The 139,715-nt window shown below is 50.5% G+C and overlaps 5 protein-coding genes across 6 annotated transcripts; 2 read left to right on the top strand and 3 right to left on the bottom strand.

Moving 5' to 3' along the window:
• Positions 1 to 9,036: 9,036 nt before the first annotated feature.
• Ptges (prostaglandin E synthase) lies at positions 9,037 to 21,507 on the bottom strand. Its single transcript, XM_051166753.1, has 3 exons — positions 21,305 to 21,507; positions 18,981 to 19,063; positions 9,037 to 9,948 (listed from the first exon to the last, which is right to left on the bottom strand). The coding sequence occupies exons 1-3, from the start codon at positions 21,431 to 21,433 to the stop codon at positions 9,699 to 9,701; spliced, it is 462 nt and encodes a 153-aa protein (XP_051022710.1). The 5' UTR covers positions 21,434 to 21,507; the 3' UTR covers positions 9,037 to 9,698.
• A 58,461-nt stretch (positions 21,508 to 79,968) lies between these two features.
• On the top strand, positions 79,969 to 84,918 carry Tor1b (torsin family 1 member B). Its single transcript, XM_051166668.1, has 5 exons — positions 79,969 to 80,241; positions 80,747 to 81,012; positions 83,441 to 83,616; positions 84,030 to 84,157; positions 84,372 to 84,918. The coding sequence occupies exons 1-5, from the start codon at positions 80,043 to 80,045 to the stop codon at positions 84,611 to 84,613; spliced, it is 1,011 nt and encodes a 336-aa protein (XP_051022625.1). The 5' UTR covers positions 79,969 to 80,042; the 3' UTR covers positions 84,614 to 84,918.
• Positions 84,919 to 86,990: 2,072 nt separating this feature from the next.
• Positions 86,991 to 94,352, bottom strand: Tor1a (torsin family 1 member A). The gene is made up of 5 exons (XM_051166536.1): positions 94,115 to 94,352; positions 93,518 to 93,783; positions 90,710 to 90,885; positions 90,479 to 90,606; positions 86,991 to 87,986 (listed from the first exon to the last, which is right to left on the bottom strand). The coding sequence occupies exons 1-5, from the start codon at positions 94,293 to 94,295 to the stop codon at positions 87,736 to 87,738; spliced, it is 1,002 nt and encodes a 333-aa protein (XP_051022493.1). The 5' UTR covers positions 94,296 to 94,352; the 3' UTR covers positions 86,991 to 87,735.
• A 5,828-nt stretch (positions 94,353 to 100,180) lies between these two features.
• Positions 100,181 to 107,704, bottom strand: C24H9orf78 (chromosome 24 C9orf78 homolog). 2 transcript variants are annotated; one of them, XM_051166741.1, is made up of 9 exons: positions 107,542 to 107,704; positions 107,168 to 107,227; positions 105,612 to 105,663; positions 104,651 to 104,721; positions 103,760 to 103,837; positions 102,367 to 102,564; positions 100,849 to 100,985; positions 100,656 to 100,754; positions 100,181 to 100,284 (listed from the first exon to the last, which is right to left on the bottom strand). In XM_051166741.1, the coding sequence occupies exons 1-9, from the start codon at positions 107,622 to 107,624 to the stop codon at positions 100,193 to 100,195; spliced, it is 870 nt and encodes a 289-aa protein (XP_051022698.1). In that variant the 5' UTR covers positions 107,625 to 107,704; the 3' UTR covers positions 100,181 to 100,192. The 2 variants fall into 2 exon arrangements, with proteins under 2 accessions (XP_051022698.1, XP_051022699.1); XM_051166742.1 differs by having other exon boundaries at positions 107,173 to 107,227; positions 107,542 to 107,625.
• A 384-nt stretch (positions 107,705 to 108,088) lies between these two features.
• On the top strand, positions 108,089 to 138,566 carry Usp20 (ubiquitin specific peptidase 20). The gene is made up of 24 exons (XM_051166202.1): positions 108,089 to 108,156; positions 117,943 to 118,038; positions 118,546 to 118,599; positions 121,470 to 121,532; positions 121,826 to 121,957; positions 123,238 to 123,322; positions 123,938 to 124,007; positions 125,305 to 125,418; positions 126,672 to 126,750; positions 129,598 to 130,045; positions 130,383 to 130,523; positions 130,813 to 130,928; positions 131,081 to 131,253; positions 131,703 to 131,797; positions 133,184 to 133,217; positions 133,358 to 133,403; positions 134,013 to 134,193; positions 134,280 to 134,406; positions 134,631 to 134,800; positions 134,884 to 134,965; positions 135,572 to 135,680; positions 136,651 to 136,753; positions 137,580 to 137,651; positions 138,262 to 138,566. Exons 2-24 carry the CDS (start codon positions 117,958 to 117,960, stop codon positions 138,420 to 138,422), a joined length of 2,736 nt encoding a protein of 911 aa, XP_051022159.1. The 5' UTR covers positions 108,089 to 108,156; positions 117,943 to 117,957; the 3' UTR covers positions 138,423 to 138,566.
• Positions 138,567 to 139,715: the final 1,149 nt, after the last annotated feature.

Genomic DNA, 139,715 nt, shown 5'->3' with positions numbered 1-139,715 from the left:
CCAGCACTCGGGAGGCAGAGGCAGGTGGATTGCTGTGAGTTCAAGGTCAGCCTGGTCTACAAAGTGAGTCCAGGACAGCCAGGACTACACAAAGAAACCCTGTCTCAAAAACCTAAAAAAAGAAAGAATGAATGAATGAAAGTAAGAAAGAAAAAGAAAAATGGATGGAGGCTATCTAGCCCTATACCATGGCAGAGAGAGTAAAACCTTTCTACTAAAGGAAGGAAGGAAGGAAGGAAGAAGAAAGAAAGAAAGAAAAAGAAAGAAAGAAAAATCCCCAGAACAGTCCCTTTCCACCATGGTACCTGCCCCAGGCAGACTGACCCTTTAGAATGGTGGCATAGTAGCCAGGCATGGTGGCACACGCCTATAATCTCAGCACTGTGAGTTCGAGGCCAGCCTTGTCTACAAAGTGAGTCCAGGACAGCCAAGGCTACACAGAAAAACCCTTGTCTTGAAAAACCAAAAAACTAGGACTGAGGAGATGGCTCAGAGGTTAAGAGCACTTTCTGCTCTTCCAGAGGTCTTGAGTTCAATTCCCAGCAACCACATGGTGGCTCACAACCATCTGTAATGTGATCTGATGCCCTCTTCTGGCCTTCAGGTATTCATGGAGGCAGAACACTGTATGCTTAATAATAAATAAATAAATCTTTAAAAAAAAAAAAAAAAGAAAGAAAGAAAAAAAGAAAAGCCAAAAACAAAACAAAAAACAAAACAAAACAAAAAAAAAACTAAACAAAACCAGAATGGTGGCATAGCTCTCTAGACGTGGTTAGTGCTGTGGCCAGATTTCCCCATAGCTGTGCCTCTAGCGTATATTCCACGGACCCTGGCACTTTAGACAACCTAAACCAGGTATTCTTATGCAAAGGACATGCTGTAGCTCAGGATGACCCTGAACTCCAGATCCTCCAGAGTGATGGAGATGTATCCCCCCCCCCCCCCCGTGTGTGTGTGTGTGTGTGTGTGTGTGTGTGTGTGTGTGTGTGTGATATGCATGTAGTACCAGATCCTCCAGAGTGATGGAGATGTATCCCCCCCCCCCCGTGTGTGTGTGTGTGTGTGTGTGTGTGTGTGTGTGTGTGTGTGTGTGTGTGATATGCATGTAGTACCTAAAGAGGCCAGAAGAGGGCATCGGATTCCCAGGCGTTGGAGTTACATGTAGTGAACTGCCGGATATGGGTGTTGAGAACCAAACTCCCATCCTATGAAAGAGCAGCAAGCACTCTTAACCACACAGCCATCTCTTCAGCCCCTGGGCACCCGTGTTTTCTTTAGAAGGTATTGAAAAGTTGGAGTTGAGCCGAGGGTGGTGGTGCATTCCTTTAATCCCAGCACTCGGGGAGACAAAGGCTGGCAGATCTCTGTGAGTTCAAGGTCAGCCTGGTCTGTAAACCGAGTCCAGGACAGCCAAGGCTACACAGAGAAACCCTATTCCCCACCCCACCCCCCAAAAAAAAAGAAAGAAAAGAAAAAAGAAAAAAAGAAAGGAAGGTTGAGGTGCAGCTCTGTTGGCAGATTACTTCCCCACCACGCATAAAGCCCAGGGTTCTGTTTCCACACTACCTAAAAGTAGACATGGTTATGTACAACCCATGTGTCTTTTAAATTTTTATTTATTTATTTATTATTTTTGTTTGTTTGTTTTGTGTTTTGTTTTTCGAGACAGAGTTTCTCTGTGTTAGCCTTGGTTGTCCTGGACTCTCTCTGTAGACCAGGCTGGCCTCGAACTCACAGAGATCTGCCTGCCTCTGCTTCCCAAGTGCTGGGATTAAAGGCATGCACCACTGTGCCTGGCTTAAATTTATTTTTATTTATATATATTGTATGCTGCCTGCTTGTCTTTGTGTGTGTGGTGTAGCTGCAGGTGCCTGTAATGTCCAGAAGAGGGCGTCAGGTCTCCTGCAGTTGTGAGCTACATGACCCAGGGCCTCTGCAGGAGCAGCAAACTTCCTTAACTGCTGAGCCATCTCTCCGCCCTCCCCCTACAGCCAGCCCTGCCAACTTTCTCCTTTATAGTCCCCAGAGACGAAATACCACCAGGAGCTGAAGGCTGGACTGTCTACTGGAGACGTGGGGGTCCCGCTGAGTGGGGGCCTGGAAGGTGGGCCCCAGAAATGCCAGCTCTGGAAAATGCTGGAGGCCCTGTTCCCACGATGGCCATGAGGATGTGAGTGTCACTTCCACTCTGGCACTCTAGAAAAAACAAACCAGCTTAATAGTTTGCACATGGTGCTCTGGGAAGCCGAGGGAGGGCCATGCCGCCCTCTCTGAAAAGCTGAAATTATTTAAACACTGCTGTCCCTGGCTGCAGATCTATGTCGGCAGCATCCTGGGCACCCGGCCCAGGCTATCATCTTTCTATAAACCCAGGGCACCTGAGGTCCAGGAGGACTTGCACTCCATTCTCCCCTGGCTTTGCCTGTTTGACCAAAGGAAGAGGGGCATTGTGTTCACTTTTATTTCTTACAGCAGACAATGGGACAAGGGAGCGAGCACACACGTGAGGTCACAACATGTGGCTCAGGGCCTTGAGCAAGGACTTCATGCCGCATCTCACCTGTTTTTTTGGGGTGCTTGGAGCGCAACTTGACTTTGTGAATGCTAGCTGGGCAAGCGCTCTACGAACTGAGCCACGTGTCCACTAGTTTTACTGTGGAGTGAAAGGTAGACATCAAAATACTCCCTCCATGGGGCTGGACAGAAGGTGGCACTGTAGCCACGCCTGTTAACCCAGCCCTTGGGAGGCAGAGACAGGTGTGAGTTTGAGGCCAGGTCAGCCAGGGCTACACTGAGAAACCCTGTCTCGAAAAACCAAAATATATAAAGAGTGTGTGCTGATGCTCTTACAGAGGATCTGAGTTCAGTTCCAGTACCAAACTCCAGCTCAGAGGGACCCACTCTCAAATGTGCGTGTACAACACACACATACACACACAGAGAGAGAGAGAGAGAGAGAGAGAGACAGAGAGAGAGAGAGAGAGAGAGAGAGAGAGAGAGAGAGAGAGAGAGAGAGAGGTTCACTTGCCTCTGCCCTCCCCAAGTGCTGAAATTAAAAGGAGGTGGATCAACCCAGGCTTGGTGGCGCATGCCTGTAATCCCAGTACTCAGAAGGCAGAAGCAGGCAGATCTCTGTGAGTTTGAGGCCAGCCTGGTCTGCTAAGTGAGTCCAGGACAGCCAGGGCTACACAAAGAGACCATGTCTTGAAAAAAATAAAAATAAAATAAAATGAGATGAAACGGGAAAAAAAAAAAAAAAAAAAGATGTGCCACCACTCTTGACTAGGTATACATAATTAAAAATAAAAATACATCTTTAGGGGCTGGAGAGAGGGTTTAGCACTTAAGAGCACTGTGCCTTACAAGTGTCTGTGACTCCAGCCCCAGTCACAAGGAGCGCACACACAGACACACTTGTGTTACACAGACACTCGTGCAGGCAAACACACATAAAATTTTAAAAATAATAATAAAGCTTGAAAAACGAATACTCCCACCAGGCATGGTAACCCACCCCTTTAATCTCAGCACTTAGAAGGTAGAGGCCAGCAGATCTCTGTGAGTTCTTTTGTTTTTTTTTTTTGTTGTTGTTCATTTGTTTGTTTGTTTATTTATTTATTTTGGGTTTTCGAGACAGGGTCTCCCTGTGTAACCTTGGCTGTCCTGGACTCACTTTGTAGACCAGGCTGGCCTCTAACTCATAGCGATCCGCCTGCCTCTGCCTCCCACCATACCCGGTGATCTGTGAGTTCAAAGGCAGCCTGGTCTACACAGTCAGTTTCAAGCCGACATGGCTACACAGAGAAACCCTGTCTCAAAAGGAGGGTGGATATGCTGACTGCATCTGTGTTTTTATGAAGAACAAAAGAAGGAGAAGAAAAGAAAGAAGAAGAGGAGGGCGTGGTGGCGCATGCCTTTAATTTCAGCACGCGAGAGGCAAAGGCAGGCAGATAGCTGTGAGTTCGAGGCCAGCCTGGTCTACAAAGAGAATCCAGGACAGCCAAGGCTACACAGGTTTTTTTTTTTTTTTTCTTGAAAAACCAAAGAAGAAGAAGAGGAGGAGGAAGAAGAAGAAGGTAGGGGTGGATCGGGGAAGAGTTAGCAGAGAGTAGTAGGAAAGTAAATATGATCAAAATACAATTTCAGCAGGGCGTGGTGGTGCATGTCTTCAATCCCAGCACTCTGGGAGGCAGAGGCAGGTGGATCGCTGTGAGTTCGAGGCCAGCTTAGTCTACAAAGCAAGTCCAGGACAGCCAAGGCTACACAGAGAAACCTTGTCTCCAAAAAACAAAAAACAAAACAAAACAAAACAAAAAAAGATTTCATTTAAACCATTTAATAAGCTGGTGTGTTTAAACAAACAGACAAGTTCTAGACTGTCAACAAATGCAACAAAAATAGAAGACAGGACAATTTCACGCTGGAAGTTTCTATTTGGTAAACAGAAAGAGAAACTGCCCTGTTTTGCTGTCTCCTGATGTGATAAACACTGTGGCCAAAACTGACTTGGGGAGAAAAGGATTTACTTCACCTTACAGCGCGTGTGTGTGTGTTACACTTCTGCCTTCTGAGTGCTGGGATTAAAGATGTGTGCCACCTCGTCTGGCTGGTGGATTTTGAGACAAAGTCTTACATCACTCACGGTCCCCTCAAATTCTATGTAGCTGGAGACAACATTGAAGGCTCTAATCGTCTTTGCCTGTTCCTGCCTCCTGAGCCCTGGGATCACAGGTCTGAGACTAAGAAAGTGTACATGAGCCCAGTGTAGTGGCACTAGCCTGTAATCCCAGAAGGGATGCAGTGCACCCTGGGAAATTAATTACCCAACAACCAGGGCTGAATGAATGTCAAGGTGTCCAGGAAGATGGGACGGCAGGGTGACACTAAACTTACTGTCACTGGCATGTGTGCAATCTCATGACCTCATGCACAAATTCATGGCCAGTGGCACCTACACAGTGGGGGCCACAGATTCCCAGGGCCGGAATAACCCAGCGGGTAAAGGCACTTGCTGCCAAGCCTAAGCGTTTCAGTTCAGTCTCTGGGTCCACATGATGGAAGCGAGTTGCCCACTGACCTCCTCATATGTCCCATGATATGTGTGTGTGCCCACGTGGACACACAGAATACATAGATGCAGACTTTTTCTTTTTAAGACAGCAGCCTAGCAATTGGCCCTTGCCTTTACATGAACCCCATCTTGGCTCTGGCCTCTCCCCTTGCTCGCTCAGAGGCGAGGGCATGTACCCAAGACACTGGGTTCCAAGCAAGTACAGCTCTAGTTTCCAGGGCTCCTAGAGGCCCAATAAGCCCTTGTCCAGTTCCTGTGTCTGGGACTCCAGGGCTCCAGGCTGCTGCTCAGTCCACCCTACCCTGGGATGCCCACCCCTGAACCCAGCCACACACTTCCCAGTGCATGATCCTAGGGTCAGGAGGGACTGGTGCTGTCTGGGTGGAGTTTGGGGAAACGGATATAATCCTAGTTAGAATTTGTTTTTGTTTTTGTTTTTTGAGACAGGGTTTCTCTGTGTATCCTTGGCTGTCCTGGACTCACTTTGTAGACCAGGCTGGCCTCGAACTCACAGCGATCTGCCTGCCTCTGCCTCCCGAGTGCTGGAATTAAAGGCGTGCGCCACCACGCACTGCTGAAATTGTGTTTTGATCATATTTACTCTTCTACTACTCTCTGCTAACCATGCCCAGCTCTAGTTAGAATTTTTATTGCTGTGAAAAGACACCATGACCACAGCAACTCTTATGAAGGAAAACATTTAAATGAGGCTGGCTTACAGTTTCAGGCTTACATTATTATAGTCACGTTGGGGAACATGGCAGCATGCAGGCAGGCATGGTGCTGGAGGAGGAGCCGAGAGTTCTGGATCTGGATCTGCAGGCAGCAAGGAGAGACCGTATACCACACTAGGCCTAGCTTGAGCACATGAGACCTCAAAGCCCGCCTCCACAGTGACACACTTCCTCCAACAAGGCCACACCTACTCCAACAAGACCACACTTCCTCCAACAAGGCCACACCTACTCCAACAAGGCCACACCTCCTAATAGTTCCAGTCTGTGAGCTAAGTAGTCAAACACAAGTCTATGGGGGACCATTCCAATTCAAACCACCACAGGGAGCCTCAGACAACAGACCATGTAAGGAAGAGGAAGCAAGAGCTGCTGGTGTGGAGCTGGAGAGATGGCTCAGTGGTTAAAGCACTGTCTGCTCTTCCAAAGGATCCGGGTTCGATTCCTGGCACCCACATAGCAATTCATGATTGTCTGTAATTCCAGTTCCAAAGGATCTGACACCCTTAGACTGACACACATGAAATAAAATAAGATAAAATAAAATAAGAGTTGCTGGTGCAGTACCAGGGTTTGAAAGCCACCGGTGCTGTGTGTTGCCACCTCTGGCTGGATCAGCAGATGGTACCAGCCAAGCTCCCTCCCTGGACAGGGCGCCTGCTCTGCCCTGTGCTGTGGTGCTACCCATCTTGAGTCCAGATCTGCAGCCAGGGGACCATGAAGGCTGGGGCAGAAGAGGCCGCCAGGTCCTGCCTTTCTGCTCCTGACAGCGGCCCAGTGACACACTGCTGCAGTCACTGTCCCCACCTCTCTCCCACTCTTGAGCATAGCCAGGGTACTCCATAAAACAACCCGCCCACCCAGCCCACCCCACACTCTCCCTGGCTCCCTTATTGGTCCTCTTAACCCTGATTTCCATCCAATCCCAACTTTATACCATGGCACACCACTCTGTAGACCAGGCTGGCTTCCAACTCAGAGATCCACCTGTCTCTGCCTCCCCTGTGCTGGATTAAAGATGAGTGTACTCCGGGCTGGGCAGTGGTGGTGCATGCCTTTAATCCCAGCACTCGGGAGGCAGAGGCTGGAGGATCGCTGTGAGTTCAAGGCCAGCCTGGTCTACAAAGTGAGTCCAAGACAGCCAAGGCTACACAGAGAAACCCTGTCCCAGGGCAGGGTGGTGGTGGTGGTGGGAGATGTGTGCACTTGAATTTCTTTATACTTCCTGGTCAGGACCAAGCCTCGCCTCCCCATTGGCTCTCCCGGCAAGAATCAGAAGACCGAGCTTCATGGCCCATGTGGAGTTGTCTCTCTCCCTTGCAGTGCCACCTTTCCCACTGCAGGGCCAGGGGACACTTAGTAACAGGACTAAGAAGGTACAACAGGAGTGCACAAAGAAGAAGACCCTCAGGGCCTCCCAGGGAGCCCAACTCCATCACCCAGGCCCCAAGTCACGCAGACATCATGGGTGACACATGTTCCCGCACCAGCCAACTGTCAGGTCCTTACTAGAACACCTATCCCCTGCAATTCTACCTTTGTCAAGAGGAAAACACTGAAATAGACAGAGGTCTATGTGACCTGCCTGGGCCTCTCCAGCTCCTATCCTTCCTGGGCCCCACCTTGCAGAGTTCTCTCCTGTCCTAGCCCAGTAACTCAGGGTAAGTCATTTCTTTTCTTTCTTTCTTTCTTTCTTTCTTTTTTTTTTTTTTTTTTTTTTGTTTTTTGAGACAAGTCTTCTCTGTGTAGCCTTGGCTGTCCTAGACTCGCTTTGTAGACCAGGCTGGCCTCCAACTCACACCAATCTTCCTGCCTCTGCCTCCCGAGTGCTGGGATTAAAGGCGTGCACCATCACACCCTCATAGACCCTACAATCCCTCATTTAAAATGCTGAAATGGAGCTGGAGACATGGCTCAGAGGTTAAGAGCACTAGCTGTTCTCCCAAAGGACCTGGGCTCAATTCCCAGCACCCACAGGGTGGTTCACAACTGTCTGTAACTCCAGATCCAACACCCTCTCCTGGCCTCCATTTTGCACCAGATACACATATGATACAGACATACCATCATAAAGACACCTATATACATAAAATCAGGATGTAGAAATGAAGCCTTTTGCCTGAATTCACCTGATCTTGTCTAAAATGCAGAAATGCCTCCTTAAAATTATTTTAAGTAGCCAGGTGTGGTAGTGCGTGCCTGTAATCCCAGCACTCTTGGGAGGCAGAGGCAGGCAGATCTCTGCGAGTTCAAGGCCAGCCTGGTCTATACAGCAAGTCCAGGACAGCCAGAGCTACACAGAGAAACCCTGTCCCAAAAAACAAACCAAAACAAACCAGGAAAATTATTTTAAATATTAAAGGGGCAGTGGCCAATGAAAGTAGCATCCAGCCTAATGCTCAGCACACAGCTGACACTTGAAACCCGGCCCTGGCTGAACACTTCAAGAGCAAATGATTCATCTCACCACCAGAGGGCAGCACTGTCCACTCCCAGCGCACTGTGTCTGTGTGGGGCAGAATGAAGCCTGGGCCAGCAGGGCGGAGTGAGGCCCCCTCTCCCACTCCCCTATAGAGCAGGTCTCATCACCTAGAGGGGCACAGCTCACTGGGAGGAGCAGGCTCTTCTCTCAGGCGGTCACTCCCTCAGTATCTGTACAATGGAAAAACAGCAGTGTGACTAAGCTTCAGGAAGGGTCACGTGGCAGGACGGAATTTGGACATCTCTGGATCACAAGCCAAACACAATCTTACCAGGGAATCCCTTGATGAAGGCAGGCACTTCCCTGAGCAGCCTGATGGAGTGTGGCTCCCACAAACAGGTCGCCTATGCTGGCTGGGCCCCAGAAACCCACCCACTGTGGCAATGCTGGCCTATTATCCCAGCACTTGCAAGGTACAGGCAGGCTGTTAGCTCAAGGTTGTCCCGGCTGCTTAGTAAGTTTGAGGCCAACGTGGGCTAAGCGAGACCCTGTCTCTCAAACTTAAAACATCCAAGCACCAAACCTCAAAAATTTCCCAGCAGACACCAGGCCAGCTGGGATAGCACGGTCATTAGAAACAGGGAACACAGGGCAGTCACAGGTCACACATTGCTGTTTAATAACTAAACCTGAATGGATCTCAGAAGGACTTTGGGGGCAGGGGGCAGGGCGGGAAGGGGGGGGGGCGGACGACGGACACCACACATGCGCAAATGAGGTTTTCCACAGAGCAGACATTGGCATCGTCAAACTCCACAGACGCTGACGAAGCCCAAAATTCCCTTTCAGCAGCTGGTGAGACGAAGCCCACATCCTTCCTTAACTTGCGGTCGTCGGAGGAGCTGAGGCTGTGGACACACTCACCATTCTGAGCCTGTGCTACCTAAAGTACTCAAGTGACAGGGAGGTGTCACCAGGGACAGGGAAGCTCTGGCCTGCCTACCTCTGAAAAATAGCAAGTACCCTACCTCCACAGGGAGCCAGCCACCGCTGGGCCTCTTGTGAAGACTTCTTGGGACACACACCAGGCAGGTGTCTCTCCATGGGCTGGTCCATTTTTGGCTCTGTATATAGAGTGATGGCTGTGTTGGAGGATCTTCTGTCCTTTCAGTTTGAAGGTCAAGGGGGGCAGTACTGAGTTGATGCTTAAGGCATTTCGAGAGGACAAGCATGTTCTGTCACTCTTGACAACTTGTCTGTTAGTGGTTTTAATCGGGCACTTCACCCAGGATCCCAAGAGGCTAAGAAACACACACGTGCACACTGGGCCCAGGGATCCTCACACCCAGCTGGCCAGGAACCCAGGACCTGAATCCATTCCTATTCTAGAAGGGACACAAAGTCCCCCAGGTTCAGCCTCCGTGGCTCTGTCCGCAGTGTGGTTAGCTGAGGAGGCTTCCGCAGCTGGTCACAGATGGTGGACCACCTCCCAGAGGATTTGTAGGGCCATGGAGACACAGGCGAATTGGGCCAGGACATAGGCCCCGGAGCGGATGCGTGGGTTCAGCTTGCCCAGGTAGGCCACCGTGTGCACCACACGGGCTGTGAGGACCACGAGGAAATGGATCCAGGCGATCAAAGGGTTGGGTCCCAGGAACGAGTAGACAAAACCCAGGAAGAGGAAGGGGTAGATTGTCTCCATGTCGTTGCGGTGGGCTCTAGGGAGCAGAGGGGTGTGGTCAGCAGGCTTAGTGTTGGGGCTCCCAACCCACCAGGGACCTTCAGGGACTACCAGACACCTCAGATCCTTCCTGTCTAGAAAGCCAAATGCTGCAGAGCTGAAGGGGACAGTGACTCCACACTTCTGCCCAGAAATGGCTGGGGGCTGCAGCCCAAAGCTCTGTTAAAGGGCCCAACCAGGAGGCAGCTGAGGGATTAAGGTTTGTACAGGCCTCAGCTTTTCCCCACCTTTGCCAGACTGTCCCCTCTGTCCCTTAGACACCAGGCAGGAAAAGGAGGACTTGGAGGATTGGGTTCAGAGAGGTGAGTGACAGGCATTCTCCAAGGCAAGGCTGAGTCAGGCCTGAGACTGGCCTGCCCTTAGAGGGTGGATTTGGGGCCGTGCCTGGCACTGGTCTCTGTCCCTTTCCGCCCCAAAAGCTGAGCAAGCATCACCTTTGCAGGGTTAACTGTAGGGTTCCTCCATTTCTCAGCCCCGCCCAAGCACAGGACCCTGGCCAAAGCCGTCTCTTCCTTCATGCATGTTATCTGGCTCTTTTGTGAGCATGCGTGGCGGGAGGGCTGTGTACAACTCAACCATAAATAATGACTGAGGAGGAAAGCTCTCTCGCCCCCGCTGCCACTCAGTTTCCACAAGCCCTTCTGGACTGTGGCCTCTCTCTAGGATGAAGCAGGAAGTCAGACCCCATCAAGTAGAGACAGCGAGTGCCCAGAGCCATCGATGAACGCTTAGATAAACATGAACCCAGTGAACGAGCCATGACCTCCCCCAGGACAGGCCCCAGTGCAGTATGGGGATGCTAAGACTTGCAGCTGCTGTACATCTGACCAGCAGCCAGGCCAACTGGCCAGCTCAGCCCAGCGCTTTCATGGTGACCCACTTCATAGGCCCCCATCTTACTTCCCACAGGAAAAACGAGTCTTAGCAAGGGCTACCAGCTTTTCTCTGAGCGAAAGAAAGCAGGCAGAGCCTGGTGGAAGCCTGGAGCACCCAGCACTCCAGGGCTGCAAAGGAACTGGGGCGGAAGTCAAAGATGAAGATGTGTTAGAGCCTAATTGATGAGAAACTGGCCAGGAAAAGAGGAACCTTCTTGGGAAGTATCCAGCATGTGCAAAGAGCCAGGCGGTGGTGGCGCACGCCTTTAATCCCAGCACTCGGGAGGCAGAGGCAGGCGGAACTCTGTGAGTTCGAGGCCAGCCTGGTCTACAGAGCGAGTTCCAGGACAGTCAAGGCTACAAGGCTACATGGAGAAACCCTGTCTCAGAAAACCAAATAAAATAAAATAAAATCGTTCCTAAGCGAGGGTGGTGTAGCCTAACAGGTGGAACGCTCATCCCAGCTCTGCTTAAAACAGGGGGTGCTGGGAAGACGCTTACAATCAAGAGTTCAAGGTCAGGGCCTGGAGAGACGACTCAGCAGTGAAGAGCACTCGCTGCTCTTGTAGAGGACCCAGGTTCAGTTCCCAGCACCCACATAGTGGGTGACAACCACCTGCAACTTCAGTTCCAGGGGATCTGATGCCCCTCCTCTGGCCTCCTGGTGCACAACACACAAACATGCAACCAAACACACATAAAATGAGAATAGAAGTAAATCTTGGTCATACACAGCTGCATAGTGAGCTTAGGCAGGCCTGGACTGTATATATAAGACTTGCTTTGGGGGGAAAAAAAGGCTCAGCGGGTAAATGAGTTGCTGTACAATCATGAGTACCCGGGTTCAAATCCCCACCACCTCTACTTAACACAAATCAAGCTCTGGGTGTGACTACAAGTGCTTATAACCCTAGCAGGAAGGAGGGTGGAGACAGGACTGCTGTGGGGCTTGCTAGCTGTCAACCTAGCTCCAGGTTCAGTGACAGACCCTGTCTCGAGAGGTCAAGATGAAGCCTCTGGCCTCTGCACACCCACACCTCCCTTCTAGTCTCTCACATACATACATACATACATACATACACACACACACACACACATACACCATGCACACACACACACTACACACATCACACATAACACACACACACACATACACTTCCTGCAGGGCCTGGTACTTTCCCATCCATAGGACCCTTCTTTCTGCTTAATCTGGACCATGGCCTTGTGACCCAGACACAGGGCAAGTTTGTGTGGCTGGCTAGGGCAACGCTCAGCCTGCTGTGGGGTCTACTGCAGTGGTCCATGACACACGGTGATGGGCCTGGATTCTGGGGGACTGAGCACGGGGAAGCAGGGGAAACTCAAGAGCTGGGGCTGTGGTGACTCCCCACAGCAGCCAGTCTGGGACTCCTTTGAAAGGCCAACACAGAGCTGGGCACAGTGGCGCACACCTGTAATCCCAGCACTTGGGAGGCAGAGGCAGGTGGATCACTGTGAGTTCGAGGCCAGCCTGGTCTCCAAAGCGAGTCCAGGACAGCCAAGGCTACCCAGAGAAACCCTGTCTTGAAAAACAAAACAAAACAAAAACAAAAAAAGAAAAGAAAGGCCAACACAGATGGCTCAGAGGTTAAGAGCACTGTCTGCTCTTCCACGGGTCCTGAGTTCAATTCCCAGCAACCACATGGTGGCTCACAACCACCTATAATGGGATCTGCTGCCCTCTTCTGATGTGTACATGCAGGCACTATATACACAATAAATAAATAAAATTTGAGAGGGGGGGGGAGAGAGAAAACTGAGTATGGTGATACATGCCTGTAATCTCAGCACTCGGGAGGCAGAGGCAGGCGGATCGCTTTGAGTTCGAGGCCAGTCTGGTCTACAAAGTGAGTCCAGGACAGCCACGGTTACACAAGGAAACTTTGTCTTGAAAAACCAAAAACCAAACCAGATTGAGAGCAAGTATAATTAAACCTCAAGAGCCAGTAGGGAGGTGTGGGACACACAGATCAGGTAGACGTGGTCCCTACTCTCTGTGACAGGCCCCTGGTAGGGATGTGGGACTCGCAGCACAGAAAACACATTCCCTTGATTCCTCTCCAGGCAGACCCAGGGCCTCCCTCTCTCTCAGCTGTCTGAAAGCACAATGGGGGCCCACAAAACCACAGTGGTACCCTGGGCAGGAAGGAATGGGGAAATCAGGGTGTTGAAAACACAAAGAAAACCTCCCCTGCCCTCCCTGCCACAGTATCCAAACAAGGCGTGGAGAAAGTCATGTAAGGGAGATCACTTACGGGAGAAATGTGTCACTCCAATAATAACCACTATTCGGAGGCCAAAGTCGCCAAAGCCAGTTCCCGCCAGACGAGACTCGCACAGCCCCCTGTGGCATCGGGCCTGCCCCTCACCCTCAACACGTGTTGGCACAGGACTGTTTTACTGCAGAAACTGGCAGTGGTGGGGAGAGCACTCTGGTGACCCCAGGCTTGCTCAGCAACATGTCTCCTCTCTTCCAGCTTGCCACTCATGCTACACGTGCTTGTGAGCTCGGGGTCAAGGAGGACTCTGCAGCTTGGTGCCAAAGGTGGAACTGCAGGGGGGAAATCCATAAGGGGTGGGGCTGAGACTAGGCGGTCCTGAGGCTTAGCCCTCTTGTAAGATGGGGTTTGCCAGACCTTGGCACACTGCTTTTGTCTCTGCAGATTACGTCACTATGCTAAGGAAGAGTTGGGGCGTTGCATATGTTGGTACCCGGGAAACAGTTTGGAAAAGCAGATTAGGAAGGCCTCAAATTTGTTGCTACCACCACCCAGCAAATCACTAGCCCTGGCCTAGACACTGCTTTGATTGCTCCTCATTCTCTGGGAGCTGATAACCCCGCCACAGGCGGGAGTGAGAAAAGGAGGTTTCACCAGGGGCCACCAACTCTGACTGCCACCACCAAGCAGCTCTGACAGGAAGGTGTCCCTCCTTCTCTCTGAGCCTGTGTCCTGCCCTCACTGTTCATTGTGGACGATGCCATTTGAGGAGTGCAGGAGGTTGGCACCTAGGGGCCGAATTTCCTGGCAAACTGCTTTCCTCAGACTAAAAGCCCATCTGGTGAGAACCGGTAGGAAGCATGGCTGGGATGCTCCTCTGGGGAAACAGCCCTGGGTTAGGTGTCCTGGCTGGGAACCTGTCGGGCAAGACTGGGACTTGACCAAGGAAAGAAAAGCCAGTGTTGGCGGGCCACGGGTTCTCTACCTGGCATTCATGATGAACAGAGCGCGGGGGGGGGGGGGGGGGGGGGGGGGGGGCGGTGGTGGTGGTGTCAGGCGGTCTCTGTGGGAGAGCAGTCTCCAGCTGTGAAAATCCCAGAGCAGGATGTTTTGTATTTAATAATTAAGGCAGTAAGATTTAAGGTAAGGTAAGGTATAAAATACTAAGGTACCAGGCAGCAGATATTATGTTGTAGAGGAGTTTATTAAATGAGCGTGGGGGGAGAAGGAAAAAGGGAAGGGTATCCTAAAGAGAGAGTGACAGTAAGAAGAGAGAGAGAGAGAGAGAGAGAGAGAGAGAGAGAGAGAGAGAAGAGAGGGGTAGAGAGAGGAAAGTAAGAAGTAACAGGGGTAAGAGAGACCACGTGGAGGGTCTGTCCTTTTATATGGCCCTGGGCAGGGTCACGTGTCCCCCTCGCCCCCACCCCAACCCCAGCAGGTAAGCAATGACATCATAAGTGGGCGGAAGCAGAGTGCTAACAGGACGCAGTTGCTAGTGTTTTTTTTTTTCCCACCCTGCCAGCATTTGCGTTTGAGCAGGGGAGGCCTTTGCCACCCCTATGGGTTGGGGACTTCAGTCTTTCCTGTGCCCTTGTCAGTCGGCTATACTCCTAACTCAGGGTTCTGTCTGCTCCTTACACATTCACTCCCCACGGCTGCCTCCTTCCTGTCTCCCCTATGGTGCTCCAAGCCTCTGGTGTTGTACTGTGCAGCTAAGGCTGGCTTTGAACTCCTGCCCTTTCTACCTCCTCAGGGCAGAATTCCAGGCGAGAGCCACTCACTATACAGGTGGCCTCAATTCCATTCCTCTTTTTAATCTTAAGAAAAAAATTGGGGGGTAGGGAGGGGTTTGGAGAGATGTCTCAGAAGTTAAGAACACTGTTCTTCCAAAGGTCCTGACTTCCCAACAACCACACGGTGGCTCACAACCATCTATAATGAGATCTGGCGCCCTCTTCTGTTGTGCAAGCACACAGGCATACATTTGAGCCGAATACTGTATACACACATAATAAATGAATAAATCTCTTAAAAAATATTTTTAAGGCTGAGTATAGTGGCTCCCGCCTTTAATCCTAGTACTCAGGAGGCAGAGACAGGAGGATCTCTGTGAGTTCGAGCCAGCCTGGTCTACATAGTGAGTTCTAGGATAGCCAGAGGCTACATAACGAGACCCGGTCTCAAAACAAACAAATAACAAAATTAAATTAGCCTATTTTATTATCTGTATGAATATTTTGCCTGCATGTATGTGTGTGTGCCACATGTGTGCCTAGTGCCTGAGGAGGTCAGGAAAGGACACCATGTGGGTGCTGGGAATCGAACCTGAGTCCTCTCCAAGAGCAACAAGGCCACTGGACCATCTCTCCAGCCACGTGGGTTCCATTCTTTTTTTTGTTTTGTTTTGTTTTTGTTTTTGTTTTTTTTTTCGAGACAGGGTTTCTCTGTGTAGCCTTGGCCATCCTGGACTCACTTTGTAGACCAGGCTGGCCTCGAACTCACAGCAATCCCCCTGCCTCTGCCTCCCGAGTGCTGGGATTAAAGGCGTGCGCCACCACGCCCGGCTGGGGTTCCATTCTTTAAACCTGGTCCCAGATTGCCTGGAGCAGGCTGGTTTGTCGTCAGTGCTGGCTAATCTGCAAGGCAAATCATGATCGGGGATCCTTCATGCTTCCTGTGAGCACAGCAGGGTGGCCCTCGGATGCCTGCCCAGGTTCTAATGATTAACTATCTGGGCCCACCCCACCCCCAATACAGCCAGTCCCTGGTGGCAGGAGTGATTCTCAGTTCTGTACCTTCGGCCTAATGCACTTTCTTTCTTCTTCGAGACAGGGTCTCACTGCACAGCTCTAGTCGGCTTGGAACTCACTGTGTAGATCAGGCTGAACCCAAACTCACAGCGATCCTCCTGCCTCTGCTTCCCAAGTACTGGGATTAAAAAGACATGCTACCACTGGCTTCCTTCCTTCCAGAAAACAGGGTCTCATGTAGCCGAGGCCAGCCTCCAACGCTTTTTTTTTTTTTTTTTTTTTTTTTTTTGGTTTTTTTCGAGACAGGGTCTCTCTGTGTAGCCTTGGCCATCCTGGACTCACTTTGTAGACCAGGCTGGCCTTGAACTCACAGCGAGCGATCCGCCTGCCTCTGCCTCCCGAGTGCTGGGATTAAAGGCGCGCGCCACCACGCCCGGCTTTAGCCTCCAATGCTTATTGTACACAAGCACTGTCTACCAACCTGAGCTTCCTCTCCAACTTTCAACTTTCTATGATGTTCTATGGCATCGGGAGGGTTCCCCAATATCTGGGTGCCCAGCCCCCACAGGTCCAAGTACCCAGTAAGTCCTGAACGAAGCTTCACTAAGTGGATCACTAGTATCATTAGGTGGGAGTGTTCAGAAAATGCTAGACTGAGTGCCAACCACCTAAGCTTCAGTACCGGAGAGGATGAGCGATGAAATCCTGGCTAGAGCGAGGGCTGAGAGCACGGATTTCTCTAGCAGAGGACTAATGGGATCAGTTCCCAGAATCCATATGGAGGCTTACAAACATCTGTAGGCCCAGTTCCAAGGGATCCAATAGGCACGTAACCACACACAGAGGAAACATTTGTGCACATAAAGTAAAATAAATATAAAGCAAAATATTAAAAAAAAAAAAAAAAAGAAGTAAAATCCTACCTATTGGGTAGGTGGAAATTCAAGTCCAAGTCCCTTATAGGTCTTTTGTTCCCCCACCCCACCCTGCCCCACCCCCACCCTGCCCCACCCCCACCCCGGGGTTGTTGATGGATGGCTGGGATGCCTGCTTACATCACTTACCCTTTCCTTCCCAGTGGCTCAGAACTGCCCAGACAAACCAACAGTCACCAATACGGGGTCATGGTTAGGCAAGGCTGTTTATTCGTGAAACCAGCCAGTGCCTTGTACATAGTGCCTGCCCCGTAGTAGGGGCTCATTAAACAATGAATGGGCAACAGCGGGAAGGACCTGCTAGAGTGGCCAGGAGCCCCGCTGCCTATGACACACTGTTGTCATGTTTTAAAACCGCAAGTGTGTACATTACTGCCAGTGGCTAAGCAAAGCATCAGGAAACCCTCCCAGACTTTGTTTTCAGAGGGGAATTCTGTTATGGAAGTGACACTGTCCCACCCATTTCTGCCTGTGATGCAAGAGGATGTGTTGGGAGCCTGTGGTGGTGATTTGTTACACATCTCACCAAGTCCTCTTCCTTGCTCCTGTCACCCCAGTACCCCTCTTTGGTCTGGATTACTGAAAAGATAGCAAAGAAATGTCCCTCTCCCAAACTCCAATACTGAGCCGGCTGCTAAAAATCAACTTGGGACGTTTACATAACCCAGATTCTTGTTTGTTTGTTGGTTTTCTTTTGCTTTTTTTGAGACTTATCCTATAGCCTATATCAGCCTAGAACCCAAAGTAATTCTCCTGCCTCAACCTCCAAAACATTGTCATCATGGATATGTGCCTTTTGTTGTTGTTTGTCTTTTGTTTTGTTTTGTGTTTTTGAGACAGGGTTTCTCTGTGTAACCCTGGATGTGCTGGACTCTTTCTGTAGACCAGGCCGGCCTCGAACTTACAGTGATCTGCCTGCCTCTGCCTCCCTGAGTGCTGGGATTACAGGTGTGCACCACCACGCCCGGCTACACAATACCTAGCCTTAAAACTCACTTTAAAAATGATTTTTACAGGGCTGGGAGTGGTGGCAAACCACGCTGAGTAATAATAAAAATTTTATACTGTAATAATAATAAGTATTTTTTTTTTTTCTTATTGGTTTTTCAAGACAGGGTTTCTCTGTGTAGCCTTGGCTATCCTGGACTCACTTTGTAGACCAGGCTGGCCTCAAACTCACAGCGATCCGCCTGCCTCTGCCTCCCGAGTGCTGGGATTAAAGGCGTGCGCCACCACGCCCGGCTCAATAAGTATTATTATTAATTTTTACATTTAGAAAGAGAGAGAGTATGCATACACTGGGACATGTACAAGTCGAAGATCCACTTGAATTCCTGACTCTCCTGCCAAATGCTGGGATCACAGGTGTAAGCTACTACATCTCACCTGGGTTTGTTTTTTGTTTTTTTTTTTTCCTGTTTGCTTACTTCAGATGATCTCCCTCTGTCCTTAGTTGACCTAGAATTCTGGTCTAGTATCCTGCTTCTACCTCCCCTTTGTAATTCTAGATCCTGAGATTTTTCCTTTCCAAGAAAATGCAATGGGTAAACTATAATAGCCTAGGGGGAAGTCAGGCCCAGGGACACCCTTGGACACACAGGTGACTCTCAAGAGCCCAGTTCAGAAACTCTGCAAGGACAGGTGTAGCGGCAAAATTAATGCCATCTCCTATATGTAATTTATATTCTGCACTTAATACCATGTTCTGTATGAGAACTTGTCTCCAGATGACTTCACTTCTGCCTGCGGTCCTGGAAGGACCACGCACTGCCATAAACTAGACCTGCTTAGCAGTTTCCATAAACTCCACTGGAGCGATTAGCTCAGATAAAACAACTTCCCTGGAGACTCAATCTCCACCCAACCTGCCTAAGGGACTGTAAAGTTTCACAGCCTCACCTATCTCACCCCTCCAGGCCACAGCCTCACCTATCCCACCCCTCCTGGAACTGTGAGCAAAATCTGCCCAGGCTAAGAATATAAAAACCCTAAGATTCTTCTGCTCAGGGTTGCCTCACTCCTGTGTGCAGGTGGACCCCAGCATGCCGGAACAATAAACCTCTTGCCTTTGCATTGACCCAGTCTCCATTCTCTCTCATTTGTTGTTTCCCAGTATAGACTCTCCCCAATCGGAGTCTTACACAGGGACCAGGCAGGTCTGTGGCCAAGTCCCAGACTCACAGGTACTCACCTGAGACAGCGCTCCACGTCTGGATCACTCCTGAAGTACTGGAGGCCTCCACGTTTCAGGGCATCCTCGGGGTTGGCAAAAGCCTGAAATACACCAGCTGAGGATCACCATGACTGAGGACCAGGCTCAGGAGCTAGGCGACACAGTACAGCCACCTAGGCGGCCTACAGACCGTTCCTCCCGCTCCCCCGAGCCTCTTCTCGAGGCCAGGCACGGGAACTCCCGGTGAAAGCGTCCTCCTGCTAGCCAGGAAAGGCTCAAGGTCCTGTGCTTCCATTCCCAGAACCTCAAAAAGCAAACTAAAAGAAGATAAATAGTGGAGTGTGGTGGCGTACACCTCTAATCCCAGCACTCTGGAGGCAGAGGTAGGTCTAGGATCTCTGTGAGTTCAAGACCAGCCTGGTCTACACCGTAAGACCTTGTCTCAAAAGATTCAAACAAACAGCTAAGCAGAAGCCACTAGGGGCTCTCAAGAGCCTGGCTAGAAGCTAAGACCCTCACTGGCCACCAGGATCCCCAGCTTCCTCATCTGAGAAGACTCAGGATAAAGATCTGGGCCTCGCTGGACCAGTGGGGCAGCCCGAGGGGCGAAGGGGGGTGGTGCTGGCAGATTATCGGTTTCTTTCCTTGGAAAAAGAGTAGAGGCCTGTGGTCTTTGAGGCAAAGCCCCGCCACGCCCCACCCACCCAAATCAACTCTGGTGACATCTTTGACGACCTGTCTAAGCCTCCAAGTGGGGGCACTTCACTGCAGACTGCCCATAGAGCCAGCTGCCAGATGAGCCTGCTCTTGCCCTACCTGAGGAAAATGTACAATGACACGGGAAGGCTAGGATCTCCCACCCAGAATTCCTCCCTGTTGGCTCCTAAGTCGCCAACTCTGAGGGCTCAGCTTTGCTACCAGTGGAGACCCTGGTCGTCAGATGTCAGGGAACCAGCTCTAGTGCCAAGGGTCACTCAGCATGCACTTCAGGAAGGACCTGTGGCTGCTGCTGTTCATAGCAGATCCCAGTAGGAGCCAGTCTTAGGGACCAACATGGGTGGCGAGTGGCGTGTTCACCATTCCAAGTTCGCAGAGGGGGGGCACTGAGTTCTCCAGGCTGGTGGGGATAGGATCCTGAGCCTACTCCCATCCTCTCTACAGCTGGTACCCCCTTGGTCCCCTTGGCACCAACGGAGGAGCCCCAGGGCCCAAAGCAGGAAGGCTTCCCTCAGTCACTGCTGTGGGAAAGGAGCCCAGAAGGAAGCGAGGCTCTGGCGCATGGAAAGACCCACGGAAGCCTCTCACTGGAAACACCAAGGGAAACTAACTTCCACTGTCTTCCCCAGGCTCTGGTGGTAATTTAGTGCTTAGCTTTGAGGGCCCTGCGTAGGGGACAAGGACAGAATGGGGCTATCTCTCCCGGCATCTGTGTCCCAGGACAGACCAAAGCCCGAGAACCAGAGGCAGTCAGTAAGCGGTGATCTTGCCTTTTTTCCTGCCAGTACCTGCCCCAGAGGATAAACCTGGCTGAAGGGCAAGCGTCTCATCAGGAGCTCCCACCCGCACGCCCCCTCGCCTTTGGGCTGGACAAAGGCTAGTTTAGGAAAAAGCGCCTGTAGGCAACACGCGCGCGCACGCGCGCGCACACACACACACACACACACACACACACACACATATCCCGTCCCGGGGTTCTGCTTCCTGGAAGCTTCCAGGGGTCCATCCGAAGCGGAGGAACAGGTCCGGGAGTCCTGGCCACTCCCACCAGCTCTGAGTGGGCTCTTTTACGGCTGTTTACTTGCCAGGACTGGGACCAGAGAATGTCGTGTGGGACCCCTCAGGTTAGGACCAGACCCTAGAGGCAGTGTGAGTGTATGCGGCGTCCATGGGGAATGGGAATTTCCACGGAGAAAAACAACAACAACAACAAAAAACTTCTTAGGCTCCTGTTTGGCCGGTTCCCACTCCACCCTGATTTGAAATCTCCCTGCCTGCCGGGAAACTACCAGGTCAGGAGATCTCTCGCTGTCAGAGTGAGTCGCCTCTCCTGTGGCAGCCCCTTCAGCTGGAGTTGAGCAAGGGAGCCCTGAGTACTCTCAAACCAGAGAGTTCAGGAGCCCGAAAGCCAAGGCAGCATCCAGTAGGGCTGCAGCAATGGCAGCTCTGAAGCAGCTCCCACTGCACGCTGGTATGCACACCTCAGCTCCGTTTTTTTCAGTTCCCAGATTTTCTTGCAGGGAAAAGTCAGCCCAGTGCTGATCCCCACCACCACCCGCCACCGCCACCAGCAGCAGCAGCAGCAGCAGCAGCAGCAGCAGCAGCAGCAGCAACAGCCCTCGTACCTTCTTCCGAAGCCTAGTGTGGCCTGTGATGACAGCCACCACGTACATCTTGATGACCAGCAGTGTGCTGCAGAGCAGAAAGGCCGGCAGCACCTGGCCGCTCTCCATCACCAGGCCCAGGGAAGGCATCTCCGCTAGCCGGCCTGGGCTCCAATTCCTGGACACTGGGACTGAGAGTGAGACTGTCCTACAAGGCGGCTTCAGGAGAGGAGGAGGCGGGCCAAGCCCTGAGTAGGCGGCCTGCGGTCGCCCCCGCCCACTCCCCCGCCCACCCTGATCACCCACGGCAGGCCCCCTGCTCCAGTAAAGAAGGAAACCAGAGACTTGCGCTCCAAATGCTGGGACAAACAGAGGAATGGAGGTGCCCCCCAGCCATCCTTGGCTCAGGACCATTGTTCCCTGGCAAAGCCTTGTATTTCCTAGTTTGTTTTCTCATCTTAACATCAGGTCTCAGACTCAGCATCCTGTTTACCCGTGCCCACCCGTCCAGAAGGGCAGTGCAGGTAGAGGGTGGGCCTCAGAGCCAGGCCATCATGCTGGACACTCAGCCACTGGGGTGGGCTGCTTCTGCCGTCCTCTGGCCCGGTGGGTGGGTGGGGGAATGTGCATTCGGGTGTGTACTTATGCATATGGGTGGGGATGTACATGTGTGCACCTATGTGTGGAAGCCATTGGCTTGACTTTCTCAATTGCACACCTTATGTTTTTAGTTTATTTTAAAGTTACATTTATATGTATCGTGCGTGTGTGGCAGTGTACATGTGTGAAAGTCAGAGGAGAACTTGTTAGAACTGGTTCTGTTCCTCCATGTGAGCCCCAGGAATAGACTTGAGGTCTCTTTGGCCCAACCATCTTACTTTTTTTTTCCTTTGAGAGAGATGGGGGGGGGCAGAGAGGGGTGGGGGAGGGAGGGAAAGGGAATATCTCACTATCTAGCCCTTGCCCTGACTGGCCTTGAACTCACAGAGATCCATCTGTCTCTGCCTCCCATGTGCTAGGATTACAGGCCTGAGCCACCATCGCCCAACCCACGAGCAGATGTGGTCTGGTCTTTATATATTATCAACGGAGCCATTTTCCCCTCCTGCTCCTCGGCTGAGCCCCTCTTCTTTCTCAGCCCAGTGTGACCTTGGCCTCCCAATCCTTCTGCCTCTGCCTCTCCAGTGCTGAGGTGACAGGCATGCACTGCTGCCATGCTTGACTCTGCAGCCCCGGCTTCTAAGCTCCAGCGATTTTTGCTTTGTACCACCGGCTCTCGGTGGAGTCACCCTGGCAGCTGCGTGGGCTCGTTATTCCCATGAGCCCCCTTCCAGCAAAGAGCCTGACTTACAGACTCTTGACCCCTTGCCTGCTGCACTTGCCCTTGGCTCTTGTTCATCTCACTGACTCTTGGTCTGGGGGAGAGGCACTATTTCCTGCTCGCTCCACTCTCCAAGCAACCAGGCCATAAGTAAGGAACAGCAACCTGCCCAGAAGGGCTGCAGCTGTGGCAGCCTGGTGTTGGGATCATCTGATGTGTTTTGATGCTAATTACTGCTTGCTATCTGACCCACCTTTTGCTTAATAAAAAGCCATCTCTCCTGGGCAGGGTAGAAGATAAGTGGGGCTTAGAGAGAGAGGATTCTGGGAAAAAGAAAGACGGCCAAGAACAGAAGGAGAGAGACCTGAAGGAAGAGAGGAAGGCTGCCATGGGTTAGATGGAGGAGGAGCACATGGTCTATGGCGTGGGTGGAGAATCCAGCCCAGATGAAGAACATTAGCAAGTATTTGGGATTATGGATGGGAGGTAACTTGATAGAAGTTATTAGAAGCAGGTGGCATGGGATTGAGGCAGGGATCCCATGCCTGCCCCACTATGGGAGGTAGTTTAGAGGATTGATACCTGCCCTGCCCCAGGTTAACTAAGGCTATTTTAAAATATAACAAGTGTCTGTGTCTTGATTGGTTGATAGCCGGGCCTACAGATCATACATGTACCTTAAAAACAATAGCCTGGCTACGCCTCAAAGCAACAGAGATCTAGGACAACTGTCTGAACTGTCACTCTGCTGGTAAACTTAGCCAGTCCTTAGAGTGGCGGTGCATCTAGAGATGTGTGTCGTCTGCCCCCCCCCCCCCCCCCCCCCCCGCCTTTTCCCTAGCTACAAAATGACACTATCAGGCCACCAGCCCTTCCCCGCAATAGCAGTTGCTGCAACTAAACTGTCTTGGCTGGCGATGTGGCCCAGTGGGTAGAGTATCTGCCTAACACAGATGAGGCCCTGTATGTCCTGTCCACCTGGGATCCCACACCCAAGGTGTAGAGACCAGGAGTTCAAGGCCATCCTTGGCTACATAATGGCGCGTATTAAACACTGTCTCAAAAATCAAGGCTGGGGGCTGGAGAGATGGCTCAGAGGTTAAGAGCACTGGCTGCGCTTCCAAAGGTCCTGAGTTCAATTCCCAGCAACTGCATGGTGGCTCACAACCACCTAGAGTGAGATCTGGTGCCCTCTTCTGGCATATAGGTGTGCATGCAGGTAGAACACTGTATACATAATAAATAAATAAATCTTAAAAAAAAAAAAATCAAGGCTGGTGAGATGGCTCAGTGGGAAAAGGCGCCCTTCACCAAGCTTGAACCGTGAGATCCACTCCCAGGCCCACATGGTAGAAGAAGAAAGTGACTACAGCCGGTTGTCCCTGCATGGCCAGTGTGAAGCAGGTGTGAAAAAGATTAAATCAGTAAAATGTTTATGTCATCATACACAGCTCCAGGGCCACCTGCTATGCAGTACCTCCCCCCCTTACTAAGAGCGCAGGAGCCTCAGTTTCCCCTTCCTCAGAATAGGGCTAATGGTCCCTACCTAGCTGGAGTGACAGGAGGGAGTCCTTGTTGCTGTGGGCAGTGGGCGGCTTCTTGCTGATTTACATTGTGAACTAATGGTAGCTGGGCTAGATGACATTCCCAGACCAAGCTTAGCAGCACTAGATAAGAGATAACTCTCTCCCAGGGCACTAGCCACAGCAAGGTCTGGTTGTCCTGACAACGGTGTGTCTGTGGCTGAAGGATGGGAAGGGAGCTGGGCAGGTAGCCAGCTTTCTGCTCTCCTTGCCAGGGGTCTGCATCAGGTAGCTCTCTGGTCAAAAAGCTCAGCTATGGGCTGGCTCGTCTGACTTCCATACTTACGCCATGGTCCTTGAGTACACACACATGAGGGTGTGTGTGTGCACACACACTCACACACACACATACACTGAAACAGCCAGGTGGTGCACACCTGTCATTGCAGCCAACATTCCAGGGGTAGACGCAGGAGGATCAGAGATTCAAGGTCCACCTTGGCTCCGTGTTGAGTTTTAGGCCACGCTGGACTACACAAGGCTCAGTGTGTAATGAGCATAGTAAAAAAAAAAAAATGCCTTTTATGGCCAGGCGTGGTGGCACACGCCTTTAATCCCAGCACTTAGGAGGCAGAGACAGGTGGATCGCTGTGAATTCGAGGCCAACCTGGTCTACAAAGCGAGTCTAGGACAGCCAAGGCTACACAGAGAAACCTTGTCTCAAAAAACAACAACAAAATGCCTTTTAGACATGTAAAAATAGTTTAGTCAGGAACCCCACTACACCCAAGGCTGCACCTGATAACCAGAACCCAGTGCCATCACTCACTCAAGGTAAGCAGATAGTCCTAGACCCCCATGATGCTCACTGGACAATCTATAAGCAACGCTCTGCTCTGCACATCTGGAGAGACGCCACCTTGATCTGCCCTGTAGCTGGAGAGTCTTCCCCAGGATCCTGACCCTCATATCAGAGACTTCTGTTAGAGACCGGACCTGACTCTCAGCTAAGATACATCGCACAGGTGAGCAGCCTTGGGGAGACAGGCTTAGGACCATAGTTAGGGGTTTAGAGTGTGGCCCTTGTGTGGTGACCCTAAGCATAACACAACAGAACTTTTGTTACAGGAACTCCGTGTATCTACCTGCTTGCTCACATCACAGTGGTAAGAGTGAGTGCTGGCTGTGTATCCTGAAAACCTGAGTTCAAGTCCCCAGCTCCTGTGTAAAAGCCAGTAAGTGGCCCAGTCTGTGCAGGGGGAGTACTGGTCTTGTGGGCCACCAGCTTAGCTCCAGGTTTGGTGAGAGACTCTCATCTCAGGAGAATAGAGGCGTGGTGGCGCAGCCCTTTAATCCCAGCACTCCAGAGGCAGAGGCAGGTGGATTGCTGTGAGTTTGAGGTCAGTCTGGTCTATAAGAGTCCAGGACAGGCAAGGGGAAAAGCAAAAAAAAAAAAAAAAAAAAAAAAAGGAAAGAAAGAAAAAAAGAAATGCAATGGCAGGACACAGACATGTGCACCTCTGTACACAAACACGTGTGCACACTACATACAGGCATTGTAGACACGCGCATACACACATATACCAACAAACAAAAAGAACAAGCCCTCAGTCAAAGCTCTGTGGCTCAGCATCAGAGCCCTTGCCCAGAGTCTCTGAGGCTCTTGGACACTCTCAGCACCAGAAAAGTAACACTAGATAAAAAAAAATTTCGGTCTGAAGCCACCTTTAATCCCAGCACTCAGGAGGCAGAGGCAGGAGGATCGCTGTGAGTTCGAGGCCAGCCTGGTCTACAGAGCGAGTCCAGGAGAGCCAAGGCTAACACAGAGAGACCCTGTCTCGTAAAACAAAAACAGACAAACAAAAATCCCAGTCTGTAGGCTCTGCTGTCTCCCAGATCACAAACCAAATCCAGGCACGGGGGCCTTTAGTGCACAGCCCTCCATGGGCTGCAGGGGACAGCTGCATCTTGCTTGGCCCTCTCTGAAACAAGCCCCAAGCTCCAGCCCCGAAGTGGACAAACCAGGATCCCAGCTGTTAACAAAAACTCCTAAGAAGCTGCATCAGTCTTTGAGGAAACACTCCTGGAAGGGGCCTGTGACCAAGGAGACTCATGGTGGATTGGGATCAGGGCTGTGGAGAGGTTGGAATGTTGCAGGTCCAGAGGCGAATTCCTTAATCTCCATGTCACAGCTGACATCTCCTAGGACAGACCGATTTACAGGCAGAGTTTCTACTAATCCAAAAGCCACTAGTGCTATCAGAAAGCCTCTTAAGCCTCTGGAGGAGCTCCCGCCATCTTCCTGTACCCAGCAATGCATTGCGAACACCATGAGACTGCTTCTAGGTTGGAAAATGGGGTGACCTAAATCTGTTCCCAGGTCATCATGGTCACTCAAAGTGGCTCCCGAAGTTATCCTTAGCTGAAAGGTCCCACTTTGATTGACGCCTTTTTGCTCTGCTTTCAGCGCATTCGGTGTGGGTATCTAGTTTGCTTGGTCACCTTGAAAGCATTTTTGGTCTGGACTGTTTGGCCTGCTTGCTTGCGTTCTGAGCTCTAAAGGCATTTAGATTCTGGCTGATTAGCTTGTTTTTTGGCATATTCCTCCCTCCCCCTACTCCCCCCCCCAGACCTGGAAGGCATTTGGTCTCCCTTTTATTTGTCTTGGTTTCATAGTCTTTGAAATATTTTCATTATCCTCAGGCCTTTGCCCCTGACACTCCTCCTCAGCTTCTACTTACCCTGTGACGTTGCCAAGCCTTTCTTTAGCTTAGGAGTTTTATGAGTGCCTGGTGATAGACACTAAAGCCAGAGGCACCTGTGGAGAGACCAGGGGGAGCACCCCTGGACCTGCCAGGCCTTGGGGAAACTGAACCAATGCACCCCGTTCCTGGGTCAGAAGGGTCTGTCCTCGCTCGCCCAGGAAGACACATCTGAGGGCCCATCACCCAGGACACCCTGAGAGCCGGTGGGAGAAGATGTCCACGCATCATCTGCTGAGGGTGAAGGCTGAGGAACCCCATCCATGCCCTAGCAGCACAGAAAACCAACCGGAAACATATTCCCTGGCCTGCATAGATAAGCAACGCCTCAGGAGAAAAGAAAAACTTATGTAAAAATGGAGAATAAAATTTCAAAAAAAAGGAAAAAAATGTTTCAAGCTCAACTACCATGAGGCTCTCTAGCTGGTCTCCTGCCTGATGATTACTAACTTGAAAGTATTTGAGAAAATGAAAATATCTATAAAAAAAAACCTACCCAAACTGGTTTAGCTTGCCCCCTTAACAAAGGAGTAGGCAATCAAGCTGCTTTTTTTTTTTTTTTTTTTTTTTTTTAAGCACAAACAAATCACAGGCAGCCTGTTTCAATTAAAATGTAAAATATTTGCTAACAACAAAACCAAAATGCCATGTGGGGAGTGGTGGCGCACGCCTTTGATCCCAGCATTCGGGAGGCAGAGGCAGGCGGATCGCTGTGAGTTCGAGGCCAGCCTGGTCTACAAAGTGAGTCCAGGACAGCCAAGGCTGCACAGAGAAACCCTGTCTCGAAAAACCAAAAACCAAAACAAAATGCCAGGCACAGTAGCACATACTCAAGGCAGAGGCAGGTAGATCTCTGTGAGTTGGAGGCCAGCCTGGTCTACAGAGTAAGTTTCAGGATAGCCAGGGCACACAGAGAAACCCTGTCTCAGAAAACAACAACAAACCAGTGATAAATTGGTAACTGGTAGAAGAAGCTTTATGGCAGGAATGTCCTACAGTTTAGGGGAACACCGCAAGCTGCTAAAGACAGCTCATCTTCAAGAGTCTTACTGAGTTCCCTGTCTTTTATTTGGCTGATTGATCCTGTTAAATATGAGTTCTGTATTCCCTTGAGTCCTATGGCGCACACCTGTAATCCCAGCACTTGGGGAGACAGAGGCAGGCAGATCGCTGTGAGCTCGAGGTGGCCTTGACTCTACAAAGTGAGTCCAGGACAGCCAGGGCCTATGGACAGCCTGTCCATATGCCGCTCCTGGGTCATGTGACACAGGGCTTTCCCAGGGAACATCTTCACCACATCCAGACCTAACAAGTAGCCAGTCCTGACACAGACAACAAGTATTCTAAAGAGATGCTTTTGTCTTCTGGTCAGTCTGGCTACGAAACTGATGAAAGAATGGTCCCCAGGGACAGTGGCATTCGCCTGGGATCCCATGCAGAAGAAGGCAAGGGTGCTGGCTAGCTAGAGCAGAAACCTGTCTTTCTGAAAGTGACCGCAAGCAATTCCAGCAACCTGTCAACCACCTTACAGGATGTGAGTCTAAAGCCAGGCTAAGGTGAGCAGTAGTGGCAGGTTGCTTGGATATGTACTTCTCAGTGTCTATTTAAACAATTTTTTGTTTTGTTTTTCAAGACAGAGTCTTTCTGTGTTAGCCCTGGCTGTTCTGGACTCCCTTTGTAGACCAGGCTGGCCTCGAACTAACAGAGATCAGCTTGCCTCTCTCTGCCTCCAAAGTGCTGGAATTAAAGTCATGTGCCACCACGCCTGGCCAGAATCAGAAATCATAATTACTTAATGTTGCATCTGGTTTGACTGTGTGGCCCTGGCCCCTCTCAGCATCCATCCTCTCTGAGCCCCAGATAGGGAAAACAGGAAGTCACTAAGTAACTGTGGATCTTACATGCTAACCCAGACACGGGTCCCAAGAGCAAGCATCTATAGTCACACCCTGTCCTGGCACCCTGAGAGCAACACTGAGGTGTCTGCAGCATCACCCCTAGCAGCCCAGGGAGAGGGGAACACAGGTGGCATCTAGAGTTCTAGAAAGATCCTCTAGTTGCCCAAGGCTTGCCAGCTGTTGCCTATTGCAGATATCCCCTGGGAAAACGAGGCCAGTGGCACCAGCCGCAAAGAGTGGGTAGAGAAGGAAGGGCAGAGACCACCTCCTCCCGAGCTCTCAGCACCAGCCTCATGGTTGTCAGCGGCTACCGAGAAGTCACAGGTTTATTGAGAAGCCCCAGCCAAGAGACATCGGCACAATTAATAAATATTCCTGATCCCGTCTCAGGCAGTGGGAAAGTTAATTGTGACTGATCAAAAGGATTGTTTTCAGCTTTCTTTGAACTCAGAGATCTGCCTGCCTCTGCCTTTCAAGTGCTGGGATCAAAGGCGTGCGCCACCACTGCTGGGCAAGAGCAAGAACCATTAGTGTAGTTTACGTTCATAACTGTTAGATATCTAAGATACCATCTGTTTTTTATGTTTCAGATGCAGCCTCCTTGAGCTTTTATTTAGAATTATTTCATTAAGGCCAGGCAGTGGTGGCACACGCCTATAATCCCAGCATTCTGGAGGTAGATGAAGATGTGTCTCTGTGAGTTCGAGGCCAGCCTGGTCTACATAGTGAATTCCAGGACAGCCAAGGCTACACTGAGAAACCCTGTCTCGGGAAAAAACAACAAACAACAACAACAACGAAAAAACCCAAACAAGTAACAAAAAAGTTAAGTACAATTCCATCACCTGCTTCGCCTTCTTTATGTAAATGTTTTGTTTTTTGAGGCTGTGTCTTACTGTTGTAGCCCTGACTGGCCTGGAACTCATTATGTAGACCAGGCTGGCCTCAAACTCACAGAAAGGCAACTACCTCTGACTCCTGAGTGCTGGGATTGAAGATGTGTATGGGCGGAGACTTTTTCTTCTCCTCCTTCTTATCTCCTTTGTCGGGGGGGGGGGGGGGGGGGGGGGGGGGGGTGTTTTGGCTACATGTGTCTGTGTACCACATGCAGACGGAGCCCATGGAGTCCAGAACTCCCCTGGGACTGGAGTTACAAACCCTTGTGAGCTGCTGCGTGGGTGCTCTCCAGGCCCAGGTATAGGGGTCTTACGGGAGAGTCCCAGGATTTCTTCGGCTTTAAAGGGGTGTTATCCCTCCCTTGCCACAAGCTGGGGGGTCATGCGCAGAAAAAAAAATGAGCAGAGAGAAGCTCCTAGACTGTTTTGTTTTGTTTTGTTTTGTTTCTTCTCTTGACCTAGTAGTGGAGACTTCCTATGGAAGAGGGTTGGTCCTGGAGCAGCCTGGAGTTTACCAAGACTCCTTTCTTGTCATTTCCTGGGGATCAGTGAGGAGCTCTCAGAGCTGGCTTTGAAGATTGCTGCACAGGGCTCTGGGAGAGGCGAGGAAATGACTCCACCCCAGCAGCTGGCTTGTGTTCCCTAGAGCACACAGCCAGTGGTGGGGAAATAAACCCTCGGGGTGAAAGAGAGAAAATGAAACTGACCGTAGCCTGTAGCACAGCCACCTCTGAAGTCAGGCTCATACTGTGGTCTTCACCCTGCCTGACCCTGTGGAGGGAGGTCAGAGGTCAGCTCTCAGAAGTCAGATCTTTCTTTCCACCTTGTTGAGACAGAGACTTTGGTTTTCTGCTGCTTGGTCTTTGGGCAGGCAGGATGGTTCTTGGGCGCCTGGGTGTTTTCCTGTCCTGGGTTCGAATCTCTTATGGGTTCCTGAGACGAAACCTGGGCCAGACTTGTAATTTATCCAGTGAACTATCACCCTGGCCCAAAACAATCCCCAGCACTTCGTAAACCTGTAATCCCAGTACATGCATTTGCCAAGTGAACCAGACTACTCAATAAAATCCCTGACCTTTACTACCACAGTGATTGGTCCAAGCTGGGCCAATCAGAGACCTTCCCTGAGAGTTTCTTTGCTGGCTGCCCCCACTCATCCCCAAAACCTTTGTGGGCTCTGAGATGAGTTGATAAGGTGTTGACCTGAGGTGGCTGACAAGTAAGGAGCCTTGTCCCCTTCTCCAGGGGAAGAAAGAAGCCAGCCACTGACTCATCTGTGCCTAGAAATCTAGTTGTTTCCGTCTTTGCTCAAATGAAAACACTCTTGCCTTGCTGGGAATCCTGCAGTGGCTCCCAGTTCAGAGAAATGCTGAACTGTCCCATATGGCCTTTCCCAGTCACACCGCTCTGTGCCTTCCCTCTGGCAGGAATTACCTCTTTCCAAGGCTATGCTGTCTAGAATCTGACCTTTCTCAGGGAGGCCGACCCTGGGTTTGTTAGCAGTCACCCGCCTGCCCCTCTTGTCCTGCCAGTGTTCTTGGAGCCAAGCCTTTGTGTCTATTCTTTCCACAGGGAATATCTCTCAAGGCCACATGACTCGACTGCAGGGCAGGACGCAGGTGAGAGAGTGAGTCTTGGGCCACTGGCTTTACTTTTTTTTTAACGTTTACTTATTTTGTGTGTATAAGTGTGGACGTGTGTACCTCAGCATGCACTCAGAGGTCAAAGGACAGCTTGCAGAAGCCAATTCTTTCCTTCCACCATGTGGGTCTAAGAGGTTGCACTCAGGCTGTCCAGGCTTGGCAGAGAGCACTTTGCCCACTGTACCACCTTGATGGCTGTGGGTCACTCACTGGTGTCCAGCGTTACCCCTATACTGCACAGATGTGGTAAACACAATTTGGAGATCTGGAACAAAATTTAAACCAAGTTGGTTTGGTCCCTCATAGGATGGACTCCGGACTGAGACTGGTGGCATGCCTCCTCTTCCAGGAGCTGGTTTCTCCAGCCTCCCGGAACACCTCGGGGTACCTGGCTGCCGGCTCCTGAAGTCTGGGTGGAACAGGCTGCCAGGCAGGTTGGGACAGAACCAGACAACAGGAACTGCCTCGGGGCACCTGTTCTGGTGACCCACCGGGCTCTGAATCAGATGCCGGGTTACCCTTCTTCTGTGTGTAAAGATTCATCCGGTCTCACATTGTAGCCAAGGCTAGCCTGAAACTCACTGTGTAGCTGTGACTGGCCTCAAAGTTGCAGCAATCTTCTTACCTCAGAGCCAACACCTCAGCTTCCTGGGCGCTGAGGTTACAGGTGGGCTCCGCCAGGTATGAGAAAGACAGCATGGTAAATTTAGTCTGTATGATGAGGGAAGAAACCACAGCCAGCAATGAGGAAGCCCAGACACTGACATTTACTGACATGATAAAATGGTTCGGGCCAGCAGCTGCCCTCGGTGAACCTGCTGACTTGGGGTTTTGTGCAAGGCTTCTAGTCTGGCTCCCACAGAGGCCATCAGGGACAATACCTTTCTGCTTATGGATAGCAGCCAGCCAGGTGACGACAGTGTCCCTCGAATATTGCCTCCTGTCATCGTTATCACAGAACCCATCAGATGACAAAGAGGTGCATGCAGGTTAGACCCACGATAGAGTTGGGGAACCCAAGACTGGCGGGGTGATCACCAGATCCCACCCTGGCCTTTGACAGAGACAATTATTCCTGTCTTGGAAGGTCCTTTGGAAGGGGTGAGGCTCTGGACCCAAGCCCAGGGCACCCAGCACATAGTCAGTATGAAAGAGTCTCAGCTTGGGGCTGGAGAGATGGCTCAGAGGCTAAGAGCACTGGCTGCTCTTCCAAAGGTCCTGAGTTCAATTCCCAGTAACCGCATGGTGGCTCACAACCATCTACAATGAGATCTGGTGTGCTCTTCTGGTATGCAGGCACACATTTAGGCAGAATACTGTATAAACAAACAAACAAATAAATAAATAAATAAATAAATCTTTTTTAAAAAAGAAAAGAGTTTCAGCTGGTGTAGTGGCCCAGGCAAATTCTGGGCTACAGAGAATTCAAAGTCAGCCGGGGCCAACTTGCTGAGAGCCTGTCTCAAAGTTTAAAAAAAAGAATCAGTGAGATAGCCCAGGCAGACAAGGAGCCCACTGCTAATATTTGATTCTGGGACCCACACTGTGGCAAGAGGGAACTGGCTCTCCCAAACTTGGTTTTCACATTGACACGGCAATGTGTACCCCCAACCCACACAAAATAGAAAAATGAGCCGAGTGTGGTGGCGCATGCCTTTAATCCCAGCACTTGGGAGGCAGAGGCAGGTGGATCACTGTGAGTTTAAGGCCAGCTTGGTCTTTAAAGTGAGTCCAGGACAGCCAAGGCTACACAGAAAGACCCTGTCTTGAAAAACCCAAAAAAACAAACAAAATAGACAAAAGTAGTATTGAGGTTTTTGGGTTGTTTTTTTTTCCGAGAGAAGGTTTCTCTGTGTAGTCTTGGCTGTCCTAGACTTGCTTTGTAGTGCTGGGATTAAAGGCGTGCACCACCACGCCCGACTTTGTAATATTGGTTTTAAAGCTGGGAGTACAGCTGTGTTTACGTAGCATGCTCAAGAGCCTGCTGCCCCCCCCCCCCTTCCTCTCCCCAGGGGCAAGCACCCTACCACCTGGCCTGCTTTCCAGCCCTTTTAATTCTTCTTATTTTGAAACAGGGTCTCGGTGAGTTGTCTAGCATGGCCTTGGACTTACTGTGTAGTCAAAATAGCCATTGAACTCAAGGGCAGCTGAGCTAAAAACCCTCTGCCTGCAGCCTCTGGGAAGAGCTGGGATTGTAAGCATGTACCACCAGATCTAGCTAGGATGATGCGTGCAGGGTTTTTGACTATTGGTGTTTGTTGTTTGTCCAGTGCAAAGGCAGGCAAACCTTGTACCCCGAGCCACCTCTCTGTTCTGCACCCCGCCCCTCTCTGTTCTGCACCCCGCCCCTCTCTGTTCTGCACCCCGCCCCTCTCTATTCTGCACCCCGCCCCTCTCTGTTCTGCACCCCGCCCCTCTCTGTCCTGCACCCCACCCCTCTCTGTTCTGCACCCCGCCCCTCTCTGTCCTGCACCCCGCCCCTCTCTGTTCTGCACCCCGCCCCTCTCTGTCCTGCACCCCACCCCTCTCTGTTCTGCACCCCGCCCCTCTCTGTCCTGCACCCCGCCCCTCTCTGTTCTGCACCCCGCCCCTCTCTGTTCTGCACCCCGCCCCTCTCTGTTCTCTCAGCTCAAGGGTCCCTGAGCTGCTCAGCTGCTCAGTCTTCACTTGACAAAATGGCACCCAGGCATCAAGAGGAAAGCTATACGGCTTCTGCTACAAGGCCCATGAGCCTCAAAAAGATTTGTTAAGGGAAGAAGGCTCATGTGGAATGCCTAGTAAGGGGAGAGGGGGCTCTCTCTCACATGGACTGGGTTGCCAGCATTTTGATCCCTTTCCCCTGGCGAGGGCTGCTTGCCTCCCAGGCCACAGGGGACGAGGATGCACTCAGTCCTGATGTGACTTGATGTGCTGCGGTGGGCTGGTGGTGGTGGGGCTCCCCTTTTCTGAGGAGAAGGGGAGGAGGGACAGGGAGAAGAGGGAGGGAGGGAAAGAGCTACCATTGGGAAATGAAGTGAATACATAAATTAATTTTTTAAAAAGAGGGAAGAAGGCAGGCGCAAAAGGTCGCTTGTTGCCAGCGAGATGGCTCTGAGGGCTAATGCCACCTACAGCTCAGACTCCATCCAAGGATCCACATGATGGAAGGAGAAAACCAACTCCACAGAGGGCTGCGGCAAACACATGCCATCCCCCCTTTTACCCCCTACACACAAAGGGATGTAAAAAGAAGAAGGAGAAGCATCCAATGCTACCTAGCATGTGGGAAGCCCTGGCTTGCATCTCCAGCAAAGGAAAAAGAAGAAACCATTCTCTGAAAAGATAACACACTGCCAGCTGCCAGGTTCTCCGGGTTGATTCCAAAAGGGGGTGTGGGGGGTGGGGGTGGGGCGGCTGAATGCTCCTGGCACTGCCCCTGAGGTAACCTCACCTAACGGTACACCTTCCTGCTGTGTTGATTCAGTTTTCAGGGCTGAGGCTAGAACCAGGCACTCAGGGCTGGAGAGATGGCTCAGCCGTTAAGAGCACTAGCTGTTCGCACAGAGGGCCGAGTTCAGTTTCCAGCACCCACCTGGCAGCTCACAGCCATCTCTCTGTAGGTCTAGTTCCAGGAGACCCAGCATCCTCTTCTGGCCTCCCCTGGCTCTGTGTACAGCTGACACACAGACATACATGTAGATAAATACTCATGACATTAAAATCAAATCTTTAAGAGAAAAAAGTAAGCATGCAGTCTAACACTGACCCCCCCACCCCCCAAGATTATGTTTTCTTCTTTAATTAATTAATTAGTATTAGCCTTTGTTGTCTCATTATCACCATGTTTAGGCTTGAACACAGGCTCTTGACTGTTACCAGGGAATCATCTGTCACAAAGCCACATCCTCAACCACTGCTTGGACACTTTTGTTTTCTGTTTTCCACACAGGGTCTCTCTGTGTAGCCTTGGCTGTCCTGGACTTGCTTTGTAGACCAGGCTGGCCTCGAACTCACAGTGATCCGCCTGCCTCCGCCTCCCGAGTGCTGGAATTAAAGGCATGCGCCACCATGCCCGGCCTGTTTTGACGTTCTTGAAGCAGGATCTCACTACACTGGGCGTCAGCTCTCCTGCTGTCCACATTACCTCATCCTTTCGGTGAGATTTTCTTTTTTTTTTTTTCTATCACAGATGGCCAGCCCACCGAAGGCCAAGAGTCCATAAATCTCCCCTGTAAAACTTTTATGAATGCTCTAAAACTGGCCACCCCACCGCCCCAACATGTGTGTTTACACAAAGGCCTCTACGCATTCTTGGAACTTGATGCCCCAGAAGCCAATCTTCCCCCAGCACACACCTTCCCTTTGCATCTATTCTTTTAAGACTAGCCAATCACCAAAGGCTATGAGGTTGGACACACAAAGGCCTATGGGTAAATTATTAGAATAAGACCTTTTTTTTTTTCATGGTGGGGGACTTTTGAGACAGGGTTTCTCTGTGTAGCCTTGGCTGTCCTGGTCTCGCTTTGTAGACCAGGCTGGCCTCAAACTCACAGCGATCTGCCTGCCTCTGCCTCCCAAGTGCTGGGATTAAAGGCATGTGCCACCACCGCCTGGTGACTGTTTTTTAAATGAACTTCCTGCTGCAGTGAGCTTGCCAGCCTGGTTTGGGTTCTGCTGTCCCTGTTTACAAGGAAAAAACTGTCTTGCTACTTTACTTTCTCTTTGTATGTTTCCTTGTGTGCCACAAAGAACACTCGTTTCAAAAACCCAGTGAGGGTCCTAAGAGTACACTATCGTGCCTGGCTCGTGCGTGATAAGTATGTGGGGTTGAGTGTGCGTGTGCATAGTACACAATGCTTGTGTAGAGGTCAGAGCACAGCTCTGTGGAGTCTCTCCTTCCTCCAGGTCACCAGGGTTGCATGGAAGGTGCCTTTACCCCCAAGGCATCTCAAAACCCTAACCCTGCCTCAAGAGCTAAGGTGAAGGATGATCAGAGAAGACACCTGAAGGTGACCTATGGCCTCCACGCACACGTGCTCACATATACATACAGAGAGGAAGGGGGGAGCGAGAGAGAGCGAGGGAGCGAATGCGCGCCCTCAGCCTTCTGTCTTTGCAATAGCTAGCATTGTGTGGTAACAAAGCAGAGTGGGGTAATTACTTGCTAACTCAGGCCATCTGCTGCTCCTGGGACTTGGGGACTTGGATCCCATCCATGGTGCACAGAGCTATGAGGCAGGAGGAAGCATTTTCTAGACCCAAATGCCTGAGAAAGCACTGCCAAGATATTTCCAGAGAATTTGCTGTTTTCTGAGTACAACTATAGGTGGTGTAGCCTTGGCTGTCCTGGACTTGCTTTGTAGACCAGGTTGGCTTCGAACTCACAGCGATCTGCCTGCCTCTGCATAGGTGGAGTCTCTAAAGCCAGGAGTCCAAGATCTTCCCGGCCTGGTGGCCACCCAGGCAGCCCACATGCAGGACACTGATGACCCAGAGAGGTCACAGTGCAGATGGACCATTAGTACCCTGTTTGAGCACTTCAGGGACCTTGTGGGGGACACTTTGCAGTCTTCAAGGGTTTGGCCAGTGATGGCCGTGCTTGCAAAGGCTGGACTGATAAGAAAGCTTCCCGGCCCTCTGACTTACACAGCAGCCTCCAGGAACCTGAACCAGTCTGCACACCACACCACCCGTTCTCCTTCCAGGCGTCAAGAGGCAGCACTTTACGCCTGCTTTGATGCTGACGTCTTCCAGGAAGCCATGCGCCTGCTTCCTCCTCCGCCCCTGTCCCCCTCTCCCCCTTCCCCGTGATAGGGTTTCTCTGTGTAGCCTTGGCTGTTCTGGACTCCCTTTGTAGACAAGGCTGGCCTTGAACTCACAGCGATCCGTCTGCCTCTGCCTCCCAAGTGCTGGGATTAAAGGATTGCGCCACCACCGCCTTCCCTCGTGCTGTCAAGTTCATCTCTGCGGCATACTGAAGGCTTGTCTCAGCCATGTGCCATAGTCACAATAGCAAGGGCAGGCATCCCTCTCCAGGCCTGTCAGGGAGCCCTGTGCCCTCTCTCTGGATGTTCTGTAGAAAAGTGGTCCTCAGTCTCTTCAGTATCCTTTTAGCGGGCTGAAGGTGCAAATCAGGCCCCCCCCCCCGCACACCCCCCACATGACCTCAGCTGGAGCCTCTGAGGTGGGTGGAGGCAGAGCCACCTCCAGCCAGAGGTCAAGAAGTTCACCCCAAGGGAGGGATGCTGCTGCCATCAGGCCAGCACATTTCTCCTTGCACATCCTCCGCACTCCCTGTTCCTTCGGAGGGGACCAAGCCAGATCAGATCATCTGGATCCCATCCTCCCCTTAGGGCTCTGTAGGGAACACTCCCCTCCCCTCCCCCAGGACCTGCTGGACCAGGCCTCCAGATCAAACAGTGGCCCTCATAGGTTCTCTGGCCTGCATACCAGATCTAGCCAGCATGTGCAAGTCCCACCTAAAGGGCCAGGCCCCACATTCCAGCAACCCAGCTCAGGAAATCTCTTTCCAGGAGACCTATCACTGCCAAGGGTACAGGGAGAACTGAGACTCCGAGCAGGTCTGGCCACGTCCTCTGTGCAGCCAGAAGCAAAGTTGTTTGTTCAAAGGTTAAGAATGTTAAAGGGGTTGGGTGTAATTCAGTGGTATCGTACGTGCAGGGAATGTTCTAGGCCTTGTGTTTAGGCCCCAGCACCGTGTGTGTGTGTGTGTGTGTGTGTGTGTGTGTGTGTGTGTGTGTCTGCGTGTATGTGTGTGCGCGCACGCGCGTGCGCGACGTGTATAGTGTGTTTGTGTGGTGTGTCTGTGGTATGCGGTGTGTGTGTGCGTGCGATGTGTATGGAGTGCTTGTGTGGTGTGTCTCTGTGGTATGCGTCTGTGTCTGTGTGTGGTATGTGGTGTGTGTGTGTGTGTGTGTGTGTATGTGGTGAATGAGTGGGTAGGTGGATGGGTGCATATTTAAAGACAGGGACAGTTCATCCTTTGTTACATAAAGAGTCAGGGCCACCTTGAACTACGTGAAACCCTGTCTCAAAAACAGAACAGACAACGGGGCAAGGTGGCACACCCCTTTAATCCCAGCACAGGGAGGCAGAGGCACATGGATCATTGTGAGTTTGAGGCCAGCCTGGCCTACAAAGGGAGTCTAGGACAGCCAAGGTTACACAAAGAAACCCTGTCTTGAAAAACCAAAAACCCCCCAGAACAGACAAGTTATGTGGAGTGGCCAATCAGTAGACCCAGCATTCTGGAGGCAGAGGCAGGGAGATCTCTGTGAATTTGAGGCCAGCCTGATCTACAGAGCGAGTCTAGGACAGCCAGGGCTATACAGAGAGACCCTATCACCAACAAACAAACAAATACAAAATCTGGGTTTTGGGTTTTTTTGTTTTGTTTTTCTTTTTGTTTTTTTAATGACAAGGACAATTAAAAACATGAAACACAGCAGGAGAGGGAGCTCTGTTGGTGGAATGCTCACTCCCACACCAGAAGCCCCGGTTTCATCCCCAGGACAGTATAGGCCCCGCAAGATGGTTCACGCTTGTTTTTGTTTTGTTTTGTTGGTTTTTCAAGACAGGGTTTCTCTAAGTAGCCCTGGCTGTTCTGGAGCTTGCTCTGTGGACCAGGCTCGCCTCAAACTCAAAGATCTTCCTGCCTCTGTCTCCTGAGTGCTGGGATTAAAATCCTGTGCCACCACAGCCGGGTAAATATTTATTTATTATGTGTATGAGTGCTCTACCTGCATGTACACCTGCACGCCAGAAGAGGGCATCAGATCGCACTGGTTGTGAGCCGCTATGTAGTTGCTGAGAATTGAACTGAGGACCTCTGGAAGAGCAGATAGTGCTCTTAGCCACTGAGCCATCTCTGCAGCCCTAGGTGGTGCACACTTCTAATCTCAGAGGTCAAGGAGTGGAGGTAGGAGGATCTCAAGTTCAAGACTGGACACATAGAGCCAGGGGTGGTGGCACACGTCTCTAATCCCAGCAGTGGGGAGGCAGAGACAGGCAGATTGCTGTGAGTTTGAGGCCAGTCAGGACTACAAAGTGAGTCCAGGACAGTCAAAGCTACACAGAGAAATCCTGTCTCAAAAAACAAACAAACAAAAAAGACTGGACACATATCCAGTTCCAAGCAAACCTGGACAATGTGAGAGCCCCCACCTAAAAAAAAAAAAAAAACCAACCCACAAAAGTCTTCACTTACCAGGAGATTGAGATAGATGAGAGGACGTCCTACTGAGACTCTTAAGTAAGAGAAATATAGGAGATAGGAAAATAGAAGGACCCAGAGGGTCCTAGAAACCTACAAGAAGAACATCTTGATTGGTAGCTCTGGGCCCAGGGGGTCTGCTCAAACTATTGCACTAACCAAGGACAATACAAGCAGTAAACATCGAACCCCTACTCTGATCTACCCAATGGATAGGGCATTCTCCACAGTTATGTGGAGAGCGGGGACAGACTCTGATGTGAACTCTAATGCCCCATATTTGACCACCTCCCCTTGGTGGGGAGACCTGATGGCACTCAAAGAAAGAATAAGCAAGCTACCAAGATGAGACTTGATAGCCTCTGACCATATAGTGGGGGAGGAGGTCCCCCTCGGTCATAGACCTAGGGGAGGGGAATAGGGTGAAAGCAGAAAGGAGGGAGGAACAGGATACAAGTGATGGGATAACAATTGAGTTGTAATCTGAATTAATAAATAAAATTTTTAAAAAAAATCTATGACCATGAAAGACAAAGCCGTTTCTAAGCATGGCCGGCTGGGTGTGCCCACATGAAGCTGGTCCTGAGCCTCGTCCTGAATGAGTCAACACAGGCTGAATAGGCAAGGTTGTTCTAACCAAAGCCAACCCAGGCTGACATCACCACCTCATCTGCTTCTGCCTAGTCTCCCCAATCAGACTTCTCAGGCTTCTAGTCTCCCCTATCAGTGTTTTATCTTGAAAGACACTATGAGTCTTAATAGACTTCTGAGCCAAGCTTCCTGCAATTTTGGTTTTTTTTTTTTTTTTTTTTTTTTTTGAGACAGGGTTTCTCTGTGTAGCCTTGACTGTCCTGTACTCACTTTGTAGACCAGACTGGCCTCGAACTCACAGAGATCAGCCTGCCTCTGCCTCCCTGGTGCTGGGATTAAAGGTGTGTGCATGTGTCAACATGCCCTGAGATGTAGATTTTATCATTCCTGTTTTGTGGATCAGAACCCTGGAGTAGAGAGACTGGGGATGTGGCTCAGTTGGTGCAGTGATTGGCTGGCTGGCATGCACAAAGCCCTGGGTCCCATGACCAGTTATAATAAAATGAATATGGCGGTGGAAGCCTGCAAGCCACCTGAGTCCACAAGACCTGGAGGGGCCGGGAAGAATGACTCAGTGTTAAGGACGTGCAGAGGAGCCGGGTGTGGTGGCTACACAGAGAAACCTGTCTCAAAAAAAAAAAAAAAGAATGTGCAGAGGACCCGAATTCAGTTCCCAACACCTATATACCTCACAACAGCCTGTAACTCCAGCTCAAGGAGATACATGCCCTCTTTTGGCCTCCAAGGGCACTGCTCACACACACCCAAGGCGAGTGCACGTGTGTATGTGTGTATTTTAAAAGATTTATTTATTTATGTGTATGGGTGTTTTGCTGGCATGTGTGTCTCTGCACCATATGTGTGCAGTGTCAACAGAGGCCAGAAGAGGACATCATCGTTACAGAGAGCTGCAGCTACCTTCTGGGTGCTGGGAACCAAACCAGGGTTCTCTGAAAGAACAGCCAGAGCTTTTAACCACAAGCCACCTCTCCAGGCCCTCATATGATTGTAATGTGTGTGTGTGTGTGTGTGTGTGTGTGTGTGTGTGTGTGTGAGAGAGAGAGAGAGAGAGAGAGAGAGAGAGAGAGAGAGAGAGAGAAGAGGAGAAAAACTAAAAGTACAGAGCAATCACTCATATACTGGTTGCTGCTCCACCCAGAACCTGGTGGAGTAAGCTACGTTGATGTCAAGGCATTTTCAGAGAGGTTTTCTGAGTGGGGGCAGTGGGGAGCAGGGCACACAGCCACAATGCAGTGACGTCAAGTGGAGGAGTCAAATCCAGAACCACCAAGACCTGACACCACACTCAGAGCTCTTTGCAGTCCAGTTCTCACCAAAGACCCAGCCCACATGCCTACAGCAAATGGAAAAATCTCACCACCCTCCCCCCCGACACACACATATTAGCCAGGCATGGTGGCACATCACCAAAATTAACAAGAAAGAAAGAAAGAAAGCCTTGGTGGTATAAACCCCTGTCTGAAGACAGGAGATAGGAAGAGATGTCACAGCTCGTGTCAAAAATCCAGGCAAATGCCTGGCTCAGTGGCACACGACTTTAATCCTAGCACTCAGGAGGCAGAGGCAGGCGGATCGCTGTGAGTTCGAGGGCAGCCTGGTCTACAAAGTGAGTCCAGGGCAGCCAAGGCTACACAGAGAGACCCTGTCTCAAAACAACAACAACAACGAATCCAGGCAAAGATCTCCTTCTTCTGCCCTTTGCTGTGTTCCAGCCTGAGTGAGTGGGCTGTGGGTTGCGTGTGAGGCCCCCTCTCTGTGTCCATGAGTTCAGCATTTAACCTCATCTGGAAACACCCGACCACGCACCCACAAGTAATATTTTAATCTGGGCATGCGGTGGCTGGCCAGCTTGGCTCAGAAAATTAAAGCACCACAAATCCACCACTAGTAAATTTGGAATCCAGACACACCTCTTAAACCACCCTTAATCTCCCAACAATGGCAGCAGAAATCATAACTCCATGAGGCACGACCCATCTGTCAGATCATCCCCAAATGCCCTCATGCCTTGTCTCTGAAGAAAAAAGTCAGAGTTGCCTTAACTTCCCACACTGTGGACTGAAATCAGAGTCCCATAGAGTCTCAGCCTCCCAGAGCACTCAGATCACACGTGTGCAGCGTGCACTTGATAGCTGGTTTGTTTGTTTGTTTGTTTGTTTTGTATTGTTTTGTTTTGTTTGTTTGTTTTGTTTTTAATACATTTTGGGCCTGGAGAGATGGCTCAGAGGTTGAGAGCACTGACTGCTCTTCCAGAGGTCCTGAGTTCAATTCCCAGTTGGCTCATAACCAACTGTAATGAAATCTGACGCCCTCTTCTGGCGTCCATGAAAACAGAACACTCATGTGCATACATACATACATACATCTTTAAAAATACATTTTAATGCAGTGCGGTGGTGTCACAAGGCTTTAATCCCAGCACTTGGAAGTCAGAGGCAAGAGGATCTCTGTGAGTTCAAGGCCAGCCTGGTCTACAAAGTGAGTTTTAGGACAGCCAGGGTACACTCTTTGCTGGAAAAAAAAATCTATCTATCATCTATCCATCTATCATATGTGTGTGTGTGTGTGTGTATAGAGAGAGAGAAAAAAAAGTATATATATATATATATATATATATATATATATATATATATATAGAGAGAGAGAGAGAGAGAGAGAGAGAGAGAGAGAGAGCGTGTGTGTGTGTGTGTGTGTGTGTGTGTACGTGTGTATACACTACAGTGCATGTTGGGAAATCAGAAGACAACTTGGAGGAATATATTCTCTCTCCTTTCACCTTGTTGTCCCAGAGACTGACTCCAGGTCACCAGCTTGGTGGCAAGCATCTTTACCCCAGTCACCTTGCAGGCCTGTATAGCTGGTGTTTGTAGCCACCTTCCCTGTGCCCTCAGTAAGGCTCCTCAAGGCTCCTTGACCACGTGGGGTGACCCAGTTATTTACCACTGAGTGTCCTGTGTAACAACTGAGTAGTTGTTTTCTGTTGCCTTAATCTGAGTGTGTGTAATGGGCATGGAACATGTCTCAAAACACGTGTGGAGGTCAGAGGATCACTCTGAGGGACTGGTTCTCTCCTCTCGCCTTTGTGTGAGTTCTAGCAATTGAACTTGGGATGGCAAGGCCAGCGCTTTCCTCCACTTGGCCATCTTACCAGCCCCTCCGCTGTCTTTAGTCACAGTGTGGAAATACCAACAGCTACTCTAACTGGGCTTCCTGTCACCCTGTTTTCCAGATGTCTTCCTCTGCTCCCTCATGAAGAAACAGCCTTCCAGTTGCCCAATTCTGGAGAGACAAGAGCGTTCTGTGTCTCTGGTTAGTCACTCCAGCCAGCACCATGACTCCCTTGTCACTGGCTGACTCAGAAGTGTGTCCATCTCCTGGGAGTCTCTGCTGTGGCCCCCCTGGAGGAAGCATCCTCCCTCTGAGGCTAAGACTTCTATGGAGTTCAAAACTAGGGAGCAAGGCAGGCGTTTTGCCAGTAGGCCCGTGGGTAACAGAAAGCGAGCCTCCACCAACGCCCATCATGGTCCTTTATTACTCAGCTCTCGCAGAATAATACATACGACCAAAAGGGTTGACTAGGTTGGGCTTGCGTAGCACGGACTGGGTTGTGCGACTGGGACCGAGGCTGAAGAAGCTCCACCCACGAGGCTGGTGCCGAAGGCCTGGGGGATTCCTGGAGAGTGGTCCGCGTGGGAAGGCCGAATAAGCTGGCTTCTGATGTTAGCGAAGGAAGGTGGCGACAGGATAGATCTTCTCAGCAACAAGTGGCTTGTGGAAGGAGGGCAGGCAAACGAAGCCGCTTTCCTGCCAGAACCATCCTTCCTGGACCGGCCCTCGCCGACCCACGTAGAGGGGTGACTGTTGGAACTCAGACGCAATCCGGTTCCCACTGAGATGAGCCATCACCCTGGTGAACCGCAGCACCTGAGGGGATATTGACTCGGAGCTGCCTCTAGAGAACCTTGTCCCGGCTTGGCTGGCGGGAGCTGCTGCTACCGAGTCTTCAAGGTGGTGCAACCCTGTTTCAGTGCAATTCCATAAGCTGCGCCTTCGGGCTGCACTTTTCTTACTATAAAGCAGCCTGGAGCTTGTAGCAATCCTCCTGCCTCAGCCTCCCAAGAGATGACGTTCTTGGCCGTTTTTTTGTTTTTTTGTTTTTTTTTTCACATAAGGTCCAGAAACCCAGTGTGAGTTCCGTGCTCGCACATCACTGGCCTTCTGCACTCACTGACCATGCCTGACTTGTGACAGCCAGGACGGGCAGTTCTGTAGTGATAAACTGAGGCCCCATTTTTCCCTGGGTGACAGGAGGTTTTAAGGGTGACACTTTTCTGGCTTTATGGTTTTGTTTTTGGGTTTTTGTTTTGTTTTGTTTCTGGAGACAAGGTTTCTCTGTTTTAGCCCTGACTGTCGTGGACCAGGCTGGCCTTGAACTCACAGAGATCCACCTGCCTCTGCCTCCCGAGTGCTGGGATTAAAGATGTACGTCACCATGCCTGGCGATCTTTATGTATATATTTTTAAAAGTTTTATTTATTATGTATACAGTGCTCTGCCTGCATGTACACCTGTACGCAAGAGGGCACCAGATCTCATTATAGATGGTTGTGAACCACCACGTGGTTGCTAGGAATTGAACTCAGGCCTTCTGGAAGAACAGACAGTGATCTTAACCTCTGAGCCATCTCTTCAGCCCGTGTATTTTTTTTTTAAAGATTTGTTTATTTTTACTTTATGTGTCTGAGTGTATGTGTACAAGATGCATGCCTGATACCTGGAGAGGACAGGAGAGGGTGCTGGATCCCTTTGAACTAGAATTACAGACAGTTGTGAGCCACCACGTGGGAACCAAGTCCTGGTCCTCTGTAAGAACAGCCAGTGCTTTTAACCATTAAGCCATTTCTCTTTTTTTCAAGACAGGGTTTCTCTGTGTAGCCTTGGCTGTCCTGGACTAGCTTTGTAGACCAGGCTGGCCTTGAACTCACAGAGATCCGCCTGCCTCTGCCTGCCTCCCGAGTGCTGGGATTAAAGGCATGCACCACCACGCCCGGCTCCTTGTCACACTTCTGAAGAGGGGGTAGTTGAGGTCTGGAGAGACCAAGGAACCTGTCTGCGGTGAGTTGGCTGAGAAGCAAGAAGGAGCCCAGATCTGGTTTCTGTGTTGAATGCTTCCCTGAGCCTCAGCTTCTGCCTATAAAACATGCATGAAATAGCAGCCCATTGCTCTCTTAGGATGCTCAGATCGCAGGAGTTGTGAGTGGCCCAAATGTAAGCTACTGCTGCTATGAGTGTTGCTGTGTATGTGTGCATGCCTGTGTGCGTGTGTGTGTGCCTGTGTACTTGTGTGCCCGAGTGCTCTTGTGTGCACCTGTGTACTTGTGCGAATGTATGCATGTATGTGTGCATACCTGTGTGCATGCATGTGTACACATGGAGTGCACATGTATGCAGAGGCCAGGAGTTGAAGTTGGGTGTCATCCTCTATTGCTCTCCAGCTTGTTTTTCTTCTTAAAATTCCCATGTCTGGTCTGTGTGAATGTGTGCCCTTTGTGTGGGTGCTTGTTGGGGGGCATATGATCCTCTGGAGCTGGAGTTACAGGAAGCTGTGAGCCCTCTAGCTAAACTCAGGTCCTGTGTAATGGCAGCAAATGCTGTTAACTGCCAAGCCATCGCTCCATCCCCTTCTCTGTGTAGTCTTAACTGTCCCGGACTCACTTTGTAGACCAGGCTGACCTCGAAGTCACATCGATCCACCTGCCTCTGCCTCCCGAATGCTGGGATTAAAGGCGTGTGCCTCCCGCTGGGCTCCGCCTTATTTTTTGAGACAGTGTCTCTCACTGAACCTGGAGCTCTCTGATTTGACAAGGCTGGCTGCTCAGCAAGCCCCAGTTACCCCCAGCTATCTGCCCGTCTCCCCCTTTCCTCCCTAGTCCTGGGATTCCAGCCACAAACCACCACACTGGATTTTCCCATGGACCCCTGGATCTAACTGACTTGTATGGCAAGCGCTTCACCCACTGAGCCCTCTCCAGCCTTTGCTGTTGCTATTTTAAGAGCCGAGATTCAACTAGGCCAGGTTCCTTGCTGAGGCAAGCAAAGCGTTTACACAGAGGATGAACACGAACATGTATTCAATCCAGCCCGCCACAGGGGGCCGGAAATGAGTCCCCACCATTTGCTTAGCGTCAACAAACACTCAGCAGCCACTTAGACACTCGAGGAAGTTGGCTCATCTGCGAATGCCCCTGCATTTCAAGTCCAGCGCCAGCACAGCCAGAGGAGGGAAATTTGGGGGCGAGTTACACAACACCTCCCTCCCCCAAGCAGGGTGAGGCTGGTGCCCTTCTCTCAGGGTCATCTGGCAAACACACAGCCCCTCTGATGGAAACTCAGGGCCTGGGGACACATGTGTGTTGCTCATGAGCACCGCATACAACAGCGCAGCTCTAAGGAAGCAATGAGGACAGGAAAGGGCTTCGGGGTCTCCCAAAGCCTGGCTAGCCACCAGGCAGCCAAACCATACACTGCACAAAGCCCAGAACTCACGCCTCTGCTGCATCCCTATGAAGCACAACGTTATTCTTTCTTTCTTTCTTTCTTCCTTTCTTTCTTTCTTTTCAAGACAGGGTCTCTCTGTGTTAGCCTTGGCTGTCCTGGACTCGCTTTGTAGACCAGGCTGGTCTCGAACTCACAGCGATCCGCCTGCCTTTGCCTCCGAGTGCTGGGATTAAAGGATACATCTTCTCCAAGACCGGCAAGCAGAGGCGACTGCCCCTGGAAAGACCCACACGCTCCTGCCCCCACCCCCCTCCGTGGTAGAGCTGACTGGACAGCAAAGAGCACCTGATCACTAGCCAATGGGTAGCTAGGTAACCACCAATGAGGTCTGAGCCCAGTGACAGCACCCAGGGGTCTTGTGATGAACTGACGGAAAGATAGTCAGGAGGAAAGGACCCCAGGGTAAATGGAGCTGTGAGCAGCTGATAAGCTAAGGTTGCACCTTTTGGCCTAGAGAGACAGCCCAGCAGTTACGATCACTGGCTGCTTTTTACAGAGGACCTGAATTCAGTTCTCAACACCCGCATGGTGGCTCAAACATCTGTCACTCCAGTCCTAGGGGAATCTGATGCCCTCTTCTCGTCTCTGTGAGCACTGCATACATGTGGCCTCATGACGTCTCTGCCCAGCCACAGCAGAGCAGCTGTCAACGGTCACAAACCAGCTCACGGATGCTTTCCACCCCCAGGGTTGGGAATCTTAGGGTGCATGGTCACTTCATTCTCCATGCTTCCCCATCCCCTAACTCCACTCAAGACCCTGTCTCTCCGCCGCACAGATGCCTCAGTGGTGACCAGATGAGGCCCTTGGCTGTCAGCACCACCCTGGTTGCACTTGGGACCAGGTTGTCCCCGGGCATGGTTCTGGTCACAGGAGCCACCACTGGCACTGTGTGACATGTTGTAAGCCTGTTGGTGGCAGCAGTGGAGAAAAGAGGGCCCTCGATGGCCTGGAAAGGGACCAGCTGAGAGGCTGGGCAGGCATAGGGAATCCCTGGCGGGTACTGCAGCTTTGCCTCCCAGCCACGGAGCCAAGAGACAGCGCTGCAGCTGCTGCAGCGGGCACCGTGAGCGGTAATGACTGTTACATACATGCGCTGGTATTAAGAAGCTGACCAGCACTTGACTTTAGCCAACAGACAGCGTGCCCACTGCCACGTGCTCACTCACTGTCTTCTTGTAAGCACCCTGCTATGTTACTCACACTTTAATTTTGGGGGGGTTGGGGTTTTTTGTTTTGTTTTGTTTTTTTTGAGATAGGGTCTCACTATGTAGCCCTGGCCTGCAACTTGCTCTGTAGACCAGGCTGGCCTTAAACTCAGAGGCATCTGCCTGCCTCTGACTCCCCAGTGCTGGCATTAAAGGCATGTATTACCAGGCTGGCTTCCCTTTAGGGTTTGTTTGTTTATTTGTCTGTTTGTTTGTTTGTTTGTTTTTCTGTTTTTTTTTTTTCAGACAGAGCTTGAATTTGCTATGTAGCCAAGAATGACTTTTAAACTCTGCCTCCTGCCTCTTCCTCTCCTGGGATTACAAGTATTTGCTGCTAAACCTGCTTTAAGAGGTGCCAGGGCCCGGTGGTGGTGGCACACACCTTTAATCTCAGCACTTGGGAGGCAGAGGCAGGTAGATCTCTGTGAGTTCCGGGTCAGCCTGGTCTACAAAGAGAGTTCCAGGACAACCAAGGCTATACACAGAAACCCTGTCTTGGGGGAAAAAAAAGAAAAATGGAAAAAAATAAAATAAAATAAAGAGCTGCTGGGATGGAACTTGGAGCCTCGTGTGTGTTAGGCAAGAGCACTACCCACTGAGCCACACCCTAGCCCTACCTACACTTCTGAGATGAGGAAGCTGGAATTTGGAGAAGGGGCATGACTCAGCCAATGCCTGTGCTAAACGCCAGCAAGCCGGGCTCTAGAGAACAGACTGAAATTCAAATCCACATAAAATCCCCCACAGGGCACAGGGGGATGGAGAAGGCTACCAGCAATGTCTGTCAGACCTGCTTCCCATACCTGGGCCAGCCGGAAGCTCCTCCTTCACCCAGAATGTTTGGTTCCCAATCTGTGCTCTCAGAAGCACAGTAAAGGAGCAGGCACCTCAGAACGTCCTTTCTCATCCACACTGCCACCCAAGGCACAACGACTATCCAGGGACCCAGACACGCGAGCTGACAGCACCTAGACTCGCTTTGATCTCATCCTCAGGGACTTGGGGGGGGGGCCTGGGAATGGTATGGCCTTACATTTATTTCTTTCTTTTGATTTTTTTCGAGACAGGGTTTCTCTGTGTAGCCTTGGCCATCCTGGACTCACTTTGTAGACCAGGCTGGCCTTGAACTCACAACGATCTGCCTGCCTCTGCCTCCCGAGTGCTGGGATTAAAGGCGTGCGCCACCACGCCCAGCTACATTTCTTTCTCTTTAATTTCTTTTCTTTCTTTCTTTCTTTTTCTTTCTTTCTTTCTTTCCTTTTTTTTTTTTTTTTTTTTTTGTGTGTGTGTGTGTGTGTGTGTGCGTGTGTGTGTGTGTGCTCATTGGTGTTTTGCCTGCATGCATGTCTGTGTTAGGGTGTCAGATCCTCCGGAATTGGAGTTGCAGACATTGTGAGCTGCCATGTGGGTGCTGAGAATTGATCCCGGGTCCTCTGGAAAAGCAGCCAGTGCTCCCAACCACTAAGCCATCTCTCCAGCCCCGGGCCTTGCAGTTCTGAACTGTATTTTATTCTAGAAAAACCTCTCTTCCTCCCTCTTGCTGGAGGTGGTATTTGCAGAGGACTATTAGCACGCCCCCAGCTTCACTCACAACCAGTGTGCACACTCGGGAAGTAAGGACAGCAGGCGCCAACAGGGAAGCCAGGGCAGGTCCTTGAGGGAACCAAAGAAATAGATGGGTGGACGAATGGGTGGGCGGAACCCCAGAGGAGCAGTTAGTGAAAGGCAGGGTTTCCAGCAGGGGGGGGGGCTGGGGGGGCCTTTCCAAGACTGAGCTCACCCCAGCCCTCTGGGTTGCAGGAGCCAGCCTAGGCCCTTGCTGACCTCTTACCGTGTCCCCAGGTGCCTCTGCTGAGCTCATAGGTGATGATGACTTCACCCACGTCACACCGGAGTCCTCGGCAGCTTGGTGTCCTAGAGCCTTGAGGGTTCTCAGTCTCTCCTTCCTTTCAGCATGACTCAGGCCGGGAGACACAGGCTGGGGCAAGGCTGTCCACTCTTGCGTAATTGCTGCCCTCATTCAAACCACAGGCCTGTGGGGCCTGCCCAGGCTCTCAGGCACCTGAAGGTCAGCATTCAGAACTGGGCCCCGGGACACACTCCTCTGCCAGTGCCAGTGCTCGGAGGGTGCCCGCCTCAGATGTCCTGTGGCTCCACACTCCCTCAGGGATTCCTCTGTTCCTCCCCAACCCACGCCCCTCCCCCTCCTCGTTTCTCTTCTCCAAACACAAACTCACCCTGTAACCAAATGCACCTGGGCAGTGATGGAACATATGGATTTTCCAGGGGATAGCTGTGTTTTTGGGAAAAACAAAACAAACAAATAAATAACAACCTGAAACGGACCATCCATCCACCCACCCATCCATCCATCTATCTACCCATCCATCCATCACCCACCCACCCACCCACCCATCCATCCATCACCCACCCATCCATCCATCCATCCATCCATCTATTCATCTATCCGTCTACCCGTCCATCCATCCATCTATCCTTCCTTCCTTCCACAGGCGGTAGAGTAGTTTAAAAGCACGGATGCGGATGGGCACGGAGGCACCAAGTCATAGCCACTTGAGAGGTGGAAGCAGGAGGATCAAGAGTTTGAGGCTAAGGGCCAGGAGAGTGCCCTGGTGATTAAAGCACTAAGTGCTCTTCAAAGGACCAGAGCTTAAAGCCAGCACCACAAAGCAACTCACAGTAACTGCACCTCTGAGCAGCGCCCCCTCCTGACCACTGAGAGCACTGCATTCACCTGATACACAGCAAACACCCACACTAATAATAGTAAATAAATCTTAAAAAAAAAAAAAAAAAAAAAAAAAACTACACACACACAAACCCCCCACGCTTGATGCTGGTGTTGGAGAGATGCTTCAGCAGTTACAAACAACTTCTGCTCTTGCAGAGGAGCAGGCTTCATTCCTGGAACCCCACCCAGCAGCCCACAACTGTCTGACTGCCGTCCCAGGGGAATCCGACGCCCTTTTTTGACCTCATTAGGCTGCTGCACACATGTAGTGGATATGAACTCATGCAAGCACACATACATACACATGAAAAAAAATATTTTTGACAGTGTTTCTCTGTATAGTCTTGGCTGTCCTGGAACTCACTTTGTAGACCAGGCTGGCCTCGAACTCACAGCGATCCGCCTGCCTCTGCCTCCCGAGTGCTGGGATTAAAGGCGTGCGCCACCACGCCCGGCTATATATATATATTTTTAATGAGTTTGAGAGCAGAGCATAGTGGAGCACATCTTTAACCCCAGAGTTTGAGTTGGAGGCTAGCCTGGTCCATAGAGCAGCCCCAGCATAGCCTGAGCTACACAGTGAGGCCCCGTCTCAAAACAAGCAAACAAACAAGGCAAAAAAAAAAACCATGTGGGTCCCTGAAGCTGATCAGGAGAAGACTGGTCATCTCCCAAGTGGACTCACTGGAAATTCTATAAGCCAGAGGGCAGAGCTGGCCCCAGGACCAGATCGGTACCTTCTCCAAGGGAGAATGTTTTCCCCCCATCTGGAGATGCTGGGGACAAGGGCGCACACCCTGAAGATCAGGGCACCCTCATAGAGCCACCGCAAGGCTTAGGGGGCCAATGTGGAAATTCTGGCACCCCAATGAGGAAGGCCTAGAAGCTCCACCACAACTCCTACTGTCAGCCTATGCTATTGGCCGTGGCAGCCTTAACAAAATGCCACTGAAAGGCGTACACACAGGAATATGAACGGCCCAGATTTCCTGGGAGTCAGCCTGGCATCTTTGTTTTGTTTTGTTTTGTTTTGTTTTTTGAGACAGGGTTTCTCTGTGTAGCCTTGGCCATCCTGGACTCACTTTGTAGACCAGGCTGGCCTCGAACTCACAGGGATCCGCCTGCCTCTGTCTCCCGAGTGCTGGGATTAACATTTTTAATATTTTTATTTTTTAAAAAAAAGCAACCAGGAGGATGTGTTGGTAGTAGAGCACTTATTCCCAAGACTAATGGCCCAAAGAGTTCCATCTCTGGGCCTCACACAGTGGAGGGAGAGGAACAGCTCCCACAAGCGATCCTCCAGCCTCCACATGCCCGCAGACAAAGAATGCAGCAAACAAACAAACAAACAAAAAGCTCTGTACCCTGTAATTGGCGTTACAGTTGTGACCCACCTGATATGGGTGCAAGAAATCAAGCCTGAGTCCCTGCCAGCTCTCCAGTGCCCTGCTTTCCCTGCCGCCCTCAAAACAGGGTTTCTCTGTGTTAGCCTTGGCTGCCCTGGACTCACTTTGTAGACCAGGCTGGCCTTGAACTCACAGAGATTCAGGCACCTCTGTCTCCCAAGTGCTGGGATTAAAGGCGTACGCCACCATGTCTGCCTCCCTTTCTACTTTATTTTTTTTTTTAAAGATTTATTTATTATTATGTATACAGTGTTCTGTCTGCATGTACACCTGTACACTAGAAGAGGGCATTAGATCACATTATAGATGGTTGTGAGCCACCATGTGGTTGCTGGGAATTGAACTCAGGACCTTTGGAAGAACAGGCGGTGCTCTTAACCACTGAGCCATCTCTCCAGCCCCCTCCGTTTCTACTTTAAAACAATGATTTACTAACGTGTGTGTAGGTATGCATGTGGGCATGGAGTGGACGTTGGGGGCAGCTCTTTCTTTATCTTGTTTGGAGGCAGAGTCTCTTCTCTCTCTCTCTCTCTCTCTTTTTTTTTTTTTTTTTTTTTGGTTTTGGTTTTTTGAAACAGGGTTTCTCTGTGTAGCCTTGGCTGTCCTGGACTCACTTTGTAGACCAGCTGGTCTCGAACTCACAGCCGTACGCCTGCCTCTGCCTCCTGAGTGCTGGATTAAAGGTGTGCGCCACCACGCTTGGCCTGGCAGAGTCTCTCTTGCTGTTTCTGCTCTGTTGAGCTTCCCAGTGAGCCTCCTGACCCCAAGGAAGGACTCAGGTAATTGGACAAATGTAGCTACAGTTTGTGACTAGGTCAGAGTTTCTGCTTTTCAGAGTTTTGTAAACAAATTCCTGGAAAAGCCATAGCCCTCGGGCAACCAGTCTGGATGGCCAAGCATCCTGGCCTGAGGGAGATAAGGTTAATTAGCTACCAGTTTGAAGAGCCCCTGACTCCTGACCAGAGTCAGGGAGCCTCAAGAACACTTACTAGTTTGGCTTGGTTTGAACCAGTTCGGAGAGGCCCTAACCCTGGACCAGAGCCCTAACTAATCCGGGGTGTACTGGTACCTTTGCTCCTGATGTGCGCAATAGAAGTGAGATCACCTAACCCACCTTGGGACTCCCCCTGATGACCTATAAAAAAAAGCCCACAAGCTCAACTCCAGGTCTTTTGTCATCTTGCTTTGCGTAGGCGAGGACCCCAGTGCACTGGATCTCTGCAGAATAAAGGCTCTTTGCTTTCGCATATGACTTTGGATTCCTGGTGATTTTGGGGATCCTCAAGATCCGGGTGTAATATGCACCGTCCACAGAGTGCTGCCACCTCGGCTTGCACACCACTCCATCCGGCTGTGTCTGCGGCATCCAGGGGCAGAACCCTACTTGTCTGGCTTCTGTAGCCTATGCTTTTGCCTGCTGAGCCAACTCCTGGGCCTTTTTAAAATCTTTCATTCTTCTGTTTAAAACTTTTTATAGCCAAGCGTGGTGGCGCATGTCTTCAACCCCAGCACTCGGGAGGCTAAGGCAGGCGGATCGCTGTGAGTTCGAGGCCAGCCTGGTCTACAAAAGTGAGTCCAGGATAGCCAGGACTGTTACACAGAGAAATCCTGTCTCAAAAATCCAAAATCCAAAAATGAAAAACAAAACAAACAAAAAGCCGTTTATTTGTTTTTGTTGTTGTTGTTTGTTTTTTAGACACGGTCTCATGTATCCAAGGCTGGCCTTGAGCTGGTTATGTAGCCGAACATGACTTTGAACTCCTGAACTTCTTGCCTTTACCTCCCAAGTGCTGAGACTATGGGTGTGCACCACCACATCCAGCTTATGTAGTGCTGAAGAGTAAACCCAGTTTACGGCTCTAACAACTGAGCCCGAACCGTAAACCCTCACATTTTATATTTATTCATTTACTTATTAATTAATCTATTTTAAAAAACTTTTAAATATTTAATTTATTTATTGTATATGAGTACTCTATTTGCATGTATACCTGTATGCCAGAAGAGGGCAATTAGATCACATTATAGATGGTTGTGAGTCACCATGTGGTTGTTGAGAATTGAACTGAGGACCTCTGGAAGAGCAGACAGTGCTCTTAACCTCTGAGCCATCTCTCCAGGCCCAACTTCTTCTTCTTCTTCTTCTTCTTCTTCTTCTTCTTCTTCTTCTTCTTCTTCTTCTTCTTCTTCTTCTTCTTCTTCTTTTGAGACTGGATTTCTCTGTGTAACAGCCTTGGTTGTCCTGGATTTGCTTTGTAGACCAGACTGGCCTCAAACACACAGACATCTGCCTACTTCTGCCTCCCTGAGTGTTGGGATTAAAAGTGTGTGGCACCGCACGTAGCCTGAACTCTCACATTTTAATTATGCACAAAGAAAATAGATAGGGATGTAGGTGGAACAATATCCCTAGGCTCTTTCTTTTTTTCTTTCTTTTTTTTTTTAAAGATGTGTTTATTTATTGTGTATACAGCGCTCTGCCTGCATGTACACCTGCAGGCCAGAAGAGGGCATCAGATCAGATTGTAGATGGTTGTGAGCCACCATGTGGTTGCTGGGAATTGAACTCAGGACCTCTGGAAGAGCAGTCAGTGCTTTTAACCACTGAGCCATCTCTCCAGTCCCATCTTCTTTCTTAGTTAGGGTTTCCATTGCTGTAAGGAGACACCATGACCATGGCAACTCCTTTTTTCTTTTCTTTTTTTGTTTGTTTGTTTTGTTTTGTTTTTTTCAAGACAGGATTCCTCTGTGTAGCCCTGGCTGCCCTTAACTAGCGTTGTAGACTAATCTGGCCTCGAACTCAGAGATCCATCCACCTTCCTCTGCCTCTCCAGTGCTGGGATTAAAGGTGTGTACCACCATTGCCCAGCTCCGGCAACTCTTTTCTGTTGTTGTTTTGGTTTTTTTGAGACAAGGTTTCTCTGTGTAGTCTCTTATAAAGGAAAACATTTGATTGGGGGGTGCTTACAATTTTAGAGGTTTAGTCCATATGATTACGGTAGGAGGCGTGGCAGTATACAGGCAGACATGGTGCTGGAGACAGAACCGAAGTTTTACGTCTTGATCCACAAGCAACAGAAGGGTTCTGTGTCACACTAGGTGTAGCTTGGGCACATATGACCTCAAAGCCCCACCCACAGTGACACACTTCCTCCAACAAGGCCACACCTCCTCACCTCCTAATGGTGCCACTCCCTATGGCCAAGCATTCAAACACATGGATCTATGGGGCCATTCCTGTTTAAGCCACCTCAGGGACGTAGGTTGAACGAGACCTTGTGGCAGCCAGAGCCCAGGCCTGAGGGTGGGACTGTCCACTACCATCCATGGGTCTCAGTGATGCTTCTCTGTCATTCCATGGTTCCTGAGGCCCCACAGCCAGAAGTGACACATGGTCTACGTAGGAGACGCACATGTCCAAGCCAGCTGTGAAGGACAGCTGGGGGCTTGCTGGGGTCAGTCTTCGTAAGACTGTGTTTTATTTGGGTTCTTCGGTTCAACCAAGTTCTGAGGCAACCCTTCTTCATTCTATGCCTGACGAAAATGCTCTGCACTGGAAAATATGAAGTCACTGTTTACCAAACCGCATATTTTGTTACAATCGGCTCCGTAAGTGGCTCCTCCCAAGGACGAGGACATCTCCAACGCAGGCTCAGCGAGTCCAGATGCCACCCTGCGGATGTGGACATGCCTGCTGCAGGCCTGAGGATTGGTGCTGGAGGGAGACAGTTGGAAATGACACAGCAGTGCGGGCGTCGGGGTTTCTGTTTATTTTTTCTTATTGCTTTGTGTTTCCTGCCCTTTAAAAAAAAAAAAGGTTTTGGAGACAGAGTCTCACTATGTAGATTAGACTGGTCTCGAGGGTACATTACCATGCCTGGTCTGTTGACTGACTCTGTGTGTGTGTGCGTGTGTGTGTGTGTGTGTGTGTGTGTGTGTGTGTGTGTGTGTGTAAGCCAGAGGTAGATGTAAGTTATCTTCCTCAGTTATTTTCCATATTTATTATTATTATTATTTTTAAGAGACAGGGTTTCCCTGTTTAACCCTGGCTATCCTGAAACTCACTGTGTAGACCAGGCTGGCCTGGAACACATAGATCTGCCTGCCTCTGGCTCCGGAGTCCTGCCTGGGCTCACCTTACTCTTTGAGACAAGGTCTCTCATTGAACCTGGAGCTCAGGTTGCTGGTTTGACTAATCTGTCTGGTTCGAGAGCCCCCGGGATCCTCCTTTCTCTACCTCACCCCATGCTGGGATATAGGTGCACGTCTCTGACTCTTGCTTCTCATATGAGTGCGGGGGATCTGAACTCAGGTCCTCACGCTTGCTTGGAAAGCGCTATACTGAAGGAGCTGCCTCCCCGCCCATATTGACTGACTTTTTTTTTTTTTTTTTTTTAGATTTATTTATTATTTATTCAGTACTCTGCCTGCATGTGAGCCAGCAGACCAGGAGAGGGCACCAGATCTCATTACAGATGGTTGTGAGCCACCATGTGGTTGCTGGGAATTGAACTCAGGAACTCTGGGAGAGCAGCCAGTGCTCTAACCCTCTGAGCCATCTCTCCAGCCCTTGACTGACTTATTTTATTTTATTTTTTGAGACAGGGTTTCTCCATTTTAGCCTTGGCTGTCCTGGACTCCCTTTGTAGACCAGGCTGGCCTCGAACTCACAGAGATCCACCTGCCTCTGCCTCCGGAGTGCTGGGATTAAAGGCGTGAGCCACCCCTTCCCGCCTGGCTTTTTTTTTTTTAAAACTCTGCAATCCGTTGTTTGATGAGGCTGAAGAGATCGCACAGCCATTAAGAGTGTGTTCTGCCTTGAATGAGCAGAGCCCTGATTCTCAAAAACCAAGAAGGAATGAATGTCCATGGCATTCCACATTTTGAAGGTATGTGGTTTCCAGCTGGTCTTACTATCCTTGGTCTATAAATGAGAAAATGGAGGTCCAGAAAGGTTAAAAACAATTGTCTGGAGCTGCACAGCCACTCGGGGCAGCAGAGCTGGGCCAGCGGAAGCCCTTGTACCCAAACCCAGGCACTCCAGCTAATATCTCAGAAGAGCCACCAGCAGTCGCACCCCCGACCGCTGCACCCCTGAGTCACTCAGGGAGCAGGAGTGGAAAGTTGTCAGACAGGAGCTGGAATTTCCCTGATGCCCCCTGGTTGACATCTCTTCTGCTGAGTAAGAGCTGCATTTGGAGTGATTTCTTAAGACTAGGGGGAAAGGGTAGTTAACACCTGCGAACGGTTCTGCTTCGGTTGGGAGTCCTTGGCTGTCGTCTCCTCTCTGTCATAACAATGCTCGCGAGTTCTCAGCCTCTGTGGATTGGAGTAAAAACCCTGTAAGGATCCCAGGGGCCGCCCTACAGTCCTATAACTTGCCCGCTCTGCCATCTAGTGGTTAGATGTGGGAAGTGCACCGCCGCTTTGGACCGAGTGAGGAAGGTCCTCTGTGACCTTTTTCCTCTCTGAACCACGAAAACACTGAGAGACATTCTTCAGGTTCGAGGCCAGATTCGCCGGACTTCAGCTTTTTTGGATTGGGTTTTTTTCTTTTTTTTTATGGTGGTGGTGGGGAGTTCTATAGAGTTTGATAGACTCTCAGAGCAAAACAAAGCAAGCAAAACCAAAATCCAACCAATCCACAAAAAAAAAGCTGTCATCAGAAGTGGCAGTGGCCAGGACTGGACATCCCAGACATCCATTCACACATGGACACGTACTTCTTCCTTCTGCAGTACTGGGATGGACACTGGAGGAGTCACTATTTGGACCAGTCTGGCCATCTGGTTCAGGGCTGGAGAAGGCTGTTTTTTTTGGGGGGGGGGGCTTGCACCCTAGGGACCCCAGCTTTCAAGTAAATAAAACCACAGGAGATGGACTAAATATCTGAGCCCAGGGCCGGAGTCATGGTACCCACATACCAGACTGAGGCTGGAAAAGCCTGAGAAGGAAGGAAGGATTCAGGAACAGCTTGGCCAAGCTCCTGCTTCCATCTCCCCTGCACATGGCAACGTTAGCTTAGCCCAGTGCTAGCCCAGACAACCAGAGAGAGGCCCCATCTCTCCCCAACCCTCTCAGTACAACGCTGCCTCAGGGTATGAGAGCCAGCTCCAAGGCAGGCACTGTGAAACTGAAGAAAAAGGAGACTGTAGGAAGAAGACAACGGAATTGATATGTATGACTTTCTGCTCGTGTACACCCTGGGTCACAGCAGCCAATCAAAAGTTTATATGCTTTTGCCTTTTAGTCTGCACTGCTTACCACAAGAATATATATTCTAGGTCTAACAGATTATATATAATATTATATATATTATATATTTAATATTATATATGGTAAAATAGTTAAATAAGGTCTTCTAAAGCCTCAGAGGGTCCTTTGCCTCCCGAGTGCTGAGGTCCTTTGCCTCCTGAGTGCTGAGAGACCCTGCTGACACATCAACAATTGGGACTTCTGGTGTATCAGTAATAAATTTTACCTATACCTCTCAAAAAAAAAAAAGCCTCAGAGACCTACAGAATATGACATTTAAAGATGTTTACATTATCCTAAAGATTCTTTGACAAGACAAGTTAACTCCTGGCAACACCCAGCCTACCTCAAAGAAGATGGCCAACATCAAATAACCTCCTTACAGAGATGGCTTAAAATGTGGCAAACCAGCTACTGGGCAAAATGTCCTCCTTCCTGCCACAGACAAAATTCTGCCTAAAAATGGACAAGCTTAGATGCAGGCAGAGTTAACGGTGGAACTCTACCAAGGCAGGGTAAGAAAGTCCTCAATAGTTCCTGCCTATCAAATATATCTGGCAGAGATAATAGGCTAAAAGGCAGAAGATGATGCTCCAATGTTATAGAGACCGTTGGGTGACTGACTGTTCAGGCAATAAACTGTTTCAGTCAGTTTTTTCATCTTGCAAGCTGCTAACTTGCACTTCTGGCTCACTCAGGCATTTAACTTTTATTCCTTCTCGAGTCTCTCATGGGGTTCAAGACCACATAGTTTAGTCTTACAATCAAGTTTAGTTGGTTAGGGGATAAGATCTTTTTATATCAAGATAGATGATTTAAGTTAACAGAGATGAGATATGATAGATAATGACTTTCATTCAGAAATTTGGACCCAACAAAGTAGGAAGGATAGTTGCTTCAGGCTTGACAAATACAAATGGCCAAATCACTAGGAATGTAACATTCATATAACTCGTGATTGTCTCGTGGATCTTCTTGCTGTATGTAGTTTGCCTTATTCGTGTGTAGTAATATAAACGTATATGTTAAAAAAGAAACAATAAAATAATAAAAAAATATTCTGGGAGGTGTAGTGCTATTCAGGGTCATTATGGACCACAGCAGTTACTACTCAAGATGACTAGCAAATTTGCCTGGAGAGACGGCTCAGTGGCTCAAGTGTCTACTTGGCTACACAAGGAGTTCAGAGCTTGTCTTAGCTATACTAGATTTTGCCTGCAGGGAAGGTTTCAAGGCTTTGGGCTCTGGCTGATGCTTCGGGTTCCGGTGGCTCCAGGTTCCAGCAGCAACTTTGGTGGAATTGCTGGTCTGATGAAATCCTGCTGACTACGCAGGAAGAATGGTTCCTAGGAACTGATACCAAGAAGATTTCATTCTTGTTTCCCTTAATATCCTTTCCCTCTTGTTTAGGATAGTTGGGTTGTAAGGGAGGTACACTCATTAATAAGTTCATAATAAAATATAATTGTTAAGGAAATTGAGCCTGCGGGGGGTGCCCAATGTGCTTTGAGCATAATGGGCAACTTCTAACTTTGCAGAGTAAGATACAAGTTTTGAAGATATAGCAATGCTCTTTCAGGGTGTCAGCAAAATCACAGTTGCTGTTGCAAAGTTCTTTCCTGCTTTATACCCAGAGGGCATTGTGTTTTGTTTTGTTTTGTTTTGTTTTCTTGGTCTTTTTACTGTATAACATTTTTTAAAAGGTTGGAAGAGAGACCAATAAGATGTGAAAACCGGAAGAGTCAGTAAATTCTATCATTCTGGAAAGGATTGCAGAGTTGTCAGTACAACTAGAAAAAAGGTTCAAGCGATTGGAAAACAAAAAGTGCCATTGGTAAAGGAAAAAAGCCTGGTCACTGAGAGCCAGTGTTTCCCACAGTTGGCATCCTGCCCTGCTCCACGGGCCAGGTGGTCAGAGCACTGGTGTGCGGAAGGGGACAGAGAAAAACTGGAAGCTGGAGAGGCTGTAAAGAAACTAGAGGAAGCTGGGTGATGGTGGCGCATGCCTTTAATTCCAGCACTTGGGAGTCAGAGGCAGGTGGATCACTGTGAGTTTGAGACCAGCCTGGTGTACAAAGTGAATCCAGGACAGCCAGAGCTACACAGAGAAACCCTGTCTTGAAAAACAACAACAACTAAAAGAAACTAGAGGAACAAGAGAGCAGACAAAGAAAGGGGTCTTTGGAGAAAAACGTTCTGATAGAGGAACCCTCCGGAGTCACACAGGCACCATCACCTTTCTCACTCACTGTAAGACATGTGCCTGCTCAAAATGGTGCTGAGGGTTATGATGAAACGGCATGGTGTCCAATAGATATGTTGGATTTAAAACATTTTAAGGAATCTATTATCAGGTATAGAATGCACTCAGTTTTCATTAAACAAATGTTAAATAACTGGGTTACGCAGCACAGACTTCTTTTCTGAGATTGGAAAAGTTTGGTTTCAGTGGTATTAGAAGCGGCACAATTATTACAGTGGTTACCATGGTGGTGAGGTGAGGTCATTAGACTAGAACAAGAGAAGAGGGGAAGAGACATAAACACTGATGAAGATCAATTCCTTGGTGAAGGGTGATATACTGACTTCAGAGAACAAGCCCAATCTGATGATAAAGTGATTGAACAGTACTGCACAAACCGGGCCCCAAGAGGTAGGAGGAGAATCAAGAGTTCAAGAGTTCAAGGGCCCCCTCACTCAGCCACATAATCAATACCTGTGGTGTTTTTGTTTGTTTGCTTGCTTCCTCTACCCCCCAACCCCCCACCCCACCCCACCCCGCACCCTCCTCGCTGACAGGGTTTCTCTGTGTAGCCTTGGCCATCCTGGACTCTCTTTGTAGACCAGGCTGGCCTCAAACTCACAGCGATCCTTCTGCCCCTGTCTCCCGAGTGCTGGGATTAAAGGCCTGTGCCACCACACCGGGCCTATCTCCACAGGTTGAATGTTACAAATTAAGTACTGGTGTTTGTGACCCTTTGCCTTCAGGGACAGAGGGAATAATTCTGGGAAGAAGTGGATTGATATCTTAGGGTCTTATTGTGCATCTTGGTAGTACAGATGGGGATTGTAAGGGGGTAATCAAAATCATGACAGGTGTAAAGGAGATGCAAATTAATGCAGGGGATAGAATTGCTCAGCTGTTACTGTTTGCTTACATTAAGGGCAAAGCCGCTCCAGTAGAAAGAACAGGTATATTCGGAAGTACAGGGAAACATGTTCTGGCAAACGATGCTTAATGATCAGAGACCTAAATTAATAATAAAAATGAATGGTGTTGAATTACAAGGTTCGGTTGATACCGATGCAGACATCACGATTATTTCCAACACGTATTGAATTCCAAATTGGCCACTTCAGAAGGTTTATACAGAAATTATAGGAATTGGTAAATTATCTCAAATAAAACAAAGCACATGGTGGTTTAAGTGTGTGGGACTAGAAGGGCAGACAGGGAAGCTGAGACCCTATGTGGCTGACATACCCATAAATCTATGGGAAAGGGAACTCTTACAACAATGGGGCACTCTGACTAATATTCCTGCAATTACAGAGCTAAACAACGATGAAACTAGGGGTGAAATGGTACATGCTTCTGGGAAAGATAATAAAATGAGTAATCAGGAGCAACTGCAAGCTATGCCCATTGTCCAAACTCGAAATTTCTCAAGTATGGAGTTTCCAAATTTATAAGAGGGGCCACTGCTGATGTACCAACAGCCTTGCCCCTAAAATGGATTTCAAATGGCCCTTTGTGGCAAGAGCAGTAGCCCATAACAAAAGGAAAATTGAAAGCGCTTCACCATCTAGTGGATGTGGCAAGAGCTACCATCTGGCAATGGAGGAAATGCCACACAGATAAGCCCACAGGCCAAGCTGATAGAGCCCTTTCCTCCACTGAGGTTCACTGCCCCAGCTGACTCCAGCCATGGGAGCATCTCACTCACTAACCAGTGTGGTCACTGATGTTCCTATTGGACTCTGTTCCTCAGAAGAACCTTGAGGATTCAGTGGCACATCCAAAACACATAGAGCAATAGTCAGAGAACAGAACATCTGTTGGCAGGGAGGAATGTGAGGGGACAGGTAAGGAGGGGACAATGGAGCAGAAGGAAGGCACTAGGGAGGGTGGTCATGGTCATTGTCTTGTATAGAAATGATGTTGTGGGTATGGGTGGGTGTAGCCCACTGTCTCAGGTACAGACCAGCAAAGCAGTCAGAAGGGTCATCTACGGCCACGAAGAGACACGGCACCACCAGCAGCAATCCCAGTATTTGGGAGGTGGATGAAGACGGATCTGAATTTCAAGGTCATCCTTGGTTACACAGTGAGATCAAGGCTAGGTTACCTGAGATGTGTTTCAAACAAACAGACAGACAGACAGACAGACAGAAAAGATGCTATAGAAACAAACTGGGTCAGTGGTTCAGGATGTAAAGGTAGCTGCCACTACACTGACAGTTTGATGCCCAGAACCCACGTGATGGAAGAGTGTTTCAGTAGTATAAAGGGGGTTTATTAGAGTGGATGACAGGTTGTGTCTGGCTTTTACAACAATGACTACCTTCCACTGGAAAGTCCGAGAACCCAATAGTTGTTCGGCCCACGAGGCTGAATGTCTCAGCAGGTCTTCAGTACATGCTTGGATCCTGAAGTCGTCTCTCATACCCATGAGGGGATGGACTTGCCAGGGAGAGTGAAGGCAAGCAGACAGAGAGCAAACACTTATTTATTTCATGTCCTTTGAATAGGCTGCCAGCAGAAGGTGTGGCTACAAATTTAAAGTGGTTCTACCAACTGCAAATTATCCAATCAGGAAAAATCCTTGGCTGGGCATAGTAGCACACACCTTTGATTCTAGCACTCAGGGAGGCGGAGGCAGATGGATCAATGTAAGTTCAAGGCCAGCTTGGTCTACTAATCGAGTCCAGGACACCTGAGGTTACACAGAGACACCCTATCTTGAAAAACAAAAAAAGAAAGAGAAAAGTAAAATCCCTGGCAGGTGTACTTGGCAGCCTGGGTTGTAGTTAACTCCATATGTAGTCATGTTGACAACCAAGAACAGCCATCAAAAAAAGGAAAACAGACCCACAAAACTTGTTCTTAACCTCCACACTTGCATTATGACACACACACACATACACACAGTAAATAAATGTAATTTCTTTGTTTGTTTTTAGAGTTTCTCTATGTAGTTCTGGCTGGGCTTGAACTCATTATGTAGACCAGCCTGGTATGGAACTCATAGAGATTCTACTACCTCCACATTTCAAATGTTAGGATTTAGGGCATGTGCCACACATTTGGCCAAATGTAATTGAAGGAAGAATAAATAGGAGCTGGAGAGATGGCACCACTGTTTAAAACACTTGTTGCTTTAAGTTCTGTTTCCAGCACTCACATGGCTGCTCACAACCACCTGCAACTGCAGTTCTAGGAGATCTGACCCTCACTTCTGACCTCTGTGGGCTCCTGCACATATGTGATGTACACACGCACACACTCAGGCACACACACAAATGTAAAGTTATTGTGTAATTCAAATGCTAATTTTTGTGATCCCCACATTTCTGGTTGCAATCCTTGTTCTGAGAATCTCCTGCCTCAGTGTTGTACAAAACTGCTCCCCATTTGTCCCCAATAAAGCAATTTATAGCCTATCACTGACTAGGGGAGAGAATAAGCATAGATTTTCTGCCAGCCGGGGGAGGAGGAACTAGAGAAGGGAGGGGGGGGGAGCTAGAAGAGGAAAGAGGGGATTCAGCCATGGGAGAGGTAAAAGTAAGATTGGGAGAGAAACTGGAGCAAGAAAGCTACAAAGTGCAAATGTCTCTGGGATGTATGCTGGGAGGAAGCCAAATTAGCTTAGAAGGTTACGAATAGATTAACAACTGCTCAGTTCTTGTGCTGTGAAGCTTGTTAAAATAATACAATAAACTCCCAATTATTTATGTGATAGACAAGTTAAAAAGAGAGACTAAGAAACACAGTTTTATAAAATAACTTTAACACTGTAGTGTACCAAGCAGGACCAGAACTTACGTAGAATCTAAACTTAAATGGAAAGCAGTTTCTTAGTTCTGTCCGTTAAGAGAGCAACCACAGTTTCTAATGCAGGAGCTCATAGCTTCTTGATTAGACAAACTCCCACCCCCACCCCACCCCCACACACAGAGCAGCAAGGTCTCCAGCTAGCTGTAGAAAAACAAGAACTGATACAAACCCTACAAACCCCAGATAGGCACTTCTTTTAGGAAGCCCTTGATAAAAATGAAAGAAAAGAAAGAAAAAGTGACTCTTTAACACATGCAAGCTTCTCAAAGCCAAATTTTCCTAGCCTAGGCAAGAAGCTTAATCCCTTTGAGAAGGGGCTCTTGCTGACCTGACTCCTGCAGGCCAGAGGAGCCGACACTTCTGTGGAGGGGTCACCATCCCATGAGGGAGGCAGAAGAAAAGCCCATCCCTGGAAGCAGAAGCCAGAGACAGACTGAGAAGCCTCAAGCATCTGAACTGGTGAGGTCTAGAAGGGAAGCTGGGCCTAAGAAAGTAAAGTCCTTAGGGAGAGGTTTTGAGACTAAAGATTATTTTTTTTATGTTGAAAATGGAGGAAAACACTTTACTTTAAAAATAAGAAAATAAGATGCCAGGCAATAGATATTATATGGAGAAGTTTATTAAATGAGCATGGGGAGAGAAGGAAAGGGGGAAGGGGTACCCCAGAAAGAGGCAGAGACAGAGGAAGAGAGAAGAGGAGGGACAGAGATGAAAGAGAGAGGAGAGGTGGGTCTGTCCTGTTATATAGTCCTGGGCAGGGCTATGCCCTGTGGCAGGGAGGCAGTAATGTCACAGGTAGGCAGACTGAAGCAGAATCCTAACATTCCTCCCTTTTCCTATAATTACAAAAAAAATGAGCCAGGTGTGGTGGCGCATGCTTTTAATCCCAGTACTCGGGAGGCAGAGGCAGGCAGATCGCTGTGAGTTCGAGGCCAGCCTGGTCTAGAAAGTGAGTCCAGGACAGCCAAGGCTACATAGAGAAACCCTGTCTTGAAAAACCAAAAAAAAAAAAAAAAAAAAAAAAAAAAGAAAGAAAGAAAGAAAGAAAGAAAGAAAAATAAAAAAATAAAATAAAATAAATGAGGACGTTGGATTATTTTTCATATAAGGTAAGTTAAAATATATGAATGTAGGTAGGGGGGAAAAGAGAGAGGAAAAAGCAATAGCAACAAAATGTCCCGACAATATGGCGAAGAGAAAAGAAAAGCTCTGTCCTGAAAGTTCAGGCTGTGTCAGCCATGCCCTGCAGCAGCTAGGGACCGAGGAGTGCTGGGAGAACCTGGAGCTGTTTGTCCCGGGTCTGGAGCACAGCATTTCAGCCTTTTGTAAATGGGTTAGGGATGAAGTAATCAGTCTTTGACTGTTTCCTCCTGACAGTGGGATGTCAACAGGAGGTTAAAAGGCTGAAATGCTGGCCAGGTCCCGGAAGAGTAGGCTATTGCATCTGCTGTCCAGGGTCTGAGAACATCTGCAGCTGGGAGGGGCACTGCAGGTCCCGCTGGCACAACCTGTGAGATCAGACTGACGCATCTGTGGGTAGCTGCTTTGACAATGCCCTGGATGTAGGCAGTCTGGCAGGATACTGAAACATGTATGTGAGCGGAAGACAAAGTTAGTAGGTTAGGGAGAAAATTCTCTTTAGGTGTACATTTGAAACTCTTGAGAGAGCAAAGAGAAAAAGCTTGAACATAAGGGAAGAGACAATGTCTGAAAATTTTGGGAGAGCAAAGTAAACGTTTAAATATCGGGAACTTCCTTCCATTTTACCCTGTTGCTGGTGGTAATTTAAAAAATCTTGCTTTGCATCTGTCCAAGTTTCGTTGAAGAGGTGTGTAAGCCTAGCAGCCCTTAATGGAGGCAGAGGTATTTGAAATTCTCCAGAAGGCATCCCAGCGGAGCCTGGAAAGGCTGCGAATGGATTGTGTCTCATGGGGAGGTGAAGTCAGTAATCCATTAGGGAGTCCTCAGAAATGGATTGTGACTCAAAAGACAGGTACAGACGGTCACGGTGACTCATCAGTTCTGGTCAGTGACAAAGAGCTCAGCATAGGGGGGTATCTCCAGGAATCCCCAGGGACTTTTCTTATCATAAAAGGGTGGAGCCTAGCCCAGCGTGGTGGCGCATGTCTTTAATTCCAGCACTTGGGAAGCAGAGGCAGGCAGATCACTGTGAGTTCGAGGCCAGCCTGGTCTACAAAGTGAGTTCAGGATAGTCAGGGTTACACACCGAGAAACCCTGAAAACCCTGTCTCAAAAAACAAAACAAAACAAAACAAAAAAAAGAAAGAAAGAAAAAAGAAAAATGTGGGGCCTGTAACCTTCCCTGAGGGCTATGTAATGCTCCTTAGGGGACTTAGAACACCCCCTCCAATTAGTCAAAGAGGGGACCCCACTAACGAAGGAAGTCCATCGTTCTTGTACTGAGCTCAGAGGCTATCTGGAAATGACAGAGTTCTCCACCTTTCCGCAGGCCCCCACAGGCCATATCACAGAGGTTGGATGCAAATAAGAAACCTTTAGAGAAATCCAATCTAGAACTCACAACACTAACAGAGGTAGTTCCGGATGTGGAAAGTCCACAAAGGCTTGAGGAGATTGCAGAATGGCCGCCAACTGAGATGTGGATTAAAAAGGCTTTGGTTATAAGCCAACATGGTCAGACTGGATATTGTGTGTGTGTGTTGTCAGGGTTCAATCACTGGATGAAGGTCTATATGTTAAAATGGAAACGCAGATCCTGTTTGGTGTTGTCTTGGAACAAGGTCACACAGTGGCATGTGTGCTCTGTTTTACAGAATTTATAGAGCTGAGATATACGCACCACGCCATAGGTTTATATTCAGAATTCCAACCGGCTTTTGCCTTAAAGTCTAGAGAGCATGATTCTAAGGTTACACATTTGTTAGAGATGGTGATTGTCTTAGAGACGTCTTTGCAAATTGGGGCTGATGGTGCTTCATCATGTGTATCCATTGGAATACAACAAATGTTTAGACTTTATGATGTGAAACCTTTTACAGATATAACTTACAATTCTATAGGTCATACAATTATGAAAAGATAAAACAGTAATTTTCAAAAGATGGTCATAAAACAGAAGGGGAATATAGTATCTCCACAAAATAGATTAAATAATGAGTTATTGATTTCAAAATTATTAAATGAGACAAGTCGCCCACCTGCTAAGATACACTGGACTTTAGAAAGGCCTGCCGGATTAGATCAGCATGTAAAGACGCTAATTCCAAAACGGAAACAGGAAATACTTTGCACTGGGGAGGAGAATATGCTCTTGTCCCAACAGGAAACAAAGAGCTATGGCTCCCATCCAAACTGATGGAAATCAGATTTGACAGGGGGAGACCCCCTGAAGATCTTGCCTGTGGACAGAAGGAAAGAAATCAAGAAGACCAAACAGGAGAGGTAACATAATTTGCTGATCCCTCCACATGGGAACAACTCTGAAACTGACTGAGACATGAAAATCTCTCCAGCTAGGACTTCAACTGTTCATGGCCTATAAATCTTTGGCCACAAAATCCTCAGAACTTATCATGCCAAGACTACACAGAGAAATCCTGTCTGGAAAAAAACACCGCATCTAGCAAAATATTTTATTATATTAAGACTCTTTTGACAATGAGTCAAGTCTGCTCCTGGCAGCTCACCCATTTTACTCCAAAGAGAATCAAAGGCTTCATATGTGACAAGCTAGCCACTGGATGAGAATATGTCCTTATGTCAACTGCTGACCAAACAGGACAAACTGGATGGATGCAGGAGAATTGACTGCTGAGCTTTGCAAGAACATGATAGGCAAGTCCTTTATAGTTCCTGCTTCACAGAAAAGTCTCTCAGACATTCTGAACCAGAAGGCTGAAGATCATGCTCAAACATTAGAGAGAAATTTTCGAGTACTCTCCATGCAGCAAAATATCTGTTATTCTATACTCTTGGAAGCTGTTTACCTATACTTCCTACATATTTAGGTAATATGTATTTCTTAAGTCTCTGATGGGGCGGAAGACTAGATGGTTATAGTCTCACAGTTAAATTGTTTAAAATGATAGAAATTGTTAGTAGAATACCTTATCCAAGGGTGCCAAATATACAAATGTAACTTTTTTTTTTTTTTCGAGACAGGGTCTCTCTGGGTAGCCGTGGCTGTCCTGGACTTGCTTTGTAGACCAGGCTGGCCTTGAACTCACAGCGATCCGCCTGCCTCTGCCTCCCGAGTGCTGGGATTAAAGGCGTGCGCCACTATGCCCAGCTACAAATGTAACTCTTACATAATAATTTTCATAATTGTTATTATTATAAGTAGTTTGTTATTGTAAGAGAAAGAATCTTTATTTATTTATTTATTTACTGGTTTTTCAAGACAGGGTCTCTCTGTGAGGCTTTTGGCTGTCCTGGACTCACTTTGTAGACCAGGCTGGCCTCGAAATCACAGCAATCTGCCTGCCTCTGCCTCCCAAGTACTGGGATTAAAGGCGTACGCCACCACATCAGCTGAAAGAACCCTTTTTAGACTAAAACAGGGAGACATAGGCTTAAGGATATTGTGTGATTCAAATGATGATTTCTGTATTCCCTCTTTCTGGTTGCAGTCCTTGTTCTGAGAACCTCCTGTGTCAATGTTGTATGAACTCTGCTCCCCAGTTGCCCCCTGATATGCCAATAAAGAAACTTCAGCCAGTCACTGAGCAGGGGAGAGACAAAGGGTAGATTTCCTGTCAGCCAGAGGAGGAAGAGTTAAAGGAGGAGTGAGGGGATTCAGCCACAGGAGAAGTCAACGTGGGATCAGGAGAGGAGCTGGAGCAAGAAAGTTAATGTAAGGGCAAAATTAATGCCATATTATATATGTAATGTATATTCTGCAATTAATGATGGTCTGTATGAGAGCTTGTCCCCTAGGTGACCTTTCTCCCTGCGTTCTGGGAATGACACCTGCCAGCAGTCCCCAGAAACTCCACCAGAGTGATTACATACAGTTACCTCCCAATGTTCCTCTGAGATAAAGAGACTTCCCCTCCAGACTCAGCCTCCACCCAACCTGCCTGAAGATCAACATTCCTGTGCCCCACAATCCCCACTTCCCTTGTAAGCCCACTGCCCATGAAGCTCGGGGTCACTCTCCTATCCTGTTCTGTCAGGAAGGAGTGTGACCTGAGCTTGAGCCAGTAATACAGCACCCTGTGTATGTTACAACAATATCGAGTCCTGGTGGTCTTTTTTGGGAGTCTCACGATCTGGGTGATCATGGTATACAATGAGTAATCTTGGAATTACAGTACAAAGTGCAAGTATCTCTGAGATGCATGCTAGGAGGAAGCCAAATTAGCTTAGAGGGTTAAGAACTGCTCAGTTCTTGTGCTGTGAAGCTTGTTAAAATGACAATAAAATCTCAATAATATATGTGTATAAGGAACTTTTATTTGCCTGTTTCCATTGTTGTCTAGAGGCTTACTGCCTCCGTCTGCTAACTTACGCCTAGTCCTGGAAGCTTCTAGCCTCTGCACAATCTAAACCAGGCCTTGGGAATTTTTTTTTAAATATGTATTTATTTACTTATTTGAGTGTTCAATTTGCATGTATGACAGAAGAAGAGGGCATCAACCATTATAGATGGTTGTGAGCCACCATGTGGCTGCTGGGAATTGAACTCAGGACCTCTGGAAGAACAGACAGTGTTCTTAGCCGCTGAGCCATCTCTCCAGCCCCTCTCGGGAATGTTTTAAGCCTCTGACATTTACTGCTTAATAAACTTACCCTTTCTTGTTCTTTCTGGGCTCTGGGCTGCTTGGTTCAGCTCAAACTCGCAGCTGAAATTTTCAATCTGGCTTTTCTCTCAGCTTCTGAATTGCTCTGCTTGGCCTCAAACTAACTCCAGGAATCTTTTCTAATCTTCTGGCTCCTTCTGCCCTCACCTATGTCTTCCTTCAACCTCTCTCTGTAAAACGTTTCCAGTAATACTGTCTCCTTTCTCTCGCTCTCTTTTTTTTTTTTTCTTTTGGTTTTTCGAGACAGGGTTTCTCTGTGTAGCCTTGGCCATCCTGGACTCACTTTGTAGACCAGGCTGGCCTCGAACTCACAGCGATCCACCTGCCTCTGCCTCCCGAGTGCTGGGATTAAAGGCGTGTGCCACCACGCCCGGCTCTCCTTTCTCTCTTTGCATTGCCCCTTAAGTAGCTTCCCTCTCCTCTTTCTTCCCCTGAGAGTTGGGCGTATCCTATTTTGTCAAATCTTCTCTGATTGTCACTTTTTCTGCCCCTCAATTACACACACACACACACACACACACACACACACACACACACACACACCTGTGCACACACATACACACACGCATGCACACACACACATATATATCACTTTCAAACATGAGTGCTTCCATCTACAAACTATCTTTGTCTTCATTTTTGGGGATAAAGGCATGTATCACCATGCTGGGACCTAAGCTTTCCTTTACCTGAAACTTGCTCTATACCAGACCTGGCTTGAACTCAGATCTGCTTGCTTTGGTTTTGGGGTTTTTTGTTTGTTTGCTTGCTTGCTTGTTTTTGTTTTTTTGAGACAGGGTTTCTCTGTGTAGTTCTGGCTGTCCTGGACTCACTTTGTAGACCAGGCTGGCCTCGAACTCACAGAGATCCACCTCCCTCTACCTCCCAATAAAGTTGTATTGGTATTCCAGCCAGATCACACAGACCCAGAATGTCTTTGGATGTGATCTCTTGCCAGAGAAGCCATGTTCTGGTTTAAAATTCCTCTACATTTATGTGATAACTGGGTTAAGAGAGAAACTCAAAGGCCGAGTGTGGTGGCGCACGCCTTTAATCCCAGCACTCGGGAGGCAGAGGCAGGTGCATCGCTGTGATTTCAAGGCCAATCTGGTCTCCAAAGCGAGTCCAGGACAGGGTATCTCTGTGTAGCCCTGACTGTCCTGGAAATCGCTCTGTAGACTAGGCTGGCCTCGAACTCACAGAGATCTGCCTGCCTCTGCCTCCCAAGTGCTGGGATTAAAGGTGTGCACCCCACTGCCCAGCAGCTGGCATTTTTTTAAATCTGAAAAATAAATGCATTTTAACAAATTTTTAAAGTGGGCTACAGAGATGGTTCAGTGGCTAAGAGCACTGGGCGCTTTTCCAGAGGACACGAGTTCCATTCCCTTCTCCCACAGGGCAGTTCACAACCATCTGCAACTCCAGTTCCAGGGGTTCCTGTGCCCTCTTCTGGCCTCTGAAAGCACCAGAGACACAGCACAGAGACATGTATGCAAGCAAAAACATATAAAGTGAATAATGAAATTTTAAACATTGAATCTGGAGGCCAGAAAGATGGCTCAATGGGTAAAAACGTTTGCCATGTAAGCCTAATGATTTGTCTGACTTCCCAGAGTCCCTGCATCTTAATCATTTCTCTATTGCTGAGATAAAACAATGCAACCTACAGGAAGAAGGTTTTATTTGGCCTTTTAATTACAGAGGGTCAAGGTCTACAATGGCCAGGACAGCACTGAACCAGGTATCTAGAGCTGAAAGCTGAAAACATACTGGAAGGGTCTAGTAGCTCTTGGAATCTCAAAGCCTGCTCCCAGTGACAATACTTCCTCCAGGCAAGCTACATATCCGAAACCCACCCAAACGGGGCTACCAAATGGGGATCATGCGTTCTAACATCTGAGACTATGTGGCTATGTGTGCGTGCAGGGGTGGGGTGGGGTGGGCTGGGGTGGGCTGGGGGTGGGGTGGGGGTAGGCGAGGGGGGAGGGCGGGGGCGGATGGGCATCTCATTCAAACCATCACACATCTAAAGACGGAAGGAGAGAGCCAACTCCATCAAGGACACCGTGGCTTGGATGTCCACGCACACGTCGGTCGCATGCAGAAACAACAGTAATCTGGGCCTTGACTTTTTTCCCCCCTGCTAAATTGTTGTTTATATGTCCACACCCACACCCAGTCCATCCCCGGGGGTTTGGAAATAACAAGGCGAGAGAGGGCGATTTGAGTGCGGACCTGCAGCTATCTGTCCCCCTCTAGTGGTCGTTCTGTAGAAGAACACGGGTCTTCCCGGTTTTCTCACATCCCCATCTCCCCGAGCAAACAGGTGAGGACCAGGAGCGCTGTCTCTGGTCCTGAAAAATCTTACCGAGTGTCCAAAGCAAATGTAAAGTCCTGTCTCCAACAGAGTCTCCCTCAAGGCCGTTGCTGTTGTTGTTGTTGGTTGTTCCCTTTTAATTTATGAGGGACCCCAGAGGCCCCTCAGAGTGTTGTTGGAGTAACAGCGGAAACACTGTCGGGCGGTGCTTCAAGATGAGCCACGGTCCAAAGTGCAAAAGTGAACAGGAAGTCGAGTGGGTCAAGGAAGATGAGAAAGAAGCTGTCCTGGGGCTGGAGAGATGGCTCAGAGGTTAAGGGCACTGATTGCTCTTCCAGAGGTCCTGAGTTCAATTCCCAGCATCCACATGGTGGTTCACAACCATCTATACTGTGATCTGGTGCCCTCTTCCGGCCTGCAGGTGTACATGCAGACAGAGCACTGTATACATAATAATAAATAAATAAATCTGAAGAAGAAGAAAAGAAGAAGAAGAAGAAGACAAAGAAGAAGAAGAAGAAGAAGAAGAAGAAGAAGAAGAAGAAGAAGAAGAAGGAGAATCTGGCCATTCACCAATGGCTCCGAAAACTCACGGGAACCAAACACACTGTCTTAAAACGGTGCCTGGGGTTGGGGGTGGGGAGGCTGGGGAGAGGAAGAAGTAGTTACAGGGTGTAGTGGGCAAGCAGGACAGCATGAGTCCAATCTTTAGCATCCACATAAAAAGCAGAGCACTGCTGGGCAGCGATGGCATAGACCTTTAATCCCAGCACTGGGAGGCTGAGACAGGGGGATCTCTGTGTCTCTGGAGTGATCCATGGCCACACAGGGAGACCCTGTCTAAAACTATAGCACGGCAGCCCATGTAACCCTAGTCTTGAGAAGATGGAGACAGGTGAATCCCACAGAGATGGCGGAGAGAGATTAAGGAAGTCATGTGGTGCTCATCTCTGGCTTCTGTATGCACATGCTCACACGAGTGAACACACATGTATGCCATACACACATGGAAACAAAAGAAGGTGGGTGGCTCCTGAAGAATGCCACACAGGGCTGACTTCTGGCCTCTACATGCTTGCACACACATGTTGGTACACATGAACACACAAAGTGCAGGCTTATCATCCCAGCTACTTGGGAAGAAAAAGCTGGAGAATTATAGTCAGGGCCAGCCTGGGCTACAGAGCCAGACAGACATGGATTGGTTTTTCCAGGCAAACACGCTATTACTGAGTTCCACCCCAAGCCCAGATTTCTGATCCACTGGCCTCCAGCTCCCTGTGTAATCAAGAATGATTCTCTGGTCTCCACCTCCAAAGTACTGGGATTGTGGACATGTGTCACCGTGTCCAGTTTTATGTGGTACTGGAGGGATGGAATCCAGAGCCAACTGGGTGCTAGGAAAGCACTCTGCCAACTGAAGTACATTCTTAGACCCCACACCTTTATAGGCTGCGGAGTATTTTGTTTTTATTAGATTTACTCTTCTTCGTGTGCGTCGAAGGGAGTCTGCATGGTGGGCACAAGGACATTGGCCTTTTCCTTCCACCATGTGGAGCCCAGTGGTTAAATTCAGGTGTTTGCAAGCTGTGTGGTGGTGGCGCACGCCTTTAATCCCAGCACTCAGGAGGTAGAGGCAGGTGGATCGCTGTGAGTTCGAGGCCAGCCTGGTCTACAAAGTGAGTCCAGGACAGACAGCCAAGGCTACACAGAAAAGCCCTGTCTATGGGGGGGGGGGGAATCAAGTCTTGTGGCTTGGTGCTGAGTGTCCACTAAACCATCTTGCCTCTTGCCTCATGAGCTTGTTTGTTTGTTGAGACAGGGTCTCACTATGTAGCCCTGGAACTGGATACATAGACCAAGCTGTATCTCCTGACTGTCTCCACCCACCAGCCACAAGTAATGACAGGGAGATTCTTTTTTTTTTTTTGGTTTTTTGAGACAGGGTTTCTCTGTATAGCCTTGGCCATCCTGGAACTCACTTTGTAGACCAGGCTGGCCTTGAACTCACAGTGGTCCGCCTGCCTCTGCCTCCCAAGTGCTGGGCTTAAAGGCATGCGCCACCACGCCTGGCTGACACAGAGATTCTTTATTATTATGGAAGCTTGGTCTTATCTTAGGCTTGTTCTCAACTAGCTCATATAACTTAAACTAACCCGATTACACTAATTGACACTCTGCCGAGTGGTTCATCACGGCTTCTCAGCACCCACACCTGTCCCTTCCTCCAAGTCTGGTTAGAGAATTCTGGTTGGCTGACTTATTCCTAGACTTTCTATTCCTGCCCAGAAGCCCCACCTTCCTCTCCTGCTTTGCTATTGGCTGCTCATCTCTTTATTAAACCAATCAGAAGGTGAAGGAGAAGATATTTGCAATACCCTGAGGCAGGTGATGCTTCATAAAAATAATAACACCATGAGGGGCTGGAGAGAGATGGCTGAGAGGTTAGGAGCACTGTTTGTTCTTCCAGAGGTCCTGAGTTCAATTCCCATCAACCACATGGTAGCTCACAACCATATAGAATGTGATCTAATTCCTTTTTCTGGCGTGCAGGAGCACATGCAGATACAGTAAGCACCCACATAACACAAAATAAACAAATCCTTTAAAAAAAGATAAATAGAAGTAACAATACTAAAGTCCTACTTGTGCTCAGATCTCTGCATGCTGGTGCACAGCTTTAATTCCAGCATTTGGGAGGGAGAGGCAGGCAGATCTCTGTGAGCTCCATACCAGCTTGGTCTATAGTGTGAGTTCCAGGCCAGCCAGGGCTGCTTAGGCAGACCCTGTCACAAAAGAGACAAATGAATATCTGTAATCCAAGATGTCCTGGCACTTACATGTAGTTCAGGCTTGCCTCGAACTTATGACCATCCTCTTACCTCAGCCTCTTAAATGAATGAAAGCACTAACTACAGGCTCAAGCCACCACACTCTAAAATTGGGTATATGCTTTTTTTTTTCTGGTGACACAGAGTTGTCAGTGTCTAAATTTATTTTTGGAGTTATTTTTAGCATACAAGTACCCAAAAATATCAGTAACACATTATAACTTTTAAATTTAATAATAGTAGTAGTAAAATGATTAGAATCTTTTGGAATGTATCTTTCTTTTCTTTTTCTTTTTCTTTTTTTTTTTCTTTTCTTTTTTCTTTTTTGTTTCTGGAGACAGGGTTTCTCTGTGTAGCCTTGGCCATCCTGGACTCACTTTGTAGACCAGGCTGGCCTCGAACTCACAGCGATCCGCCTGCCTCTGCCTCCCGAGTGCTGGGATTAAAGGCGTGCGCCACCACGCCCGGCTATCACTTGTTAACTAACCGTTGTCGCTGAAGTTCTCCTTCTGTATATGGTATATTAATGCCCAACTCTTGCAGAACGGGGTCTTCCATCTCCTCGGAGCTCCATGGACCCCAGCATGTCAGCTCAACAAAATTCCTTTGCTTTTGCATCGACTCTGGACTCTGACTCTCAATTGGGCTTCCAGGAATAGACTCTGACAATCTGAGTTTAGCATTTGGAGGTCCCATCGAGATTTGAAGCCCCTTGGGGACCAAACTCGGGTCGAGGAGTAAGAAATAACAGGTACCGCCGTGGCTTGTCTGGTCTCTTGTCTGTGTCTGTGTTGTTCTGTCGCTTTCTCCTTTACTCTGAATCTGGTTTGCGAACGATTGGTCTGGGTTGAGGAAGCAACCTACGGGGAATCGCGTTGCCTGGGTTAAGGAGACAGCACTTGTGTCTCCACCCAGTTCGAGGAAGCAACTGTGTTGCCCTCGGTGTCCTCGCAAAAGTCGGGGTCCCCAACATGAGCTGTCCCTGACAGGGAACAGTGTCCCTGCCTGGGTGAACTCAGAGGACGCCCCAGTTCCAGGAGCAGGGTGAAATAGCCTCTCTCCAATCTGTGCGCGAGTGCTTTGCTCTTGCCCAAGAGGGTACAAGACTCTGCTCGCAGGTACAGGCCGGGCCTCGCCGGGAGAAGGGGTGTGGCTTGTGTGTGGTTTTCCCTGCCTGTCTGTTTTCTACCACGTCAGTGGCCGGCACGTCGGCTTGTGTCGTTTTACCTGTTTTCTGCCACGTCCGTGGCAGGGGCGTTGGCTCGTGTGTGATTTTGTCTATCTGTCTCTTATTGTTTCTGTTGCACTGACTATTACGAACGGCCGGACATGGGGCAGACTAAGATTTCTCCTTTGACTGATGTAATTGACCGCTGGACTGATGTACCGACTAGGGCTCACAACCTATCTTTGTTAGTCCAAAAAAGCAGAGTGACTACTTTTTGCTCTTCAGAATGGCTCACATTTGGGGTCGGCTGGCCAGCCACAGGGATCTCCCTACCACTATGGCAGTAAAAAAGATTGTGTTTCGACTGAACACATCAGGACATCTTGACCAAGCCCCTTACATCACTGTCTGGAAGGAGCTCATTATGGACCCCCCAACCCGGGTCCACCCCTTCTTGCCTAACTCTGTTCCCCAGATTATTGCCTTACAGGAATCTCCAGTGTCTGTAGCACCGCAACTGTCTCCCAGCCAGAGACGGCCACTGCTTGTCATCCTTGAAGATCCTGCCACAAAGGACCTGCTTCATCTAGAGCATCCTCCCCCATATCCTGCGGGACAATCATCCCCTCTTCAGGCTTCTGTTTCCCATTTGTTAAGATTACAGGTAGCTACCCTGTTTTGTTTGTTTATTTTGGGTAAACAGAACTTTTTTTTTGTGGGGGGGCATGCCAGCTCCTGAATAATGACACAGAAACTTGTTATTAATTTTTAATGTTTGGCCTTAGCTTTAGCTTGTTCCTAACTAGCTCTTTTTTTGGGGGGGGCGGCAGGTCTCGAGACAGGGTCTCTCTGTGTAGCTTTGGCTGTCCTAGACTCGCTTTGTAGACCAGGCTGGCCTCGAACTCACAGCGATCCACTTGCCTCTGCCTCTTGGGTGCTGGGATTAAAGGCGTGCGCCATCACGCCCAGCCTTAACTAGCTCTTAAAGTAACCTGTTTATGTTCATCTACGCTCAACCATGTGCCTCTTTACTTCTCAGTCTCTTTCATCCCCTGTGTCTGGCTAGAGAAATCTTTCTGCCTCTGATTCTTTTCCAGTGTCCCTAGCTCTGCTGGTACAGCCTGCCTCCTTTGTCTGCCTTTGTTATTGGCTGTTTAGTCTTTAGTAAACCAATCAGAAGGTGAGGGAAGTGTATGTTTACAAAACACTGAGATAGGTGATGCTTAACAGTACCAAAATCCAGCCTGTACTCAGCTCTCTGTTGAATAATACAAAGACAGTCTTTTTGTTTTTGTTTTTGTTTGTTTTTTGAGACAGGGTCTCTCTGTGTAGCCTTGGCTGTCCTAGACTCGCTTTGTAGACCAGGCTGACCTCGAACTCACAGCGATCCGCTTGCCTCTGCCTCTTGGGTGCTGGGATTAAAGGCATGCGCCATCATGCCCAGCTACAAAGACAGTCTTTACACAGTGCACAGAAAGATCACCCCAACAGTTTTGGTTTGTGTTTTGTTTTTTTCTGAGACAAGGTTTCTCTGTGTCACACTGGCTGCCCTGGACTCACTTTGTAGACCAGGCTGGCCTTGAACTCACAGAGATCCGCCTGCCTTTGCCTCCCGAGTGCTGGGATTAAAGGTGTGCACCACTGCATCCAGCGGTTGGTTGGTTTTTAGACAGGGTTTCTCTGGCTGTCCTAGAATTCACTTTGAAGAGTAGGGTGGCCTCAAACTCGTAGATCCACCTGCCTTTGTCTCCTGAATGCTGGGGTTAAAGGTGTGGGCCACCACGCTTGGTCAGCTTTTCAGTGTCGTATTTCAGACTGCCAAACTGGGCTCCAGCCACCATCCTAACCCTTCACTCAGCTTGGATTCCTGGGACAGGACTGATCAATCAACATGCTTATGACAAGAGACCTACATCAACCCTAGCATGGGCGAGCCAACACATCATCCTGTGAGGGCTGTTCTCGAACAATCTCCTGAGAACTGACATGTCCCTTCAAATAGTATAGAATCCTGTGAGCATTACCCAATTCTCAAACTGAGATAATTATCAACCAGGCCACTCTTTGACCAGGACTGCTGACCTATGTATACCTCTTGTCCCAACTCTTCCTCAGTGTCCAGAAGACAGACTTGGGGTCACTGGACATCCTTAGTTGCTCCTCTTCCCAATGTGACACATTAATCGAAACGCTTCGCTCTGCTTTTCACCATTAATTGTCTCTTTAATTAGCACACCGAGACAGGTGACTGCCACCAGCTTTTGCTCGAAAACCCCAGAAGTAAGAACGGTTGTGGTCAGTGGCTCTGTCCTAAGGTCAGGAACCACACTGGTTCTGTCCGCTGCTGTGAGCCTGGGACCCGATACAGTGCTGGGTCTCACACACAGCCAGAGTTCAGGAGATATTCGGTGCAGATTGGGCTGCCCAAGGAACTCAACCAAGTTTGGCAAAGACTGGGCCAAGTATGCATGGACCACTGTGACAGTCCCTTTCCTTGGGAAAGGGCCTCTGAGCTGGCTGTGTTGCTCCCAGTAAAAGCCTGTGGTGCCCAGCTCTGCTCCAGAACACAAGTCACTTGCTAGTCTTTGCCTTGTCCTCAGCCCTCACCTCTCAATATTCTGCACGGTGTACTATATTCTCAGTATTGTGGGGCTTTTGGGGGTCCCACTTGTGGTGTAATAATAAAGACATGGGGACATCTGTACAAATAAGGTTGCTGGCCCTTTTCGCTGGGGCAGTCCCTCAATGGGCTAGCCCACCAGACTCACTAGACTTCCCTGCCACCCAGTGTCCCTTCCATCTTTTTGCCTCTCTTTTCTCTGTCGCAGCTTCAGCCACCAGTACTTTATTGCTCACATGCCACGCTATTAGCATATGGGAGGAGGGCTGAGCGACCTCCCACAGGGCAGCAGCTTGCCTTTTCCTTTTGGGCAGGTGAGAAAGCAACAAATACTTATAAATCCCGCTGGTACAGTAATTAACAATTGAGAATACAGGGACATGCCTATCTTTATAGCCAGGGGATACAATAAGTGTGTGTGGGTGGGTTATCCCAACACCGGAGACTGACTCTCTCTTTCACCACAAACACACAATATTGTTATTGTTATTATTGTTGTTAGCATTTTGCTTCAGTCCGCCTACTTGTGATGTCCTTATTTACCTGCCATGGGGAAGGGGGAGAATGACCCTGCCCAGGGCCATATAAAAGGATAGATCCTCTCTCCCCCGCCCCCTTCTCTCCTCTCTCTCTCTCTCTCTCTCTCTCTCTCTCTCTCTGTCTCTCTTTCTTCTTCTTCTTCTTCTTTTTTTTTTTTTGGTTTTTCGAGACAGGGTTTCTCTGTGTAGCCTTGACTGTCCCTGACTCACTTTGTAGACCAGGCTGGCCTCGAACTCACAGCGACCCGAGGATGGCGCCAAAAGCCTCCCCGCCCCTTTAAACATGGTCGCTTTTTGGGCAGGCGGAAGTGACGCTCCGAACCGGAAGTAGGGTCTGCAGCACCGCTCGAACCGAATCCGAGCGCCGCGGTAGCAGCACCGGGCTCCTTGGCCGGCGATGAGACGAATCGGGGCGTTCGGGGGCTCCACGGCCCTGTGGGTGCTGCTGGCCGCCCGCATGGCGGCGGCGTTCGAGCCCGTGAGCGTGGGCATCGCCATCGGGGCCGTGTCGGCGCTCACCGGCTACCTGTCCTACACCGACTTGTACTGCCGCTTCACCGAGTGCTGCCACGAGGAGCGGCCCCTCAACGCGTCGGGTACGTGCCGGCGGGCCGGTCGGGGCGGGCGGGAGGGCGCCGCGGGAGACGGACTCTGCCCGGACCTCGCCACACCTTCGCGGGCGGAGATGACCGCCCGGAGGACTGAACGCCGCGGGGCCGGCATGTGCGCCCCCCTCACTGGGTGTCAGGCTTGCAGCTCCGTCCAGAAAGCCCGCCATTGGCTCTTGCAGGGTTTGTGTTTGTTTGTTTGTTTAGTTGGTTGGTTGTTTTGTTTTGTTTTTTCCCCCCGGAGCCAGCGGGGGTGGCGGGAAAGCACACCCGGAGCTCAGCCGCAAGATGGTTGTTTCCTCGATGAATGAATGAATCCGCGTTGCTTCCTTGTTTGCCATTGAGGCGCTAAGGAGAACTGCCAACTAAGCGTCTGTCTCTAGATCCTTAAGGTTCGGGCTGGATCGGTCGCTAAGCTGTGCCTCCCTCTGGCCGGTTTCAGATGCCCTTTTAACGTGTGTTTTTCTCTCTGTTCCGGGGCTGGCCACCACAGCCCTCAAGCTGGACTTGGAAGAGAAGCTGTTTGGACAGCACCTCGCCAACGAAGTGATTCTCAAGGCACTGACTGGCTTCAGAAACAACAAAAATCCCAAGAAAGCACTGACTCTGTCCTTGCACGGCTGGGCTGGCACGGGCAAGAACTTTGTCAGCCAGATTGTGGCTGAAAACCTTCATCCAAAAGGCCTGAAGAGTAACTTTGTCCACCTGTTCGTCTCTACTCTGCACTTCCCTCATGAGCAGAAGATAAAACTATACCAGGCAAGATGACATGCCTGGGCCACCGGCTCAGTAGCTCCGGCCTCTGCTTCTCTGCCTTGAAACAGCTGCGTCTGGCCCCTCTGCTTTGCTTCTTTCTTTCTGCTATTTTACTATAGTTCTGGCAGGCCTGGAACTCGCTGAGAAATGCCTGCCTCTGCCTCCCAAGTGCTGGGATTTAAAGGTGTGGGCCTCCTTGCCTGGCCTCTATTTATTCATACTTAAAAAAAAAAAAAACCTATTTATTTATTATTATGTATACAGTGCTCTGCTTGCATGTACACCTGCAGGCCAGAGGAGCATCGGATCACATTACAGTTGGTTGTGAGCCACCATGTGGTTGCTGGGGATTGAACTCAGGACTTCTGGAGGAGCAGTCAGTGCCTTTAACCCCTGAGCCATCTCTCCAGGACCTTATTCATACTTTTGAGTGAAGGTCTCACCGTGTAGCCCAGGCTTGGCCATGGTGTTAGGGATCCTAGTGCCCCAGCTTTCTGAGGGCTGAGATTAACAGGCACCCACCACTTTGCCCATCTTATGACACGTGTGTGTGTGTGTGTGTGTGTGTGTGTGTGTGTGTGTGTGTGTGCTGGGAGAGGTGTCTTAGGGTCTCTTGTAGCCCAGGTTGGCATCAAACTCACTATGTAGCAGAGGCTGGACTTGCACTTCTGGTCCTCCTACCTTCGCCTTCCAAGTGCTGGGTTGATAGCTGTGCCTCACCATGGTCCAGCCATCTCTTTTTTTAAGATTTGCTGTTCCAAAATAATCCAATGAGGTAGGGGATGCTATGAACTTTAAAAGATGGAGCCCACTATTGTGTGGGAGGCCATAGGTTCAATTCCTGGACGTAGGGGGAGGGAGAAGAGCGGGTGGAACGAGGAGAAATGGGCAAGAGAGGCCAGGTGACTTGTTCCTTACAGCCTGTACTCAATGCCTGCCATCTCATACCTAGCTAGCTTATGTCTTAGGCACTCGTAAAGTGATGTGCATTCCCAGCAGGACAAAGGGTGATAGGCAGGGCAGCCTTAAATAGTTTGGCCACTCTCTCCACCTGTCCTGCAGCCTGGGCTTTTGCCCCTGGGTTTTACAGGGTATAGAATAGGACTTCCTCCTAATGGCTTTGATTCCCTTGGTTCCTCCCGGCCTTCAGGTCTCACAGAACCAAACCTCCAGACTGTTTCTCCTTGTGAGATCTCTGCACATTTCATAGGCTGATTCTGACTTAAATGACTAGTGTCCTGTTTGTTGGCACTAGTCCTTTTACTATCTTCTCGAGGAGGAGATAGCAAACTGAAACCCAAGCGAAGAAGGAAATGAAATTGAACCTGTTGTCTTTGCTGTAAGGAAGGGACGGGGTACCAAAGGGCAGGATTTTTTTGTTTGTTTGTTTTTGTTTTTCGAGACAGGGTTTCTCTGTGTAGCCTTGCCATCCTGGACTCACTTTGTAGACCAGGCTGGCCTCGAACTCACAGCAATCCGCCTGCCTCTGCCTCCCGAGTGCTGGGATTAAAGGCGTGTGCCACCACGCCCGGCAGGCAGGATTATTTTATTTTAAGGTGCTGTTTATAGAAACCCAGGCTTGCCAGGTGGTGGCGCATGCCTTTAATCCCAGCACTCAGCAGGCAGAGGCAGGCGGATCGCTGTGAGTTCGAGGCCAGCCTGGTCTACAAAGTGAGTCCAGGATGGCCAAGGCTACACAGAGAAACCCTGTCTTGAAAAACCAAAATAAATAAATAAAAATAAAAATAGAAACCCAGGCTTGCTCCTGGGAAGGAAGCGCTGTGCCACCAAGCTACAGTCCTCACCACGAAGTGATGTTCATGTTTCCAAATGTTATTATAGAGCTCTGGAAATACAGTGCCTGCAGTGGGTGGTTCACAGGGAATGAGAGGTGTTGCTTGGGGTTGGGGGCGGGTGTTTCAATAAAGCAGGGGGGCTAGAGCTGTAGCTCGGGGCCTTTCACACCAGCCAGCTCAGCACCTTTACTCATTGCGTCCACAGCCTTGGTCCCCTGTGTTACGCAGATCTGAATCCAGTTGGCATCCATCACATACCCTAACAAGAGGCTCGGGATTCCTTCCTCCTGCCTTGTTTGAGGCGGGACTATATGCTGTGTGTGAGCTGATCCGCCAGCTTCCGGCCAGTTCTGTGCTGCCCGTTTTGCCACAGGAGGGCTGAGCTTACAGATGCATGCCACGGGGCATGCAGTGGGCATGTATGTGGAGGTCAGCGGGTGGCTTTTGGAAGTAGGTTCTCGCCCTTAGCCATTTGGGTCCTAGGGTTAGAGCTCAGGTGGCCAGGCTCAGGTTAGAGCCCTTCCATGCGTGGTAAGGTTTGGAAACGTGTCTGCCTGCTGTGTGGGGGCTCCGGGACCTCCGCCCCTCCATCCTCTGGAACCTCCTCTGACTGGGCCTCTTTGCGGTTGGTCTAGGACCAGCTCCAGAAGTGGATCCGGGGCAACGTGAGTGCCTGCGGCAGCTCCGTCTTCATCTTTGACGAGATGGATAAATTGCACCCTGGCATCATTGACGCCATCAAGCCCTTCCTAGACTACTATGAACAGGTGGATGGGATTTCCTACCGCAAAGCCATCTTCATCTTCCTCAGGTCAGCCAAGGAGGCTTCTCGGGGACCTACAAGTGCTAGAATGAGGTTCTCTTGGCCATCTGGGACAGGACTGTCACCTTGGCCAATCTATAGGCTCAGTTGGTGCTCCTGCCAGCCTGCCTGAGTTCTAAACACAGCCCTCAAGCTCCTTTCAGGCAGATGGGCTTTTTGTCATTCTCTGGTAGCGCGCTGTAAACAGTCCTGGTGTAAAGCTTAGGGACACTAGAAGTGTAGCGCACCTGGGAGCCAGGGTGCCGCATAGCACTATGGTGGCACATGCTTAGCATGCACAGGACCCCAGTCAGTCCTAGCACCGAAAAGGAGGGAAGAAAAGCCTTGGGCGGGTGTATCTGCCAAGGAGACGGGGATAAACACACGTGTGATATTGGTCTCTGCGTCTCTGGCCAACTCAGCAATGCAGGAGGGGACCTGATAACTAAGACGGCCCTGGCCTTCTGGCGGGCAGGAAGGAAGAGAGAGGAGATCCAGCTGAAAGACCTGGAGCCTGTGCTGTCCGTGGGTGTCTTCAATAACAAGCACAGTGAGTCCACCGTGGAGCAGGGAACAAGCCGATTCTCAGCCGCCTCTGGGGCTTTGCTGCCATAGGGAGCTTTCTTAGGGTGTTGTGAGGGGGCGTGGCCCTTGCCAGCATCTCTGCAAGGGCAAAGACATGAAGGATGCACTGTGGGCCAGGATCAGCTATGGGGTGTGGCCAGGTGGCAGTGATAGGAGACCTGCTTTGTCTTGTTCTGCAGGTGGCCTGTGGCACAGTGGGCTGATAGACAGAAATCTCATCGACTACTTCATCCCCTTCCTGCCCTTGGAGTACAGACACGTGAAAATGTGTGTGCGGGCAGAGATGAGGGCCCGCGGGACTGCTGTTGATGAAGACATCGTCACCAGTGTGGCAGATGAAATGACCTTTTTCCCCAAGGATGAGAAGATCTATTCAGACAAGGGCTGCAAGACCGTGCAGTCACGGCTAAGTTTCTACTGAGCTTTTCGCCTAATGGCGTGGGAAGGCTCACAGGAGCCTCCCAGGCCCACCAGGGCCTTGCCTTGTGGAAGCACTTTGAAGACGCCCTTGGGGCTTTTTGTTCATTTGCACCTGTGGACCCTGGGGATGCTGTCAGGTGGCATCTGATGGTGAGCTTCTAGAACCCTCACACTGTTCCTGTGAATCAAGTGCCTAGAAACATCTGAACTCAGGAGGCGAAAGGTCCTGTGTGGCCAAAGGCACCCATGCCTCAGATACCTGCCACTAAAGGGGCTACAACACTCTGCTGCAGCCTCGGGGAGCCAGATTTTCCTGCCAGGAGCACCCATCTGTGTTTTTTTTTTTTTTTTCCCTCATCTTTTTTACTCTGAGCTGGTACTCAGTTTTCAGAAGCTGGTGGTGTTGACAGATGCTCACTTGGAAGGAGCATGTGGGCTTGACAGTGGCTGAACGGTCAGCGTGAGCAGTGGCAGCTCCCCCTCAGGCCACTGTCGCACACTGGGACACCCAGAGCCTCGCTGCTGCTCACAGCCCTGGCTGTGGAATTTTCTCCCGTCTCCCACTGTGTGTGGGTTGCAGCCTGCCTTGAGCCTTGTTTCCTTAGCTGTTAGATTTACCCCAGCCACATCAGAATGGGCTGTCATCTTTGAAGGAGGGATTTAGTTACTGTTTGCCTGTTACACTTGCTCTGAAGGTCAAGCTCAGCACCGACAGCATGCATAGGAGTAAGTTTCAGGCCAGGGCTGACCTGGCCAAACCCATCAGAAGGGATGAGCCTGCGGCACACTGGATATGCTGGAGGTTTTTTGTTTTTGTTTTTTAAGGACATGCCTATATTTAAAATGTGTTTTCACTTCTAAACTTTAGGTAATAAATATAAGATACCATGCATTTTAAAACTAGAAAGTACCAGGTGTGGTGGCGCACGCCTTTACTCCCAGCGAATTGGGAGGCAGTGGCAGGTGGATCTCTGTGAGTTCAAGGCTAGCCTGGTCTACAGAGTGAGTTCTAGGACAGCCAGGGCTACAGAGAGACCCTGTCTCACACACACCTAGGAAGGACATAAAATAGAATAATGCTTATTCTCAGGTTTTTATTGTGGGGCACAACACCCACGATCCCAGCAGGAAAGTCAGGATTCAGGGTTCCTCAGCTATCTGTTGAGTTTGAAGACAGCCTGAGTTACATGAAACTTTCAAAAGGAGGGGGGGGGGGGGGGGGAAGAGGTACTAAATGAAAAATAAAAGAGGTACCCATTTACTAAATGTACTGTAGTAGAATGGCTCATTTTATAAAATGGAAATGCCTTCCAGAGAACCACATTTAGTTTTTTAAAAATGCCAGGCTAAGCCAGATATGGTGATGCACCCCTTCAGTCCCAGTAGCTGAGAGAGGACTGTCTCATGTTTGAGGCCAGCCTAGGCCACAGAAGTGAACACCGGCCTAGTGACGCACATGCCTGTGAGTCTAGCCCTTAGGAAGGTGAGTTTAAAGCCAGGTACGTTACAGAGACCCTGTCTCAAAGCAAAAAACAAACAAAACCCTGCCAAGGTGGGGCCGAGTTTCATGCCATATTCTTGGATTGGAGCCAAGTTACCATTTATAATCTGTTGGGCGCCTGGTCAAGAAGAAACAAGCTTTTCTGTTTACAATGATGTAATGGGTGGACACGTGCTGGCCACCTTTGGACTGCTGTTACTGATCTGTAACTTTGAAAGGTCTGCTCTGCCTGCCCCAGCCTCCCCAACCTGCCTGTGAGAAGGCATGAACCGAGCTGGATGCAAAGTAATAAAGCCAGTGTGAGACTTTCCTAGGTTTTCCCTCAGCTGTGTGGTCGTGGGTTCTGGAGCTGCCTGTGTAGCTGCAACACCTGGATGCAGAGGCTGTCTGCATCCCACAAACGCCACTGTGTGCTTTAAAGGTTGTTACCCACAAACAGAGGGTGAAGTCGCGTCAGGTGCTGGGTAACCTTGTCAGGTAGGCAGGGTCTTTGGTGTGGCACACGTGCACACACATGTGGTTGGGCCCCTTAGCTGGGCAGGGAGCTGCCAGAACCAGGCTTTCCTGTCACACAACATCCTAATGGTGACCTATGTACCTGGTCATAGCTGTCCTCATCCTAACTCATGAGGAGACCCAGCTGCTGGCTCTTCCTGCCCTGAAGTGTAAGTCATCTTCATCTGCTGCTCCCTGACACAGTACCCACCCTGTCCTATGCTGCCACCTCTAAGACAGGACACAGCAGAACAGAGCACTCTGTGCCCCTCAGTTAGGGCTCAGTGAACGAGCCCTCAGCCCTGACATGACATGACTCCGGGGGAAGTTGGGAGCCCTGGACCACCTAAGAAGGAACCCTGACCAGGCTGGTAGCAGAGGCAGGGTGGCCCTGCCAGCCGTTGACCTAGTTTTGAACACAGGCCCTGTGAGTGCCCTGAACAGCTACCACACCTACAGGAGAAGCCCGGCCCCTTGGCAGGCATTCATGTGTTGCATAAAACAAGGCTACCCAGAGCTCCGCCCTGCCTGACATCACAGTGATGCTGAGCTGCTTTGTCTTACTATACTATGGAGTCCAGGGACGAGCAATCGGGCACATTTGTGGTCCAGGCTCACCTAACCACTGCATGGCCCCTGGCAGGGCTGCCTTCAGCTCCCTGGGGACAGTCCCTTGTCCCTGAGATGCCACTGATGCAGCAGGTGTCCGTGCTTGGGCTTCTGCAGCATAAACACTGGTGATGTCAGCCTGACAGCTTCAAAAGACACACAGAGCCAACAGCTGAAAGGCCTCTCATAATATTAAAAACCATTTTAAATAAAGTTATCACATTTGCAGTAAAACCTTCTTGTCCTGCCTCAAAACAGAAACACGTGAAATTAAAACATAATTTTTAAAAAATCATGAGCCTAGAATGGGCAGGCTGGGAGCTCGATTCACCCTCTCCAGAGGCCCCAGCAGCTTTGGGTCCATGTTGCTTCTGTGTCTGTGGTCCCTACAGCATGGCCACCTGCAGGTGTCGAGGAGCAGAAACAGTCCCTGAGGGAATTCCTGGGAACCTCAGCAGGAAGTGTCCGAGCGTCTCCCTGGGCGAGGAGTGGACCTGCAGCGTGCCGGGCAGCTGGCCTCAGTCGTCCAGGTAGTAGTCCAGCTTGGTGAACACAGTCTTGCAGCCCTTGTCGGAGAAGACTCTCTCCTCCTTGGGGAAGAATGTCATCTCTTCAGCCACCTTGCTTATGATGTCCTCATCTTCTTCGTAGCCACGGGACTGCATCTCAACTCTGATGCACATTTTCAGGTGCTTGTACTCCAGGGGCAGGAAGGGGACAAAATAATCAATGAGGTTCCGGTCGATGAGGCTGCTGTGCCAGAAGCCACCTGGGAAAAAGGCAAAAAAGGTGCTACTTAATATTATCTATCCAGGCTGGAGAGATGGCTCACAGGTTAAGAGCACTGACTGCTCTTCCAGAGGGCCTGAGTTCAATTCCCAGCAACCACATGGTGGCTCACAACCATCTATGATGTGATCTGATGCCCTCTTCTGGCCTGCAGAGAGAATGCTCATATACATAAAAATAAATAATACTTTTATAAAAAAGAAAAAAATTGATCTGTCCATCAAGCATAACTATTAGGCCGGCCTTTGAGATAGAGCTAGGAGACCACACTCTACACCGCCCATCTCCATACCGGGAGGGAGAAAACAGGAGCTGAAACTGCCTACAGACACTGCCTTGTGGTGCTGCAGGGTGACATAAGGGGAGACCTTTGACCTTTAGGGTACATCAGTTGGCCATGGCACATGCCTTTAATCCCAGCACTCCTGAGGCTGAGGCATACGGATCTCTTGAGTTCGAAGAAAGGCTGGTTCACAGAGGGAGTCCAGGACAGCCAGCCAGGGCCACACATAAGAACACGTGGTGTTCCTTGCAGGGGACCTGAGTTGGTCCCAGCACTCATCAGGCTGCCCACAGCCACATGTAGCTCTGGGTCCGGGGATGCAACACCATCTCCGAACACCCTCATGCACACACATGCATAAAAATGAAAAACACAAAAAAGCTTTTAAAAGGACACTTTAGTGCTGTGGGCTTGGAAAGGCCTCTCCAGGGTACCTTAGAGATGGCAGGCAGACTAGAGGGCCACATGCATCATACTGTGAGCTGGGACCCAGGTAGTGTGTGAGAAGTTGATGGACAGGTTGCAAGAGGTGCAAAAAAGAGCCAAGGGGGATATCCCCAGAGATAGACTCAACCAGCCAGTCTCCAATAGGAAACTAGAGTCTGGCCCCAGAGCTCCCAAAACTGGACCAGCAATGAAGAAGGAAACCACGGCTGCTGCCAGTGCCCAAACCATGACTCTCCCTGGTGGTGAAACTCCCCCTGCAGGCAAGAATGAGTACTGCAAGGATCTGGACTCTGGCAAGTGCATACCTGCAGAAGCCTAGCTCTCTCTGCATGGCTCAGTCCTGAGAACACCGGACTTAGCACCTGCTGGATGCCCCAAGAGCTCTTGATGTGTCTTGATGTCCTACTTAACCCACTACTCTTTGTGCACTGGCTCCCAATGCAAGCTGTGCAGAGAGCCCAACCTGAATGACAAGGACCCAAACAACAACCCACCAAGTGCCCAGCAGAACTAGTGACTTCAGATGGTCCCATGGCCTTAAAAACACCAGCGAGGCTGGGGTTTATCTTAGTGGTAGGGTAGTTACCTGGCACGTGCAAGGCCCTGGGTTTGAGTCTGAACAACATTAAAGCAAAACCACCCATAGGCAGCCAACTGAGTCAGCTGAGTGTGTGTCCTCAGTCAAATGTCTCCTAGCTCTTCCTTCTGGCCAGGGTGGCCTCCTCCTAAGACTGCTCTTCTCATTGTCCACCCCAGCACTACTGTCAACAGTCCACCACTGTGACAGAGGTCTCCACCGTCTCTTATCCCATCCACAGCCCTGCAGGATGTCCTCTCTTCCGCACGCACACACACAGTGTTCTGATGTATCGCTGCCACGTCAGTCTGTATTTCCTGTTATGTGCAGTCATCCTTTTAATGAGAAGATGTCTTAACATTTAGCAAAATGTCTGTCTTTTCTCAGTAGTATCCACTTGCATAAGAACACATGGTGCCAGCCACCCAACTTCAACTTGGATCTCTTGCTGAGCGTGTTCCCAGGGAGAACGTGGCCTTTTGTTTTGTCACCTTCAGCAACCCCAACAGCAAAGACCTGATGAGATCACCAGTGAGTCACCCTCATGACTGTCTGCCTCCTGGGGTTAAAGGTCAAAGGTCTGCATGATGGTAGGTGGAGAGGCAGCTGGGCTGAAAGTTAACAGCTCTGAGGACAGGATGAAGGCTTCGCGCGGGCTGCCTGGCGCTGGCAAGCTCCTCACTGAGCCTGTGTCCTCTGTACAAAACAGACCATAGGCATCTATCTACCCCACCAGGTGAGAGGGCAGATGGGATCAAACAAGCAGGTCAAGGGTCTGAGTGTCTGCTACACGGGGAAGGCCATGGCAGGGCTCTAGGAACCTTTAAAGGGAGAGACCTTACCAGTCACCACCCTCCCTGCAGCCACCTACAGTGACCTCCTGGTTCGGCGGCCTGCTTTTCCTCTACAGGGAACGTAGAAGGAACTCCGTCTCCACCAACCGACCAATGGTGCTGCCCAAACTTCTGTGTTTATAAAACCTCCTGCAGCTCCTTATCAGATGCTGGGTTCTGCCGGGGCCAGGAACACTGAGACTGCATGTAAGTCTGACTCTCGGGCTGGGGAGGACTAAGGGCGCAGGGCTGGGGTGGGACCTGACTCTTGGGCTGGGGAGGACTGAGGGCGCAGGACTGGGGTGGGACTCAGGAAGGAGAGCTGTACTCACTGTTCTTGTTATTGAAGACCGACACAGCCAGGGCATGCTCCATGTCTCGGAGCTTGATTTCCTCTCTCTGTCTCCCGCTTCTCCAGAAATCCAAAGCCACATCTGTGATCCGCTCTGCCCCCGCATTGCTGCAGGAACAACTGTAGTGAAGAGGGGCTGCAGGTCCCCCGCCCCCAAAGCCCCCAGATCCAGGCACAAGGGTCTCCCACCGTGGCGCAGCCACAGCCTCACCTGAGGAAGATGAAGATGGCCTTCTGATAGGAGACCTCATCTACCACATCATAATAGTCTAGGAAAGGCTTGATGGCGTCGATGAGGCCGGCGTGCATCTTGTCCATCTCGTCAAAGATGAAGATGGACCGAGCACAGGCGCTCACGTTCCCTCGAATCCACATCTGTAACTGGTCCTGGAGGACAAGAGGGCCCGTTCAGAGCTCTCAGGGGAGGCAACTGAATCAGCTTTGGAGTTCTTAGTTTTTGTGCAGTTCTTCTACCTAGGCCTCAGAACAACCTCCCCCCCTAAGGCCAATAGTTGCAATTCTAAAGCACTGTGCTGTGAATATTACACACACACACACACACCTTTTCCCCTCCCAGGAGAGGACACTGAGGTACAGAGCGTTCCAGCAACTTACCTGAGACAATATAGAACTAAGCAGGGGCAGGCTGGGAGCTCAGTCCAGCCCTGCCCTATGCCATGCACACACAAATACACAAAATTAAAAAGACAAACCAAAGGGCTGAAGAGGTGACTTGGCGGTTAAGAGTACTGAGTGCAGCTGGGTGGTGGTGGTGGCACACACCTTTAATCCCAGCACTTGGGAGGCAGAGGCAGGTGGATCGCTGTGAGTTCAAGGCCAGCCTGGTTTACAAAGCGAGCCCAGGACAGCCAAAGCTATACAGAGAAACCTTGTCTTGAAAAACAAACAAAAAAGAGTACTGAGCGCTCTTGTAGAGGACCTGGGGGTCAATTCCCAGCACCCACATGGCAGCTCACACCTGTCTGTAACCCCAGTTCCAGGGGATCTGACCTCACACAGACATACATACAGGTAAACCACCAATACACATAAAATAAAAATAAATCATTAAAACAAACAAACAAAAAACAAAAACTGGGGGTAGTGGTGCAGGCCTTTAATCCCAGCACTCAGGGAGGCAGAGGCAGGCGGATCGAGGCCAGCCTGGTCTACAGAGTGAGTCCAGGATAGCCAAGGCTACAGAGAGAAACCCTGTCTTGAAAAGCAAAACAAAACCAAAATACGCCCCCCAAACTAAAATTTAAAAACGTAATAATAATAATAGCAACAATAATAATTATTATTTTAAAACATAATAATAATTATTATTGTTGCTATTATTATTAATAATTTTAAAATACAATAATGTTATTATTAACAGAAACAACAACAACCTCATCATCATCATCATTATTATCTGAAACAGAGTTCAGGGATAGCCCAGGCTACAACAATGAGCACATGAGCTTCTGTCTCAAATAAAACAACCCCCACCTTACTTGTATTTGGGTGTTTTGGGATGCCTCAGTCACTCTAGGGCAGCACTGAGCAAACCCCAGCCCAGTCCTTTCACCCCAAGCCATCAAGGAGAGACGCAAAGACTTCGCAAGCATTTTGCTTGAAAAATTGCTCTACATAATGTGCAGGCGTTTCCACCCTCCTCCTGAAGGGAGAAGGGGAAATCAGCGCACCAGCGACTGCCCTGTCCATCTGCTTGGGGCTTCCCATTGGCTCCTGGCACCACGGTTACACTCTTCCATTTGTGCCTAATGGGAGCAGCAACCCTGCAGGCACAGACCAGGCCACCTGCCCCTAAAAGCAGGGGTCCTCAAATTGTGGGTCGCCCTGGCCTGTCGCATATCAGATATTCACATTACGATTTGTAACAGTAGCAAAGTTACAGCCTTGAAGTAGCAAGGAATAACCCTATGTTATTATGTTCCACAACATGAGGAACTGAATTAAAGGGTTGCAGCATTAGGAAGGTTGAGAAACCGCCTTTGAGGAACCTTCAGAGACCCCAAGTGGCCTGCCACCACCATGTGGCAAGTGAACATTTACACAGAACATTTACACAGACAAGGTTTGTCCAGTCTACCAGAATCACAGAGCGTGTGCAGGCGCTCACTGCTGCAAGACACCATCCTAAGCACCGCTTTATACCCCCGCCCCAAAGCCACTGAAGAAAGGCTGTTGGGCCCCATTTCCTTTCTCTTCCTCCCCCGCTCCATGTGTCCTCTTCCTGTCTCTGTTTGAAAACAGAGGCTCACTACGTAGGCCAGCCTAACCTCAAACATGTGGTCCTCCTGCCTCAGCCTGCTGTGTAGGAAAACACCCAGCTGACTTCAGGCACAACGATTAAGCAACCTGCCCAAAGCCACACAGTTATGGCGACCCTGATGCTAAACAGAAGGGGGGAGGGAGGTGTTAAGGGGGCAAGGTGTTTCGCACAAATGAAGGCTAAGCACCATTCTAAAACAAAGAATATCCTTCTCAGAGAGGTTAGGTGACAGCCTGCACAGCCGGAGGAAGCAACAGAACCCAAATTCAGGCGCGGGCTAAACTCCCAAAGTCAAAGCAAATTTAGACCTCCATGTTTCCTTTTCACAATCCGCAGGGACCTGAAGACCCTGGAATTGGGTTACCGAGCCTAGAGGCCACCCATTAAAACTTTGATGGTCTTATTGCTCTGTGTACCCCAAACCCTTTGTATCTCACATAGCCACCAACCACTCCTGCCACCACCGCCACAGTAGCGGGCAAGGTGCGCCACAGCAGCGGGTGGGGATTTGTACTCAAGAACTTCGCACATTCTGCTCCACCGCAGGCTACCTCAGCCTTTGATGTTTTGGAAGATGGCTCCAGAATAGCCAGCTCTGACCACACCTTTTAAAGGGGAATTGACATTACAGAGCCATATTGAGGCTCGCTCACTGACGTGGAATTCCCACATCCAACCCAACAACAGAGAAACCCCAAACCCGGGTCATCCACGAAGATGGTCAATTCATGCGCTTGCCTTATACAGGGTGATGTTTGAGGCGTGGGGGAAGTGCAGCGTGGCCACAAACAGGTGCACATAGTCACTGTTTAGTCCACCCTCGTAAATATTCTCTGCGATGATCTTGCTGGCGAAGTTTTTGCCGGTGCCTGTCCAGCCGTGGAGGGAGAGGGTAAGGGGCTTCTTGGGCTTCGGGTTGCTTAGGAAACCAGACACAGCGTTTAAGATGACTTTTTTTGCAAGATGCTGTCCGAAGAGCTTGTTATCCAGATCTTTCTGCAGCGCTGGGAAAGGAAAGATCACTCTGGTCAGGAGAGAAACAAGCTGGCAAAAACGCAGACCCATTTCCAGGCTGGCAGGGTCGGCGGAGCCTAGTCTGGAGAGCGCTGGCGAACCCTGGTGCCGCGAACCCTGTCCTTTCTCGGACTGAGCCCCAAAGCCAAGCGGAAGAGGCGCGGTGAGGCCGCCCCGGTGAAATCCGCGCAGGGCTGATACCCTACCCCGGCACCGACCACTCAACTCTCAGGCCTCGAACCAAAGCCTGGCTTGGCCGCGGAGCCATCCCCCTGCCGCAGCGTCGCGGCCACCTGGCGCCCTTCCTTGGTGCCCGCCTACCCTCCCGGCTGAGGCTCCGCTTCTGTCCGCAGCACTCAGCGAAAAGGCAGTAGAGGCGCGGGTAGGAGATGTAGCCTGTGAGTACGCCAGCCAGGGCTAGGCCCAGGCTAATGGGCTCCACCGCACGAACTAAGCACGGAGCCAGCAGCAGCAGGGCCACAGCGGCCCGGCCCAGCTTCATGCCCGGACCCGCGCGGCTTGCGCGTCCCAGCGTCCACCGTGCCCGCGCACCGACTAACTCGCGTTTCCGGTTCCTGTTCCAGGCAGGCCGTCTCCTGATGCTAGCCGGCGGCCATCTTTGTAAAGGGCAAAGTCCTTTTTGCTTCTGAACCTTGAGGTTATAAGAATCAGGTGATGGGGATTGTTCTTCCCCGCCCCCTCCGCCCCATCAATTGGCAGAATGTTTTAGAACCGCTCTTTTTTTTTTTTTTTTTTTTTTTTGGTTTTTCGAGACAGGGTTTCTCTGTGTAGCCTTGGCCATCCTGGACTCACTTTGTAGACCAGGCTGGCCTCGAACTCACAGCGATCCGCCTGCCTCTGCCTCCCGAGTGCTGGGATTAAAGGCATGCGCCACCACGCCCGGCTCTAGAACCGCTCTTAATACATGATGCAGGCACCAATATGCATGTGTTGCTCATAAGCTCATGTAAACACACACACAATACATAAATGAATACACAAAAATTGTGAGGCTAATGTAATGGGCTAGCATATGATTTCCCCAACTTGTTTCCTTATTATTAAAATCTCACATTTGGTCCAGGTGAGGTGGGTGGTGTGCATCTTTAACCCTAGCACTCAGGGAGCTGAGGCTGGGGGAATCTATATGAGTTTGAGACCAGCCTAGAAAGTTTCAGGTAGGCCAGCCAAAGCTGCATAGTGAATACTGTCTCAAAATAAAGAAAATAATAAAGAAAAATAAAAATAAAATCTAACATTTGAGGGCTGGTATTGTACCATACTCCCTTCAACCTCAGCACTCTGGGAGGCAGAGGCAGGTGGGTCTCTGTGAGTTCGAGGCCACCCTGTTCTATATAATGAATTCTAGGGAGAGCCAGGGCTAGAGTTAGATGCCAACGTGTCAAAAATAAATAAAAGTTTGGCATCTGTGTTACACTTTTTAAAAAACCCATGAACGACTATTGTTAATTAAGTCCAGAGTTTACCCAGTACTTTCTTGGGAACCCATTCAGCTCCCCACAGTGCTGCCTCCTCAGCTTCTCTGGGTGCTTGTGACACTTGTCTTGCTTTTTATTTATTTATTTATTTATTTATTTATTTATTTATTTATTTTGAGACAGGGTCTGTCTGTGTAGCTTTGGCTGTCCTGGACTCGCCTTGTAGACCAGGCTGGCCTCGAACTCACAGAGATCCGCCTGTCTCTGCCTCCCAAGTGCTGGGATTAAAGGCATGCGCCACCACATACAGCTGTTTGCCTTACTTTTTATTTTATTTTATTTTTTTAAAGATTTATTTATTGATTATTTATACAGTGGTCTACATGTACATCTACAGGTCAGAAGAGGGCATCAGGTTACATCATAGATGGTTATGAGCCACCATGTGGTTGCTGGGAATTGAACTCAGGACCTCTGGAAGAGCAGTCAGTGCTCTTAACCTCTGAGCCATCTCTCCAGCCCTTGCCTTACTTTTTAAATGACTGAGTTTTGAGGAATACTCGACACTTAGGGAAGGAGATTCCTGAGGATGAACCCCAGGGCCTCATGCGTTGTTGGCAAATGATTTGTGGAATTATACCTCAGACCTTCTGTTTGACTTCATTTTCAGAGTTCTTGGTGTAGTGGTTGGGGCTAGGCTTCAGGCCCCGTACAAGAATGGCGCTCTTAACCTGTTAGCCATCTCTCCAGGCTCTTTGTTTTTGTTGCAGGATATTTGATCCCACCGTGAACCCTGAGATTGTGTTGTTTACTGGAAACCTGTTTCTAGTTGTGGTGTGCCTCAGCTGTAGCAACACATCTTTAATTCAAGAGCTTTCTGCTTGAATTAAATAAAATCAACCATAGGTCAAGAGGAGGAGCAAGCAGCCAGTTGACAGGGTGTAAATAATAGGGGGGAAAACCATAGAGAGTAAGAGGAAGTCAGGCAGATGGATAGAGAGACACACAGGAAGTAGAAGGGAGGGACATTCAGTTTCAGGGTTGGCTGGTTTGTTTCGAAACAGGTTTTCTGGGTAGTCCTGGCTGTTCTGGAATTCAGTATGTAGACTAGGCTGGCCTCAAATTTACAGTGATCCACCTGCCTCTGCCTCCCAGGTGCTGGGATTAAAGGCGTGCACCACCTCGCCCTGGCGTTTCAGGGTTTTGTGAGACGGTGTGGGGACCGGGGTTTCTTTTCCCTTCTGGGTTACTGGCTGAGTAGGAAGGTCAGCTGGGTGCTTTCTCTGCCTCTTTGAGCTAACAGAGCCAGCATCTGGCTCCTGAGTCCTTACTGATAAAATCTAACTTCTGAGAGTTTGTTAAAAACAAAGTTTATGTTTGTTTGTTGGTTTGGTTTTTCAAGACAGGGTTTCTCCGTGTAACAGCCTTGCCTGTAGTAGACTCACTTTGTAGACCAGGGTGGCCTTGAACTCACAGAAATCTGCCTGCCTCTGTCTCCGAATGCTAGGATTAAAGGCCTGCGCTACCACACCCAGTTTAGGCTTGGTTTTGTTGTTGTCATTACTGAGGATTAAACCTTGGCCCTTTGCATGTAGGCTATACCCTTGTCCTGAAAATCTTTGCAGATTGTCCCTCTATTGAAAAATTTCTCATCATTAGATTAGTGTTCTGGAAGGGAGCTGCCAAAGTAAAGTGCTATTTCTGTCACATCCTGCCCAGGGCCACATCGTAAGCCTGGTTGGATAGCTGACACTCAACTCTGACTGCTGAGACAGTCCTAACTTGCTGTCAGTTACACTGCGACCAAATGCCACTTATGGGAGGTTTATTTCATTTTACAGGGTACGCACATCATTATGGGGAAATAGGGGGGCGGGGTGTGTGTAGAATGTTGCTTTACTAGCTTGTTCCCTCTGGCTTCTCAGCTACGTTTCTTTTCTGTGCGTTGATGTTTTACCTACAGTCATGTCTGTGTGAGGGTGTAGTCACAGACAGTTGGAAGCTGCCAGGTTGGTGCTGGGAACTGAACCTAGGTCCTCTGAAGGAGCAGCCAGTGCTCCCAACCCCCAAGGCATCTTGGCTACCTTTATTATACAGTCCCAGGTCCAAGTGCATAGAGGTGGCACCACCCACAGTACACTAGGCCCCCCCACATCAACCAGTAATTAAGAAAAAGCCTGCTGGGCATGGTGGTGCACACCTTTAATCCCAGCACCCGGGAAGCAGAGGCAGGTGGATCTCTGTGAGTTCGAGGCCAGCCTGGTCTACAAAGTTGAGTCCAGGCCAGCCAGGACTACACAGAAACCCTGTCTTGAAAAACCATAATAAATAAATAAGTAAACAAACAAGTCAACCAAACAACCCACAGACTAATCTGCTGCAGGCGATTTCTCAGCTGAAGATCCTTTTCGCAGTTGTGACTAGGTCTGTGTCACATTGACCAAAACTTAATCAGCACAGGCAGCATCTGGGTTTCCTTGCAGTGGGGTTCCCTCTGCATCCTCGCAGCTCACTGGACCTTTGGAAAGAAGTCATCGGTGTGCAAGGCCCACATGTAGGCAGTGGAGAGTTATGCTCTACCTCCTTGAGAGCAAAGTGTCTACAGAAGTCACTGGGGCCAGGCATCTTGGCCCTTGACTGTAATCCTAGCACCCTGGAGGTGAAGGTAGGGTAACAAGTTCAATGTCCCTCTTTGCTGCATATTCAGGCTAAGATGTGGTGCACGCCTTTAATCCCAGCACTCGGGAGGCAGAGGCAGGAGGATCGCTGTGAGTTCAAGGCTAGCCTGGTCTACAAAGTGAGTCCTGGACAGCCAAGGCTACATAGAGAAACCCTGTCTCGAAAATCCAAAAACAAAAAACAAAAACAACAACAACAACAACAACAAAAAAGGCTAAGATGAGCCTAGGTCAGCAGAGTAGGAAAAAAAAAATACTTACTGGAATTCTTCAACATGCAAGATTTGTCTCTTCTTATGCACATGACCACTTACCCATCACAGGGTAGCCCTGCCTGTCCCTGTAGATGTCGCTCTGTAGCCCAGGATTTCCTTGAGCTGAGAGATCCACCTGCACCTGACTGTAGGAGGCTGGGATTAAGGAGTGTGACACCATGCCCTGCCCCACCCCCTCTTTGAAGGCAAGCTGTCCCTGAACTCCTTGTGAGTGCAGAAAGAACAATGAACTGTTTTCTGTCGTGAGGGATGCAGAACCTAGGACTGACAGGCAAGCACTATGCCCAGTGAGCCACAGAGAGGGCCCTGTTTCTTATTTTGGTTACTGGATGTCCCAGATGGTCCCATGTGCTCCTCTGACATATACCCAACCCCTGAGACCAGAAAATCCTGCTGTTAGTAGAAGTGTAACAGATCCCTAGACTTTAGCACAACTGACTCCATGATGGAAGCATCATTTAGGCTGCAAAACTCAGCACTACCTGCCAAATAGCAAAAGAGAGACCTAATCCATCAAAGGTCATAGTCCTAGGAAAGTTTCTAATGTACTAACCTTACTGTTTCGCTTTTGTAGCTCTGCTTTGGGCTAACTGTTCTTGCTAACTAAAGTATGTCAACCCAGGAGATGAAGTTTATGCTTAAAAGCTCAAACCAAGAACACCTCAGGGCTCCACTAGGATCCCGAGCACCCTGTGGCGTTGCCAGCCAGCTGATAAAGACTGTCTATTGCCTTAATAATCCGTAACAGAAGGAAACCAAAGAGGAAAGCTGTTTGTACTTAACGTTTCAGGTCTGAAAGAGATCACGTTCTTCTCTTTATTTGCCTGTCTTTTGAGGCAGAGTCTCATTATACGGCTCCTGATGGCCTGGAACTCAGAGATCTTCCACCTCTGCTCTGCTGCAGGATATCTGATCACACTGGGGACCCCAAGATCGTGGTGCTCACTGGAAAAACCTATTTCTAGTTGTGCTGTGGCTCAACCCTTGCATACAACTTTAATCCAAGAGCTCTGAATATTGTGAACAGGATTAAATAAAGTCAACTACACGTCATGGCCAAGTATACAACCACAAAACACAATGTAAACAGGCTGGAGAGACGGCTCAGCCCTTAAGAACACAGGCCCTGGGCTAGTTCCTAACATACACATGATGTCTCACAACCAACTGTAGTTCCAGTTCCAAATTAGCTAACACCCTCCTCTGGCCTCTGTGGGCACGGTATGCACACACATGGTACATAGTAATACGCAAAGGGAAAACACCCATATATATATATAATAATAAATCTTAAAAACAATCAACTCCCCCCCCCCCCCCCCCCCCCCCCCCCCCCGCCCCAGTGTTAACAGTATTAACCCACAGGGAACACAGTGAGTTCTTCCTGCACCTGGACAAACATTAAGAGAAAGGCAACAAGCCGGGTGTGGTGGCGCAGGCCTTTAATCCCAGCGCTTGGGAGGCAGAGGCAGGTGGATGGCTGTGAGTTGGAAGCCAGCCTGGTCTATAAAGCAAGCCTAGGACTGCTAAAATAACACAAAGAAACTATGTCTCGAAAAACTAAAAAAAAAAAAAAAGAGAGAGAGAGAGAGAGAGAGACCGGCAACATATTTACAATTTAATAGCACTCTTGAGAGTAGTTTGCCTCAGGTAGGAAACAACATAGACACATTGTTTTGTTTTAGAAGTTACAAAGGTAGTGCTTAAAAATGCCAGCCAGCTGCAGGGGGGTGGGGAGGTGGGGGGGGGGCTCTAAAATCCCCGCAGTAGGGAGGCAGAGGGAGTTCCAGGGCAGTCTAGGATTAAAAAGGGAGCCACAGTCTCCCAACCAGAACCAGAACAGAAATCCAGCAGCTAAACTGAAGCATTGTCTGATGGGGAACCCCAATAGCTAATAAGCGGGTTCGATGCAGGGCACTGTCGGCCCGGGGCCACGTGAGTGCGAGTCCATGTGCAGTAACCGCCCCTCCTGTCTGCTCATGCGAAGCAGCCGTACCGCCCGCCGCCTCAGTAGCGCCTGTTCATCTTCTTGAACTTCTCGTAGTGGTAGTCATCTGTGGCCTTCTCGTTAGCAGGACGCTTGCGGTTGGGAGGGGACCCTGAGGAGACAAGAGGCTGCCATGGTGGAACCAGCAGAAACTATTGTCCCAAGACAAGGACCTGGATGGAGCCATCCCCGCCAGCAGTGGCACAGAGACCACAGAGGGCTTGGGCAGGCCCGGCCACAGGGCTCTTACTTCCTAGTGTGGCTGCTCTTCCCTTACCGAACCTTTCAGGCTCAGTCTCTCCTAGCTTCCAGCTTGGGGGCCTCAGAGCAAGGAGGAAGCCCAGCTTGGCAAGAGGAAGGCACATGGCCACGTCCTTGGCAGGGGCTAGGCCGGCTGCCTTGCTCCCAGAGCCTGAGTCCAGCCCTACCCAGCGTGACCCTGCCTTCACGCGCCACCTGAGTGCCATCCAGGGCTGTACTCACGTTCAGGCTCTGGCTTCTCTGTGTCACCCACTCGCAAGGGCCGCGCCTTGGGCTCCTCTTTGTTTCTTCGGATGGGTGCATTGAGCTCCTCATGATAAACTGAACAGAGAAAGAAGGAGGGGCTGTGAGGCAAGAGGTGCAGCTCTGGGGGGCCAAGGGGGTTCCCAGGGTGTGGGGCAGGCAGGGCGCTCACAGCGGTTGTGCTGCACGTAGTTCACGGCCATGTTGGTGGGCACAAACGACGTCTCGCTATCCTTCTTCTTGTTCTGCTGCTCCGCCAGCAGCCGGGCCTTGGCATCCTCCGTGGAAATGATGTTTTTTATTTTAGCACTACGGGACAAGAAAGAGCCCCACCTCATACAAGGCCACCACACCTTGGGAACTGATGGGCGAGGCTAGCCAGTCCCACTGCACAAGGAGCAGCCTGCCCCAGAGCACAGAGCTCTACAGTGCACCATTCTGCTTCCTGCCTTTCCTTCTTTCCTTTCCAGACAGGGTTTCTCTGTGTAGCCCAGGCTGGCCCGGAACGCAGAGATCTACCTGCCTCGGCCTCCCTAGTGCTGGGTTAATTAAAGGCGTGAACCACCAGACCTAGCTTCCTTTTTGTTTTTAAGACAAAGTTTGTACTCAGTCCCAGTTGGCCTGGAACTCAAAATCCATGTCCTCTTGCCTCAGGCTCCCCAGGGTTCAGATTCCAGTGTGTGCCACCATGCCTGACCCTGTCATCACCTCCCTGTGGAGCACTCAGCCATGGGAGAACAGATGTGTTCTCTCAGGATAAAGAGAAAATCTTGGAGCCCTACACTGGTAGCGCACGCCTTTAATCCCAGCACTCAGGAGGCAGAGGCAGGCGGATCTCTGTGAGTTCAAGGCCAGCCTGGTCTACAAGGCGAGTCCAGGATAGCCAAGGCTACACAGAGAAACCCTGTCTCAAAAAACCAAAAACAAAATCAAAGCTTGCCAGTCCAGAAAGAGACCAGAGTCCACAAGCCCCAGTGCTAATACCCCACTGTAAGCAATGCTGCTGCTGCCCACTGTGATTGTCCCCCTATAGGTGAAAGGCAGCTCATGGAGCGGAGGGGGGTGGGCAGCCTGTTACACAGCACTTGATGGAACTAAACAGAGGAACAGAGGATTTCAATAGGAGGAGTGGCCGTGATGGCTAAGGAGACACTTCAGCCTACAGAGGTCAGGGCCAGAAAGTGTCCTCAGCCGCACGGACCAGGTGTGGTAAGAAACCCTTGGAAACAACTTGTGTGAAGGGTTCCTAGGATACTGCGAAGGATCTCCATAACCTTTGTGAGCACGTGTGTGCACACATGTGAGCGTGCATGTCCTTGGATACAGCTCTTCAGGAGCCATGCATGTTGTTTCTTTGAGGCAGGGCCTGCACTGGCCTGGAACTCCCTAGGCAGGCTAGGCTGCATGGACAGTGGGTGCTCATGGCTCTAATCCCCAGCTGCCCAGTGTGCCCCAGTACACCTGGCCTTTCTGACGTGGGTGCTGGGGATCGAGCCGAAGCCCTCCTGCTTCCCTAACTGAGCATCTGGCCAGGCCTCAGGGCCTTGGGAATGCTAGGCAAGTGCTCTGCGGTCGGTCAGTCGGCTGACTGGAGAGGCGGCGGCTCTTCCCAAGGGCAGGAGCACAGGCGGGGTGGGGAGGCGGCGGCTCTTCCCAAGGGCAGGAGCACAGGCGGGGTGGGGAGACGTACTCTATGCCCAGATCCACCTCAGGGATGCCACTGAGCATCTGGTTGGACAGCATCTCCTCCGTCTTCTTGGCAGAGGAGACGCGGATGTTCTCTGGCAGCTCATAGAGGCAGTCCTCGGCATTCTTGGGCTTGGCCTTCTGTTCCTCCTGCTCCACGATGCCCTTCCTCTTCTTCAGCTCTGTCTCGATGTACTTCATCCTGGAAGAGATCACAGGCTCAGAGGACCAGAACGGCTCTAACAGGCAACAGCTTTTTATTTTTGTTTTTTTAAAGATCTGTTTATTTATTATTACATATACAGTGCTCTGCCTGCGTGTACACCTGCAGGCCAGAAGAGGGCATGAGATCTCATTATAGATGGTTGTGAACCACCATGTGGTTGCTGGGAATTGAACTCAGGACCTCCAGAAGAGCAGTTAGTGCTCTTCTTAACCTCTGAGCCAGCTCTCCAGCCCCCGGCAACTATTTTTTACATTTTATGTTATCTATGTATGTATGAGAACATGGGAAGCTGGAGAGATGGCTCAGTGGTTAAGAGTGCAGCCTGTTCTTCCAAAAGTCCTGAGTTCAATTCCCAGCAACCACATGGTGGATCACAACCATCTGTAATGTTATGTGATGTCTTCTTCTGGCCTGAAGGTGTATATGCAGTCAGAGCATTGTATAAATAATAAATAAATAAATCTTAAAAAAAAAAAAAGAAATGGCTCTGGAGAACATGGGTACCACAACATGTATGAAGTCAGAAGACACCTTGGAGGCTTTGAGCCAGTCTCACACTACCTGACCTAGCTGACCTCAAATCTCAGATCCCCTATCTTAGTCTTCTTGCTATGAGAATTACAAGCATTTGAGTTTTGAAAATTTCAACTCAAAACATCAATGTATACTGGAGATTATGACAACCAATCTCTCGGTGTGACCATATTCAAGGCTCTTTGAACACAGAAAGGTGGCATTCTCTTTCTGTTTTGTTTTCCTTTTTTTTTTTTTTTTTTTTTAAGCAGAGAGAACTCAGATTTCTCAAGATAAAGGAAAAGTGAGACAGAACTCCTGAGTGGGAAGGCCTCGATGGGAGAGAAGTGGCAAGTCCTTGGTAATCCTAGTTTTGAGGATATATCATCATCAAGAAAGCCAAGGGCTGAGGATGTAGCTAGCACCTGTCCTACCACAGGAAGTAAGGAGGGAGAGAGAGAGCAGAGAGGGAAGGAAATATAAATGCAAACAAAGATCCACCCGTTGAAAGGATTTTTTAGAGGCTTTCAAAGATCTCAAGCCTGGGGTGAGGGAAGGGGAGAGACACGGCCAAGGAAGCATGAGAAACGCCACCTGTGCCTGGCTGGGGCTCAACTCCATCCAGTCCTTACAGATCACTAGACTCAATGGTACCTACATGTCTGCATCCTCATCCCTCCGGTTGGTTTCGGCAGAAAACGATGTTCCCAGGTGCAGATCTTCCTCTTCACTGACCCTGAGAGAAGGGAGCAGGTCACACTCATTGAGGCCGTATCACACCAGGAAGGTTCAGGACACAACAGAAAATACACGAAAACACACAACCCGGTATGATGTGTAAAGGGAAAGAACACCAGACAAAAACACAAGCAGAGCAGCAGCACCGGGCACTGTGGGGAAAGGGTGAATGTTCTCCTTTGCAAACCTTTCTGATAGTTAGGTTTCTGGGTGTGCATGTGCGAGCCTGCATAAACACATGGAGGTCAGAGGTTGTATCGGGGTGCTGTCCTTTGTAGCTGTTCCCCTTTGTCTTTCGAGATGTGTTGGCTCTTACTAGTCCAGAGCGCGTTACTTTGGCTAGGTGGGTTGGCCACCAAGTCCCCAGGGCCCACTGTCTACACCCCGAATGCTGGGTTAGAGGCACATGCTGCTACACTTGGCGTTGACGTGGGTGTCGGGGATCTCATCTCAGGCCCTCCTCTTTCCTCACTGCTTTACTCCTTAAATACATGTACAAACACTTTCACCGCTTGTGTTATTCAGAGAGGGCCTCGTGCAGCCCAGGGCAGCCTTGAACTCCTAATCCTGCTGCTTCCATCTCCTGGGTGCTGACGTTGTCAGTGTATTATTTTTCTAACTATGTTTTCAGACAAAGCTTCCCCACGTGTTTGGAATACTGAACAAGGTCCTTGTGCAAAAGGAGTCTCTCTTGGCTCTTGACACCTCCTTGGGGGTTGTTCCTGATCAGCATACCCTGGGCAAAGCTGTAAGCTCCGCGCATGCCCAGGCCCAGGCAGCAGCGTGTTTGCACCCAGCTTCCTCCACTTACTTATCTTTGCCCCGCTCCTTCAGTTTCTTCATGTCCACCATGCCGCCTGTCGTCATTTGGTAAGGATCATCCTACAGAAAGCAGACAGCTTAGAGGAAGCATCTAGAACAACAGCAGCTGAGTTAGTGTAACCAGCTGTGAGTGTGCAGACACAGGAAGGCCAGAGGTCAACATTGTGTGTCCTCCTCATCTCTCTCCTCATTTTTGTTTCTTCTCTGTATGTGTATGTGCGTGTGTGTGTGCGTGTGTGTTGGTTTTGTGTGCGTACAGCGTATATACAAGTTTATGTATACAAATGTGTGCTTGTGGAGTGGAGGCTTACTGATTTGGGTAGACTGGCTGGCTGGCGGGTGTTAAGAGATGCGTCTGTCTCCACCCTACGCCCTGTTATAGATTTATGCCATCACATATGGCTTTTATGTGGGTGCTAGGAGCCTGACTCAGCAAGAACTTTAGCATTTACCCACAGAGCATTCCCTGCAGTGAGTTTTTGTGCCTTTAAAAACCCAGCTATGCCGGGCAGTGACGGCGCACGCCTTTAATCCCAGCACTCAGGAGGCAGAGGCAGGCAGATCACTGTGAGTTCAAGGCCAGCCCGGTCTACAAAGCAAGTCCAGGATAGTCAGAGCTGTTACACAAAGAAACCCAGTCTTGAAAAAACAAAAACAAAAAGAAAAACAAACAAACAAACAAACAAACAAACCCTCAACAATTCCTCCAACCCTTTGGCTTATAAGCTGAGAGAGGATCTCTTAGCTTGCTTAGTCAGCTACATAGTTCTGCTCTGCCTCTCCAGTGTTGGGATTATGGGCATGTGCCACCACTTTTTTCATATGCGTGCCAGGCATCCAATCTTGAACCTGTGTGCTTGCACAGCAAGCACTCCAACCGAGCTATCTCCCTGGCACCTTCAGGAGACACAGGCAGAGAAGAGTAGCCACAGGGAGAGGCCAACACTCACCACAAGAGTAGTCTCCTCTTGAACCTTCTCTCCCACCAGAAGGGCAGCGGCACTAGCAAAAGAAACCAAAGCAGAACATATGAAGAGAAATGTCACAGGCACAAGGAGGACATCAATGTGCTGGCTGGTTTTCTGTTATAAGCTAGAGTTATCTGGGAAGAAGACACTTCAACTGGGAAATGCCTTCATCATGCTGGCCTGTGGGCGTTTCTTTGGCTAATGATAGATGTGCAAAGAGTTAGGTAGTCCCATGCCATGGAGAGATGGCTCAGAGGTTAAGAGCACTGACTGCTCCTCCAGAGGTCCTGAGTTCAATTCCCAGCAACCACATGGTGGCTCACAACCATCTATAATGAGATCTGGTGCCCTCTTCTGGCCTGCAGGTGTACATGCAGGCAGACTACTGTATTTGTAATCAATAAATCTTAAAAGAAATGAAACTGAAGCCCAGGCCTAGCTGACTGATCAAGCACACACCACTGAGCGATCCCCAATACTTTGTGTTTTATTTTTGACCGGAGGCCAAACGTTGCTTAGGCAGGCCTTAAACTTGGGATCTTCCTGCTCTATAGCCTCCCAGGGAGCTGGGACTGGCATTGTGGTTGCTGAGACATTGTTTCACTCTGTATCCCTGGCTGCCATCAGACTCACCATGCTCCCACTATGTCAGTTTCTCCAGTCTGGAATGAGCGGTGTGAGCCTACTGACACCCACCTAGTCCATGTGTTAACAAATTACACTACATGCCCCAGAGGTGCCCATTATGCAGCCTTCTAAAAAGGTGTTCTGGAAAACAGACAATGTGTCAGGGCTCACAATATCATGTGAAAACTTTTTTAAACCAAGGGATAAAAGTATTTATAAAATTGACTACATTCTTCAAAAATAAAAAAGAAATGGGTAGGAAAGAATGTTAAATGCTCAAAATGGTTATCACAACATGGAAAGATTATGAATGCTGTCTATCTCTAACTCAGGTTGTTTGTCGCTGTTTTGTTTTTAATATGCACCTTGCTATGCAGCCCAGGTTGACCTCAAACTCCCAGCGCTAGCATCACAGGCATGCACCCACAACCAAACTAGGCTATTCTTTCTTTCTTTTTAAAGATTTATTTATTTATTTATTATGTATACATTGTTTTGCCTGTATATAACACCTGCAGGCCAGAAGAGGGCACCAGATCTCATTATCGATGGTTGTGAGCCATCATGTGGTTGCTAGGAATTGAACTCAGGACCTCCAGCCCCTATTGTTAATTTCTTGATTACACTTATCTACGTTTTCCAAACTCTTATCTGTCAACACGTTGTCAATCGTAATTCATCGGTGCAATTGAAATTTCGCGTGATCCATAGACCACCAGGCTCAGGGCATGTGGCGGTTAAACTTAAACATTTGTAAAGAACGTTAGTCCCATCTATGATCAGTGGAAGGTGTATGTCAAGAGAAAGGACTATGTCAAAGGAGAAATTTGTGACAGCGACCCTACCGAGGAAGTCTGTCATCAATGACGCCGTCCCCACTCCATCCCCCCGCCCCCCCCCGTGGTACCCACCTCACCCCATTTGGCCTCTTCCTCAAGTTCTGCACCTCTCGGGTTTCTTCCAGTTTTAACCTGGGGGAAAATGAATAAAAAGTGATGTACAGGTTGAGAGACCCTCTGCTGAATTTAAAAGCCAAACTCAGTTCTGAGGATGTCCCTCTGCCGAGACCCTGGCATGGTGCGTCACCAGCAGTCAGACCCATGCGACCCCAGGGCACCTCTCCCAGCCGCGCGGCACGGGAAATGCCGCCTTATCCCTCAAGAGCCTCTAAAAGCCAACCACCCTGGCTCCTGGTTAGCGTTGTTAGCGCAGTGCCGGCCTGTAGCCAGTCCCAAGTTCGTCTCCGTCTTCCTGGCTTGTGAAGGACTCTATATCCCACACATACCGAACCTCTTCTGATTCTTGTTCATCCTCCTCCGACTCCGAGTCAGGCCGGCGCCGGCGGAAAGTTTTTCCGGTGATCCGCATAGCGGAGCAAGACTCCCCGAGCTGCCACTCGCGTAGTACCGGGAGCCTTTTTCTCTTCCGGCGCGCAGAAGTGTCGTCAGAGGGCCAGCGGCAAGCAGCCCCGCCTTCGACTTGGCAGGTCACGCCCCAGACCAGCAGGGCCTCGCCTCAGTAGCACAGCCACTCCCAGCTCGGAAAAGCAAGGGCAGGTACCGCCAAATGGCCACACCCCCGGCCACGCCCCAGCGAAGTGACCACGCTCATCACTGGCATGACAGCCCTGGAACCACACGGCGACGGCCCAGCAGCACGGCCACGCCCCCTACTCCCGGCATGCACAGGCACTCATCACTCGCACGGCCACGCCCCCGGCACCCACGGCACCGCCCCCTGGTAGGCGGTGACCTGTGACACCGCCCCCGACCCTGGCATGCGTTCTCCCGATTGGTCGTCTGCCGGTGAGGAGGTGGGGCGCGGCAGGGTGAGCCCCAAGACTCCGCTCGGAGCCGCTGTGGGCGCGCTTGACTGACAGGCGGCGCGGTTGCGACGGCAGGTGAGTTTCGGACGGCTGCTGCTGCCTGCTGCCCGGGGCTGGGCCGCTAGAGCAGGGACGGTTGTGCAGCCGCTGCGAGCAGGGAAGGCCTGGCTCTGCCGGGCGGCAGGGCACTAGGGAGAGGTCCGCGTCGCCCACCCTCCCATCGACCGGCTCCCGTGTCCGCCCCGAACCCCCACGGCCCTGGCTTCAGAGCAGGCCGCACGTCTCTTGGAAGGCCAGCGCGAGCCCGTCGGGCTCCGGGGCTCAGAAGTCCACGTTTATTCCTCATGGACAAAAGCTGAGCGCCTTGGCGAGGGTGAATATCAGTCCCGGTGCCAACTGTTCGTACCGGGTTGACCTGCAACCACTGGTCCCCAGGAGGGGTACCACTGACGTTCAGAGGCTGCTCCAAGGGTGTGAGGCCTGGGAATGCCCTTCGAGAGCTTATGATGACTCCTTTGGTCTGGAGGAATGTCGCTCCGCCATTCGCACCTTCCACCCCCAAGATGTTGCGAGGGTAGTTAGTTTTCAAAGGTGTCCATAATCACTTAGGAGATGGATAAATGCATGCGTAATGGCTCACACGGGACTTTTAGGGACTCCTTAATTACTAGTTTCCTCTGGAGCAAAGCGCTTCTTACTGGCACTTAACTGGCGGGCTCTTCATCTAATCCCACGAAGTAAATGCAGTTGGGTCTCTCTTTAAAACAAAAAACAAAAAACAAAAAAAAAAACGAGGCTACCGAGGCTTAGAGAAGTAACCGGTGCTTCAAGTTACACAGCTGCGAGGTGGAGCTGGGGCAGGGACAGAGCTTTCACAGCTACAGGGGTTTGCATTGGGGACAGCAGGCCTCTGTGGGTCTTTGCTGCTGCTGTTGCAGCTGGTGTTCCAGCTTAGGGACTGGGGGAGGGGCTTAGGGTGGGGGAAGACTGTTTTTCTGGAGGACTGTTCTACAGCAGAGAGGGCATGCCTGCCATGCCTTCCTTGGCTTGTCTCCAGAACAATTTTCTCTGAGGTTGTCATATTCCCCTTAGACTGGGACAAAGAGAAAACTCAGGGTGTCTTGAAACAGCCTTTGGTTTTTGATCAGAGAGGCGTTAAGTATCCAAGCCTCGAGCCCACTGGAGATTGGTTGAGCCATCCTCAGATGGTAGATGGCACTCACTGGACACCATGTCTCTGTTGGCTGAAAAGGAAGCTCCTTGGGAAGCTGGGCGTGGTGGCACCCACGTACTCGGGAAGCAGAGACAGGCGGATCGCTGTGAGTTCGAGGCCAGCCTGGTCTACAAAGTGAGTCCAGCACAGCCAAGGCTACACAGAGAAACCCTGTCTTGAAGAAGAAAAAAAAAAGGCTTCTTGGGATCTGCTTTGTGAACCCAGGGACTTCAGCATGCAACTCTCGGGGGCTTTTAATTTCCTTGCCTAGCCATCCCTAGCCATGCCTTGACCCATTGCCCCTAGGGTACTGGGCCACTCTGGTACCTCCCAGGAAAGAGTCAGAAGGTCAAGAGCATTTCAAGGCAGTTCTCATTTGAAGGTACAGAGAGCCACATCTGATACAGAGAAATCGTACCTCTCCCACCCTCCCCGAAGCTTGCCAGGTGAAATCCTCTCCCTGGGCTGTGTGGCAGATGGAGTTGATTCGCCAAGTACAGCTTTGAGTGTGGCAGTTGGGAATTTGACCTAAGTGCTGGGTGGAGAGACTGCAGCCACTCTGAATCGAGTTCTTGGAAGTGAGACAGCTCCTGAAATGGAGCCTCCAGGAGGGTGGTGGCAGGGGGCAGGGGGCTGGGGGGTGAGGAGGAGTGTTTCTCTCTTCTAGTACAAAGATGAGTCTCAGGCTTCAGCTTGGCTTGGGAGTTGGGATGGGTGCTGACCTCTCTGTGGAGCTGGACGGATTCTCAGGGAGCACTACATCTGGATGGCCACACCATTGCAAACATTTAAAAAAAAAAAAAAAAAACCTGCTTGTTTGAGCAGGCTTTAATCCCCGCACTCGGGTAGCAGAGTAAGGCAGATCTCTGTGCGTAAGAGGCAAGTCTGGTTTACAGAGTAAGTTCCAGGACAGTCAAGGCTACACAGAGAGACCTGGTCTTGAAAAAAAACCACACAAATAAGTATTTTTTAAAAGAATAATAAGAAAGATGCTGCTGGGTGTGGTGGCACACATGCCTGTAATCCCAGCACTCAGGAGGCAGAGGCAGGCAGATCACTGTGAGTTCGAGGCCAGCCTGGTCTACAAAGCAAGTCCAGGACAGCCAGGACTACACAGAGAAACCCTGTCTTGAAAAACAAAAACAAAACAAACAAAAACAAACAAACAAACCAACAAACCAAAGAAAGATACTTGTTTGAAGGACTGGGATATGTCTCAGTTGGTAGAGTTCTCGCCTAGCTTGCATGATGCAATCTCCAGCATTGCATAAACCAGGAATACTGCTTCATGCCTCTAATCCCAACCATTGGTCAAACTCAGCTACTTAGAGAATTTGAGACTAGCCTGGGCTACAACTACCTCAACATCAAGAAGGCATTAAAAACAAGTGTGGTGGCGCACGCCTTCAATCCCAGCACTTGGGAGGCAAAGGCAGGCAGATCTCTTGAGTTTGAGGTCAGCTAAGTCTACCAGGGAACTTACTCCTGTTTCCAAGGGAAACCTTCCTTCCAAGCCTCTTCTGAGGATCCTGGACAGGTTAGTTCACAGCTCCACACAGTTTCAAGAAGTACAGAACAGGGCCTGAGCCACCCTCTGCTGGGAGCTTTTAGGAGTCAATGAAAAGAAAGGGCATGGGTTTTGGGCTCTTCCAGACTGGCACGATTTCTTTCTTTTTCTTTTTTCTTTTTTCTTTTTTTCTTTTTTCTTTTTATTAAAACAAAATAAAACAGGGCCTTCTGTGTAGTCCTGGCTAGAACAAGGAGGTGGAGATTGGCCCTGTGACCTGCTGGCTGACCCATTTGGGACTTTGGAGCCACAGTCATTTAGAGCACTGGCTGCAGGGCAGGCTCCCTGGATTTGGGACCTGACTGTGGTTCTGGATTTGTGACTCAGCCAGTTACTTGAGGCTCATTTTCCCTACCTTTGGTGATGGATGGGTTGCATCCTGGCTTCTCAAGGCAGTTGTGAGGGCCCTTCCGAGGTCTTCTTTGGGAGAGCTACTAAAGTCGGGCCTGTGGTGGGCGTGGAGACCTGCAGGAAAGGAGTGGAGATGCCACGGAGCTTAAGAGTCAAAGGGATGGGAGATTAGGGAAGTAAGACTGGCACTGGGAGGTGGGCAGTGTCTGGAATTTGGGGGAAAATGAGAAAAGGAAGGTGCACGTGTCAGCAAGGGGCGTGGCATATGGGGAAGGGGCTGTGGTTGGCCAGTTCGAGGATCTGTGTGAATGGTGGCTATGGGAACCCGTGTGGGCGGAGGCTCGGCAGCGCCACCTTCGGACCCCAAGGGACAGCGACTCCCTAGGAGGCGAAGGAATTTTTTCCAGAAGCTCTGGGGAAAGTGATGAGTAACGGGCACCTAGGGGTGCCAGGCCTTCAAGTGAGTGCGCAGCGGTGCTGCCCCTCCTAGGCCCCGCCCCCTGCCGGCTCGCTGTCCTGGCTTGTGCTGCATCTTACCAGGCAGGAGAGGTGGGGTCTTTGCCTCTGTCCTTACTTTCCAGCTCCTGGCCGTGGGGGTGTGGTCTAATGGGTCCCTGAGGGTAGCTGCACAGTGGTTTGCTGTTCTTCAGGGAGCCTGTACCCAGCACCCTGTGCTTTAATGGATCTCCCCTTTTCCCTGTTCAGCCTTTATTGAAGCCAGCTGGCACACCGATGGCTCCTTATCAGCTCTGTCCTCCCCCTCACTGTGTGGCCTCAAGCAAGAGGCTTTGCTCTTCTGTGGGGAGTGAAGCTGCCGTCCCTGTCTGAGAGGGACACTTGAGCTTTAGTGATACAGTGAGCTTTCATTCTCCTACCGTCACTGGTTATTGGCTCTTTTTCTTTATCTTACATATCTGCATTTCCTGGTGTCACTGTTGCTGACTCATGGAAAGTAAGCACAGACACCCTGGCCCCTTTATGCCCAAGTATCTCAAGCAGAGACTGAGGACATCGTCGTCGTCGTCACACACAGCCAGAGAATGGTCGTTCTCTTGCGAACCTTTATAGTAACTATTCTCCAAGGCTGCTGTGACAAAGTGCTTCAGGCAGGACTCTTCAACAGCAGAAAGTAATGTCTCAAGTTCCCGAGGTTGCAGCTCAAGATGCGGTGGCTTTAGGGTTTAGAGAGCACCTTCTCCTCCATTGCCATGTGATGGTTTCCATTGCGTCTTTGTGTCTGAGTCTCAAAGGTGGAAGTCCCACTAGGTCCACCACAGAGACCTAATTTTTACTTAATTATCTCTCTAAAGTCCTTACTTCCAAATACCCATCTATGCTAGGGTGCTGGTGCTCAGGAGGTCAACGTAGGAGTTTGGGAGGTAGGGTGGAGCAGTGCACCTGTTATCAGTGCCAGGTGGGTGGGTGGGGGTGCTCAGTCAGAACAGTGCTGGTCCAGCAAGCCTGATGACCTGAGATCAGTCATCAGAGCTCATGAAACACCGGGGTGTGTGGCGTATGCCTATAATCCTGGCACTGGAGATGGGGAGAGTTCGGGGTTCACTGGCCAGCCAGAGTAGCTTATTCAATGAGCTTGAGGTTCTGTGAGAGAAACTGTCTCAAGAAACAAGGTGGATGGCTCCAGAGAAGGGATACCCAAGGTTGACCACTGGCTTCCACACACACAAGCACACATGTGCACGCACACACCACACACCCCTCCCCAAGGTAAAGTCTTAAAAATACTATTATCTAATGTGTAGTCCATACACTAGCTTGCTAATTGTTCAGTGATGTTCCCCCTCCCCCCTTCTTTTAAACAGAAGAAGACCACCCTCGCCCACCCTTGCTTTTCTTTTCCCTTCTCTGTAGTTTTGCTTTCACTTCTTGTTTGGGCGTTAAAGGCATGTGTCGCCATGCTCTTGTTTTGCTTTTGTTTGTTTGATTGTTTTTGAGACAGGGTTTCTCTGTGTAGCCTGAACTGTCCTGGAACTCACTCTGCAGACCAGACTCGCCTGGAATTCAAAGATCTGCTGACCCCTCTGTCCCTGAAGCTCTGGGATTAAAGGTGTGCATTACCATCACCAGGCTGTTCTCTGTGTGTGTAGGTGTTATTTATTTATTTATTTTTAGTAGTTTTTGTTTGTTTGTTTGTTTGTTTGTTTGGAGACAGGGTTTCATTGTGTATCTTGACTAGAATTCCTTTCTGTAGATGAAACTGGTCTCAAAGTCAGTGTTACCTGCCTCTGCCCTCCCCCAACCCATGGGGATTAAAGACATATGCTACCATACCTGGCTTATTTTTATTTGTTTGTTTGTTTGTTTATTTAGTGTGTGTGTGTGTTTGCATACATCTCTGTGTGTGTGAACACTATTGGAGTAGCAGGCATGGTATTCCTCTGGAGCTGGAGTGATAGGTGGCTGTGAGCCACTGTTGTGAATCTTAGGAACTGAACTCAGGCCCTCTGGAAAAGCAGAAAGTGTTCTTAGTGGCTAAGCCATTTCTCCTGATTCTGTTTGTTTGTTTACTTATTTGTGGATTTATTTATTTCTTTCTGAGACAGCATCTCACCATGTTTCTTGGCTGGCCTGGAACATGCTATGTAGACCCAGCTGGCATTGAACTCACAGAGATGGTCCTGCCTCTGCTACCCAAATGCTGGGATTAAAGATGTGTACTATTATATCCAGTTTACACAGTGCTGGGACTCAAGCCTAGGGCTTCATACATGCCAGACAAGCACTGTGCCAGTTGAAACAGGTCCCCTGCCCTTCTCTTCTTCTTCTTTCTCCTCCTCTTCTTCTTTTAAAGAAAAAACCCTTCTCTCTAGCTCAGATAAACCGGGGACTCAAAATTCTCCTGCCTTAGCACCCCAAGTGCCGGGATAGTAGGTATGTGCCATCACAGGTGGGGTTACTCTCCTTCATTTAAAGTGCATTGTGTGCACTGTGGATGGCATGCCCATGCTCCAGAACCAAATACCATAGCAGCATCCAGCAGGTGCCAGCAACTGATGCAGTGGGCCAGGGTCGCCCTGTAAGGTCCTTGAACTAAGCAATGCTGATGTGACCCATAAAGGCCAAGCTACTTATGTCTGCTCATTTGGAAAGTTTGACAGCAGACTTAGAGCCAGGTTCTGTGTGGACAATACCGACCATCGGTGAAGCTGGTGCCATCCAAGTAGCCAGGTGCTTGGTCATGGACAAATTTACTAAAGCCCCTCCTGTCTCTTCCTAGCATAGATTCTGAGGCTTGTTATCCATTGAGTTTTTTTCTTCCATGGGGTCTGGGGCAGGAAGATCATGAGTTTGAAACCAGCCTGAAATGTACAGTGAATTCTAGGCCAGCATAGCCTATATAGTAAGACTTTGTGTGGGGAAAAAATAGGCTTGCATTTGGTTCTGTTCTGACCACGAAGGTCATAACCAGGCTCCCCATTCCTCAACGCATCCCTCTGGAATGATGGCACATGTGACAGAGACACTAAAGCCCCACCTGTGCCCAAAATAGCACTAAGCCAGTGCCAGCAGGTACTCGGCCTCCGAACTGACCAACAAAATCTGGCTTCAAGTAAGGTTTGGAATTTAGAACTTTGAGCCCTGTTGTTGTCATGTGGCCATTTTAAAAATTACCTTCTAACTACTCCTCCTCCCTCTTTAAACTGCCCACATCCTGGAGACTGTGGTCCACCCTAGGAAGCAGGGGCAATGACAACTCCAGTCAACTGGGTGGTGTCATAGCCCCCGGTGGCTGAAGACTTGGTGCTCAGAGCAGCTCAGGGTTTTGGAAAGGCTTAAAAGGTGACCTGGGGGACTCGGTGGGATGCATGGAGGGGCCAGGCCGTCTTGTCCAGTTCTATAGCTGTCCTAGAAGTGGGATGTCACTGTACATGAGGAATGCAAGGCCTGTGGGACCCCAGACAGCCCACTATGCATGGCCTCCCCAGGAGCTATGGGATGTTTTCAACCAGGGGTAATGTTAAAGGAGACTCTATTGGAAATGCTTTGTTCGCCCCCAGGGACCCTGCTGAAGGCTTTCACTGCAGAGCGCCTCAGAGAATGCACACGCTGGCCGCCTCCTGTGGGTGCCGTTGACTCAGGTGGGTCCCACCTCCTCTACTTGCCTCCAGAGCCCACACCCTGGGGACCCACTTAGTGCAGCGACAGAACTGACTCCCATGGTCGTCCTCTGACCACACACATGCTGTTGCTCATGCACACACACTCTAAATAGAAATTAAGCTAATAAATCAGAGAGAGAGAGAGAGAGAGAGAGAGAGAGAGAGAGAGAGAGAGAGAGAGAGAGAGAGAACTCAAAAGTGAGCAAGTAAGCAAGGCCTGAAACCTGTGGACCTGGTGAGACTTAAGACAAGAAGGAACCAGCTCCTGCTCGGTACTGCTAGGGTTGTCACAGCGGCTGAGGCAACAGGGAGGGCTTTTACTGGGCTGGTGCAGGACTCTGTCCGGCCTAGTGGCTGGCACCATCAGCACGGTGTCTCACATTCTGCCTGGCTGACCCTGTGGGTGGAGAGGGGACATGTGTCCACTGGTTGGACCAGGGGACAGCACCCTGGCTGTCGATAAGGGCCCTCTTGGCTCCACGTGCATCTTTGGTTGATTTGAACCTTTCTTGGCAGCAGTTTGAGCAGGAATCAGCTGTCAGCTTCCCAAACTGATCCTGTTGAAGTATTGGAGAACAGAAAGAGGTGTTTTGTGGACTATGCTGTCATTTACTCTGAATTGTTGATTTTTCCCCTCCCTCCCTCCCCTTTTCTCTCTCTCTCCTTCCTTCCTTCCTTCCTTCTTTCCTTCCCCCCCTCTCTGTTTCTCTCCCTCCCTCCCTCCCTCTCTCTCTTTCTCTCTTTCTTTTGAGACAGGGTCTCTCTGTGTAGCTCTGGCTGGCCTACAACTCACTCTGTAGACCAGGCTGGCCTCAAACTCACAGAATTTGCCTGCCTCTGCCTCCCGAGTGCTGGGACTAAAGGTGTGCACCACCACTACCTGGCTTATTTTTATTTTGTTTTTGTTTTCCAAGACAGGGTTTCTCTGTGTAACCTTGGCTGTCCTGGACTAGTTTGTATACAAGGCTGGTCTCCAACTCACAGTGATTCTCCTGCCTCTGCCTCCTGGGTGCTGAAATTAAAGGCATGCGCCACCACGCCCAACCTTATTTTTATTTTTTAAGACAAGGTCTCATTTACCCCAGATTGGCCTCCCAATTTCTGTGTACCAGAGAGTGACATTGAACTTTTGTTTTGTTTTGTTTTTTTGAGACAGAGTTTCTCTGTGTAACCTTGGCTGTCCTGGACTTACTTTATAGATCAGGCTGGCCTCGAACTCAACGGCCATCCTCCTGCCTCTGCCTCCGCAAGTACTAGGATTATAGATGTGTGCTACTGTGCACAGTGTCCTTTTTTTTTTTCTTTTTTGAGTTATTATGTTTGTATGATTGTATTACCAGCATATATGTGTGTTTACCATTTGCTTACCTGGTACTTGTAGTAGCCAGAAGAGGGTGTCTGATCCTCTGGAACTGGAGTTATATAGATGGTTGTGAAACACCATGTGGGTGCTGGAGACCAAACCCAGATCCTCTATAAGAGCAGCCAGTGTTCTTAACTACTGAGCCATCTCTCCAGCCCCAACCTTTAACTTCTGATTATATTGCTACTTCTGAAGTGTTGGGGTTACAGGCATGCACCACTACAGACCCAGTGTCTCCTTTTAAAATAAAAGGATTCCCAGATTTTTGCAAATGTATGCCAGGATGTCCTGTGTGCCCTTCCCAGCCTGCCTAGTATAGCACATCTGCCAGGTGACCAGACTATAGCCTGGATGGTCTGCAGTGCCACCCCACGTGGCAGGAAAGCATTGATTTTTCCAGGCAGATTCTCTTCTCTTCTCTTCATCTCTTTTCATCTTTCTTTTCCTCTTCTGACTTAAAGAGAAAGGAAGGGGTTTACAGAAGAACATCTGGAGGATGTCTGTCTGTCACATGTGCAGGGACTTAGCCCCTCTGCACTAGGATTTTTAGAGCATCCATCCCAGTTTGCTTTTCTTGTGAGGGTGTCACTTAGACTAAAGCAGCACAGTTAATTTTTCTGTCCCATGCCATTGGTCACCCAGATACACTGCTCTTGCACCCTGCTTCCTGAGTGGGTTGTCTGCTAGTGCTCAGCCACTTTCACGGTCCTTGGATGCTCCTGAAGGCAGTGCCACTTTGTTCTGCCTGTGATATGTGACTTTTTAGTTGAGTTTTTCCACTGAGACTGCAGCTTCAGGGCACTCAGGCTTCTTCAGAGAAGGCAGTTTGCAAAGCCAGCCATTCCTCTGCCTGCCTGCTTGGTGGAGCAGATCACAGACATGGATTTGACTTCCTCCTGAAAACACCTGCAGCCCCCACGGGTCTGGATAGGGTTGTGTGCAGTTCCTGAGGGATGGGCACACCTAGTCTAAGCCTCACACCCAGCATTGTGCAGTATGCTGTCTGCAGGGCCCTGTGCTAGCCGCACTCTGACACCCACCTCTGTGAACCCTCATACCACCCTAATGGGACAGCTGTTCTTTCTTCAGGCAACGCCAAGAGGCCCAGGGAGGCGAAGCAGCTTATTGGGTTACCAGCTCGTATGATGTAGATCTGGAGTTGCAACCTGCCAGGCCAGAAACCTCTCACTCCCTGTGGTATCGTCAACATCGGCTGCTGCTAACCTGGGTCTGCTGTGTCTCTTTACAGGGGAGCCTGGCCAGAATGGGGGATCCCAGAGACTTCTGCCCTCACCTGGACTCCATAGGGGAGGTGACCAAAGAGGATTTGCTGCTTAAATCTAAGGTAGAGAGACAGTCCTCAGGAACTGGGGCCCAGCCTAGGGCTGCCATGTGCTTGGGGGAGGCTTTGTGAGGCAGAGCAGGATTGCCCTGCCCCCAGCTCTGCAAAGCTGTCTGTGCATAATGGCCCTGCTGGCATCTGCTTGGGAGCTCTCTTGCAGGCTGGGTCCTGTTGCCATTAATCAGTTTAAATCAACCCCCCTGAGGGTCACTAATGGCTCCATCCATTTCCTCTGGCTGGGTACACTGCCTTCATAAGGCAGGAATGAGCGGACAGAGGTGGTTCTTGTTTTTCTTCTGGCAGCCTGGGCAAGTGAGGTACTGCCCGGCCACACCCTAGCCTCCCATCCGTCCTTACAGATATAACCCCTAGTTTGCTTGGGACACCTACCTACAGGGGAAAATGAGCCAAGGCCTTTGGGATGTGTGAGTTGGCAGCTGACTGGAGAGGACGTCCTGTGCTTCCCTCCTTCGGCCACTGACACCTTTCTCTCCTCCCACCCTCCCACAGGGCACCTGCCAGTCGTGTGGTGTTGCTGGACCTAACCTATGGGCGTGCCTCCAGGTAAAGGATGCTCATGTTCCAGGGGTGCGCTCAGTCTGAACTCTGGCCTAGGAGTACTTAACCCCAGTGGGCTCCAGGGATGCGCCCTAGGATGACTGCTCTAGGATGGCAGCCATGAAGAAAGACAAAAGAGAGTTGGAGAGATGGCTCAGAGGTTAAGAGTACTGACTACTCTTCCAAAGGTCATGAGTTCAATTCCCAGCAACCACGTGTTGGCTCACAACCATCTATAACAAGATCTGTATACATAAAAAAAAAAAAAAAAATCTTAACAAAACAAAACAAAACATGAAACTGGAGAGGACTCTGGACCAAGTGATCCTGTCTTCATGAGGTCTGCTTGTGGATGCCCATACAGGGCAGTCAGGAGGCTTGGCTGGGGCCTGGCCTTCCTCACAGTAGGGTCTCTCCCAGACCTCGCTGCCTTGTGTGTAAGCTAAGGGAGGTCACATGGCAGGCTCTCTAGCGGGGACAGGGTAGAATGATCAGCCTGTGATAGGCTTAGCACAGTGTGCAGGTCTCCATCAGCACCTAGGGACCCCTTACTGCTCAGGTTGTCCTTCATCAGAGTGAAGAGTTGGCATGGTGACTTTACGTCTACATAGTGAGTTCCAGGATAGCCAGGGCTACATGGACTCCATCTCCAAAAACAAAAAGAAAAATGAGAGAGAGAGAGAGAGAGTCTAGGTAGGTATATCAAGATGTGGTGCTTTTCTCTGGAAGGTAGAATTATAAGTAATTTTCATTTTTATTTGTAAATAGTATTCAAATTTTCTTTAAAAACAAAAAAGATTTATTATTTTTATAGTATTCTGCCTGCATGTAAGCCAGCAGGCCAGAAAGAGGGCACCAGATCTCATAGATGGTTATGAGCCACCATGTGATTGCTGGGAATTGAGGCTGGCCTCAAACTCACAGAGATTCACCTGCCTCTGATTCTTGGGTGCTGGGATTAAAGGTGTGTGCCACCACCACCTGGCCAACATTTATATAAGTATGTGACCTATTTTATAATCATGCAAAATGTTATTTAAACGTTATTTTTAAAAGTCCATGTGTGGTGATACACACCTTTAATCCTACCACTCAGGAGGCAAAGGCAGGAGGATTTCTGTGAGTTGAAGGCCAACCTGGTCTACATAGTGAGCTCTGGGACACCCAGGCCTACTTAGTGAAACCCTGGCTTTTTTGTTTTTGTTTTTGTTTTTTTAAAGGAAAACAAAAAATTATTAAAAATACTTTTTTTTTTTTTGCTGGACAGTGGTGGTGCACACCTTTAATCCCAGCCCTTAGGAGACAGAGACAGGCAGATCTCTGTGAGTTCGAGCTCAGCCTGGATTACAGAGCAAGTTCCTGGACAACCAGAGCTGTTACACAGAGAAACCCTGTCTTGAAAAACAAAACAAAACAAAAACCGTTTTTTCAAGACAGGGTTTCTCTGTGTAGCCTTGGCAGTCATGGGCTCGCTTTGTAGACCAGGCTTGCCTCAAACTCACAAAGATCTACCTGCCTCTGCCTCCTGGGATTACAGGCATATACCACCATACCTGGCTTATTAAAAATATATTTTACAACAACAACAACAACAACAATTGATAGCCAAAAAGTTTCATTGTTTTATTTATTTGTTTGTTTGTTTAATTTATAGTCAGGACCAGTCTCTACAGAGCTCTGACACTCCTGGAACTTACTGTAGAGATCAGGGTGGCCTTGAACTCACAGATATCCACCTGCCTCCCAAGTATTAGGATTAAAGGTGTGTGCCACCACACTCAGAAAACAAAAAAGGGATTTTTTTTTTTTTTTTTCCGAGACAGGGTTTCTCTGTGTAGCTCTGGTTGTCCTAGACTCACCTTGTAGACCAGGCTGGCCATGAATTCACAGCAATCCACCTGCCTCTGCCTCCCAAATGCTGGGATTAAAGGTGTGTGCCACCACACCCAGCTCTAGAAAAAAAATCTTCAAAAAGCCAAAAACAAAAAATAAACCCTCCAGCAAGCTGGGTGTGATGATGCACACTTGTAATCCTAGTATATGAGAGGCAGAGGCAGGAAGATTGTCACAATCTGCACTCGGCCTGATCTGCATAGCTACCCTGGGCTACCTAGCATACCTTGTCTTAAAAATTAAATCAAACAGAAATCCACCAGCAGAAACAAAAAGATGATGTTAAGTGGTGAAAACACCAAGTCAGTCTTTGCAGAAGTTACATGGTTTCAGTTGTACCCTGGCCTGTCACGCAGAATGAGAATTGTAGTCCAGCGGGTACCCAGGAGACAGCCAGAAGGGCTCAGAGAAACATGGTGCTTCTTCAGGGGACCTCCAGGTCCTCCAGAGGACAGGCTGCTATGCTTTGACCATGGCCCTACGGTCACAGCCAAAGCCTATCCTGTGCTGTCTGTCCCTGACACCTGGCACTCCTGGGGAAGGGGGAGTGTGGTGGCCACTGCCTTTCAAACTGGGGTGAAGGTCCATGGTGGAGACTGGGCTTGGGAGGAGGCAGATCTGGGAGAGACAAGTGTGAGGCCAAAGGCGGGGTCCGAGGTGAGCAGACCCTATCGTGGGTTCCAGCTGCTGCCACCCTGTGTTTTGAACATCCACTGCCAACTCAGTGCCCTTGTTCCTGGCCCATGAAGTAAAGGGACAGGTTCTGGCCCCAGCATCTGGGCATAGTGTCTACTCCACTCAGGGCCAGTTGGTGGCCACCCTCATCCTTGGTTGCGCAGGCCTGTGTTGTTTTGGGGGTGGAGACCCTCAGTCACATGTCGGGTATCAACAAACCACATTGCGTTGGGTAGAGTTACGGACTCACAGTACTGACACTGTCTCTTTTGTGGGCCCCAGTGCACTCTCACTGCCTCTCTCCCCAGGTCACCTGCCCCTACGTTGGCTGTGGAGAGTCTTTTGCTGACCATAGCAGCATTCACGCACAGGTGGGTCTGGTGGCCAGGAAACCCAGGACACAGCCATTGCCAGCAGCCTCCCAGCCCCATCTACTTGCCCCAGGCCTTGGCAACTGGGCCTAGAAAGGAGAGCAGTCACAGTCAGTCACAGTCACAGCACAGCTGCTAAAAGGAAAGCAGGCACAGACCCACACATAGCCCTGTCTGGTGGATGGCCACCTTGGCAGAGCTAACCTCGGCTGGGGCAGGAGGCAGGGCTTGCTTGGGCAGGCCACCTGCTTGGCCACAGTGTCATCCATCTTATTTTGGATCTTACCCTCCAGGTGAAAAAGCACAACCTGACTGTGAACCTGACCACGTTCCGGGTGTGGTGCTACGCCTGTGAGCGGGAAGTCTTCCTCGAACAGCGCCTGACAGTCCACCTGTCCAGCTCCTCGGCCAAGCTCTCAGAGCAGGTACACAGCTCTGGCTCAGGCTGGTTGTTGGCAACAGCATTCAGATAGGGGAGTGTGAACTGAGCCCAGGAGTCTAAAGGAAGCATGCAGCCAGGAGCTCTTGTCAGCAAGCATGCAGAGCACAGTTGTGTGAAGGCCCATGTAGGGCTGTGGGGGCATAGAGATGACCAGGAGCAGGGAGGACTGGGTAGGTGCATGGATCCATTCATGCCTATGGGGTCAGAGGGTCCCGGTGGTCCCACATCTAAAGTATATCTTGAGTGTGAGCGTGGTCTCTGCAGCATGCTCTGTGGAAACCAATGGGAGAGAGCAGTCCCTCCCGCAGCAGCAGGGCACTGGGTGCTCCTCAGGATGGCAGGCTCAGCCCTGGCCTTGCTGGCACCTGATAGGGGCAGCAACCCATCTGTCAGGCTAGGCTAGCAACCCTGGAAGGCCAGGCTGTGGGCGGTGTGGTCGTATTGCTGTGTGAGTTGGATGTACAGGTTGGGGTGTGCGTGTGGCTCTGCTGACTTCCTGCTGACACAACTTGTTGATAGCTACTTGGTACAAGCACTGAGTGTGACTGACAGAGGGGAGAAAAGATTGTGTTTCTCCTCTGTGTATGCACGTATGTTTGTGCTCATGAGTTCAGGAGCTGGGGGAGCTAAGGGGAAGTGGTCAGATCCCCTGGCGCTGGAGTTGGCGGCTGTGAGCCTCCAGATGCGGGAGCTGTGTGCTCTCCAAACCACTGACATGGCTCTACAGCCTCAAGTTGTTCAGGCTGTAACCCTGGAGAATGTCCGTCTTCGCCGTGTGTGTCAAGAGGTGAAAACATAGAGATGTGCCCAGAGGTTAGCAGTGGCTCAGGGGACTGGGACTGCATGGTTCTACTTGGTCCCTCTCCTGCCACCAAAGTCTTGTAAAGGAAGCAGCAGTTCTTGCAAATTAAATGCAAGTCTGGGGATTCCCAGAACAGTGTCACCCGTGTCCCCTCCTGCTCGGTGTCCTTCACTGTGCTGAGCTCACTCTGAGCTGGGTAGATGCTGCGGGGCTGCACGTGGTTCCTCGGGAAGAGGTCCCCTCTTTCCTCACCCCAGTTTTCTCACTCTGGGTCCTTTTTTGTTTGTTTGTTTTGTTTTTTTGAGACAGGGTTTCTCTGTATAGCCTTGACTATCTTGAACTTCCTCTGTAGGCTAGGCTGGCCTTGAACTCACAGCGATCCACCTGTCTCTGCCTCCCAGGTGCTGGGATTAAAGGCGTGTGCCACCATTCCCCGGCCTCACTCTGGGTCTTTATCACAGGACTCCCACCCTCTGAAAGCTGTCCCCATTGCTGTGGCTGATGAAGGAGAGTCCGAGTCAGAGGACGATGACCTGAAACCTCGAGGTAATGGCTGGCAGCCAGGGAGCTGTGGGCCAGGCTGGTGACAGACAGCACCAGGGTCTTGGGAGCTGTGGGCCAGGCTGGTGACAGACAGCACCAGGGTCTTGGGAGCTGTGGGCCAGGCTGGTGACAGACAGCACCAGGGTCTTGGGAGCTGTGGGCCAGGCTGGTGACAGACAGCACCAGGGTCTTGGGAGCTGTGGGCCAGGCTGGTGACAGACAGCACCAGGGTCTTGGGAGCTTTGGGCCAGGCTGGTGGCAGACAGCACCAGGGTCTTGCTGGCTCCAACCGCCATGACACAGAGGGCAGGGTGGCAGATCACAGAATATGCTGTCTTCTCTAAAGATGTGGTTCTGTCTCTCCTGGCTGCATGGTGCACTGGCCATGGGCCATGTGCTGTGTGGCCTCCAGGTCTGTGTTGTTGGAGTCTGAGCTGGGCAGAGTGGCTGAAGGGCCCGTTTATTTGGCACACGCAGCCCTCTTAGGTGTTCTGAGCAGCAGCGTGCTGACTTCCTGGGAGAGCTCTGGGTGGAATGCTCCCATTGCACTCTGGTAGGGCCTGGGGTGTGGAGAGCTCAGCGCAGAGTCTCAGCCCTTCTCCTCCATGCTGCTTTTAGGCCTCACAGGCATGAAGAACCTGGGGAACTCCTGTTACATGAACGCCGCCCTGCAGGCCTTGTCCAATTGGTAGGTTGTCCTCCCCTGAAGGAAGGGCAGGGGGTGGCCCTAGCAAAACCCTAGGAAGAACAGCAGCCTTCACCCTGTGCAGTGCGCATTGGCCATAGACATTCCATAAGACACACCTCAAGACCCCTAAAACCAGCCATGCCTAGTGACTGCCGCCTCTTCAAGTCTCATGTTAGCCCTCAGCTGAGCAGAGAGGAAGAGGCATGATAGGCAGGCCGTGGCTCGCCGGTAGAGGGTTTGCGTAGCATGTGCAAGGCCCTGGGGTTCGCGCCAACACTGTGTACATGTAGCCTATCTACAAGAAAGTAAACTCACTGTAACCCAGTCGAGTGAGGAGCGTACGTCAACATTTACTGAAGTGGGAGGTACAGAACCAAGCTTGTAGAAAAGGGAGGTTGTGGGGCCTAAAGAGATGGCTCAGTGGTTAAGAGCACTGGCTGCTCCTCCAGACGTCCTGAGTTCAGTTCTCAGCAACCACATGGTGGCTCACAACCATCTATACTGAGATGGTGCAGATAGAGCACTCACATACGTAAAGTAAATACACTTTAAAAAAGGTTTTAAAAGGGAGGTTGCCAGGAGTGATGAGGGCATGTTTAGTGGAGGCCCCTACACATTTGTGATTGAGAGTGTGTGTGTTCATTGTTACACCCACATACACCCCCACACACACACCTCTGCCCCGGCAATGACAAAGCAAACCCAGCAGTCCTCCCTTTGTCCTATGTGTGGTTGTATGTTAACACTCAGGAAGAAGGGGAAAAGGGAACAGATATGGATACCTAGAAAAATCTGGGAGGACAGCTCTGTATACATGTCTGACGTTGTTCTGTGTATCCAAAATTCCTCCGAAAGGGCCTGTCCCAGCACCCCATAGTAACCTGACTACGTACTTCCAGGCCCCGTCTCTAATAGAGTCCCATAAGGAGATGGAGGGCTTAGGGGATTTTGATCTAGGTGGGTTCCTTCTAGTCATCTGCAGGATGTTCTGGGTGTGGTGGTCTCATTCTACATGGCCGTTTTGGCCTTTTGCTGCTCACTTTGTTTCTTAAAAAAAAAAAAAAAAAAAAGATACTCTATTTATTTGTTGTACGTATGTGTGGGCATTGGTGGAGTCAGGGGCAACCTTAAGAGCTGCCTGTCTCCTTCCACCATTTATGCTCTGAGGATCAAACTCAGGTCATCAGGCTCAGTGACAGGCACCTTTACTCACTCAGCTGCCACTGTCTGGTTCCTTCTAACTAACACCAAGTTCCTCCCGTTTCTGTTCTGTCCTGGCTCTCCACCCCTAACCCAGCCCTCCACTCACCCAGTTCTTCCTGGAGTGTGGGGGCCTGGTACGCACAGACAAGAAGCCGGCCTTGTGCAAAAGTTACCAGAAGTTGATCTCTGAGGTCTGGCACAAGAAACGGTGAGTGTCTCGGTCTGCCCTTGGCTGGGGTGTGTGGGACGGGACTGCCCATCCTCTCTTTATGGAGTGCACTCTGTGGATTCTTCCAGAGCACACACATGCTCATGTTGAGCCTGCGCGGCATGTCTAGTTTTATCTAGTTCTGGTTGATGAATGGGGAGACAGAGGTCCAGAGCTTGAGGCATCCATCTCCTTCCCAGCCACAGAACTGTGACAGTGCAGCTAGGGGTCTGAGCTGATGTCAGGCCTGGATGGCAGCTGTTTTGACAGATGTCTGTGCTGAGGCCTGGAGACCATCTTGCCAGTGTCAGGTCTCAGCGAAGTCTCTGGCTGAGGGTGGGGTACTTACACAGGGGTGCTAGGTGCCTGCCAGGCCAGGGCTGTGGCAGAGAGAAGTGGATTTAAAGATGAGAAGCATGGCTGGGCCGCCTCTGCTGCGCAAGGGGAAGGTAAGGCAGTTGCTTACAGGCCCTCATTAGTTCCCTCTCTGCTTTTCCTTCACATCCTGGCCCAAACCCTCACCTGACTTGTCCTGACCCCCTGGGCTTCTTAGCCTTCCCTTAAAGGCTCCTGTCAGCCACTAGCCGGCCTCTGTTGCCAAGCCTGCCTGCTTTCTTAGTCCCTAACTCAAGAGGCTCGACCGACTCTCCTTCTTCCTCCTGTCCCTCCTGCCAGCAGCTGCAAAGGTTTACAACATTCCTGCATTGTTATTTTCCTCCCAAACTGTAACAAAATGGTCCTCCAGCTTCCAAAAGCAAGCAAACAAAAAGAACAAAAGTAAAAGTAAAGTGAAGTGAAGTTGGAAGTGCTTGGACATGAGCCCAAGGGCTCACTAGGTCTGGAAGTGGATTAGGACACTAGTGGTGTGCTGTGTCACAGGTCAGAGGTCAGAGGTGCTGGGGGGGCAGGGTCCTGGGTGCACTTTAGCCTGCTGTTCTAGGGACACCGCTAGGGTCCTAATGTACTGCACTCTCAAGTGGGAGCACATTGGTAATAGTATTTCGTTGTACTTTTGTGAGCTTTTGGGTTTTTCAGCAATGAATACATACTGTTGATGAGAAAAGCTGAGGCAACAGCTCGCATTGGTGTCTTGCTTCTGGTTGTGGACCCTGTGGGCTTGTCTCCTGGCCATCGGGGCCAGTGGAAGTGGTGGGAACAGCCCCTGTGGAGTCTCATCTGCCTTGCCCTTTGCCTCTCCAAATGTCTTAGCTCAAGGCTGGCCACCTGGGCTAGCAGGTTTGGTCTTCCTACAGGCCAAGCTACGTGGTCCCCACCAGCCTGTCCCATGGGATCAAGTTGGTCAACCCGATGTTCCGAGGCTATGCCCAGCAGGTAAGCTGTCCAGCTGCTTAGACACTGGCCCAGCCAGAGCAGACCTCCCAGCAGGCAGAAAGGCCATGCATCTGCTATCTGAGCTTTTTTACTCACAAGGATAGGAGGACTCCCAGTAACCTGCTGGTCTTTAGCACTGCATTACAGACAAGGAAACTCAGGCTTAAGGGACCAAGTCACCCATGCCAGCCACACAGCCAATAGGCAGCGGAGAAAGACCCCAGCACCTACCTGCAGCACACCTGTCCCTCTGTCCTGGGCTCACAGCAGACACTGTGTGTGTGTGTGTGTGTGTGTGTGTGTGTGTGTGTGTGTGTGTGTGTATTGCATGCACATGAACATGTACACACGTGTGGACAGAGGCCAATGTTGAATGTCCTCCCTTAATCACTCTCCACCCTGTTTTTTGAAACAGGAGCACTTGACAGCCTGGAATGTACAAGTAGGCTAGATTTACTAAGCAGGAAAACCTGGGACCCTCTTCTCTGCCTCCCTAGCTCTGGGCTTGTAGGCATGCAGTGCCATGTGCTGCTTTTTAGTGGGTGTAGGGGGTCAGACTTGGGGGCTGCCTCTATCTCCTGAGTGCTGAGTGCTGGAATCAAAGATATGCTCTACCATGTCTGGCAAGAAAAACTTGTTTAAAGCTCAGAGAGCACCTTTGAAACCCAACATAGCATCCTGTTCAGAAAGTCACAGCTAGGTGTAGTGGCACACACCTTCAGTCCAGCACTCTGGGAAGTAGAAGCAGGTGCGTCTCTGGAGCACGAGACCAGCCTGGTTACACAATGAGTTCCAGGGAAGCCAAGAAAGAAAAGAAATTATGAGGCCGGGCGTGGTGGCGCACGCCTTTAATCCCAGCACTCGGGAGGCAGAGGCAGGCGGATCGCTGTGAGTTTGAGGCCAGCCTGGTCTACAAAGCGAGTCCATGATGGCCAAGGCTACACAGAGAAACCCTGTCTCGAAAAAACCAAAAAAAAAAAAAAAAAAAAAAAAGAAAAGAAATTATGAAAGCAAGGCTGTGCCATCTGAGTTCCTCAGGCCATACAGAGCCCACAGGGCCTGCTGTATGACAGGGACCCCTCGCTAACCCTGTAGTCAGAGCTGACCTGTTTGGGTCACCTCTTCTGCTGCCTATATGTTGGTCCCTCAGATGCAGTGCTAGGCACTGGAGGTGCCTTCACTCTCTTGTCTGCCACCCAGTCCAGGCTGGGGTCCCTGAGAAAGTCCACACTGCTTCTGCACTTCCTGTTCTGGGAAGTGGTGACTGCAGAGACCTGGGCTCATGGCTTACCACGAAGGGGGAACATTGCTCCCCGCGTCCCAGCGGAGAAAGGCTCAAAGACGCTGTACATCCAGGCCACACAGCAGAGTGGCAGGGATGGGGCAAGGGGAAAGCTGAGCCTGTCCCTTCCCACTAAGTGGCCTTTACTCTAGGCAGAGCTGTGCTGCCTTCAGCCAGGGTGGACACCATCCAGTAGTGCTGGTTGGCTACTATGCCACATCCATCAGGGTCCCAGCAGAAGCTGCGTTTCTGAGTCTAAAGCCTGGCACGACTGTAGCCTCTCTTGGTGGCCATAGGCTATCTTGTGCTTCGTGTGGGTTGAGAACTTGGCAAGGAACACACAGAGTTTTTACTGTTTAAAGGTGTGTGTGTGTGTGTGTGTGTGCGCGCGCGCGCGCAGGTTGGAGGATGACTTTAGAGATCATCCCCATGAGCACAGCCCATTTCCGTTGGCACAGCTCCTATTTGAATGACACTCACTGATGCTTAGGTTGAGCCTGGTTGAGCAGCCAGCCCCAGGGACGTGCCTGTCTCTGCCTCCCCAGCGGTAGGACTCAAGCGCATGCCACCTACCTGTTCTTGTTTTCCATGTGGATTCTGGTTCTCATGCTCAGGTCCATATTCTTGGTGTGTCAAGAGCCATCCCTCCTCTTGTAAAAGGGAAGAATGATGGGAGGTAGTTGAAGACTTGTTTCCATTTGTTCTCCTGCCCTCCTAATGCACAGAGGCCATTGTGGGTTCCACCCACCTCTCCCGGGGTCTTCCATCCAAGGTGGAACCTCAGTTGGGTCTGGCTGCCAAGGAGCCCACTTCCCGCATGTGGTCCAGGAGTAGTTTGGGGGTCGTCAGACTCAGCTGGGCTTGGAGCACATGTCTTCCAATGCCCTCGGTCCCTGAGGTATGCAGCCATCACCAGCTCAGTAGCTGGCTCTGCTGGCAGGCCACCTCCCCACTTCCTGCAGGGCTGGATTAGGTACTGGGTCCTCAAAATGACAGCATCCTTCAGGGGGAAGCAACTTGATCTGTGTCCCACCCACATATGTCAGGAGAGTGAGGCCCTGCTTCCAGGGCCTCTCCTGCTTCCACTGTGTCACACAATGCGTGGGGGCATGTGGGCAAGCAGAAAGGTACAGCAGTAGAGAAGGGATCAGCTTGGTTGCCTGGCCTGTTGGATAGCATGATTTGGTGCAGTGCTCTTGACAAGTGTAGCTTTCAGTATCCTATAGTTTTACCCTTCCCAGATCCCTGCTGCCCTGCTGACCTCTGCTTAGTGGCTGGATGTGGCCTCTCATCTCTCTTGCCACCCTGCAGAAGCAGTTGGAGTTGGTTCTATGGTTTACACCCAGGTCCCATGGCTGTTTGTATGCTGTGTGACCTGGGAGGAGTCCTGTGGTCTCTCAGCCTTGGTTGGGAGGGGGCCAGCACACAACTATGGTAGAGACTGCCTTAGGGGGCTAAGCTGCTTGTCTGCACAGTGCCTGCCAGAACCTTGTGGGCAGAAGTAGCAGTGCCCACAGTGGCTCTTCTATGCCTGGAAAGCCCCCGTGACACGGTCCTGGTTACAGGACACCCAGGAGTTCCTACGCTGCCTGATGGACCAGCTTCATGAGGAGCTCAAGGAGCCCATGGTAGCTGCTGTGGCAGCACTCAGTGATGCTCGGGACTCAGATTCCAGCGACACAGACGAGAGGCGTGATGGCGACCGGAGCCCATCAGAGGACGAGTTTCTGTCCTGTGACTCAAGCAGTGACAGGGGTGAGGGTGATGGGCAGGGGCGTGGTGGAGGCAGCTCAAAGGCTGAGATGGAGCTGCTGGTCTCAGACGAGGCAGGCCGAGCCATCTCTGAGAAGGAGCGAATGAAGGACCGCAAGTTCTCCTGGGGCCAGCAGCGTACCAACTCGGAGCAGGTGGACGAGGATGCTGATGTGGACACAGCCATGGCCTCCCTTGAGGACCGGCCCAGCGAGGCCCAGCCACCAACACCTAGGTCCACCAGTCCCTGCCGGACCCCAGGTATCTGCCAAGCTGGTCACTGGTTGGGCCATTGGGAAGTCACAGCCTGTAAGCCCTATGTCTGTTGCCTGCCTCACGCTCACATGCAGCAGTGGAGTGCAGGACACTCTGCTCCAAACCCTCCTCACAGGCTGGGACCAGCCTTGGTGCCAGGTTCACTGGGCTTTCAGAGCCACAGCCTGCCTAGTCTTGAGCGTCGGTTGGAAACAGAGTGGATAACTCCTCCCCAGTGTGTTCAGTGGGGTTGGGACTGGGCATGGAGGAGGATGTTGGGAGTCAGGCATGGAGGGCACCAGCTTGGCCACCCTGGCCCAGTACCTCCCCTTGCTGTCCCCAGAGCCAGACAACGAAGCCCACATTCGCAGCTCCTCTCGCCCCTGCAGCCCTGTCCACCACCACGAGGGCCATTCCAAGCTGTCCAGCAGCCCTCCTCGGGCAAGCCCTGTGAGGATGGGGCCATCGTACGTGCTCAAGAAAGGTTCGGGGGCAGTGATGAGCACAGCTGGGGATGGCATGGTGGCCAGTTGGGAGCACTTGCAACCTTGGTCCAGGCTGTGTGCTGCCCACTTGAGCCTTTAAACCCTTGTAACAGCCTTGGGATGTGAGAGGGAGCCCTATTTTATAAATAGTGGCCCTAAGGTGCCTAGGGGTGACGTATGTAACCAATCATGTGATCAACAGTGAGGGCTTCAGAGTGTGGCTGAGGAAGCCTCTCTGCCTGTGCCTGCCACAGGGGAGGCTGGCCTAGTCCTGTGCTGTGTTCCCAGCTCAGGTGCCGAGTACTGGTGGCCGGAGGCGGAAGGAGCAGAGCTACCGCAGTGTCATCTCAGACGTCTTCAATGGCTCTGTCCTCAGCCTGGTGCAGTGTCTCACCTGTGACCGGGTGGGTGCCCAGGGGAAGTTGGCATTGCTTACCACACGGGCAGGATGGACTCTCCCTTGGGGCTCCTTACCCCAGGAGCAGGCTGTCTGCCTCATCTTCCGGGGCAGCAGACACTGGCCGAGGTGGGTAACAGGCTGATCTTCACCCCATAGGTATCTACCACTGTGGAGACATTCCAGGACCTGTCATTGCCCATCCCTGGCAAGGAAGACCTGGCCAAACTCCACTCTGCCATCTACCAGAATGTACCAGCCAAGCCGGGTGCCTGTGGGGACAGCTACTCCTCCCAGGGCTGGCTGGCCTTCATTGTGGAGTATATCCGGCGGTATGCCCATCCTCCTGCTAGCCGGGGGGTCCATTCTGTTCTGCCTGTCCTGGGTCTACCAGCAATGTAGAGACAAGCCTTCATGGGGCCGTGGAGAGTCCATAGATTGGGGGGCTAGTGACCAGAAGATGCAGAGGGGTGTGCTGGGTTCAGGGTCTTGGTCACTTTGGGATAGCCTGGACTAGATGTTCCTTGAAGGTAACAACTAGAGAGTGGCCAAGCAGCAGGTAGAAGTGAAGCTGCATCTGTGCCCAGGCCTGAACTGAGGAGTTACAGGCAGCTTTCTTAATCTCTGAGGCAGCTGGCCTAGGGGAAGGGCACATAAGCGCCCTCCCCTGCCCCCCAGCCCTGGACACAAAATGTCCAGCCCTGGGCTGTGTCAAGCTGCCAGTCAGGACCACACCTCCATACCCAGGCCCTACAGTGCCTGTCACCCCTTTCCTATCTAGGTTCGTGGTGTCCTGTACCCCCAGCTGGTTTTGGGGCCCTGTGGTCACATTGGAAGACTGCCTGGCTGCTTTCTTTGCTGCTGATGAGCTGAAGGGTGAGTGGCCTGGGCCAGAATGGGAGCGCAGGGAGAGGATATTGTGTAGCGCCCCCTTGTGGCCATGCCTCAGCTAGCCGCAGCCCAGGGCTAATGCTTTACAAACAGACCTGTGACTTGGCTGTTGAACTGTTGTTATTTCTACCATTCGATGGGTGGAGGGGTAGTTCACTTTAGCTTTGTGTTCTTTGATTATTATTTGGTTGGTTTTTGGGGTTTTGTTTGGTTTGGTTTGGGTTTGGGTTTGGGTTTTTTTGTTTTGTTTTGTTTTGTTTTGTTGTTTTTTTTCCAAGACAGGGTTTCTCTTGTAGTCCTGGCTGTCCTGGACTCGCTTTGTAGATCAAGCTGGCCTCGAACTCACAGAGATCCGCCTGCCTCTGGCTCCCAAGTGCTAGGATTGAAGGCGTGCACCACCATGCCCAGCAGTGTTGTATATACTAAAATTACCTTGCAGTCACCACTACCTCCATTCCCAGAATATTTTTAGCTTGCAAAAACAAAACTATATCCATTAACAGTTCCTGTATCCCCCTTCTCCGGTCCCTGATAGCCGCCATTCTGCTTTGTTGTGCCCCCCCCCACACACATGGACACACACACACACACACCCTGCTTTGCAGTGTGGGGATAGAGTGTCTGCTAGGATTGTGCTCTACCACTGTACTACATGCTAGCTGCTCTGCTTTCCTGATGCACGAGACTCCTACTTCCTTACGGAGCATGGTGCCTTCCAAAGAGTGCAAACACGGCTCAAAACTGTCCTCCATTTATATCTGTCCTATGGGTAGACCACACCTTCTGTCATCCAGCTCACCTGCGCCTTCTCTCTGGCCCAAGGCCATTTGTTTTTTTGGTTTTTTGTTTGTTTGTTTTTTGTTTTTTAAAAAGATTTATTTATTATATATACAGTGCTCTGCCTGCGCGTACACCTGCAGGCCAGATGAGGGCATCAAATCACATTATAGATGGTTATGAGCCACCATGTGGTTGCTGGGAATTGAACTCGGGACCTCTGGAAGAGCAGTCAGTGCTCTTAACCTCTGAGCCATCTCTCCAGCCCCCTCAAGCTCATTTTGTGAGGAATGTGAGACCGTCACCTTCCTGCCTTCAGTGTTGGGGTCCCTCCTATTTTGTCTGCTGCCTTTTGGTTTGTTTGTAGTATTGCCCATATGGGAGTTTTCATGCTTCTAGGGCCAAATATTCCTTCCTTCCTTCCTTCCTTCCTTCCTTCCTTCCTTCCTTCCTTCCTTTTTTCTTTCAGCTCTTTCTCTGGAATCCTATTAATTCCTGCCAATTTTCTTTCCCCTTGAACGTAATTCACATTTGCCCTTTGTGTCCGCATTTCCTATCCTTGCTGACCTCTGGCCCTTTGCTCTCCTGTGCTAGGTGACAATATGTACAGCTGTGAGCGGTGTAAGAAGTAAGTTGTGCTCTGGGGGCCTGTCCCCAGCGTCCTCTTGCTTGTACTTTTCCCTGGGGTTCCCTGAGATAACTGTGCTGGCCTCCAGGGTGACTAGATTTGGAGGGGACTGACCACAGCTCTCATGTCCTCCTCTGTAGGCTTCGGAATGGCGTCAAGTATTGTAAGGTCCTATGTCTGCCTGAGGTGAGTGAGCCACCTTGGTGGTGTTGGGCTAGGATCCTTGAGGATGGGGGTGTGGGAGTGGCCTGTGGGGTGCTGTGAAGACTGACCCCGTCCCTGCACAAGCACAGAGGGGACAGGAAACTTGCAGGGGTGCTCTGAGTGAGAGACCCCGGGGAGTGCTGACAGAGAGTCCCATCAAAACAGGAGTCCTCTGAACTTGAGCTCACTCTTGTCTTGGGGGCTTTCTGAGGTCTGCCCATGTGAGCAATGCAGCTGGGGTTGGCACAGTCTTCTGTAGTTGGAGCAGAGACAAGTCCCAGGCTGTGGCCTGCATGGTGTGCTGAGAGGCTCCTCAGGGTCCCCAGGCCAGGTTCAGAGCATGGCAAGCTGGGGCAGAGTCGGAGTCCTACCGGGACCAGCCCAGCTCGTTAGCAGCACCTCTGGCAGCCACACCATATAGTCTGCCAGTCCTTGTGAGAGAAAGCCGGGCTGTTAGCTCTCATGTGGAGGTCTCTGACATGTGCGGAGTATTCTACATAGATGCAACAAGCCTGGGCAGAAGTGCTATCTGTGAGCTTCCCTGTGAGCGCTCCTAGATGCCCAGGTGACTGGCCCGCCTTCTCCCCTCAGATTCTGTGTGTCCACCTGAAGCGCTTCCGGCATGAGGTGATGTACTCCTTCAAAGTCAGCAGCCACGTCTCCTTTCCCCTCGAGGGGCTGGACCTGCGCCCTTTTCTGGCCAAGGAGTGCACATCCCAGGTCACCACCTATGACCTCCTCTCTGTCATTTGTCACCATGGCACAGCAGGCAGTGAGTATGCCCCCCCCCCACCCCAGTCAGGCCCTTCTGCACTGCCTATTCCCTGTGGTCTCCATAACCTGGTGCTTGTCTGCCAGGCGGGCACTACATTGCCTACTGTCAGAATGTCATCAACGGGCGGTGGTATGAATTTGATGACCAGTATGTCACCGAGGTCCATGAGACAGTGGTACAGAATGTGGAGGCCTATGTGCTCTTCTACAGGTGAGACTGGTGGGGAGCCCCCCTCCCCCCTCCACTGTCTGCCTGTGTCTGCTGTTTCTGGAGCTTTCCTGAGCTTTTCTGTGGTGTCCTTGTGAGAGGCTCAGGCCACACCCCAGCATGCTAAGGGTTGGCTCTGCATACACCCTGGCCATGGTGTGGCCTGGTGTCCATGCATAGCCTGGGCCCAGGCCTAGTGGCTTATACCACTCTCCTGTCCATCCCAGGAAGAGCAGTGAGGAGGCCATGCGTGAGCGGCAGCAAGTAGTGTCCCTGGCTGCCATGCAGGAGCCGAGCCTGCTCCGCTTCTATGTGTCCCGAGAATGGCTCAACAAGTTCAACACCTTTGCAGAGCCGGGGCCCATCACCAACCACACCTTCCTGTGCTCCCATGGAGGTGAGCAGTCTGCCCCTGGGAGAGGGGTGCGGAGGGGCCCACCCCAAGCCCCAGCTCTCCCTCCCTGTGCCTCCCCTTCACAGGTATCCCACCCAACAAATACCACTACATCGATGACCTGGTGGTCATTCTGCCGCAGAGCGTCTGGGAGCACCTGTACAGCAGGTAGGTGCTGGGAGCTGGCGGAGTGACAGCAGGCTCCACTGCCCCAGTCCCCAGGCAGCACATCTACAGCACCACCTTCTTCACGTGCTAGTGAAGGTGACACAGCGGTTGGTGAGAATCCAGTCAGCCTCTGGGCTGTGCCGTGGAAAGCCCTTGAATGTTGCCTTCATGGCTGAGGTGGGTGGTGGCCTTGAGCCTTCTCTTCATGGAGCCAGGACTGGTCACCCTGAGACTACTGCTCTAGCTTGGGGACTTCCGGGGCCAAGTGCAGCGCCACCAAGAGCAGGCAGTTCTCCTACAGTAACCCAGCCCAGACCCAGGGCCCTGTGGAGCTGGGTATGTGGGATCTGCCCCTGGGAAGGAGGGCCCTGCTGCCAGGGGGTGGGAAACAGGCCCTAAGGCCAGGGACTCTGTGTCCTACCTGCTACCTCAGGCCTCGAGGCTCCTGGTAGCCACAGGATGCAGCAAAGCTCTAGGTACCTTTTGCAGAGAAGCAGGCACAGGGGACCTTTGCCAGCCTTTTGTGCTCCCAGTGTGGTAGAGATGACAGCTGAGGACAGAGGGGCACCTCCCCTGCTGATGCTGGCTCTCTCTCTTCCCGAGCAGGTTTGGGGGTGGCCCTGCTGTGAACCATCTGTATGTGTGCTCCATCTGCCAGGTGGAGATTGAGGCCCTGGCCAAGCGCAGGAGGGTGGAGATTGACACTTTCATCAAGGTGCCTGTGGGAAACAGGGACTTGGGGACTGTGTGCTGTCAGGTTCTGAGGAGTGTTATGCAGAGTGGTGGAGGGTAGAGACTGAGATCCTTCTGCTGGCAGAGGCGCTGCTGTGGGCAAGTACTGGTGGTGTGCTCTGCTTGCTCCTGGCTTCAGTGGTTTGGGCTAAGCGTCTATTGTGGTTGCCATCCTGTGCCTCACAGGAGCGCTGCCCTGGGGACTGGGACACTCCTAGCTGAGAGCTGCTGGGCTCTACACCCTCCTGTGGAAGGTGCCTGAGACTTACATTAAGTGTGAGGAGTGTGGCCCATCAGGAAAGAAGCTGCTGGGACAGGGACTGCTGCGGGTGGGACACAGGACAGGTCCTTAAGTATTAAAATAGTGGGAAGGTGTATTTCAGGCCCCTGCCTTGTGGCTGTAGGCGCAGCTTAGCATCTGAGCTGCCCTGGCATCATCTCCAGCACCTAGCACCCGAGCTATTAGAGCAGTCTGTGCAGCGTGTGAGCAGATGCTACATCTACAGGGGGAGAAAATGGCATCTTCCTGTGACCTTAGTCGGCATGAGAGAGTGCCAGTGGCTTTATCTGCTGTGGCCTGGTTGGTCAGTGGGGGATTGGTGTCTTTCTTTAAGATTTAGTTCATGTGTTTGAATGTGTTGCCTGCTTTTATGTGTGTGTGCGCACCATGGGTATACATGATATCCTCAGCAGTCAGAGGAGGGCATCGGAATTGTAGTTATGGATGGTTGTGAGCTACCCAAGTCCTCTGCAAGAGCAGCCAGTGCTCTTACCCACTGAGCTGTCTCTCCAGCCCCGTGCATTCTTTCTTCTTGATGGTATCAAGGGGGTCATTGATTTTTCTGCCTGGGGCATCCACTGTTTATAAGAGACTCAGGGGCTGGGGCGGGACTTTGGGAAGTCATGAGGAACAGGGGACAGATTGACTGCCCCCTGCCTGCCTTACCCCGCAGCTCAACAAGGCATTCCAAGCTGAGGAGTCTCCCGGAGTCATCTACTGCATCAGCATGCACTGGTTCCGCGAGTGGGAGGCTTTCGTCAAGGGGAAGGACAGCGGTGAGTGGAAGTACAGGCCTGTGGGTAGGGCCTGCCTGAGACAGTGGTGAGTGGAGGTCAGGCCTGTGGGTAGGGCCTGCCTGAGACAGTGGGGACTCCTCCAGCCTGGCAGCACCACTGCTGCCCGCATCCTCTGTCTACTCCTGCTGACCTTGGGGTAGACAGTTCTAGACCTGAGAGTACTTGTTTGCCCGCCCCCTTGGGTTTGCAGGAATGGAGCCAGCCTTATACTAAGTGAGCTTTTGGGATTCCCCAAACTCCCCAGCAAACAGTAGCAGACCTAGACCTGGGCCGTCCTCAGCCACACTCAGGCTTCTTTGGGCCAGGCTCTAGGGGGCCTGGCAGGTTAGTGGAGCCCGTGAGTGTCCTGTGCTAGGCACCAGCCTCCTGCTCAGGGCACGAACAGCCAGTGCTGGAGAGGGCACTGGGTCACTGCTCCAGCCCTGTCCTCTGCTGCCTAAAGCAGTCAGTGTTGGTTGAGAACATAGCCCTGGGGCTGGGGCTCTGTCCGGGGCCTGGCTGCTGGCCTTGCCTTCCGCCAGCTCTGAGCTCTCCACAGTTACTAAGGGTAGATGAGATGGTGCAGACCAGGAAAGGGCACTCAGCACATGGTACCTACCACTGATGCCAAAGCAATCCCATGTCACCGAGGTGTACCATTTTCTGGGCCCAGAGTCCTGAGAGGTTGACTTAGAATCAGAGAGAAGGCTCTGGACCAAGTGTCCTCTGCTAGCCTTGGCTCCGGCTGCTGTGGGCCCCAAGGGATAAGCTCGATGAAGGACAGCGCTGCTCGTAACCCTGAGCCCAGTGTCCCTGTCTATTACAGAGCCTCCTGGGCCCATCGACAACAGCAGGATTGCGCAGGTCAAAGGCAGTGGCCATATCCAGCTAAAGCAGGGTGAGTCCCCCAGGACCCCACTAGCCCAGCCAGGTCCCCCGATTTACCTTCAGGCTACCAGGTAACCATGACTTCCTGTCTTTCCAGGAAGCTTTTTCCCCCTTTTCTTTTCCTTTTTTCCTTCCTTCTTTCCTCCCCTCCCCCAAGACAGGGTTTCTCTGTGTAGCCTTGACTTTGTAGACCAGGCTGGCCTCAAACTCACAGAGCTTTGCCTGCCTCTGCCTCCCCAAGTGCTGAGATTAAATGCATGCACCACCAATTTCTGCTCCCAAAGTCCTTTTCCAAGTCCAGGCACAGAGGCCATGTAGGGGATTCCAGGTGCTTGGCCTGTGTGCAGGCTGTCCAGGCCCCACACCACACCCTGCCTCTTCTACTTGCTGCTAGCCCTGGGAAACCATGCCCTGGGAAACCAGAGACAACAGCCAGAGCCCTGTCCTCTGGCGCCCTCAGAGGAACGGCATTAATACGCACAGCAGCTTTTCGGGAGAGCCTGTGTTTACTCACCATCCCCATCCTTGTCCCCAGGGATCCCCACTGCCTAGCAGGTGTTTCCCCTGAGGACCCACATACATTGTGGCCTCCGTGTAAGTGTCCCTCTCCTGGTCCACAGGGGCTGACTATGGGCAGATTTCTGAGGAGACCTGGACCTATCTGAACAGCCTGTACGGGGGTGGCCCTGAGATTGCCATCCGGCAGAGTGTGGCCCAGCTCCCAGACCCGGAGGGCTTGCACGGAGAGCAGAAGATTGAGGCTGAGACTCGGGCTGTGTGACTTCGGCCAGGCTGAGTGCCTGTAGTTGGCCCTATCCCACTCCAGACAGCCCTGCATCCCTCTGAAGGCTGCGTCCCGCTGAGTGCCCACTGTCCCTGAAGGCTGGTGTTTGCCGTTCCCCAGAGGGTGTGTCTGTGCCCTGGTGCAGAGGCTGAGCGGCTGGTCCGCCATGAGAGAAATGCTGTGCTGGAAAATATATCCTCTCAGGCTTCTGAGGACTCCTGACTGTCACCGCTGTGTCCCCGAAACCTGCCCTCTTGCTAACTTGGGCCCATCTTTTGTCCCAGAAGCCCCATGCTGCCCGGCAGCCAATGCTGGACCCTGGGAAGGGGGGCTGGGAGTGGCTGTCACTTTTGGGGGAATTTCCTGCTGTGGACTTGGCACAACACATTGGGGACTCACAGAGGCAGATGTCCATGCACAGGGACAGAATGGATGTGAGGGCTCTGTGTGTTGGCCCGCAGAACCTCTTATGGTGGAGCCCAGCCTGTCCCGTGTTTGTTCTGTTGACTCTTATGGCTGGAACGAAGAAAGGGCAAGTTTTGCTTCTAGAGGGTAGAGGACCCACCTTGTCCTGCTGCGCCACTGGCAGACTGGCGGCTATTTGCCCTGTGCAGTGACTCCTAAGCCCCTGAGGGATGGGGTGAAGCAGATACCTCATGCGCTGGCACACTGTCTGATGCTTGCTCAGCTTCCTGTGTGGCCTAGAGTGAGCCTGATCCCCTGCCCCGCCCCTACCTCTGGGAAGCTGTGGTCTGTGGCCACTCACACAAGCATGTGTCTAGAGTGTCCTGCAAGGCCACTGCAGAGGTACTGAGGACCTGCTGAGCCTGAGAAGCACTGTTCTGTTTCTGGGGTCCTGGAGAAGCCTGGACAGAACATCTAGGCCAAGGTGTTCAAAGCTAAATCTGGGGTGGTGACACGGATCCTGGGACCAAGAGGCCTCCAGAGGACAGTGACTACCAGTCTCTTCAGAAGTGGGCACAGGCCTGGGTGTTTGATGTCCCTTAGGCCTGCTTCTTCCCACTGAGATGGGTGGCGTGTGGACCCACAGGCGGGCTGCTGCTGGGACATACCCTGTTGGCTGCCATCTTTTGAAGTCAGCTGTAGAGCCCTTGGCTCATTGCACTACTGTGACACAGTTGTTCAGAATGTCACAATAAATATGCGGTCCTCCCTGCCCCTAGCTTGTACTGTGGCACCGTGGTGTCTGCCTCCAGTGGTGATGAGCACAGCCAGAGGCCTGGGGAAGCTTGGTTGGGGAGGTGGGGGAGGGTGGGCTGGGACACCCCC

This window comes from Acomys russatus, chromosome 24 (genome assembly GCF_903995435.1).
Source record: "Acomys russatus chromosome 24, mAcoRus1.1, whole genome shotgun sequence".
NCBI lineage: Eukaryota > Metazoa > Chordata > Mammalia > Rodentia > Muridae > Acomys > Acomys russatus.
The sequence above is the reverse complement of the archived record's forward strand: the minus strand, read 5'-3'. Positions and strand labels throughout refer to the sequence as shown.

Coding starts and splice junctions, on each gene's coding strand:
- C24H9orf78 (XM_051166741.1), bottom strand. CDS start 107,624: ATGCGGATCACCGGAAAAACTTTCCGCCGGCGCCGGCCTGACTCGGAG. Junction 107,228..107,541: donor CAAGAATCAGAAGAGGTTCG/GTATGTGTGGGA, acceptor ATTTTCCCCCAG/GTTAAAACTGGAAGAAACCC. Junction 100,285..100,655: donor AGAGAAGCCAGAGCCTGAAC/GTGAGTACAGCC, acceptor TTGTCTCCTCAG/GGTCCCCTCCCAACCGCAAG.
- Tor1a (XM_051166536.1), bottom strand. CDS start 94,295: ATGAAGCTGGGCCGGGCCGCTGTGGCCCTGCTGCTGCTGGCTCCGTGC. Junction 90,886..93,517: donor CAAACATCACCCTGTATAAG/GCAAGCGCATGA, acceptor CTTGTCCTCCAG/GACCAGTTACAGATGTGGAT. Junction 90,607..90,709: donor GCCATCTTCATCTTCCTCAG/GTGAGGCTGTGG, acceptor TTGTTCCTGCAG/CAATGCGGGGGCAGAGCGGA.
- Tor1b (XM_051166668.1), top strand. CDS start 80,043: ATGAGACGAATCGGGGCGTTCGGGGGCTCCACGGCCCTGTGGGTGCTG. Junction 80,242..80,746: donor GCGGCCCCTCAACGCGTCGG/GTACGTGCCGGC, acceptor TGGCCACCACAG/CCCTCAAGCTGGACTTGGAA. Junction 81,013..83,440: donor AGAAGATAAAACTATACCAG/GCAAGATGACAT, acceptor CGGTTGGTCTAG/GACCAGCTCCAGAAGTGGAT.
- Usp20 (XM_051166202.1), top strand. CDS start 117,958: ATGGGGGATCCCAGAGACTTCTGCCCTCACCTGGACTCCATAGGGGAG. Junction 123,323..123,937: donor CGATGACCTGAAACCTCGAG/GTAATGGCTGGC, acceptor TGCTGCTTTTAG/GCCTCACAGGCATGAAGAAC. Junction 124,008..125,304: donor CTGCAGGCCTTGTCCAATTG/GTAGGTTGTCCT, acceptor CCCCTAACCCAG/CCCTCCACTCACCCAGTTCT.
- Ptges (XM_051166753.1), bottom strand. CDS start 21,433: ATGCCTTCCCTGGGCCTGGTGATGGAGAGCGGCCAGGTGCTGCCGGCC. Junction 19,064..21,304: donor ACACTAGGCTTCGGAAGAAG/GTACGAGGGCTG, acceptor GGTGTATTTCAG/GCTTTTGCCAACCCCGAGGA. Junction 9,949..18,980: donor GACGTGGAGCGCTGTCTCAG/GTGAGTACCTGT, acceptor TCTGCTCCCTAG/AGCCCACCGCAACGACATGG.